Genomic DNA, 144,179 nt, shown 5'->3' on the forward strand with positions numbered 1-144,179 from the left:
CCATCAAAAGGTGAAGTTGGCCAGCAGTACCAAACACCAGAAGAGAAGCGCACACACGAACACACGTCTTTGAACTTCCACAAAGGGATGGAGTGTTACATTTTGCAGTGTTTCCTAGGAAACTAGTTTAGTGTAAAATGAACTCTTTGTCTCCCCTTCGCAAAATTGTTTGAACCACGTATCTCACAAAAGGCTGCTTCGCTCGCCATAGAAGCAGCATTACAAAAAGCTCAATCTGCAGTTTTCTGCACCAACAGAGGCAGTGCTTTTATCAGCAGCCTGAATACTTCAGCTTGTATTTGTCGAGAATTGATAAGATTATGTCATCATTTCTAAAACCAAAGAAATAAAATCTTGTTCTCTTTTATCTTTTTTTTTTCTTTCTCTTTTTTTCTCACATTTTTTTTTTTTCTTGCAGTGCTGAGTGTCTTTCTCTACACAGCAAGGCAACGTTAAGAAAAGATCAGAGAGGGCCTTTACACTGCACGTTGGCAGAGGTGAATGCATGCCTCATTTTTTCTACCTTGACTGAAGAAGAGGCTGGACCACTGTCTCCACATGCTTGCCCTGTGCCCTGGCCAGGGTGAGGCAGAGCTTGCAGAGAGCAAGCTGGGAACTTGCCCCTGTCAGATCCCCTCCCCCAAACCCAGCACACAGCCTCCTCTCTTCCTTCTATGAAGGGTGTGCAGTGGGGCACGCAGCTGCTGGCTCCCTGTGCTCCCTTACACCTTGCTTCACAGTGAGTTTGGTCCCTCACACAGTCCTTGTCATCTGTTGTCAGAATTTCCTGTCATAGCTGCTCTTTTCCTCCCCCCCTTGCTGTACTGCAGGGTTCAGCTCTATGGCTGATGTGCTCTTACTCCAGCCTGCTAGATTTTTCTTCGTCTTAATATATTATTTATGATGCTATTATTCCTTGCAGCGGACTGCCAGCCACATTCTGCCTACAGTTGCTGCCCTTCCAAAAGCATCACGGCCAGCAAAAGAAAACACTGGTCTAATTGAATTAACAGTGGTGCTGTTAGCCTTAATAGAGTTTGTCATGAAACGCTAAACAGATGTGACAATGATCTTGGTTAGTCATATTTTTGTCCCTGCTCCCAGACACGGTAACTGTTAGCCAGATCATTGGGGAGGTTAATTCTCCTTTGCTGATCTGTAACTGTGCTTACCTGGACATGTGGTAACCGCTTTGGACCGACAGCTGAAATAAGCCAAAGCCTTGAGCACCAGAAAGTTTTACATTCTGATTATAAACTTGGCTAATTAAAACAAGGCGCAGATGGAACTGCCACCGAGCAATTTTCACCTCAGTTACTCTGACTCCAATTATAGCCTTTCCCTACCAGCTTATGCTGTTTAAATTACAAAGTCAGGGGACAGACGACTATTTACCTGTTTCTATTCGTGCAAGGAAGTCTAACACATCGTTTTTCTGCACAATGCATGTGATGATGGTTTCAGGGCTTATTCTGAAAACAAAAGCATCTCCATTCCTTAAAAAAAAAAAAAAGGGGGGGGGGGAGGGGGGGGGGAAAGTAATAAAAAGACCACTTGGAGACTCGTTAGCAGGCACACACATTAGCGGGAAGCATATGCATATTACTTGCACAATGTGTTCCTCTAACACTTGTTGGTTAGAGCAGGTGCCGTACTTCTGGGAAATTAACTTTAATTGGATAAACAGTAGAAAACTGGCGTTCGCTAAGCTGGTCCAACACACTGTTTTAGCTTATTATTTTCTTTAGATATTCCGAAAAGTTTGATGATGCTCCCTTGGTGGCTTTTGCTTCTTCCCAGAGCAGACTGCATTCACAGGGTGAGGCTGGATGAACAAGCTGCCAAGAATGGGTGAGCTTTGTTTGGTCCTGCTGTAATGCAGGTGGGGTAGACATGAATGCTGGCTGGGCTCCTCTGCATTGCTCTAAATGAGATTTGCAAGCAAGCTGTGAAGTAGTAATCTACATCCAGCCCTGGGAGAGAGTGCAGAGCAATCCTGCCCTGGCTGACTTTGTGACCAGATGAATGAACTGGAGTCACACCCCAGATTTGGACCTATTGGCCAAACTGCTGTATTTTCCCCAGCGTTGGCGCATCACTGCTGTGGCACCACTTTGCATGTAAAATCATTCGTTCTGCTGGTGAATTCTGCCGCTGAACTGCCCGTGCTTTTTGTGGGTTAGAAGCAGGGCTCTGCCTACTCCTTTTCACCTGAGGATCTTTCAGTTGAAGAATATTCCCTGCTATTGAAGCTATGATGGAGCAGGACTTGCAGAGTTGTCTTTGAAATTACACTCTGGAGCAGTGTAAAAAAGTGTGGGAGAGTGGGGAGGAGGAACAGGATTTCTTTACGTTGACCTATTGCTTTTGAGTAATTCAGCCAGGCTACATTTTGTGTAAAAAGATTTTTTCAAATTAAAGCTGATTGTAAAGGAATTTCTGTGCACCCTCAATTAGATGCTAAATGAGATCAAGATGAGTACCATTACTGTGATGAATATGGTGACATTAGCCTGTTTGAATTGCTCGAAGCACAACCTGCTCCTCCTGGCTATTTTCCTCTTTGACCAAGCCAAACACAGTGAATTTCTGTGGAGTAGTACGAGTAGCTCCTTCAGGGGATGGATCTCAGCATCCATTTAATGCAGGGGCTTTTCTCCCCTGCAGAAAGCCACAGCACTGGATAATCTGGAGTGCTGTTGACACTTCTGCCCTGGAAGAGCTGTTGGTGCTCAGCAGAGGGATCCATCCTTGGCAGCATCGTGCTGCTTTGCAGGCCATAGCCCCAGTGGGGCAGTGGGATCTGACGCCCTGTGTCCTTCCTTCATCCCTGTCCTGCATTCCTTCCTTCATGTCTGTGCTTTAACATGACTTCCCTCTCACCAGATGCAGGGGGATGAGCCTTGCAAGAAAGCCAGCCAGTGCCACTGATGAAGGCCGACTTGGTCACTCCCATTAAGTCTGGCATGATCTATGGGAATAACTGAGACCATCTGGCAATGAAGCAGACAGCTGGCGAGCACCTTCAGCAGGACCAGGGAGTACTGAGCTTAGAAAAACAACAAAAAAAAAGGAACTGGGAACAACAAAGCATAAATCAAAATGTTATAGAATAACATTAATAGTAGTACAGAGGTATTGTCACTGAATGGTTTCCTTAGATGCTGCTTGGGTAATGTGTTTCAGAACTAGCTGGACAAAGTAATATCAAAGGGGCCAGCTGTGGGCTGAAGAGCACCTGGAGAGCTTTCCCTTTCCTGTCTGGAGCACATAAGCCTCATGCACGCCTGCGGAACGCTGTGAGGCAGACGCAGCATCCTTGGTCTCCAGATTAGGGTCCATTGCTGTGGGAACATCAACCCCACGTGCCTCTGCATGCTAGCATGCCTGGACACCTCTGCTGGAAGGAAAGCTAAACCTGAGGTGAAAATAGAGATGTCTGTGGGTGAAGCACTGAAAAATTTTGGTGAGTCTTGGCTCTGGGTCTTCTCTGCTTCCCCAGGGCTACCAACTGGTACTGCCTTGTGACTGGTGAGTATCAGGGGAGAGAATGGGAGATGGAGCTTTCAAAGGCCTCCTGATTTCCACTGATGAGAGAGAGCACCAAGGCTTTGTGAGACCTCTTTTTAGATTCATGGTCTCCCGCTCCACAAGCAATGCCTGCTAAGCCTGCGTCACACCATCTGCAGTGTGAGGTGGGTGAAGGCATTTATGAGCAAGGAGCGCCCTGGTCATGCAGCAAAGCCGGTGTGCGACCTACAGAGTACAGGGAGTAAATTTTTCAATCCTTGTTTCTAGATGATCACAGAAAGCTTGTGTCACAAAACAAAATCATGAAGGCCAGCCACTGTGAGAGCTGAATGTTCAGCTGCGGTGTGTAAGCAGTCCACACATGCACAAAATCAGCTCAGAGAATAGAGGTATGTTTTAATCGCTGCCAGCACTAGAGAGGTAGTATGCACTTTTGTAATTCATCTGTTTACTAACATCTTGCAGACTGAAAGTCTCAGGCAACATCCTCTAAATTAGGCCTACAAAGTGCAATAGATCTATTCCTGCTAGAAGAAAACACAGGCTCTCCCGTTATTAATGTGCAAAATCTGGAGATGAAGTCACATCTATAGGATGATCTATTTTGGTGAGCCATGTGTGCTTAAATCCCTGCCTTGATCTGTTAAACCACCAAGTCTGCCATAAATATTTGATGATGAACAAGCTAATAAAATGTGGAATATCAACAGAGGGAGAGCAAATGTGTGATTCAATTTTTAATTACCACCACTTTACTGTAAAGACAAGTTATTTTCTGTTAGAGACTGAAAACAACAGTTTTCTTTCTTGATTTTAACAAAAACGATGGATCCTCACAGAAACAAAGGAACTAGGGCACAAGAAATAAGGTAGAACAGTCTGGTTTTATTACCATAAGTAATCAAGAACTTTTGTTTCCCCTTTTCTTCGTCTTCTTTCCTTCCTTCTCTTTTTTTTTTCTTTTTCTTTGTCTTTTAATTTTCTTTCTTTCTTGTTTTTTTTTTTTTTTTTCCTTTTTGTTTTTTACAACGTACATTAAGGTGTGAATCTGATGTTACGGGGATGTGGAAATGAAGGGAAACCGGTGACATCACAATACTCTACAACTTTACAGCAAATGAGAGTCTGAATCTGTTGCATCTACCAGTGTATAGCAAGGGTGGAAAGCAAAGGCACACATAGGCTTATGAACCCCTCGAAAGAAAGGGTGAAGCGGGAGAATGAGAACAGAAAATCCATTGAGTACAAAACGGGTATTTCAAGGTCAAACGAGCAGCGGATGCAATGTATGTTACAAAGGCAGATCGCCATACGAGCTGTTGCTGTGATTATTCATTTCTGTGTTTTGACAGAAGACTCTGCCAAGTCATAGCAATGGACCTGTGCATTTTGGTACTCGGGGGGGGGAGGGAAAGGGGGGGGGTTTGGAGCCTGGTGAAAAGGCTGTGAGTCGGTTCTTTGCAAAAATGACCTTGCTACCTATGGTTTTTAAAGTTCTTCTTTTCTGTTTGCTTTTATTAAATCAACAACATTGCTTTGGATACAGATCTACCTAATCCAGTCTGCATAGTTCACTAAAGGTGAACAGGTGTCGTAAAAGAAACCATGATGAAATGAAATCACATGCAAGCACCCTTGTTACACACTTTGGTCTAAACCATTCAGACTTTATATATACCATCTATAAGCTAACGGACTTGAAATCTGTCTTTTCAGTCATTCAGAAACAAAACCAAAATCCTGGAAAGCAAATTGAAGTATAAAATTTTAAAAAACAAACTGAAACAGAAACAACCACCTTACTCAAACATACTGTTCAGTAGATATAGATATATATATATATAAAAAGCTCAGAAGCGATCCCCATCGTTTGTCTACAGTATGTTGACACAGTTATCGTAACAAATTTAAAACACATCTACTTTTTTTTTTTTTTTTCTTTTCTTTTTGCATAAACTGAAAGAGTGGAAAAGGGACTTACACGCCTGCGCGCGCACACACACACGCACACACCTGTGCGCGCGCACACTCCCACGTAGCTACATGCACAGTCGCACCAAAGAAACAAAGGAAAAAAAAAAAAACAAACAAAAATGTTTTTTTTTTTTGTTTTTTGTTTTTTTTTTTTGTTGTTGTTGTTGGTTTTTTTTTTCTTTTTTTTTCTTTTTTTTTTTTTTTTTTTTTCCCCAGGGGAGTACATGCAGCATCCTTCCGGAGCAGCAGGTCGCTGCAGCAGGAGTCTGCCCACCCGGCTGAGCTCCGCATGCCCGGCGCGATGCAGGATATGCTGCCAGGCTGCTTGCAGGCACGGCCCCTCTTGCCCCGATGCCTGTCTGCAGATGGACGACAACGCTGTCCCCAAGGACAAGGTGTTGGTGTCTCCTCTGCTGCCACGAGAGCGGTCGCTGGGCGGGGGGAGGCACGGAGCTGCAAGGCAGCGCGGAGGGAGAGTGCTCTGGGGAGAGGGCTTGGCACGGCTGGAAAGTGGAACCGACCCAGAGGGGATGGCACTGGCCTGGTGTAGCAACGGTTGTGGGGTGATGCTGATAGCCGCCGCATTCTTCTTCGAATGCCTTGCTCCAGTTCTCGAGCGGGCACGGAGGAGGGAGGACCAATAAATATTTGCATTACTCCGAGGGGAAAAAGAAAAAGGTTTTTTACATACTACAGCTCACAATTATACACAACTGAGGGTGTAAGGCACAAATTTACATGTGGAAGAAAACAGGCTATTCACAGATATATTCCCACGAAAAACCCGTGTGATAAGACCATAATTTATGCATGGTAACAGCCGGCATATTAATTAGTTCACACTGTTTGAGGATTTCGTTTGCCGTCTCACATGCAAGGTGAAATGAGATGGCAATTCACAAGCTGGTGCCGTCACGGAAAGAATTAGCTACTGACAAAGCTATGTTGATAGCAATGGCGCACAAATGTGCAGCTTTTAAAGAGTTTCTCTTGCAGTTGCGTTACAAGTTATGAACCTGTGGTATTTGTTTGTCGCTGTCTTAGGTCAGAGGCCAAGCCAGCTAATTAGCTGAGAGATTTAAATAGATATCCCCGTTTTTTTTCAGCTAATCAGACAGTCCAGGCACAAAGTTCAGAATTCCAGCTCCAACTTAATTAACTCAGTGAATTTATTGGAAAAATAAAAGTTTTAATTACTCCAGTTAACGGGTTTCACGTTAAATAGGTATAACTTTCAAGGTACTTCTCTGAAGAACTGCTCACAGGATGATATGCGGAAGTCATTTCCTTAGGAAAAACAAAAGTTGAACAATAAATAAGAGGAGTTACTTGCGTTAACAGTCACGTTACTCATTAAAAGAGAAAGGTAGCAGAAATCTATGACATAGTTTGCCCAGCACGGCATTATAACTGCTGTAACCAAATGGCTGTAACACTGATGGGCATTTCACAGTACCTGCATTTAGTAAACTTCTGCCATTGTTAAGTCAGAGTTAGCTTTATCAATGGATTCTTTTTTCTTTCTGTTTTTTCTTTTTCCTTTTTCTTTTTTTTTTTTTTTTCTTCCTATTTTTATTTTGTTTTTAATTACTGGTTTTGCTTTCCAGAGCACTCTTTCCCAGTTCAGGAATGCACTGTGCAGTTTGAGGGGGAGGGGAGGGGTGAAATGTCACAGTCATCTTTCACCTGTGTGCTTTTGGCTCAATGTTTGTGATGGAGAGCTAGTCCTTTGAGCAAAGAACTGAAGGGCTGTGGGGGCGAGTCCTGCGATTGCAAACCTTCAACCATAGGTCATATGGCTCGGGTTAAAAAAATATTCCACTTTTCCCAGAGAGCAGAAACAAACACGTCCTCAGCTTGCAACAACCATCTTCTCAGAGGAGCAGTTGCAGAACACTCTCTTTCAAGGGCAACTTCTGCTTAACTGCCGTTCTCCCCCCACCCACCCCACTGTGATTATGTACACGCGTCATTGGGCTTCATGGACGTGGAGAGCGGAGCAAAGGAAGGTTTGGGAGGTACGTCTGGCTTTAGCGAGGGCGTGCGTTTCAACCCTGACCTGGTCAGAGAGTTGTACGTGGTGAGACTCGGCTGTCGTGATACAGTCATGGCCTGTGCCTGTGCAGCGTGGACTTGTATGGAGTCCACCCGCTGCGGAGCTGGCGGTGGGTTGTCACCCCTGCCGAAGCTCTGATTTCGAGAGAGGTGTGATGAGTTAGAGGAGTTGGTGTTGTTTCTTTTGAGGGTCGACGCCTGGTGACTTCTTGTGAGCGAGTTTGTAGGGTAGTTTCTCTTGTAGTCCACGTTGTAAGCAGAAGAATGCACGTCTAGCCGCTTGCTCAGGCCACTCTGAGACAGGGAGGTGCTCGGCGGCCCGAGCGAGGCTTCCCGCTGAGGTACCTTTGGCGGCATGCTGTCAAGATTTTCCACCAGGTTAACCCCATGGCTGGGGCTTTTGCTACTGAGATGGTCCTTGATGGTTTTGTACTCAAGGGTGGCATTCTGGTCCTCCACAGACATCTGAGCCCCATCACTTATTTTTGGCTGGTCAACATACTCGTGTTGGTAGCCTTGCTGGGCAATGGGCAGAACCATAACACTGGGAATGTGGCTAGGAGAAGCCCTGAGTGGCAGGTCAGTTGGGATCACGGGTGAGGCCATTGGGGGGATATCTTTTGTGCAGGCATTGATGAGATTCTGGTTTCTTTCCCACTCTCTACTGCCACGGTTGGGCTTCCTTTTCTGCTGCAGGGTTGGGGTGGACTCTGGGGTTGGCAGGGCAGCCAAGTCCAGATGGTGCTGGTCAGCCTTGATTAGCATCTTGGTAGTGCTGCCTGGTGTGGCCAGCTTGCCATTGTGCATCAGAGGTGTGAGGATAGCTTCAGGCTTTGGTTCTTTGGACTGAGCATCTCCAAAGAGGCCACTGAGCTTGGTAACACTGCTCATGGAGCCGCGGCGGGAGTGGGTCAGTTCCTTCTCCTTTCTCTGCACAACAGCCACATCTCTGCGGCGATGGTCACAGATACAGTACACTACGATGCCCGAAAAGACGGCCCCCATTACAAAAGCTAGAATTACTGCAATGGCCAACAGGGTGACCGGCACCAGCTGATCATGACCCTTCAGGTAACTCTCACGAATCACTCCTGCAATAGACAGCATTACAGTGGTTAGGCAAACCAAGGAGAGGGAAAAGTCACTTATCTTTAACTGCTTTATTTGAAGGAGGTTTGTTCATGTTCTGCAAATGATTTTTGACCAGCTTGCCAAAATTTAGAGATATACTGTACCTGCCAGCTACTTCTTACATGAGCAGCTTTGGGATTTCAATTCTGGAGCTGAATATGAAGTCCAGGAGGGGAGAGAGAATTCACTTGCAGGGCATATGGAGTCAGTTTGAATTCCATGCCCTGGGCAAATACACACTCACTTTGAGAGGTCAGAGCTATTACTGCTCCTCCTCTGACATACTGCTTATTCCTCCCTTCATTCAATCTCTGTTCTGCTAATACCATCTTATTTTTACTACTTATTTTTACTAAATTGCTCACATTGAAAATCCTGTGAAAGAAAGAGAGAGGGGAGAAGCTCTGCAAATATCAGAGAAGCGCATCCCACATTGTTTAAGGCTTCTTTCTTTGAGTGTCATTCTTTTATCTTTGTCATATGTTTTAAAAGTCAGTGTCACAGGCCTGAGCTTCAGGAGGATGCTTAAATAACTATGAAAGACAGAGCACTGCAGGAATGTATTGAGCCTTCTAGAGGACTGTCCTTGCTATTTTCATTCTTAAAGCTCTTCCTTGTTCTGGACACATGAATAGGCTTACCTCTGTGCTGAAGCTTATGCTTTTCTGCTGAAAGCTCTGACTTTGAGGGTCTCTTTTTTATGCCCCTGTGCTGCGGTCACAGATTATGGTCAGATCTTACTTGGCCCTCCAAGCCCTTGCTGCCAGAGAAGGCATCTGTGGCATTTCTCCTCAGTCTGAAGACGCTAACACAGCATTAATCAATGCCCTGAATTTCTAAAGAAAGAAACTTCCTTTTTTTTTCTGACATAGTTGGGCACCAAGCCAGCAGCACTAACGAAAGACAAGCACAGCACATCTAGTTTGCTTTCTGATTTCTGGTTTTGTTCTTCGTGCTTAACAAGGTGCAGCCATTGCCTTACAAGGAGCTGAAGGAACATCTCTCCCAACTCTTTATCCAGAGAGTGTCCAAACATCAGGGCATTAAAAGCTCCACGAGCTCTAAGGAAATGCCAGCCATGTCTTATTACAGGACAGACAGCAAGACAGCAAAATTACCTGCAAGGCACTCCTGAGTCTTTGCAAAGATACAAAACTTCCATGTCACAAATCACCTCCTCCTAGAGAGGCACCTTTTTACATACTTGGCAGACAAGATATCAGTGGCCCAGAATTAGATTCAAATGCAAAATACTCCTCAGCAAATTATGGTAAAAAAAAACACTGAAAGGCTGTCCTCATCTCAAGGAAACCTTTGACAAGCATTATGGCTAAGTAGAGCACTATTACTATAGTATGTATTTTCTGCCCCCATTTAGTTACTGAGTTTAGTTGGACATGAGATATTTATTACAAGGTAGGGTCTTTATATTTAATACAGTTCTTGAAATCCTGAATTCCTGTTTGTGACATCACAGGCAGTTGCCATGGAAGTTATTATGCTGTCACCAAGGATTGTGATTTCATAAGAATAAAGAGCAGGAACTGATGATCGCTCATGAAGCCCAGATTCTGCAATCATACAAATCTTCATAGTCAAGGAGTAAGGGAAGTAAAACAGACCTCTGGAAACAATGTACAAGCAGAAATCATCTTCAGATCAAATGTTCCTGAGAACATGTTTTTAAAGCACAGCTGCTTTTCCACAGTCAGATGTTTCTACTCTTTGTCATGAGCGCTGAGCAAAAGTTGGTAAAGCCTAACCCTGTGATTTAAATCCACACACAGAGCTCCTGTATAAAACCCAGAGACACAGTGCAGCAGTTACAGTACTGTCAGTAGGAGCAGCATTTCACTGCTCTGAAGTCTTAACGTTTTTACAGTAACAAGGCTCAAAATACCTGATCAGCACCTACCTAAATAGAGAAGTACCGACAGCCACTAAGCTATGTCTGGAACCAGAAGCCATCTGTGTCCCTAGAGGATGGACAAGACTTTTTCTAGCTTAAGGATTTCTGCCTCTCTACCCATCATATGCAGAAGTGACATGGAGGCAGAAGATGGGAGCTGTGTATTCAAGCCCCAAAAATGGTTCCATAGAAGGACTCAAACTCATGTGATTCAAGCTATGAGAATGTTGCTCTGCTTCCTACAACAGAGGAAAAATGGCTAGCCACTGGGATGGAGGTTTCCTTCAAATGCTTATAGGTCTTTCAGGAAGGAGTTACAGCAGAGAAAACAGTTTGCTCTGTGGAAGCTGTCCTGCTCTCCTCAGAGCCCAGTATAACCATGGGTGGATGGGTGCTCCATGCCTGGCACTTCCTGCAGCCTTCAGGCTGAGGGCTGTTCTACAGCTGACAGCTATAAATCACAATCCCTGCATAAAAGCAGCACGAACTCTTGCCATCAGTTTTATATAAATGATGGATATGAAATCATTACAATGAATGTGTCAAAATTATCACACAGTTCAGTATGAGTGACCATGCCTGTTCAAGAAAAGGGTAGCTGAAATGCTGCAGCTCATTCTGCAAGTGTTTTACCAGCAAAGATTTAGAGGGGATTTAGATCAGCCTGATTCCTGCTACTTTCTCTAGAGCTCAAGCCCTCCCAGAGTTTATCCAAGTTTAGGTTGGATATCAGGAAGCATTTCTTTACAGAAAGGGTTGTTAAGCACTGCAGTAGGCTCCCCAGGGAGGTGGCTGACTCACCATCCCTGGATGTGTTTAAAAACTGTTTGGATGTGGTGCTCAGGCACATGATTTGGTGGAGGGTTGTTAGGGTAATATGGTTAGGTTCTGGTTGGACTTGGTGATCTTTAAGGTCTTTTCCAACCTGACTGATTCTATGATGATATGATTCTATTATGTTTCCTATACAAGACAGAAAAGACATTTAACTTTACTGGCTTTGCTCTAAGCAGGTAGTTGTTCTCTGGACACAAACTTAGGTTAATGAGGTAATTTACTTCTTATGATATAACCATCCAAGTTTTTTTTATGAAAGTCTTCCTAACAACTTCAAATGAAATGATTAGGATGGGCAAGATCTGACCTGCATTATGAAACTGAAACATGATTATAAAACTGAAACAATTATTAAAAAGTATGAGGAATGTTCAGCATCCTACTATCAAGATTGAGGGAGTGAAACCTAATATTAATATCATTTTGGAAAAGGTCTTGGGGGTAGAATAGCAGTAAAACTCAAAAAGCTTCAAAGACATATATGAGGTTAAATATTTGTATGTTCAAAGATCAGACTTTACCTGTAGGTAAGCACAACAAATACACTGACACTTGTCTGTCTCCCTGAAATTTCCCACTGAGGGTAAAATCTGCCTATTGCAAATCATAGCTGGGTTTAGCACTGCAGGCTTTCCCATGTGGGATATACTTAGTTCTGGCTACTGAGAGAGCCAGGCTAGTCACCTGATATTCTCCACTTTTCATAGCTCTTGTGATTCCAGCAAAAAACACAATCCTTCCTTTGCCACTGACTTTCCATAATTTCATCCCATGTCCTTTTGTTTTGCATCTTCAAACATTCTTCATTCATTTTCTCAGTGTATTCAGTACACCCTGTACTATCAGAATCTGAAACATAAAATATCACTTCTTACCCATCTAACGAGAGAGGAGATCTGATATATAATTCACTACTCCAAGCAGACCTTACAGGTAAGATACAGAGAGTTGGCTGGCTGGTTGGTTAATTGCAGAATCACAGAACAGCCAGGGTTGGAAGGGACCTCAAGGATCATGAAACTCCAAATCCCCTGCCACATGCAGGGCCACCAACCTCCCCATTTAATACCAGCTCAGGCTGCTCAGGGCCCCATCCAACCTGGCCTTGAACACCTCCAGGGATGGACGGGGCATCACAGCCTCTCTGGGCAGCTGTTCCAGCACCTCACCGCTCTCTCTGTCAAGAACGCCCTGACATCGAACCTCAATCTCCCCTCCCTCAACTTCAAACCATTTTCCCTTGTCTTGTTGTTATCAACCCTTTCAAAGAGTTGACTCTTCTCCTGTTTTTAGGCTCCCTTTAGGCTGCAATGAGGTCACCCCACAGCCTCCTTTTCTCCATGCTGAACAAGCCCAGCTCCCTCAGCCTGTTTTTGTAATGGAGGTGCTCCAATCCCCTGATCATTTTCGTGGCTCTCCTCCGGACCCTCTCCAACAGCTCCCTGTCTTTCTTGTACTGGGGGCTCCAGACCTGGACACAGCTAAGAAAAATGTTTCCAAAATTCCACAGAGTTTCAGTCTGAAATGACTTGTTGAATGTCTGTGGGTGAAAATAAGAGAGAAAAGACTGGAGTTGATAAAATAATATGGATCTACTGTATGCTAGATAATCGTAAGCATGAAGGAGACGAGGCTTTTTCTTTTCATTAACTAACAGAAGTATTCAAGGGTTAGGACTTCACCTGGACATCTGCTAAATCTGCTAAAACCGTACAGATATGCATGGCACTGAAAATGTCATTGCATCAAAATGCTGATGTAACTATTCTGTGCACGTTCTAGTTGTTCTAATTCTAACAGCAAAAAATATTCTGAAGGCAGAAATGTAATTAGGATGAAGTAATCATATTAGAATATAGTTCATCATCCTAAAGAATACATGACATGAGCATAAGGGAATGGGAATAATGAATGCCAATACTGCAAATTTCAATAATGGAGGACAAATAATAAATATATGGATATTAAAGCATTTACTCCTTTCCTTGCTTCCTATTTCAGCAAAAACTGTGGTTTGCTGAACTGTAGCAAATTGTGGTAAAGCAGTTCTATCAAAACAGAGACAAGAGTCAAGGAGATCCTATCGAAGGAGAGATCTGACACTCCAATTTTCAGAATGAGAATGACAGTATAACAAATGATTAAGCTACCAATTTCATAATCAAGTATAAAAAAGTGAATATAAATTTGTCAAGAATAAACCACATTAGCCTAGCCAAATTTTCTTCCTTGATGGGATAAATGGTTTACTTTTTATGGGGAAACTTTAAGTGTGATACATTCTGGCCCATTTTAGCAAAAGAAAAATTTGAAAGTAAGCTAAAATCTGCAGAAAAGTTGTTGAAAAGTATTGGTGAAATGTTTACCTGGAAAGAAATATGAAGTAAGAAGTCCTCCAAAGGATTCTCTGTTTAGATAATGGAATATCTAAATAAACCTCGCTCAGCTGTGGTAAAGGGCTTTGAATGTACTGCGTTATTTCTCTTAAGTGATGAGGAATAGAGATGGCAAAACTTCAAGAAGAGCTCCAGTGTCATTTTCCTCCAAGTCTGCTTAACGGTCTATGCTTTACAATGAGCACAAACAGTAATTTTATAACCCTCACAACTTCTTGATGAATGAAAACAAGTAACTACTTCCTAGTTTGAATAGCTGGAGTCTGGTTTAGTGATACAACAGGCCAGATGCTGCCTTCTTTTACAACCAAGTTAAAATCAGCAAGAATAACAAGAGCAGGGCAGAGAGCAATCTCTGGTTCCATAACCACAGGTTCCTGTATGTGAATAACCTCATTACCTGTCACTAACTATAATGCATTTCTGTTTGAGTCCTACAGTTAACTGTGGTATGGATACAAAGACCCTCTGTTCCAGAAATGATTTATGGCCTTGAGAGGTGTACACTGGACAATGAGGCGACCACATGCCACGTGCATCAAGAATGCTCTGTGATCAACCCTGCAGGGAGCTGTCATTGTCTGTTTCCCAGCACTGCCACTGACAGATGGTAAAGTAATAACCCAAAATGGTGGCATGCATGAAATTGAAACATGGAGGTGGGAAATGAAGAACGATGTTTTGGCAGAGAAATGGGAGAATAAATACCAGGGAATAAGGTAGCATATAAGTCTAGACCACACATTTACAGAAGTCTGGGAGTGGGTGTCTTTGTGACTTAAACTTCACCTCTCTGCCTAAATGGGAATCAGCCCACTTCCATCTCCAACACCTACAAAATCACTTGAGAGTTTCTACAGAGCAAGTCATTGTTCCAAAAAGGCACAATGGTTTCTTTATTGCTGTTATTTAAGGAGAAAACCTTGCAGTTAATTTCTTTCTTCTGTGTAAGCTTTTCTGTCTGATGTGTGACTCCCTCTGCTTAGACTTACAAGACTGCTGGAATAGGCTTGTAGTGGATGGAGGTTTTTATGGGCTTCTGAATGTCTTTTTAAAATGCCATTGAAAAGGTTTTCAACATGTGTCTCCAGGTGTTAGAACTGTGTTTACAGACAGTCTCATGCTGCTAAAAGACTATTTCAGCCTGGAAAATCCCTGCAGGTATTAACAAGCCTTCTTCTTCCTATTTAACCAGAAACAGGATTAAAAAAAAACAACAGATGAAGCAAAACTGGACACCCAGAATTAAAGTGATAGCAACGACTAGCATGAATGACTAGAGTTTAGCATTCTGAGATACTATTATTTTTCTCAAAGAGGTAACTTCTAAGTTTGAAATAAATCAACCACACCGTAAGGCCAAAGATTTGATATTATCCACATTATTGGAAGTACTCTGCTGGAAAAGGCAAGTAACTTTTTTTCTTTATCTATCTTCTAGCTGCAAGGCCTTGCTCTACAGACTCAGTGCAGGTCTACCCAGTTTCCTTTTTTTCCTACCTACCTTTTTCTGGACTGTCATTGTTAGCCCATAGAAAAGGTATTAACTGAAATACTCATCATTAACGCTGCTGGCAGATTTTTTGTTTGTTTGTTTTGTCTCCCTCATAGTAAATCTGTATTGTTGATTTGTAAAGGTCTGTAACTATTAAATTTCACAATCACAAGAATCACAAGAATCACAAGGTTGGAAACGACCTGCAAGATCATCCAGTCCAACCGTCTCCTCATCACCACAAGCACTAAACCACATCACGCAGCTCCTCATCCAGATGCCTCCTGAACACTGCCAGGGACGGTGACTCCACCACCTCCCTGGGCAGCCATTCCAGTGCCTGTCCACCCTCTGAGAGAAAAAGTTCTTCCTTATGTCCAACCTGAACCTCCTCTGATACAACTTGTGGCCACTGGCCCGTGTCCTGCTCATTGCCTGGGAGAAGAGGCCAGATCCCTCTTCACCACAGCCTCCCTTCATGCAGTTGTAGAGTGCAGTGAGGTCTCCCCTGCGCCTCCTCTTCTCCAGACTGAACAATCCCAGCTCCCTCAGCTGCTCCTCATAAGACTTGTGCTCCAGACCCCTCACCAGTTTTGTTGCCCTTCTCTGGACACGCTCCAGGATCTCAACATCTTTCCTGTAGTGAGGAGCCCAAAACTGGACACAGTACTCGAGGTGCAGCCTCACCAGTGCTGAGTACAGGGGATGATCACCTCCCTGCTCCTGCTGGCCACACTATTTCTGATGCAGGCCAGGATGCCGCTGGCCCTTTTGGCCACCTGAGCACACTGTCGGCTCATGTTCAGCCGAGCATCAACCAACACCCCCAGGTCCTTCTCTTCTTCACACTCACACTCATTTCTTCACACTTTGCATGACTGCTGAGAAGACTATCCATCTCCTCATGGCTCCTGTATCTTCTTATGGCTCTCAAAGATAGCTACCTGAAGCTAGGTGAGATCTTAAGCAAAAACAAAACAAAACAAAAGCAGAAGCAAGTGGCCCAATGATCACTGTAAGTATGAAGAGAAAGTATACTTTAGAACTTTGAAAAGATCAGTAGATAACACACAGCAAGCCTGAAAAGCATCGAGGCAATCAAGTCAGCCATAGTGCCCTCTGTTAGTATGCTTTGGACCTTGAGCAGACTTATTTCAGAAGTATTCCAGGACAGGCTCATCTATTGATCTGTAAGGCTGGTTTTATTTTTCTGTTCAACTGCTTCAAATTACGGTACTTCTCACACCTGATAAATGACTGTCAACATGCTCCCTATAGAAAAACAAACAAACAAAAAAAAACCCAAACAATTGCAACTTAGTAAAAGGGGAGATAACACATGCTCACTTCCCAATGGGAAGATGGAGAATTTTAATTCCTGCATTTTTTAAGATATATAAGCTACTAAAGAAAGGTTGAAGAAATAACCACATGCTTCAGTAGAGGCTAGGGGCTGACCTCCTGGAGAGGAGCTCTGCCGAGAGGAACTTGGGTGTCATGGTGGACAACAGGCTCGTCATGAGCCAGCAGTGTGCCCTTGTGGCCAAGAAAGCCAAGGCACAAGGTCGAGGGAGGTGATCCTCCTCTGCTCTGTCCTGGTGAGGCCACATCTGTTGTACTGTGCCCAGTTCTGGGACCCCCAGTTCAAGAAAGACCAGGAACTTCTAGAGAAGGTCGACTGGAGAGCTACAAAGATGAGAGGAGCCTGGAGCAACTTGCTTTTGAGGAAAGTCTGCAAGACCTGGAACTACTCAGCCTAGAGCAGAGAAGGATGGAAGGGAATCTTACCAATGCTTATTATATCTAAAGGGTGGGAGTGAAGTGGATGAGGTCAAGCCCTTTTCAGTGGTGTGCCGTGACAGGACAAAGGGCATGGGGCACAAAGTGGAACATAGGAAGTTCCATCTGAACATGAGAAAAAACAACTTAACTTTGAGAGTGGCAGTGCACTGGAACAGGCTGCCCAGAGGCTGTGGATTCTCCTTCTTGGGAAACACTGAACACCCTGCTCTAGTGAACCTGCTTCTATAGGTGGGTTGCACTAAATGATTTCCAGAGTTCCCTTCCAACCTGTACAATTCTGTGAAATTACTCCACCGTGTCCATATGAGAAAACACGTCTTGAAATATTTTTAAAAGATTTTACAAGACTTTGTGTTCTAATGAGCCTGCAACACAATTTTTCTATGTACCGCAGCTGCCAGACAAAACCTATACCATGTCATACGTGTGAATTTTCAGCAATTAAAAGGGAGAAGTTCTTCACTGAAAGTGATTAATATAGATGGAAATCACAGGCACTAAACCAGAAAATTCATGCCCAGACATCTTCCCTTCCCTACTGAAATGAAGGGGTGGGAGAACTGAAAATGATTGGAGCAGCCAGCTCTTAGAACTTATAAAATTGTGCTACCTTAAAAGCAGTAACTGCAAATAAACCGATTTATTAAGTTTTCATGCATGAGAGCAGGTTTGAGTTACACAACCTCCTGAATCTGTGATGCAGTGATGAGAGCCATCACACTCTTGAAGGCAGCCCAATGTTATTTGTCCCACTCAATATGAAGGGTAGCTCTTGCACCAGGAGGAGCTTGAGAACCTTAGTCCCACCAGCAGGCAGCATGCAATGGCTGATCATTTTGAACTTTCCTGATTTCAGTACTTCCCTTTACCTTTCATCCTTTCCCAGTGAGCAAAGATAATTTTAGACGCTTCTTTGTGATGGAGAATAAGCAGATATAGCATGTCCCTTAGAACAGCAAAACAGGCATTTGCAGCAGATGAAACAAGATGTATAAAATCCAAATGTCAAGGAAAATTAATTCTTTTGTAGCTTGTCTCAGCAGAGGCAAGCTTTATACTGCTTTGCATCTTAAAAACACAAGTTTCTTTTAAAGTCTGCTGTATTTCCTCTAATGACGTAAAAGAAGCTCAAGTGCACATTCTGGGACCTTTCTCCTATGCCTGGGATGAGCTTAAACATACCCAGCTGCTCTTTATTAGTTTACTTCAGGGATTTTTCACAGCTGGATTAAACCAGATTTACATATGTTTGGCTGATTATGCATGAATTCAAGACTCCAGAGAAGTTGTTGTAGCCTGCAAAGTGAATCTCTCTCCTTCACAGTTCCCATTTCACTGCATGCAGTTTCTTTGAGGGCACAGAACAATTTTGTTTTCTTTTTTCTGGTCATTATGCATTTCTGGGCATTATGCATTCTGGGCAGCCCAGTGCCTTTCTGGAAGAAGTTTTGTTACATGCCGAGTCAGGGAAAGAGAAGCTGTCACTGAGACATTCTGTGATTTTGCTTTTCCTTTCTTACAGCCTGTTTTGAACTATGACCTTTCTGCACAACAGGGAGAAGTGAAGTTTGCTGAATGTCAACAAGAGCAGCTCTGATCAGCAGGCTGAAGCACGAAGCAGCCCCTTACTGGGGCTGAACTCCAGACACTGTATACGACACAAAACCAAAAATCTTTTCTGCTTCAGCTCTGATATTTCAAGACACTAAAATGGAAATGCCAGTTTTAAGCTACTAGGGTAACTAAGCACATCACAGCTGAACTACTGAAGGAATTATCTGTTAAACATCCAACATTTAACTAAGATCATGCCCTATATATATATGTCCTATTTTCTGAGGCTCTTGATAAAGATTGTTCAAGTCATACAACTAGGTGACCAAGCTAGCAATGTCAGGAATTAAAACATGCTCCCAGTGGTCACTGCAAGACAAGACTGATTTTTCTAGAAAATTTACAGGGCTGAGGCTGTAGCAGAAAATAGTTTATGTGTGTCTGATGTTAGGCTTATCTTTTTCCTTTTACTCCCCATCGCCTCGTGTGACTGAATAAGTTAAGTGACTGCAAAATTGCAGTGAGTTAGAAACACTGGTTATAACAGTCAGCAAGACTGATTTTACCTCTTTTTCTGTACATCACAACTCCTCCAATATAAATATCAGAAGCCTCATTTCCTCTCAGTTACGTTACTGAAATCTGCAGCACTTCCAGTAAAGCAAACTACATCCTAGGTAGCAGGTAGCATTTCTTCCTGGACATCTTGTCCAGAAACTGTCATCTCTTATTTAATTTTGTATCTCCAGTCTTGGCTTCTTTCATGCATTCTTCCCTTTGTCTGTCAAATTTATAGTTCTCCGCATTTTTTTTTAACCCCATTTTTATACTATCTCTCCATCTCACAGACACTGAGTGTACATTTATACTACAATGCCATAACTTCACTGATGCTTCCCATCTGTGCATTGTTTTAATGCCTGCAGTGATGACTCTGGCCAAATCTGCTGGATGAAGCAAACTCCATCTCAGAGAGTACAGTATGGTGAGTAGGTGCTGACCTGCCCCCAAAAGCTGCCCTGGGGCCAGCTGCAATCTTGCCACAGAGGTGTGCCCAAACCCACTTCCTCTCCAGCACACCCAGATACCCTCTGACTGTCAGCAGAGGAAGGCAGATAGGCTGCATATCTGCTTTATGGAACATCTCATGGGCAGCTGTGTTCCTGCACTACAAATACTTCCCCAGCATTCTGCTTGATTCTGGTACTGTTCCAAATTCCCCCTTTTTTTTTTCTTCTAAATTTACTGCAATGTTTGTTCATTTTCTGCTTGCACTCTTTTTATAAGACAGTATTTCCCACTGCTCCAGGCAAACCAGGCAGCTTGCACAGCTAGTTAATCATCATGAAGGTAGGTGCTAGAACAAGGAGCTGACTGGCTTTTCTCCTATCTGCAGAGCAGTTCTCTAGATGTGTTTACTGATCTATAGATAAACAAATTTCCATGTGAGAAGTTAGCACTTCATTTTTTTTTCCCCTGGCACTTGGGAGTGTAAAAAACTTTATCACAACCTTTGTGATATATGTTTTCTTTTCTTTCTAAAAACAGTGTAGCTGAGCCCAAACCTTCAAGGGAAGCACAGCTGATGCCATCAAGCTGTCTTGCCATGAGTAAGCAGAGAGAAACTATGCTGTCCATCCAGGTCTGGATGCTGGGTACGTGCAAGGGCCTGCTGATTTTGATATCAGTAGTTTAGTTCAACCATATACCAAACTGCACAAACACCCCTGGGGACCACTGGGTGTGGGAAATCACTGGGTCTTACTGGATGAGTGCCTCAGGGCACTGCCTGTAGCCTGGTCATATTTAGACAAAAAGCATACAAAGTGCAGCAGGACTGTAAGACCTCTTTAGGACACTGAATAGAGACTACTGTTTTGTAGAGATAAAGCTGAATGCTATCTGCAAAAAAGAGCAGGGCTCTTTATATTCTATATTATGAGCTGAGATTGCCCAAATCTCTGGGCAGGCTCTGTGGTGAATGTGAGAGGTTCAATGGGGAGAGCACGCAGCAGAAGGGACAGAGGGCACTCCTGATCTGTGTCCTCCCTCTACCACCATCTGACTGGGAGTCATTCAGCAGTGAACACACACGGGGAATTACTGAACTGCTTGATGGGAGCTGTATGCTAATGGCAGAAATAGAATTTCCCCAGCGCCAATCACAGGCTCAAAGCAAATGCCAACAGCCCTTTCTGCACCAAATCACAAGGCCACTTCTGTTGGCTTCTGTAAAGAAAAACAAGTGGGACTCAGTCTTCAGCCAGCTTTATGATCTGTGGTTACCCTGATCAACTAGCCAGACCAATGACTCTAAATGTATAAGGGGAGAGAGGCAGGTGCTCTGTCTATTCTTTTCCAGAGCTCTTTGTAAAATCAATCAATTACATTAACCAACATGAATGACTGTGTTTTAGACTGGAATTGCTTTTTCAGGATTACAGCTATGCTTGCTTTCAGATAGGAACTCAGTGAAGTTTTATGGTTTTAGGAATAAAGAAACAATTGGAAAATACATGCTTCTTGGAATACTTTATCTTGCTGAGGGCATTGGTGTATAGCCTTTCAGGATGTGTTTCTGTGCACTCTTAAATAGACCGCCTGAGCTGTTAATGGCTGTCTGAGCAACCTTCAAGCCTCTCCAAAATAACCCTCTAAGAACACGACAGTGAGTAATACTAGCTTTACAGGGTTTTAAAAATGTCTGTTTTTCTTTTGTTGTTGTTGTTGTTGTTTTAAAAGCTCCTCTTGTATTTCTACCACAGTTGTGGGTAAGATGGGATGGAGCATGAATAAGATGCAATATTATTGTCAGCATGCATGTCGTGTTACTTTCCAATTAAAATAATCCTTGCTGGGCATATGAAAGAACTGGCTAGTTTATGCCAGTCATGACAATGTTACCAAGCTGCACTTCCATCTGAGATTTTATTTCACAGAAAACAGCAGTCTTTGGTTGTTGTTGGAATAACTACAGTTTAATACTCAGGGCTGAGCATTTTGGTAGGCATGGGAAGCTGGGACTGATCTGGAGGCTATCCATTGGGACGCAGAGTTTCAGAGCACTGCAGGTATTTTTCCTGGCCGACACAAAGCTGATGATAAATGTGCTGTTGGCCATTTCAAATGTTTGCTGTGTTGTTCAGCTGTGCCAAATACGGCCCCTAACGCTCCCCAAGCAATTACTCTAAGAACTGCACTATGCTCTTCTAATGTCAATGGAGCTGTTAAAATCTACTTCTGCACAGACTTTGACTTATTCTGATCTGCTGGGGCAGGGAAGGCTGTCAGACTATCTGCTAGATGGCTAAACTGCTTATCAAGTGCAGCACTGATACTCAGTGTACATGGAGTTATCTGTGTATTTAGCAGCCAAACTGTGACAAGTCTCTTCTGGATATGAGCAAACCGAGATTTTTTAATAGCTTAGAATTTGGTTGGTGAAGGTTTTTTTTTTTTTTTTTTTCTCACAGGGCTGTCAGAACACACGTTTTTGATACAGCAGTAAATTTACTCTATTTGCTTCAAGACTTGTCAGTAAAATGCCCGTAAGACTCTTTCTTCCTTCATAAGAACACATTTTCCCTCTCTTTCTGAGACACCAGCACAGAAAATCTTGGAACACGAATGAAACCAAGCAAAAGTCACAGCAAAGTAACTGAAGACCAAAGGCTATGTTGTCTCACTATTAGATAGCTCAAAGTAACACTTGTCTGGACACCTGGCTCAACTAGAGATATTCATAGAAAAGACAGCTTTCCAAATATGATGGCATTTGTTATTTGTATTGAATGTTAAGTAAAATTAACCCAGTAAAGTCTACATTATGCCCTCTCCAGGCTTTTTTAATTAACAGCATGCTTCTAATCAGTAAGCACCATCCTATTCCGATGGAAAAAAATATAAGCTAATAAGCTTGCTTTTTTTACACTTAGAACACTAAGTGAGAAAAGAAGAGAACCAGTCAGGATCCTACAGACAGAAAGGGATACCAAGCCTGTTCACTGAAAGGTTATCTACATGAGAAGAAATTATGTGGTGCTCTGTTACAGAAGCATGTAATTAATAAACAGCTTATAGTCCATAGATTATCTTGCAAGTGCTCTGAACCAGGACTGTCAGTGCTCAGGTTGTTGAAAAATTACTACAGGACATCTTACTACTAATTAATACAATTACTGAAGTTATGTACATCCTATGTAAGAAAAGATGAATTATTCAAATATCTTTAAGAGCATATTGACATTTTAATTATACATTGGCATTAATTTAACACCAAAAGGCACTTTAAGGCTCCTTTCGACTGCAAGATTTTCTGCTGTTAAATCCCTTCAACATTTCCAAAAGCTCCTTCAGAAATCTACTGCTTTAAGGCCAAGTTCTTTCCTTTCCATGCCCATTCAGCATGTTTGCATTGCCCGGCACCTCCCTGCACTCAACATTTATGTCCCCAAAATGGAATGCGGTGTTATTTAGCATCCTGTCCATCAATTATTCCTTGCTGCTTCCAGACAGAGTAGAGGCCCTGTAGGGCGAGCATAGCCTGGAATGAATTCCCAGCCCTTGATAAATATGTCAGTGCTACAAGAGTCAAACAAAAGCATCAGGCAGTCTGTGTTCCTCCTCCAAGCTGTCCTCACCGGGTGGCTGTGGATGAACGCAGCTGGGAATGTTGTCTATCACACAATAGCTCCACTGCCCCGAACTCTGCGCAGCTGTCTTGACAAATTAGACATGGCCTCTTTTATTGAAAAAGTAGATCAAGGTTCTGGGGCAGCTTTTCCCTGTTTTAGCAAGACAGGCTTCCACTGTTCGTTGCAGCCTGTAAATGGATAGCCTGACTTGAAATCTATGCAGGTGGACAATTGCAGGTCAAGGATACCTGCTGTTTCCTACAGCCACGTTTGACATTTGATGGGCTCTGTTTTAAACTTTGCCCTTCTTTTATTCGGAGGATTCAGTAGTATGGAGATGCATTTACAACGAAAAGAACTGTTGGTAGTTTTCATAAAGGAGTTTCACATTTGCATTTTTCTCCTATTATCAATAATGTCTTCTTGTTGTTGGCATTCTTTTTGCTACTAAATAAATTACATAACTCTTGTCTCTCAGTTTAAATCCTGCTGCCTGTGTTTACACTTCTGCAAGTTAAATCTGAAACCCAAACTCTCAATGAAACATTGAAACATTTTGTTTTCTGAAAAACTTAGGCACAGTGATGAGGTGTCATCATTTCCTTAGACACTGTGTGCTGGAATACACTTTACAGTGCTCCTGTCCTTGTACATTCTGTCCTACAGAAAACCTAACTCAAAGAACTGAAGCTTTTTTCTATGTAAGATTTGAAAAGAAGACTATCAACTGAGAAGGCACACTAAAGCACTGCAGTGCATTCTATTACAACCCCCCTTATTTAAGTTAAATTGGCCTTACGGATATGGCCATGCCAATAGACTTAGTTACTGTCCTTTTTCCCCTCATGGTTAGTCTACTCCCTACTTCCCTGCTCTTGTTCTCCTTAAAACTTTCAAACTATGAAGGAAACAGGTTTGAAGAAAGTTTCTGTTTCTGTTCTCAGAAATGTATCTTACAGCACTACTTTTCAATGATTATACATATAGTTCCCATTTTATTAATTAGTGCTGTTTTTTCTCCTGCCCGTGTTTGAACTTGGGGATGCAACCTGAGATGATTAGCTGCCTCTGGCTCTGGAACTGACAGAGACATGCATGCACAATGGAATAGATGAAGGATCAGTGTCACTGCTCTGGACAGGTCTGGTGCATTCCCTTAACCCAGACTGCACAGCCCTCTTGTTTATGTCACAGGGTACGTGTAATTCCAGCATGGTGAGGTTATCAACCTTCTGGCTTATTTACAAGCAATATTAGCTTGGTCTTGTGATACAGATATGTGACCACTAAAAATTCTGCTGAGAAATCTGGTTTCATTTGACTGTTAACAGTAGTTATCTGTTAATGATCTGGTAAGGAGCTAAAGTGGCATCCTACAGCAGAGGCATGCTGTGATTAGTCTCTGTGACAAACAGATTCTGGACAAGTTGCTTATTATAGTCATTCTAGAAAAATATGCTTTTCTTTTTTTTTAATTAATATATATTTTAGCATTTCACCTAAGCAGCTAGAATATGTGACAAACATGAATCAGGTGTCCTGTAGAATCAGGTATGTTTACAGTAAGCTGATGATAATCACCTAAAAAGATTTAAAAAATCAAACCTATATGGCTTTGTGTAGTATATGCTCATCCAATCTGCCACTTTTTAAATCCCAAGGGCAAAATAATTAGGTTTTAATCTAGATGTGAATGTGTAAAAATGGACTAAGTCCATTTAAGTCTTCTGTACATGCAATCCCTTTGCACAGCATGGCAGCTTCAAGTAAGCAAAGCCCTCACTTCCAATCTCAGCCAAATGCTAATGGATCAGACAGGGCAGATTTGCTACTCCCTTTCTTATAACACTCATCAGACTGCGTAGAGGAAACTTGAATGTACAGAAAGTGAAGAATCAGATCTGATTTTATCTTCATTGCTTCCTCAGTACTTGAAAGTGTTAGTGAGTGGCAGAGTACTTGCAGTCTGTTTTATGTTCGTGGGGACAATGGTTTGAGACAGGAGAAAGAATAGCAGCATTTGTATAGCTTCCTCCATATGTTTTGTGTAGACAGGGCTTCCTGATCCTCATCTGGGCAGAGCTGACTATGGTGCATTTCCTTCTCGGATCAGCCTAACCCTTTTTTAAAAGTGACCATTTCCTTCTGACCTTGGTGTAACTGCAACACAGACAAACCACAGACACAGCATTTGCTTCACCTGGAAAATTCTAACCCTCCCCCTCAGACCTGCAAACACAGACTCAGAATATAGTCATGGCAAATGCTGTGCTGCTTTAAACTGTCTTCTGAATTAATACAAACTGCTGGCAAGGTAACAATGAGCTCTGCCTCCCTCCTCTGATAAGACATGTTTTGAACCTTTTAGATTCTTGTGCGTATCAGCACACAGTAACATTCTGTGCAAAAGAAAACCTCTGCAAATGAAGTTCCTGGTGCAAAACTTGGCCTTTCCACGATCAACGCTGGCAGATTAACTTATGCAAAAGGAGTCCAAAGCTTTGCTCTGCTATACAATTTTCCCTCTCATTTCATGATGAAAGGATCTTGTTAAATCAGCACTTTGCACTTATTGTTGTAACCGTACCTGAAATTTCATACAATTCTGTCTCCCTGGAGCAGAGTCTGTCCTAACATTTGCAGACTCTCCAGATAGCACTGTCAGCACTTAGTAAATCTTTCAAGTAGTGATAACCTCAGTAAAAATTAGTAACGCTGCCACTTGTGTACAACAAAAAACATCATCTGGAGGCAGTTTTTGGAAGGATCAGCCCGTGGGCTTCCCTATTACACATCCCTCTCCAAATTATTGATTAGTGCTAAAGATACTGAACTCTGTATCTCCTGAGGGCTGCAATTATTAACTGTTCCATGTGAAATAACAGACACTAACAGATACCATATCTACAGGAGCATTCTGGACATCCAAACAGCAGCTATTAACAGTATAAGCTATGTGCATCACATCCTACTTCTAATCAGTTTTTTACCATTGGCATGCTAGTACTGAAAAAAGGTTTGGTTTTGTTATGAAAAGGAGATACCGTCTCATAATGAGCACTGACACAAATGAGAATACAAGCATTAAGGCTGCTAAAAATAATGCTAGGCTGCTAAAAATAATGCTATGCTTCTATTGGTCAGTGCCCAGACAAACCATGTCCACCTGAATGCTGCAGAAAATAAACAGTATAAAGAAATCATAATCTAAAGCCAAGTTATGAACACTGTCAATAAATGCAGGGTCTGTACATTTGAGGAATGAATGAGAAAACTGAACAGTTGGCTGTATTTGTGCTAGCAAATCTGGTACTGGAAAAGCATGAAGCATTCCTAAAGGGAGGCAAAAGGGACAGGAGACAGCAGAGAAGGGCCAGCAAGGTGATGAGAAAATCACTTTGTATTCTTCACACAGGCCTCTCCATCAGTGGTATAGGTATGATGTACCTAGGTCCCCTATGGTTAGTAGAATGACTACAGATACAGCTACTGGGGCACTACTGGGTGTACAGGTAAAGCCTTGGAGCTCTTCGCAGGAGGAGCTTCATGACTGCCAAGGGTGGGAGGGAGGCTCAGTACAATGGCAGCAGAAGGGAAGGTTAGACTGCGAGGTTAGGAAAACTCTATCGACAAAGGTGAGAAACACACAATTAAATCAAGACCAAAGCAATTAAATCAAGGGTAAAACACAGCAAGAAAGGAAACAAAACATAAACATACTCTAGAACATAGGTTGTTTTGTTTTGCTGTGGGTTTTTTTTCTTTTTTTTTCTGTGGAGGAGATGGAGAAAAGGAAAGAGGGTGCGATCTGCCCAATCAGAACTGTTTTTTTTTCTTTCCATTTGTTTGCAATGAGAAAAGCAGATTTCTTAATGGCAACAATGAAAATGCCAGTGGGATAGCAATGCATAATTCCCACTCTACGGGTTGCACTACACATTTCCATCTTAGCAAGAAATGTGAGGTAGCTCAGAAACAACAATCCCAGAGTATATTTAGCTACTAAAACTGTGGCACACAAATGTCACATTCCCATGAGTCAACCCTTTTAAAGAACCCCCCTCTTCACGCCCCCACAGATATTCCCCAAGATGCCTGCACTGAATTAAAAGTGAAGCATATGGATGGATGTGACATCATCAAAGCACCCGTGTTACAGACAGAAAAAGCAGCAAGTGTATTTTGTACTATTAGTGCAATTGGTAACAATTATATGTATGGGAAAAGAAAGTAAACAGTGTCTGAAGGATTAGACAGAACCAATGAAGAACGCCACAAAGCACTTTGCAAAATGAAGAGAAAATGTTAAAAAGAAATGTTTTTTTTTTTTTTTTTCTGTGAATGTGCAAAAAATAAAACACAGAAAAAGTGAAAACAAAACCTTGATAAAAGAATAGCAAGCTTAACATTTTCTGATTTAATTTTGTGCAAGAACTCTTTCCTTTGCCCTTTTAAAACAACTAATCAATAGTAATTTTAGAGCCGTGCAGCTTTGGCTCGGCGAGGCAAGTAGTGACAACACACAAGTAGATGGTAATGGCAAACAACCATGCGGTCACCTCTGCCGCCATTGTTTTGATTGTGTGTAGACTGCTTCCAGCTTTGTCAATATTAATAATTAGGCACTGAAGAATGCATGATATTTAAAGGACCTTGTCACGTGCTAATAGAGCACTTTGGTAACCATCAGTCCCTGAGGAGGGAGCTACTGAATTTCAGCCATCTCACCAGTCAGGGAATTGAAGCAAGTATTACTCAAATTCAACAGATGTACTTTTATTAATATTTTCAATGCATGCTCCTCTGAAAGCTGCTGCTGGCATACAAGATGCTTTTAAAAGACAAGCTTTCCAGCTACTAAGCAGTGTTTTGCATAAGATTTGAAAAGTAAAAATCCACACATAACAAATAGTGGCATTAAAATGCATACACTTTTCTGTGTTCTTTTGGGTATGTAAGGGGCCGTGCCTTCCACTATTGCTAGATTCTGACCTACAACCCCTGACTGACACCAGCAGAAGGGCTGGGTGCAAGGATCTTTTCCTCCCTTCCTCACCAAGTCTGCCTAATGACATCTCAGGCAGGAGAAGAAAACCACCACTTACTTTCAAAGACAGAACACTATTTTCTAAGAAATATCCTCTCACTTCAAGCAGTTTGAATACCAGGTGTTACTGAGACTGGAAGAAAAAGGAAAAAAAAAGAACTTTATTTCTTTGATTGTCAGCATTATCACTGATTTACTGCTCAGACAGAATGGAGAGGGAGGTAAATCACGTTGCCATCTCTAAAGAAAGTTTATCTGCTTTCTCTCTTCTACATATCCAACACCCAGAAATAACTTTTTCTAAACTGCCTTTCTGCAGCTGAAGAGCCAGGGCAGAGGAATAGGGTTCAGATTCAAAGAAACGAGGACAGTCTCACAGACTGAACTTAAGTTTGAGAGTTTGGAATCTGACTTTTTATCTTCAACACCCACAGATGCTCCTCCTTCATATTATGGTTCTGAGTTGCAGCAAAGGAAGCTCCATTATTTTCACAGAGGCTCTGCAGCCTCTGCAGGGTGCAGAGGAGCTCTGTGCTTACCTTACAGGTAAGCCTGATTGTTCAAAAATTCACATTGTTTTTTCTTTAGATTTGCATTTTATCTCCCAGAATGTCTATAGAATCAAGCTTAGAAAAAAAAAATATCTGGGAATAGATTTTATAAAACTGAGCGGAAAGAAAAGTTTGTCTCTTTTTTTGCAGGAAAAGTGAATTGCTGGAAGGTGGGACACAAGTTCATATCTTCTGCTTGAGGGAATTCAGATCTTTGTGTTCCATTTCCTGCCATCAAGCCTAAACACCACGGCTACTAGATTAACGATCACCATGGCATCCCAGGAAAATTTACTGCATCTTCTGCTTAATTTCCAGTCTCCTCGGCTGGAAAACTGCTACAGGCTTTGTCTCTGCTGGGTCAGCCAGGTGATGCACAATGCCCCTGTGGCCAGGAGCTGCAAAAGCTCCGTGAGGAGTTCCATGAGAAATCCAGGACATCCCAGGACTGTTGGAGACGCTGTGTGTCTGGGGCTGTAGTGAACACCAGGCTCACAGATCACAGTCCAGACCACCGTCAGCTGTTCCTGCAGATGTGCTGAAAACTGAACTGTTTTCCAATGTTAACGTGCTCATTACTCCCTGTTGGAAGTTTCTGCAGTGACGCAGAGAACTCAGGACTCAGTGGGTTAGACAGAGGGAAGGAATATGATTTACTAACCTACTAGTTTGGGCTGACAATTCAAAGCAGTAGGTCTGGCATGCCAGTAGCCTCTCCAGGAACAGCTGATGCTTTCATCTAATGAGTTTTTCATGTAAAATGCATGAACAATAGAGACTGGAATCCACATTTCAATTAATATTTTAAGTGTTTTTTATAAAGTATTCATAGTAGAAAGGCCTGAAGCTCATGTGTGCTTCTGCTCCTGGTGAGTGCCCTAACCACACAGCAAGTGAGTTTTGCTTATACCCATCCTCCTCCTGGTCCACTGAGTACTTAATTAGTGCATACAGAGTGAAACATCTTGGGCAGAGAAGAAATTGAAAGAAGAGATCTAAGAACACCCTGGAGAAGAATAACAAAGACTCAAATCTCTCTAGGTAGAGGAGATATTTGAACCTAGGCCCCCTATTTACAAAGGCACCATTTTAACCTCATTCAGATAGGAATGGGAAGCAGTGGGAAGAACTTTGGAGGGCCATGACGGAATTACGAGGCACCACCATGCTCACTCAGAAGAAAAGCTTCTCTTTCAGTAAGCAGGTTCAAGTGGCAAGCTGAAGCAACTCTCTGCTTAATACTTTATATGCACAGCAAAGTGGGATTAGAGGCCAAACAACAGGGCTGGCCCTTGTCTCAGGCACAATGGTGCTTCAGCTCAGGGCTGAACATGGAATAATAAACCTAAAGCAAAGCACCATTTTGGGCTTTAAAAACACAACAGAGGAATGCACCAGCAACCACCCAAGTATCTTTTGAAAATCACTAATGATGATCTCAAAGGTGTTTCATTTCATGCTCAGCTCCCACTGAAGACGGTGGGACTATGGGTTCAGTGGCTAGGACCAGCGTCAGCACAAATCCACCAGTTAAACAGGCACAGACCTCAGAGCTTCAGTACCCTCTGATGGCCAAAGAGAGATGGAAATAATGTGAAATTAAGCTGAGACCTGCTGTGCTTCCCCAGGAATTCAGGAAAAAAGACAGTATGAAAATACACCCTTAGGACCAATGGCAAGCCGTGCATCTCCCTTTGACAGACAGTGAGGAAGATCAAGTTTAAAGAGAGCTAAGTCCCCATTGTTTCCCATGCACTGGCACAATACACACAGCAAAGACACACATTTCTATTTGTTTTGTGTGGTTTCCTCAGGCAGTGAATTATCTAGGACTGAGTTTGAGATTGGCTGTTTAGTTTCAGACTTTACGATAAGCTTTTAATTATAGCACAGGAGTTTTATTACATGTTGCTCAGAGCCAGCTGGAAGCACTTACACTTCAGTCCTCCCCCCCTCCCTCCTCACCACAGGAAGTCATTTCTAAGGCCTTACCCTTCTTGTCTTGATGATTATGGGATGAAACTGCCACATATGGATCTGTATTTTCGGATGAACCAAGCGGATCCTTCCAATCCAGCATGCGTCCCCTAGCATCATAACCCTGTCGAGCCCAAGAGTCGGAAGAGGTGGTGCTTGGAACTAGTGAACTGGAATGTCCTGTTACATTATAAATACAGGTAGGGAAGACAAGGCTCAATTAGTCACTTACCACGCCACCTTATGCTCAGGAGCACAAACTTTGATCTTCCTCATGTGTGAACCTCTTAGGCTGAGCAAGGCTTCAAAGTCCTTGCAAAGCACTGCCCAAGGAAGCACAGAATTTGGACCTTCCCCAATGGCCAGTCTGATAATGTCCATGACTGTGCATATTCAGTTGGCTGCAGCTTAGTTCATGGTTGTTTTTTTGCCCAGCAGTGTTAAAGGTATGCAGAGCATCATGAGGATGCTTTGCTTTAGTCAGACATCCTTTGGCTGGATTCTGCACATGAGCTTGTACAATGCCAGAGTGCCAGTTCACACTGGCTGGTAGTGGCTTAGGTTGAAAAGCAGCTTCAGAGACAACTTAAGCATTAAAATGGAACAACTTCAAGCATGGCCCAAACCAAAGAGGTATGCCAGAAGAGCTGCAACATAGATGTTCGCTAAGGGAACAAGAGGCTGCCCAGAAGTAGCACACTGGTGCTGGGGCATCAGACTCAGGGTGGGGCTGGAAGATGTGCTGGGTTCATGCCCACTTGCACCATCGCCACTGGTATCATCTGAGCTGGCGTTGTAAAAGAGGTAAGGACTGCTAGCATGAAGCTGAACATTATTTCTCAAATTAACAATGAAGAAAAGAGCTTACTATGTAAAACTGGCAAAGAACCCATAACTACTATGGTCTTCACATCTCACTTGGCTGGTAGACCTGTTAGGACAGAGGCATGGCATTGCTCGCTTGCTGTAAGCCCCTTTGAATGCCTGCATGCTCATTCTGAAGAAAATTTAGGATGTGATCTGCTTTGCATTTGTCACGTAGGCTGCTGGAGGTCAGCACACACTTCTAGACCAGAAGAGAGGATTACAGTCCAGCGATGATGAGTTCTACATCTGCTCTAGACATTGTTATGGCTGAAAATGGCTGAGGAATTCCTCACTGTTTGAATAGATCCTAACAAACAGCACACAAATAGGACATAAGCTGCTGTAGGCACCAAACAGCATTAACACTGGTTTGGCTGGGGCATAAATATATTTGCATCTTTGTAAACTTGATCCCAAGAAGCAGGTCAGCACCCAAAATGCAACGTGCTTGAAGTTTATGGTCTCTGAATGCTGGCTCTAACCAAGATGTCTCAGTGGCTTGTTTGCTCCTTGGCTCCTGGGAAAGAGGGCATTGAAACTCCCTCCACACCACATTTTGACTTTAAAATCACTTGCTTCTGAGAGTTCCCTTTCACTATGTGCACCAAAATGTCTTATCTTCAACAGGACTCAAACTGCTTCTGTCCTTGATATGGAATAACTCAATATTCCCTTACCTGCTTTCCTGAAAGAGTAGAATCAGATCATTCAGACAAAAAGGCAGATAATATCTTTTTAGATTACACTGGACAGACAAAGACTAGTCCTCCATTCTCCTGCTTCCTTTGTAATAGCCTAGCAACCTAAATTAGATTTCAGTCCTCTCCATGGGGAGGAGGCCAGTCGCCAGACTACTGACTGTTCTAGCAAGGACTCTTCCCCTCTCCTTCACCAAATATTACAGTTCTCAGAAAAAGCATTTGAGGTTGGGGCAGAAGTACACAAGGAGCCCAAATTTGGAGCTGAGTTTACAGATCTTGAAGAGAGGAAATTGTGCTTGTCATTTTGTCACTGGACACACATAAAGCTTCACGATGCTGTACCTTGAAAAGGCTGCTTCAGGTGGATTTTCCATCTGTGCTTCAGCTCATGCTCTCAGAGCCATGTGCACAGAGAGCTAATGAATCTAAGGTTCCCAATTCTCTTCTAGCCATCAGAAATCTAAATCTTGGACACCAGTGTGTCCAAGTTTTGATGCAAGCATGCACTTCACTTTATCTAGACCTTTTAACAGCTTTGTGAGGCTAAAATGTTGATGAAATCAACAAAAAAATCTGTGGCATCTGCTAGGATGCTGCTGTGATTTAAAAGATGTCCTGGTGAATACTAATGATTTTGGAAGGCAAGAAAATACCTGTAGCTCCTCTGCATAATTTTGAGGAGCACTTTTGAATTGCTACACACTTCAAACAGGACATGGACAGAACAAAATCCTGTAACTATTATGCTTTGCAGCGAAAGTTGGCTGATTCAGTATTCTCACCATTGAGTCTAACTTCAGATACCATAGCAAATCATAAACATGATTAATTGGGCACTGGACCTCAGTCTGAAGGCTTATGTTGACAAGGGAACTGTTCTACTTTCTATCTCCTGTGGTAGGAAGTGTGGTTTCTCTAGCCATCTTTCTTTAACAGCAAATCAGAGGCTGCATTTTGTTGAAAACTGAGCTTTAATTTTGCTTAAATAGGAAAGAGAACCCAAATATTATCCACTTTTAAAGGTTCCTATAAGCCACAGCATAGCTGGAAACACTGATAACCCAGCTAGATGGATGACAGACCGTGATCCAAACTTTATGCTTTTATCACCGAAGGTCTGCAGGGCTGCCTGTTTCCAAGAAGACAGGTAGAGGCCCCATGGGCTGAAAACACGTGCCCTTCTGAAGCAAGGAAATGCTGGAGCGTGAAAGCTTTCACTTCTACACCATTTCACGCTTGTCAGTTCCTGTGCTCATTCCCAAGAAAGAAGAAGAACAATGGGACAGAGAACAGGCCAGAAAACGGCTATGAGATTTCCTTGTCTTCTTTTTCCTAAGGACTAAGTCACATCTCCAAATTAATACCCCATTAAATGACCACAATAATGTGTACAGTATTTGATCAGCCTACAAATAACACTGCACTCAACATGAGAAAGCAATTAATCAGAGCTGGATATAGAGGTAGAAGAAAATCTTGCCAAGTAGCAATCATGTTTTATACCTGTCTTTGATATGCATTTTTATGCCTATTTTAGATGTGTTTGAGGGTCAATTTTAAGAAAAAGCTGTAAATATGTTTAAAGAAAAACATTTCTTAATACAGCAATCTAGAGGAAATACATGCCCAAGGGACACATTTTCAAAAAAAAAAAAAAAAATCCTCAACCATATGCTGCAAATACATGGAGAATTTCTCAGTAATGGAAAGCTAAAGCTTTGTGAAGACACTAATGTGTGCCAGATGGTAGTTAGGTAGTGAAGGGTTTCACACAAGCGGAGAAATCAGTCTCTTTGCTCTGTTACTAATGTGCAAGTATAGTACACACTGAGAAACAATCCTCCACGTGAAATCAAGATAAACTTTCTTCCATTCGGTAGAAGCAGGGAAGGAGCAGATTGAGCTTAACAACTTTCCTTACCGGAGCAAGATCTGCGTTCTGGAAGCGTTTACTACTGGGCAGCGCTACCATGCTGGATACCGTAAGCAGTATCACTGAGTCTCATAAGCAGTCAGTCCCACTGGGTGAATTTCACCTTTGAACCGAGCGGCACCACAGATGTATTAGGTAGTTAAGTTTCTCTCATAAACAGAGAAGAGAGTGGAGTGGCAGGCAGTGTACTCCTAGCCCTTTCACATTCAGTCACTATTAAGCCTTTACAGTGTACTGTACAGTTTGCAACACTAAGAGGATCTTGTTTTCCTTTTTCCCATCGCACCATTTGTACCAGTCTGACTGTGTAAACTGGTTTTGCTACAGTTTTAAGAGTCTTTCCCTCTATAGCCAGCATCTCTATGGCTGGTACCTCTATGTTAGTATTAGCTAGAGTTTCTTATATATAAAAACCACAATCCCGCCTTTGTTTTAAAACAATCCATCTGAAAACTGCAGAGATGGTCCTTTTCAAACCGCTTTGTTCAGAGGAAATATTCAAAACTCAAAATAGACACACTTCAAAAAAGATCTGTTTTAGGTTGCTTCCACTGTTTGCAAAAACTCTTCATTTGGAGTGCTGTAACCAAGCATAAAACCATAGAACCAGCATAAAAGCTCCTAAGATCTACAGGCATGGGTAATGATTCAACAGGGCTGTGCTTTTATAACTACAGCTCAATTGGAAATGCACTTGTAAAACAGAAAGAGATTTTTTCAGCTTTAAAACAAAGACAGGGATTCAATACGTATTTGATGGTTGCACTAATATGCACAAGTCATTAGGTTCTCAGAGGTTAAGACGTCCGCACACTATTCTATTAACAATTATAGCAACCTAATTAGACAATTAGTAGGAAAGGCTAAATCAATACTACAAAGAGAGAAAGGGATATGGCTAGGGGGTAAGATAAGGGCCCAATTCACTAAGAACGGAATGTTTCCAACGATAATTGAAGCTGCTTACAATTTTATGGAAGAATCTAGGCTAATCTCTTTGTTTAAACATGCGTCTCTTTCACCATTCTTCTCTGACCTTCTGCAGCATATCTTCAGCCTGCTATCTTCTTCTTGAGTGTCAAAAGAGATATAATTGAACAGCCACCTGAGCGGGCTTTGTAGTTTCTTACTTGTTTACAACCGACCATGGGAGACTGCCCTAGAAAAAGGATCCCACCTGCCAAATTCAGGAAGAGGCTAATGTCAGGAATACAGCAATAAAGGGCTTGATTCTCCCTTCAGTTACACTGCTACAGATAGGCAATAAGTCCACCAAAGCGTGATGATTTGTGGTGGTGTAAATCAGCTGAAGGAGGTAATCAAGCTGTAAGACTTTTTTTTGCACCTGGAGCTTCAGATGCCTTGGGATATATTTAACCCAGCAGAAGCACTCTAAGCATTCGCTTGATTGGCTCCTGACATATCGCAGCTCTGAGGTTTAATCTGAAATATCATTTAGTTACATATTTAACAGTAAAAGGCACCATTTATAAAATTTCAGTTTCCTCAAGAAAACAAAATATTACTCAGAGCAGATGTAATATTTAGCAAACGTGAGCATGTCTACCTAGACTGGTTGACTGTCTAGTGCTGGACTTCTTTACACTCCTCATGTGGAAGATCAACAGAAGTGACAAGCTCTTTTAGTATTTTGTCCTCATAGGTGAAAAGAAAGACTGACTGCAGAAATAGCAGTATTTCAACTGGACCCATAATGGGAAGAGCTGTCTCGCTTAGTGACTGTGGATCAGGATCTACCTGTGAAGAGTCACTGAAAAAATCTGCGAAAGATGCCATGAATGGGAATCAATGTTCATGTTGGGTCATCATTTTCAACTCACATTTGGCAGTGGGATCCTATCTTATCAGCTGGATTCATTCATGTAAGGACAGTAGACTGGACTTCTTTTGTAACCCATGTTACCTAGGACTGCAGCTTGTTTTCACTCTGTCACTCATTTGAACCATTTTTTTCCTGCTTTCTCAGTCAAACCAAAATATCAACTTTGGATGAAGTCTGTACTGATATGGTAGCTGATGGGATACAGGTTTGCTGCCTACAGCTATAACTGTGCAGCCTTCAAGCATAGTAGCAAAAATGCTAAGACACTTCTGGCATACTAACAATGGACTCAAGGCCATTTTCTTTTTCTTTAGATTCAGCAGTATGGATTTTATTATTACTACTTGTTCTTTAATTACTGCTCTGTGCCTTGGTTATATACCAATTTCAACTGCAAGCTGTACGTGCAGACGAAACAATCAGTCTTTCACGCATTATGAAGTCTCAGCTTGCCTTTGATTTTGTGTATTTCCATAATTGGTTTTCATTATCATACTTGCAAACAAGCTTCACTTGCACATTTTCTATTTCCTGATTAAAAACAACATGGGAAATTTTATTTATTTCTTTATTTTAAATGCTGAACAGTACTGGTGTACCTCCAGTTATTTACATTCTGCTGCACTGAGTTATCATTGGTTCTGTTTGTACCTACATATTTTGCAGGCATGAGGTGAAGGGATCGATCTATTGTGCATCATCACAATTTCAAACTAGTCTACCTCTATTTATGTTCTAAACATATAGTTATTTTGCCCCAGCTCTAATGAACATTTAGTCTTGAACAGCCTGGAAGTAATTTCACAAGTAAGTTCTCATCCCACATGGAAATTCACCATTGACTCCATTGCGAACAACATCACACATCCTTGTGAGCACTTGTCATTGTTCAGGTTGCCGATAAGGAGAAGCTATTGCAAGATGAATCTAGGTTTGAATTTGATTTCATCATTTACTCTTCAGTAATTCCTCCAGAAGACACTTTGCACTCCCAGTGCCAATGTAATCCACTTTCAAACAAAGAACAAAGTGGTGCAAAGAACTGCAACTGCAGATTAACAGCTGCCTGGAGGGAAACTGTTACCCTAAGCTGGCAGAAATGCTTCTTTTCAGCTTTGATCACCTAATTTGTTGTGCAAATTCCATTTTTTACAGACCAGGCACCATGGAGTATTGTGATACTGCAAGAACGGATAACATAAATGATTCACTGCAGAAGTGACCGAAACTTTCTTAACTCAGGGTGTAACCCAATCTCAACTGACATGGGTAATGATTAATTTTTCTTAAGAGAGGTCTCTCTATCACCCAGGGACAGTTCTGATCCTTTCCCAAAGCTATCGTTGACTAGCTGCTGGAGCAGTCGTGATACCAGCCTGAATACCTCATGAGTGGGATGTGAGCTATCTTGTTTTTCCCAGGGAACAGATAATATGCATCACTGTATCCAAGTCTTTCTTTGTCTGTGTATTCAGATGAAGCAAGCTCTTAATCATGCCTGCTGGAGTGCCAGTAAAATAAACCATCTTAAGCAGTTTTGAGAGAGGACTAGAAAAGAGGGAATGCAAATGAAGAGGCATTACTTATTTTCACTTGTGATTAGTGAATTAGGCCCTCAGAAGGAAGACAAAACAAATAAGAAAAGGTTAATGGCTCTTTGACTAGAGGAACTACTGGTTAACACAAGGTTCCAGGGAGACTTCTTAAAAAACACCCATAAACTGACCATACACTGTGTTGTAAGACATTTCATGATCAGGTGAAGCAGTTGAAATGTCTATGAACAAAATAAATTGGGAAAAAAAAACAAAACAAAACATTAAGTAAGACAAAAAATATGAAAATACTTAACAGTTAAGTAAAAAGTAATTCCTCCAAAATGGATTTGCTGTCAGTAAATAAAAAAACTATGAACTTTCTTACCATTCAGGGCTACGAAGGAATCTGAAAGACAAATAACAGGGAAAAAAAGTCATTATTTCTCTTTCACTTTTTTCCTTTTTAGTACTTTACTGCTAGCAATCTCTTATGCTTCAGCTGATATCTGTATGTATGTGATTATTACACCAAGAACCTGTGCAAAATGAGTATTCAGAAATGCCCGAAAACAAACCTGACTTTAAATGCATTCATGGCTGGACCCACACAAGTAACACCAAACAGGAAGCCCAGCTTTCTCCCTGGCATGCTTTTTTTTTCTTTTCTTTTTTTTGCAAGGTCAAGTCCCGTTCCAGTGTAAGGCACCATAAATGATGCAGCCAGTATCATGAGTTGATGAGGACAAAACTCACATGATCCAAGACCTCATGAAGTAGTAAAACCAGCCAGATGAACATCCACCCTTGTGCACTGTCACGGTTCGGTGTACCATTTAGAGCTAAAGAGCTATTTAAGCAGGGTATTTGCTCTTTGCCAGCTGCACAGGGATCTTTCTCCATGAGCACAACTTGCCCTTTCTAAATCACTTCTTCCCCTTTTATGTGCAGCTGATGTCCGATGGACTCCACTGCTGTCTAACCTATTTGCCCAAGAAGAGCAGAAATAAGTTGATAGTTGAAAAGGGCTAAGTTGCACCAGCTGGGAAATGACCTACTTTTGGTGCTATACTGTTTCACAGGGAGGACAAGAAGGATTGTGTGTATACCTCCTTCAAAAAACTTAGAGACAGTGTAAGTGACCCTGTCTTAGGGGACAGGCAGAGGGAGGTGTAGCTGAGACAAAGGCATGTAGTGGCGGAAATCCTTGTAAAGCCACAAGCACAATTATGACAGTAGTAACTGAGGCTTGAACAAGGACAGCTTCTTTGTTCAGTACTTGTAAGCATTTCAGTGCCAAACATAAATGTTTATGCTTCCAGCTCTTGCTGTCAGTATGTAAGGTTTATCATTAAAATTTCTTAGGCAGAAACAGTGGTGCTTGACTCTTAACACTGCCACATTTTCCAGCCTATGTGTAAAATTCACTAATATTCACAAGCACAGCAACTCCCACTTACTGATTCAGAACAAAAGCTGAAGATATATTTCACTGTCTCCCTGATCTGCATAGGAGTGCAATTCAAGTCATCGTCTACACCAAAAAACCAAGCTCCTTCTTCATATCTGCATAAACAACCCAGCCACCATGACTGATAGAGACAATGAACAGCCAATTCATTATTTCATTGCTGTGATCAATATCCTCTAGAACAGAAGTCTTCTCATTATATAAAGTCCAGAGTTTGAATAAATCACACCAACTGGGCTATTTGAATACATCTAAACAACAGTTTCATTTCTGTCATCTTTAACTTCATCTGCATCTGCATCTTTAACTTCAGTTGCAATCCCTGCTGTGGCTTACACTGCTATAGAGGAACGTCCAATGTCTAACTGGTAATGGTGATTTTATGGCATTCAGAAAGATGCTGTTACACATGGTAAAAAGAAGGCCAAAGCTTTGCTTACTTTGGCAGTCCCCCAGGCCATCTGTATTGCCATGTTCTACGTCCTGCTCAAACACCAGCCTAAATAATAGAAAGAAACATAACAGCATGAGTAACAACTGTCACAGGACTACCAGAAAAAAAATTGTCACATCTGCAGCTGAAATAAAGACACATCATGAAACTGGACATTTCTTTGAATCTTTTGTAAAGTGTAAAAAAAAAACAACAAACAAACTAGAAACTTAGGCCTTCAAATTGTTTGTCATCAGAAAGTGATTCCTCGGCTTCTTCTTTGAAAACCCACTGTGTATCTTTTTGTCAAGGAAGGCAAACATTCATATCTTTTTAAATTGTTAACCATAAAAAAAAATGACATTGTCAGGAGCAATTATGATCCTACCTTGACTTGTCCATACAGCACCAATACTTTGACATAAGAAGGAAGCTAACCTACGAGTTAGGTACTGTGCTGGGGCAACATAATCTGCATTTTCAAAATTATTTAAGCATTGCAGGTTGCAGGTCATAAGGTCCAGAGATCACAGAATCACAGAATCACAGAATCACAGAATCACCTGGGTTGGAAGGGACCTCAAGGATCATGTAGTTCCAACCCCCCTGCCCAGCAGGGCCACCAAACGTACACATTCAGATCAGGTTGCCCAGGACCCCGTCCAACCTGGCCTTGAACACGTCCAAGGACGGGGCATCCACAACCTCCCTGGGCAGCCCGTTCCAGGGCCTAACCACTCTCCTTGTGAAGAACTTCCCCCTAACATCCAACCTAAATCTTTCCTCCTTCAACTTTGATCCATTTCCCCTAGTCCTGCTGTTGTCAGCCCTTCTGAAGAGTTGACTCCCCTCCTGGCTGTAGGTTCCCTTCAGGTATTGATAAGCTGCAATGAGGTCGCCCCGCAGCCTTCTCTTCTCCAGGCTGAACAAGCCCAACTCCCTCAGCCTGTCCTCATAGGGGAGGTGCTCCAGCCCCCTGATCATCTTAGTCGCCCTCCTCTGGACCCTTTCCAAGATCTCTATGTCTTTCTTGTACTGAGGGCTCCACACCTGGACACAGTACTCCAGGTGGGGCCTTACAAGAGCCGAGTAGAGAGGGACAATCACCTCCCTCTCCCTGCTGACCACCCCTCTCCTGATGGAGCCCAGGATCCCAAAGTGAATTACAATGAATCTAAGGGCCTCGACTGATAAATATGTATAGGCTTTCCTAGCTGGCATGCCCAACTTAGGCTTTTAACCTGTGCCAGACATTTTGTGAAGCTGCTTTTCCAAGTTCCAAATATGGTAAAAGAGGAGTGCAAGAACCTTGGAAAACCTCCAGTACAAGCTTTTGTCTACATCAGTTAGGATCTTGCTGTTGAGGCATAATTATCCCTGCATACACACAATTCCCAGAACTGTGTTCTTAAAACTCCTGCTCAACTGTCACCTACTCCAGGAAGGCACCTGCTGGATAATTCAGAAGTTCAACTGACATCTGAAAGTTGATTTGCACCTTCTTCCTAAGTGCTGTGCATTGGTAGAGAGTGACATGCCTTGCTTACCTGCAGACTGAACCACTACGAGTTATACTGCCTCTGTCTCACAGAATCACAGAGTTCAGGGGCTGGAAGAGACCTCAGAAGATCATTTAGTCCAACCCCATGCTAGACCAGCATCCCTGGAACAGCTTGCAAAAGAGTCCCGGTGGGTTTTTAAATACTTCCAGTGAAGGAGACTCCATAACCTCTCTGGGCAGCCTGTTCTAGTGCTATGTCACCCTCAAATAAGTTTTCTTCTCATGGTCAGATGAAACTTCTCATAAAGCAGAAGAGCCACTTTTGATGGTAAGGTGTATAAGCCCCCTAAAACTTGTCCTGGCCAAGAGCAGAAGTCTCAAGTACTTCAAGAATGCTGAGAAACCCTTATATGCACAGAAGTGCACTTTAATGTTATTCTACAAAATGACCAGTTCCCACTTCTGTGATAAAGTATATTCAGACAGATAAAGCTACAATATCCACAATGGACAAAATAACTGGAATTTAAACAGCTAATTAAGACCATGGAATAAACAAAGGAATGATAACTCATCCAGTACAGAAGTAGGCTTAAGTTGGATCGGCTGTGAGGCTGCTGTGGTTGTGCGATGTTTGTGCCACACTGGAGTTAAGCTGTATTTTCATAGTGTCAGATGTAGCCCAGGAATATGATGTTTGAAACAGATCTGCTCTCTACAAGGAGACTTAGGTAATCGTATTTAAACAAAACTTCACAGAGTTTCTATTATTATGAAATAATTAAATTCTACTGTTAAGCAAGGGGAAATCCAGCCCTTCTCTGAATATACTTCAAGCTTTTTCTGTGTCCTGTGATTCCTCTTAGTAATGCACAGTAAATTAGAAGGACTGGTTTTGTTTCCAGTGGACAAATTGCTACAGTAATCTGATTTGGATTCTATTGCCTCTTTAATCAGCTGTGATGGCTCCAGTGTGGGCTGGTCCAGACACAGCCATCCAGTTCCCTCTTTTCAACAACACGTGGGCTTTAGCACAGCTCTTTCATTTTCTTCTTCCTCCTCTTTCAGCAGTTACCACTCAGCTGAGAGTTTACACCAAAAAAAAAAAATAATCGTGAGAAATTTCAGAGAATGTAAACCGGGCAGGAACAAACACTTCACACATTTTTCTTCCCCGAGAGCCCCACATTTCAAAAAGCTCAGTCCAAGTCCCCCTGGCGCCACTGCCACTGCCTCGTACTTTTCCAGCAGGAGTCATTACTCACTTAGCACCAAGGACCAGCTGTGTGCATGCCCCACTCTCCTTCACCCAGCCGCAGTAAGGGTCTCTGGATGCTATGCAGGCCCTTGAGAAAAAAGCAGAGGAAGCATTTTGGATTGCTCTCATGCCTGGCACGCAGGCTTCTGACAAGAGATTAAGTGCTGGCCAAAGTACGTACTTTTTGCATTTGCCGTGACGCTCACACCGCCCCAGGGGAACCTTGATGACACAGGTGGAGAAGGCAACGTAAAGGGCGCTGCTGGGTTTGTCAAGCTGCATGGCCACAATACGCTTGTCTTCCATGCCATCGTAACTGCACCTGATTTGACACAGTGAGAAACAGTCACAAAAGAGTTCTGCTGGGAAACCAGATGAAAAACTGACGGTTCCTCAATCAAAGGAAACAATGACCAGAAACAGAACCTGAACAAGACAAGGTGAAAGAATAAACAGCCACTAAAAACACTAATAAAAAGACATACAACTAAGCATTAAAGGGCATGGTTCAAGGGAAGGAGAGGTGGAGAGAGACTGCAAACCAGACATGCTTTCTAAGAGCCCTTCAGTTTTTAAGTTTATTCTTCTCCAGCACTCAAAGTAATTGAAATTTCTGCATGCTTATGGCCCACTTCAGTGTCCCTTCAGGCATATTTAAGGAAGGTTAAAATGCCAGAAATTTCCCTTGGAGATTATCTTGCTGGTTGATGAGTTATTTGGAGAGGAATCGTGCTTTTTATAGGATTAGAAAAATAATCTACCTCTGCAGAATTTCTTTCAATTATCTGTCAACTGCTGCATTGGATAGGCTATTGTCTGTACATACTGGGTAAAAAACATTTTATTTCAATGTAGAAGCTGATAACCAGACATCCCTCCAAACAATTTAAAACTACTCAAAAAAAACTTGGCTTCTCTACCTCCTTCCCTTTTCGTGGGACAACTTGCTGTCCGGGAAATCAGAAGTGTCAAAAGTTACCCATACACGAGTAAAAAGAATCAGATACATACTTTTCAGGATTGTAGATGTTCATCTCCTCCAGGAAAAGGCTGTCATTTAGGAAACCGCTGTTTCCTGTCCGTGCCAAGAACTTCAGAATGATTCCCTTCTCTGATCCCAAGAAAACCACAGTGTAGTTCTTATATGGCCCAGCAGCAGAGTCGACAGCAATTTTGGTCAGGCGGTATCTGGAATAACAATACAGCATCTTGCATCATAGGGATTAGACTGCTGCTTATTTTATCACTTTTTCCACTTAAAATATCTGTGAGACAGCCTTTGGGAGATCATATAACATATTTAAGCACTTTTTCTAGCTGAATAACCCTGTAAGTCAACACAGACTGCACCAGTTTGGCTGCCCAAATGGTAAGGAATTTCCATGTGCTTGTGTGCATGTCCAGATGTCAGTTAGCAAACATATCTGCAGCAGCAAACCTCAAGCAGAAGGCTGGAGAACTGTTGAGAGGCTGAGGCAATTTAGGAATTATCCTTCCAAACAAAAGCAAAGTACCAGCTTGATGTCTTCTACAGGCAGGGAAAGAAAATCAGCATTGCGATTTTTGTTTTAAATTTTTTAATTTCAAACTCCACCACATTAAGAAGAAGAATAACTATAATGGATCTCCATTCAATTTTTTTTTTGTCAGGAAAAGTTGTGTTAGTGCAATGCTGAGAAGCTAAATTTCATTTTCTTTGACTAAAAATAATCACGTAGCAACCACTAACCGATTGTACTGCCAAAATGGTATCTAACTATGGGATCACAGAACTTATTGAGAGTGAGTGCTGGTGATTTGATACCATTGGTTACCTGGTACTGGAAGTCAAAAAAAGGCACTGTGCAGAGCATGTTGCTCTCACCTTTGGCCAGACACAGATAACTAAAATGCAGCATGGCAATATTGCATGGCAATGCAGCTGGGTAATATTGCATCAGGGCTCTGTGAACCCCATTTCTGTATTGAAGTCTTGATACAAAATTCCACCCTTGTACAGAGGAAGAGAGGAAAACAGGGCAAATTTTTTCGAATTACTCCATTTACAACTGAATGGTAGGTAAGTAGTTTAGTGATCACAGCATGACATGGGAACATATTTACAGAGGGAGAGTATGGAGTATTTGAGGCTTGCTGATTTATGAGTCTTGGTTCAAATCTCCTCTTCATTATTTTTCTGTTGTAATAGAAAGGATACAGATTTTGTGGTTAGTTTTCACTGTACACTTCTCTAAACAGTAATACATACCAGTATATAACAGAACAGACATCTTCATATCCTGTGAATATATCCTGGCAGGCGTGCTTGTATCCTGTATACGTATCCCTGGGCTATCTGTTGATCCTTGCCTGAAGTTTTCTACAGAGCTGTCTCAAACACTGACCCATAAGCCAAGAGGCAGGTCAACCTTCCCTGCACTGCATTTCCTCCACAATCCAGTTTTACCACAGAGTACTTGGAAAGGATTAAGTGTTTTTCCTATCTTGGAAACTGCTCAGGGAGTTCTACAGCATCTGCTCAGCACTACCATCTTTCCTATCTGGAGTCATGCCCAGCATACCATGGGTGTCTACAGCATTTGAGAGTATTGTAAACAAGACCATTAGCATAACCTGACAGCCACAACTGGAGGAAGAGTCCATTTGGTGGTACTTACCTGACCATCGTTCTCAGGAACCAGGGTCGATTGACAATGGAAGGTACAGCCTCATCCATCAGTGGGTGTGTTTTGATGAAGTTCAGAGTATCATCTGGGAACTCACTAGAGGATGAGTATTTTTCTAATGATGTAGAACCAGCACAACAACCTGGTCTAAATAAAACAAGAATGTAAAGTGAGAACACTTGCTTGATACATGTGTAAATCTCCTTTCTGTAACAACTGTCATGACACCCTCAGTGAAATCATAGAGTGCATTGCATAGAGTGCAAGCGTTTAAATGAAGGATTGAGAAGTATGTTGGGCTTGTTCTGACCCTCAGGGAAACCCCAGACCCTGCTCTAACTGCCACTCAAAGGTACTTCCAAGATGTACCTAAAAGCACAAACACACTTTTTTAGCAGGAGTTTGAAACACATGGATTTTAGTTTATTCACTCACATGGAGCCTAGCTACTGTTTGTTTGTATTTGACTTGATGCTGTTCACTGGCATAGATGTTCTCTGATCTGTATCTTGCCTACCTGACTGTTCTTCCATAAAATAAAATTAGTCTTTAGCATACAGAGAGAAATTGCTTTTATAAAATGGGTGGAAGGATGCTGCCTGCAATATTGTCTGGTAGAAAGAGGTCTTGAAGAACAAAACCCAGCAAACACCCATGTGAGCATCGGTTTTATCCTTTAAGTAGGTCTGGACAAGAGAACTTAAGTGTTTGAGCACATGAAGGACTTCCACTGAGACACTGTTGAGTCATTTTGGTCAATTTAAATGCAGATCTAGTTGCTGCATTCCTAAAACCTGCCCTCCTCTTCGAGCTAACTTAACCTTCCTGCCTCAACAGGTAAGCCTCATAATTCTTTTGCCCATTATTAAGATTTTGTGGATTATTTTCTCCAATTTCATTTGATCTAATTTCCTGGACCTCAGCCTTTGAATCGCTGTGAGATGAAAAGACCAAAGATGGGTCATCCGTGTGTAAACACTCTGCAGAGTTCAATCTTCATCTGATCTAAAGTGGGTAGAGCCATTGACATCAATGGAGTAATGCTATCTTGAACATATCTGCCACTCAGATTTAGATAAATGTTCAAACCTTAGGTAACTGAACGTTATGTGGGTAGGAAGGGACTAACTTCGTCAGTGCCTTTAGTCTTCCACTGTTCTGTGTGCTTGCCAGGTCCAAAATATTCTGATTATTTTGTAACTACATATAGAATTTACAATAGAGGATAAATCAAGGTCATCACTAGGTCCTTGCAAAGGCACTGATTCAATAGGTGAAATTCTCTAGGGAGCAGCATATGCTTTCTGGCACCACAGTGCCTAGACTTTCTCCATATCTAATCTAGAGGCTTATTTCTTCCTAAATCCTAATCATATGATTGGATTAACCCTATTTTAATCTCAAGAGTGGCTCAGTTGAGTAAACATAAAATTGAGTAAACCCTCCTCTTCATCTCAGCAAAAAAGGGAAGCAAGGCCCCTGAAATTTTCCAGCATGTCTCTGAGAAATGTTAGGATCAACAAGAGCATTAATGTTTCTGCATCATCTTAAGATATCCAAACAGAAATGACCCTATTTCAGAGTCATCTTTTGCCTCTCTTCTGAATTTCAACATGAATTACAAGTAATGATTATTTTATTTAGCAGACTGATGGCCAAGCACTGTATTAAACATTTCACTCATTCAGTTCACATTATCTCCTACTGACTTAAAAGAAGCAGCACTATCCCATCTTCAGCTGTTAGCATGCCATTGGACTGTTTCACAAACTTTCACTTTTCCCTTTCCATTGACAAGAAGGAGCATTATTCTTTGTCCTTGTCCTTCTTCCTTGCCAATATTTTATGCAGGACTACCATTTTCAGGTAAATGACCTTAGAATTCTCAAGCCATCTTGCTCTGACAAAGAAGACCATCAAGTCAGTGAGTTATTGAAGAACTGCAAAAAGGAGAAGAAAACCAATGTGGGCAGGTGCCTTTCTAGGGTTCAGACTGAAAACAGACAGTCTGATGAGAAAACAGACAGAACTGATGAGACTTTTTCAGGCACTTGCAGGTTCTTCTCCTGACTGACAGCCCCAGAATAAGCACAGCACAGGGACAGTATACTTGACAAATCTCGAACACGATGGGCCAAATCTGGACTTATGTAGAAGCCTACTTGACACCACAAAGCTTTAGATTTTTTTTAAATTCATGAAAGACATCATAGATGATATAAAACATATAGTAAAGTGGTAGCACTACTCTAAGTTAATTTCATCTATTTATTTACATCATATTCTCAGAGCAAAATGCCACTGGTGAAAATAGGTTAACAAAGGGCTGTCAATAATAACTAACAAAAAGGATGCACGTAGGAAATACGAAGAGAGTGTAAAAATAGATCTACATGCAAACAGGAGAGAAGTGAAATTGGAAAAACAGCTCAGAAGGAATGAGATAAAACAAGTCTCCATTCTAATGGAATGCTGCTCCTCCTACTCCTGTCCTCCCAAACCAGATACATTTTCTGTGTCAAGTAAATTGTATGTTAGACCAGAATTAGTGCAGCTTTTCTATGAGATACACTCTTTACTGAACCAGTATGCAACAGGTAACTTGTACCACTATTCAACGGCTTTTATTCTGACCAAGTGCATCTAAATCTGGCTTGCTTTACATTACACAAATCTGGTTTTAGTGGGAAAATTCTCACTTCTGTACAAATGCAATTTAACTGATATTTCACTTCCACTATATGTATCTTCATCCATATCTGTACTTTAAAAGGCTATTCAGATTGTCAAAGACTCTGCATGCAGCAGCAGAACAATATTACTACACATAAGGCATACCTGGGTTTGGGCACTCTTTCATCAGGAACCGGTGTCCATGTGGAGTCTGGAGACTTTTGCTCCTTGAATCTCCCAGTGAATACACTGGCAATGTCAAGCATGTCATAGGCACAGACTGCAGAGCCAGGGATGCTGCAAAGTGATATTTCCCAGAAATTGTTACTCACTCTGCAGTTATGCATAAAATCTTGAGAGAAAAACATGCTGTATAGAAGTCTTGCTGTCACAGGCTACTCAATTCTGAACTCTGTAACCTCTGAGTATTGACAGGAAAAGCCAGCTCCATGGAAAAGACTGAAATGTACCAATCAGCAGACAGCTCCTGCCAGCACAATTTGTTTCAAAGCCTCTATAGAGACAATTAATTGCAGTAATCTTGAAAAGGGAACAGAATCTGGAAAACTCTGTGTATGAATGGTAATGCATGAGGAGTAGCAGCTATTCTCATTGAAAGCCCATTATTTGGAAATTTAAGTTCTTGTAAGTCACAACATTTTCTCAGTATGAATTCTCACAGTCCCTGTCATGCCTCAAAAGTACCTTGTAGGCAGATCAGAAGTTGGAGCTGATCAAACTGGAAGTGCACTGCACTGTGTCATTTGCATTTCCACATTATTACTCCATCCTCTTATAGCCTCATCTCCATCAGGTTTTCCCAGTGGAAAGAAGTTAACTGTGCTCAGCAATTTGCTTAACTCAATCACTCAGTGAGGTGTAAAGAGCTTGTAGAAGCAAACACAATTGTATTTTTAGATGATAAAGTTGTAAATTTGCAAGCAAGCGCATGGTAGCATTGTCTAAACATAATTACAACCTTACCTACTTACTTTCTGAAAAGCTTAGGATTTTCCCATGGTCACTCACTTGGAAGCATGAATTATTCATTTATCCACCTTTCATTTTTTACACATTAACTACTGTATTCATGTCTGATTTTTCTGCTTGATTTTATCAGATAAATAGCATGAACCTAACTGGCTGAAGTCTTTCAATCCTGCTTTTAGCTAGTAGGCTATTACCTACCAAAGAGAAAACGTAGGAACTGTAATACTGTTTCAGAGAATAAAGTTAAACTTATAAGGGTGCAAAAATTGATAAGGAAACGATTGTTTGAATATTAAGAGATTCTGAAATGCTTATTACTGAACGAAACAACAGGTAGGGAGACAATAATAGTACAACTTCGATCTCCACAGGCTGGGTGCTTATATGGAAGGAAACTTGCTTCAAACCTTCTCACTAACGTGATACTAAACAGTGATAGTTATAAGGAGAGGCAGCCACTTGTATTTTGATGTAAGGGTCAGTTGGGGGTGTACTTGGCTGCAAACAGGACCACATCCTAAGGCACAGCAACTCCCACTTCAGATAGGTCTTGCATATTGTGAATTTAGCACTAACTCAAAAACAGGGGTTAGTACTTAGATGTGCAGAGAACTGTCCTCAACACATTTCAAAGTGATGGAGGGATCACTACTGAGAAGGCTGCAACATCCTTTTCTACGGGGGATGGCAATTAGCAAGTCCACGGCACCATTAAACAATGTGGATGGAGGACTGTGGGTCACAGCCAAGCAATTTCTTATGCGCTAACTACAAGCCATCACCAGCTCCCACCCTGGCTGATATCAGATTGAATTGTGGGATCTTTTCCAGATCACTTTAGGAGGATGTTCTTGTTCCAGAGATGAAAGGCATGTGCTGAAGCTTTTCCTCAGAGAAGGAGGAATGAATGAGAGAGAGGTGTCCATGTCAGAGGTAGGTCTGTTTTTGAGATGCCCCCAAGGCTATGTGCCTTTCTGTCACCTCCAATGCCTGGCAAAAAATGGTGCCCATAAATAGGATCTTGATTTTAGAACCATGTACTTAGATTCTAAAACACAGGATTTAAAGTAAATGATTGTTCATGACACACCACAGGAAATACTAGCGGAGTAGAAAGACATCCCAATTTATAGGTAATCTCAGGATACAGTATATTTGCTGCTGCTGATTCTCCATTTGCTTGTTTTTATTAGGACATTTTGCATAAGAAGAGATCATCTTAATTTAAAATTTTATTCCCTGTGACTTAATTTTTCTCTTGAAGTTCCCATTATTTTCATGTCAAGAGAAGTGATTAAAAAATGGAGGGCTAGGCTTACTCTCATTTGAATTCAGCTTTGTGCATGATCTTACTATGGCCAGGCTTTGACAAAAGGTGGCAAGTGTGCAGTAAAACTAGATGAATTTCAGCAATAAAATTCCCCTTTCAGCTCAAGCATTACCCTGTGAATCAGCAATATATCTTTTAATTAGACTATGAATGCTTTTCTAACTTCTCCATGAGACCTTGATAATTAAGATAGTTACTACCATAATAACTTCTGGAGAAACACATATAATGTATAACAGCAATAAATTCTTAACATGTGAACTGAAGCATTTGGAAACCACATGTACAATGAAACACAGGTGCTTGAGGAATTACTCCCCTCCCTGGTACTTCTTTGCTGTGTTACGGCTCTGCTTAAGCAAGTTTGGGACTCCTGAGTGTCAATGAAGACATGCTGATGTGCTGAGCAAAACGAATAGTCTTTTTGTTTAGCAGAGCTCCTCCTTCCCTCTTGCTCTCAAAAAAAACATCACGGGTGCAGCTCCAGGGAGGTAAAAACTAATAAGACTGGCTGGCTAAGCGTGAGGAGTTCAAGACATCCTTCTGTGAAAATAAATTATCAGAGAAGGAATTGACACACTTTGAAGCTCTATCCTGCCTCTGCTTCTCCTGTTCTGATCTGGAGAACTTCCTCTGCAGCCTGCAACAAGGCTGAGGTCCGTGGCTTTCCCAGGGGAGAACACAAGAGCCAATAGAGATGCACGAAACACAGAGAAATAGGCTACAAATGAGACAGACCCAGTCCTCTCTTCGCAAGAAAGGAAAACTGTATTTTCTCTTTGTATTAACATTCTGAGACTTACACTCTGCAAAACTTCTTGGCAGCTGGTCTGAATTATTCTCACATAAAGAAAATGTCCAAGGAACACGTCCAGATAGTAAATGTTTGAAAGCTGTTCTAAATTATCAGATATAAAATGTAGTAAGCAATGCCAAGGTATCTTAAAATGAAACACAAACTATTGGTAAGTGCATGGTACATAATAATTACATTGTATGAGCAATCGCTTCTTGGATCTTTATAGAGTAAGAAGAAACTGCAATGAAAAGCAAAACGTAAAGGAAACAAAAGATTATTGCTCCTATTACCTGTTATATGGAGTGGAGAAGGTTGCTAAAACAACATCCCGGCCATTGAAATGGATAACATCTGTAACTGCCTGCAGTATGTTGAAGTAGAAGTGTGAATCACCCGGAACTGAGCAGTTCAAACGAGCCTTGAGGAAGGAAGTCCACTGTTTTTCCAGCACTCTCTGAGATCCTCCCATATCATTTTTGCAAACCTGAGCCACCCTCGGGAAAACTACCTGGAAGCAGTATAGCAAGAATATTAGAGAAAATGAAATGTTTAACTCAAAGACTGTAGGAATTCTGCATTTGAAACATTTGAAACGACACAGCAAGGTGCTTAATTTAATCCCATGTTTCCATAATCTGTGGCAATAAGAAACTGAGAAAATTCAGCTTTGGAACAGCATGTTATAAATGATAAGGCTGTGGCATTTAATACACAGCCATAAATCCTTCAAGAGATCTGTTCTCAACCCAAATAAAACTCATTTCCATGCAGACTGCTTAGCTTTCTATTTCCCCAAACAATAGCACATTTTATATTCACAGTCTCTGCAACCCACACTGCCTGCTCCGACTCTGGTATTTTCAGCACTTAAAAGCTATGCAAATCTTGCTGGGCTTTTATTCCTCCCCTTCACCTTTCTGACCTTGGTCAGTTTTTCTGACTGCTTAGTCAGAAACCTATTGTGAAATTCACAAAAATGCAGTAAATGTTTAATTATTTTTTGAAGAATGGCAGACCACAAAATTTCTCCCTTCGATTACTCAAATTCAGATTTCTTAAAGACAAATACTGCCTTGCTTTAGAAGCCATTTTAAAGCACACTGAAGGTAGCACATTTGCCTTGTGCTTTTTATGACTGGGAAAAGAGATTCCAGCCTAAGTCACCACTGCCAGAAACCACCCTGTTTCCTTTCAAGACAGTGTGATGTTTCACTCCTGCCCACCTTTTGGCTTGAGCAATAGGAAACTTCTCAAAATGATGACCCTGTCATCATGATTTATGGTTTTCATTTCAAGGTCATTCCTAATAGCACCAGTCCAAGAATAGCATATGTTTTTCTCCTCCTGAATGTCACTAAGTCATCTGAGGCAATGTTTTCACCCTTACCTTTCCCATGCTGTTGTACTCCACTGCTATTTCCCGGAAGAAGAAGTAAATATAATTGCCGTAGTCCACTGCCTGGACAAAGTATGGTTCTAGGAAAAAGACAAGACATTCCATGTGCAGCATATAGCATGCAAGCACTATGTGTGCAGAAAGAAGCATTCACATTAAGTGCTGAAAATTTAAACCCCACGTGAGGCAAGCCTGTCTAGTTTGCAGAACTGAGAGGAGCTCCTGCTTGGCAGCACCATTGGGGGCCAGCCTGCAGAAAACTTCTACAAGGCTGTCAAGTGTTTGCCACTGCACATCTGCACAGCATGGTGGGGAAAGAAAGGAGAAGAGGCAGTGTGTAGTGCATGCCTGGGTCTTCAAACACAGCTCTTTATGGCCTGCAGGCTGTACGTGGAAGGAACAAGCCATGTTAGTGTTTCTGCTCATACATGTCTGCAGCAACAAGCAAAGTGGGACTGCTAATGTCAACACCTGGCAAAACATTTCTGCATGCAGAAAAAGCCTTCAAACTATGGCTTTACTCACTGTTAAGATCACTCTAAATGTTAACTATTCATAACGCCTACGTGAAGCTAAACAGCACCATTCTTAACAATGAGGGCATTTAGAGCACACATTGCCTAATTCAATGGCAGCTGCACAGTACCTAGGGAATATAAAAGGAAGGCTTTGTGCAATATTCCTATAATTTTATTTTTCACTGACAAATCTTAATGTTGCAGCTCAAGTTCTTCATCCTTCACGAAGCCCAGACTGGTACCTAATATGCTGCCAGGGAAGGGAGTGCTGCAGACACAGTCTGAGTACACCAAGCACACTGAGCCCTGAAAATTCCAGCCTTTGCATCCAACAGCTGTAAATTGATGACTTCAGCTTGGAAAGCTCTTTAGACTATATTCAGGTCTACTACGCTCTCATTTTATGTCAAGTCCGATAGCTTGGGGTGGGGAGAAGAGGAAAAACAGATAAACAGATCAGTGTAAGAGATGCTATTTAGCTCCTCTTTCAGGAATCCAGGACTGTCATCAGAGATGCAGCTTTTCCTTGTTTTGTTTTGTTTATCTACCTTTCAACCACTTTGAGTCATGTTTCACTGTCCGCAGAGTTGGGCTTTCTCCAAGGCTCCGGTATATGACTGCATCTATTGCTAGGAAGTCAGTCACTGTGGCAGAATACAGCTTTCCCTCTGGGGAGGAAGAAAAGAAGAAACAGGGTGGGGAGTGACAGGAGTACTTGACAGGAATAATTACTTTTGCTCAGTAATCAAACGAGAATCTTCTTTAAGAAAACTGACGTGAAAGAATCCAAATAGGTAAATGGGATTGAACATAAATTTTTAAACAGAGGTGTGTTGTGGGAGAAGAAACCTCATGAAGCAGCTCTTCACCAGCTTAGCTAAGACATACTAATCTGCCCTATCCAATTTATCCACAAATGTCTCTAGCTCAGTGCTCATAAATTCCGTCTGTGCATGTGAGCAAAATAAATATGGAGAAACCTCAACAGAAATTAGTTTTAACCAGGAGAGAAAAGCAGACAGGTCTTGGGGATTGCCAGCTAACTCTCACTTATTTGAGTTTTTCACTCTGTGAGTACTTCTGGGCCAAAGATCACTAGTTAAAAATTCAGTGGTGTGCAGGGAGCTAAGGCAAAGCAGAGATATGATGAAATGAAGTAGGACTGCCTGTCCACGTTTCTCTTCTAAAATGGTGTCTTAGGTCATTTCAACACGATTTATCAATTTCTCTCTCTTAAACAATGCTGGAGGACTAATGGTAAGAAGGGGACTACAGACTGGAACCCCAAGGACAATCATAAGATGCAAAACTATCTGAAGGTAAATGCATGAGCTTTATCTGCAGTTTAAATTGATACTGATGGTCAGAACTGTTCACAGGTCATGATAACCTGGTACTGTTTCCCCTTACAAGGCAGGCCTTGGAACCATGGCGGCTGGTAGGAGAACAAGTGCCAGGGCATGAGGCCAGCAGCTTGAATCTCTGTTGTGTCTACAGAATATCAGAACAGCACACATCTAAGGTTTCCTGGGGCCTTGATGGTGCTTACTGCATGTGCAGAGAGTCCCTTGTGATAAGAAGCTCTTCTCACTGCACCTACAGTCAATGTTCAATTTCAGCTTGGGATTTAAAAATCATGACTGGTTTTTGCTAGCAGGACTTTTCTGCTTGTTCTCACCCTGCAATTCCAATCATCATTTAATAACAGCCTTTTTTTTTTTTTTTTTTTTTTTTAGCAGGACTTGGAAAAAAAAGGAAATAAAGGCAGATACTAAAAACAATTTAAAATAGTATAAAAAGCTGAATTGTTTAGCTGTGGATGTCTGAACTCATGTTAATACAATCACACATTTATTTTTTTTCTAACAAGTTGCAGGAGACCATGTGACTAATTACAATTCACACATATCAGCTAAAATAGCTACAAGCTGCAAGAAGAGCCATATTCTTGTAAGCGTTCCCAGCAGACTCAGATGAGCTGGATTTGTGCCCTAAACTGCTCTGAAGCAGCGTTCCTCTGCACTCTGAAAAGTTATCACACAGATCAGTATGTATGCTGTATCAAACCAATTTTATGAAGCTAGGAGACTTACAGGGTATAATCGGTAAGAATTTATTGTGACACTACCATTTTCAGACTGAATCATCCTAAGAGCCAGAGAATTTATTTCTATTAAAAATACTATTTTCAAATAATGTGAGGACTTCTACAGCCACAGAGATGGGACTCATCTCACCCGGTTCAGCTGCATGTAGATAAATGTTTGCATTACATTGGTTATAAATGCCTTTTCTGGCCAATGTAGTGAATAAGGCATGCCTGACAGCTGACTCAGACTGCCCCAAAGACAGCAATCTGAGACACTTGGGATGCATCTTGTTTTGAAGGTGTGCCTCTTTCTCTGTGGGTTACAAATCACCTATAATCAAAGGATTTCTAGTTTTATGATCTTCCGACTGCAATTAAGAAACTACACAGTATCACCATCATCATGACCACCATTGCTTTAAAACAAACGGACCCACTACACACCATAGAGGGAGCAAATAATTTTTTTACAACCAGCTATAAAATCTCTCCTTTGTAAAGCAGACCATGCCAGCTCAAATGCAGTAGCAGCTAATGCAGCAGTTATGCCATGGACATGATCTTTAGTGGCTCCGTATGTTCAAACTCCTACACCTCAACATTTTGGGAGGAATTGCTAAAGTACTTCCAGGTACCCAAGCCCTGCTTGCAGTACACCTACTGAATAGGACTGTGACATTATCACAGGTGGCTTCTGTATTATCTTTATCATCTAATTTTACAGCCGAATGTAAGAGAAGATCAGAATGGTTTGCACTAATAGAAGTAACTTTAGAGTTGTTAAACAGCATATCCTGTCTCTTCCTCATCAAAGTTCACATAAGCCCTGCCCCTGCCCTTCACAGAAGCAGGATGCAGTCAGAAATGGTGCCTCACTCTCGTCTGGCATTGTATTATTATGACTCCAGGAAATACTGAAATACCGAACCAAGAAACTGAGGCTTCACGCAATGCTGTTTTTGGTAGTGAAGCCAGTCCCAGACAAGGCAAGGCTTCCTGTGCGTGTGAGTTCCTTATGGCCCTTATTTTTAGTCATTATCCACTCCCTATCTGCTACCTTGGCATTTGGACTCAATGGCAAGCCTGGGCTGCAGGAAGGAAAGCAAAAGAGATTATTTCAGTCATTCTTCTTTACCCGCAAACAATGCAACGTTGGCATGCTTTGCATCGTAGGGGCACCTGGCCATTCCACTGAACTCATCACCCAGGAACTCCAGTGTATCCACCTGAAAAACAAAAGGGAGCTCCTCAGATACGGGAGCAAGACTTCTTACCCAGGACCAGGTTAATTGTAGCTTCATTTCTGGGCAGGGAGCAAAGCCCTTTCTGCAACTGCCCTCCTGGCTATGAATGAAGGACACGACAAAAAACACAGCGTTAAACAAAATCAGGCTGAACAATGTGCATCCAGTAAGTCAGGCACTCTCTCAGGCCTAATCACTCTCACTTTTTACACACATTTTACAAAAGTCTTCAGTCAATATTTTATCTACACACAAGCTTCCTGTTGAACTGCAGCAGGCTACGTGGTCTGTGGTTCTGGCATGGGTTCAAAATATATCCTCAACAGTGATCCAACAGAAGTGCTTTTATACACAGCAAAAGACTGCAAGCCATAGCAGTCAGAAGAAACAACACTAGGACAATTATGTGTGTGTGCATTTCTCCCCCCAAAGTCCGGAGATTCTTCTGGTCTAGTCACAAAAGCAGTGCCTCTTCATATTCAGAAGGATGCCCTCCAAGCATCAGTTGAGGCTGTGTTATGGAGAAATCCTCTTACCATCAGGCAAGAATTAATCTGTGCAGAAATTGTAAAATCTAAGGCTTAAGTGTAACTCCTGGGAGACAAATTCACCCCAAGCACTGGTAATTATACAAATACACAGATCAACCTTACAGTAAGTTCAAGAGGGTTTAGCAAGCTTTGTGGGAAAGGTACAGCTCTTACCTGCTTAAGATTCTTATACAGCAGTATTTTGGGAATAAACATCTCCCTAGCATAGTCAAGGAACATGATGAGCTCACGCTATGCGAACCACACACAGTACAGATTCACAGAGCATGAAAAATAACCCATCTGGCAGCATCAGCTACTCCCACCAGCTTCTAGGTTGAATGTTACAGCACCTAAGTCCTCTGGTGGATGATCTGTCAGCATTCGTTTTCTGTCATGTGCCTTTTCTGTTCAAATCCATTGTGAAGGGAATTAGTTGTGCTTCCTTGAGGATGGAAAACACTACAGATGATAGGGAGGGGAAATGCAGTTCTGTGCAGCCTTCCCTATACTGAGCCTTGTACCGCAGGCTGGTCTACACTTCTACTTTGTGCGTGGAAGGATAGCCCTGTTCTCTGTTAGGCACAACTTTAGTGATCTCTCTATGTAACCCAGTAATAGAGGAAAAGCCTGAGGAGATGTCAAGGTGACTTCCTCTGACTGCCTGGGTACGAGGCAGCTCAGTGACAGGTGAGGAATCCTGAAGGGGCCATGTGTCATGAGGAATGAAACACCTGCAGCAGGGGTCAGGAGAGCCATTTATGCCAACGAAATCTGCATTTGTGTTAAAAGTCAGCTTTCTAGCAAAAGCAGCTTGAGCAGGGGCCATGAAACAGTAAAATGAAACAATAAAACTGAATATCACACTGAAGCCAGGAAACCTAGTTGCACATTAGGAGCAAGATGCAAGGAGAGGAAGAAGAAGAGAGACAGAGGTTTCAAGAACATCAGCTACCTGTACCAGATGCGTGATGCAAGCTCATACATGAATAAATCTGATTCTTCCTCTAGAGACTGAAATAAAAGACTATGCTGAACTTCTCCAATGCACTTCCTAGACTATAGACAATACAGTGGCTAAACAAAGTAAATCAGCACTGCAGAAACAGCATTCATACTACTACGGAAGCTGATTTCCTCAGTGTTAATGTCTTTATACTGTTTTTCACTTTGACAGCACTGAAGAGAATAAGAATTCTCTGCTGTGGTTTTGTCAGAAGCAGCACTAGTGAAGTTGAATTTTCTTTTTCCTGAAGGATAAGAAATAACCTGTGGGATATTGCAGTGCCTGAAAAAGCAGAGCCCAGATACCAAGGCCTAACTGAACTAATTTCACAGCTACTCCAAAGACATCCGCTGATGAAGGCTGTATGACATAGGATTGCTGCAAGCCTAAAAAAATGGGAAATATTTGAATAGATGGGCTACGGAGTTGAAAGATGTACTGCTGAACAACACACTTCATGCTGTGCCAGCACTGTCACAATAAATCCAACAGAAGGAAAGGTCACAAATGAAATCTCACTAACAGATCACATACCTTGTAGTTCCTGCAAGAAGGGTTGAATGCATTTGTTCCACAGATAAACAGAGTATCTTCGTTTCTTTTTAGGAGAACCTTAATGAAATTATGACATTCATCCTGAAGAAAGACAACAGAAAGTATTTAAGTTACTCTACTTGGGTGTCTGGTTTTATTTTTTCAATGTGATCTTTCACTGTCAAATGAAATTTTCACTGTCTAAAATGAAATTGGCTGGAAGTTACTGTGACATTCTAGGCTTTATTTCAACTGTGTTTTATTGACAATGAGTGAGATGCAATTTATTTCTATTCTGGTGGTTAAAAATGATTACAAAGAACTGAGGATATGATTTCCATGTTGCAGTTCAGATTTTGCTGTTCACTTAGAATTTTGTTTGAACACTGTTGCTTTCCTCAGGAGTGAAAAATCTGATCATCTCACCTGTGCTGCTGTAAAACAGTCTCAGTGTATCTGCATGAAGCAGCTGGAACAAGCAGGGGAAGCTCTACGAAGAATCAGAATCAACATCTAACTCTGACCTCACGCATATTAGTTGTGTGTTACACTAAGGGAAGACTAGTGTGAGAAACAGTCCTCCCTCTATACACACTGACATGTCATATAAACTTTTCTGTAAGCCCCTACAGGAGGATGGACCACAGCACTTAGCTCTTGAGATGGTGTTAACCTAAAACACTACACATAGCATGATGTTCAAAACCTCCAGTGCTCTAAGCTTTTTGGGATGTTGCTGTGCCTCCTGCCGTAATGCTTTATCACATTAAAAGTAAACTATTTTTTTGCAAATTAAAGCCTTCACTGGGGTGATGGAAAAAGCAATTACTAGCGAAGAAGTGAATGGCATGATCCTTTCCACATCACAGACAGCAGCCTGAGATAGTAGTGAAGCAACTAAACTAAAGTGGCAGATGCAAAAGAAATGAAAATTGCCTACCTTATGTTTTCCCTTCATTCTGCATGTGTCTACATCAGCTTGTCTAGATTTCCACGTCAGTTTCTGCAAGGATCAAGAAAGAAATCAATTAGAGCCCAGAGGTTGTTGCATTTGATTTCAGAAGTAGAAGTCCCCTGGGGGAGACTAGCTGTTGAACATGTACTCATTAAAACCATTCTGCACCCTTTCTCCGTGATTAATTTGCCGTAACAATGAAAGATCAGTGATGTGAACCATTCACTTAATTTTGTGTTGCTATCTATTCATTAAACCAGAAACCTCTCCCTTTTATTTTTCTTCTTTTAAATCCTAAGGCAACTGAATTTTGCAATAGGCTAAAACTTATAAGTACTTTTCCAAAAACACTAGATGCTCTTTTCTTTTAATTTAATACTATTGCACAAATCAAAATAAACATTTATGGACTGTATATCCTGATTGGAATCTAAGTGGAGTATCTATTCCAGGACATTTCACGTTAGCAAAGAAATTATAGTGAAGGCAATTCTATCATTTCAAGTTAGCTAGCAGTCTGAGGGAGTGCTCTGTTTATCAAGATACTGCTGATTTCATCTACCAGCATTCTTTCTCTGGAACACTTTCAGGTAAATTCCAAAAATGCCAACCTCCTTCTTTTCTTTTTTCCAATGAATTCAATAAATGGTTTAATGTGGTAGGTTGATTAACGATAATAAATATTTATTTAAAATGTGGCTTAAGATAGCAGTAACACCTCAGACACTACACTTCTTCTGACAATATTTCCTAGTAGTACACTGAGTCACCCTCCATTCACTAAGGGCCCCAAGCTGAATAAATGAGTATGAATGTAAGAACAGTATTGCTTTTATTTCCGTAACAAGCCTATGACCTCCCTTTTTTGAAAAGCAACAAGACATAAGCTAATCTTCAGCACCTTTCATAGATGTATCAACAAATTCTCCTCTCCTACAGTGGAATCTATGCATTGGCCAAACTGATATGGTCTTCTGCTGGACCAAAGGCTATGTCTGTCACTTATTACACTACGTGAGGAGGAGCTGAAGGGAGATTATTTCTAGAAAATTTATGCTAATTTGCAATGCAGTAATGCAGATAAAGCTCTTCTTAATTTCAATTCATCTTGCCATGGAGATAATGTGGATACATCTACAAAGTGCTGCTATGGTAAGATTTTATTTACAGATTTATTTACAAATTTCTGTGCAAATATGTTAATAGTGTTTGCTTTTTATGATGAAAGCTCCAGTGTACATAATTGGAATAGTATAGTCATTATACGTAGGTTGGTCCTAAAGTAATGCCTCCTGTTTTTTCCATGGAAACAACAGATACAAAGAGCACAATAAAACTGTTTGATAGAGCAAATTCTCTGCTACGAAACACTTTTTGTCAACACAGTCATCAGCAGTAAGTGATTCACATCAATTAGATGATGAAGACACTCTTCATTTTGTGGCTTGACAGCTGCACTTGGCTACCTAGAACATGGCTTATCTTTCATGTCCCTGTTTGCCATTGCTGAAACACTCCATCCTCCACCTCACTGTGCTGACATCCACTGTTTGATCTCCATTCATGTTCAGCAAGTGCTGATGAATGCCAACGGGTGCTATTTTTTCTGCATGGAGGAATTCAATTCCACACCCTTGCCCTGCACACAATTCCATATCAGACGTCATTCTGTTAGAGTTCCCCTCTGCTGCGATTCGTCAAATGGCAACAACATGGGATGGAATATAATAATAATGGAATATGGAATATTAAATATAATGGAATATGCATGTGGCAGGGGGGTTGGAGATTCATGATCCTTGAGGTCCCTTCCAACCCTGGCCATTCTGTGATTCTGTGAATATTGGTGGGGAGGTCCAGCCTCTACTCCTACACCACCACCACCTTTGACATTGTGGGCCAATATGATAAAATAAAAAGCAGTTACTTTTGGACCATTGCCTTCTGTTTCTGAAAGATGATAAAAACTACTTACTTTGCTAAAATAAATTTCTTCTGTATGTGATGTGTCCATATCAACTGTATAAATATGGTCCCTGTAAACAAAAGCAAATGAATGCAGAGTCAAAAGGTGTAGTAAAACCATTCATTTTCCATGAGGAGACCTACTTGACAAGATAATCCATAATCCTTTCAAAAAAGGATCACAGGTCTTACCAGGGAACTTAACTGACAGCATTACCTGTTTCTCCCAGAAAAGCACTTCCACATATAAACTGTATTTCCTTTCTTTAAGAAAAAAGAAAAAAAAAAAAGGAAATTTTACAATACTTCAAAGCAAGATTATTTCCCAAAATGGATTATATGAATAATTAAAATTTTGGATGGAAGATGAGCCTTATATAATTTTATAATTTCTGCTCAATGGGACTTAGAACTAATGCCAGAATGCAGACGTTTTTTCTGTATCTGAACTAAGATGCAATCTGTGACAGTCTTTGTCACCATTCTGGGCTAGCACTCACTGTGCAATATTTAGCCATTCAGGGTTAAAAAAAGGTTAATTTTTTGTTTTTTGTTTTATTTTGTTTTTTTCTAATTTCAGATGTGATAATTTGGCTGACAATATGCTAGCCAAAAGGCTGACAGCCACACAGCTCTTCCCAGGAGTCCTCTCTTCACATACCAATAGCCAAACCAAACTGTAAAATGCTCCTCTCAACAAAATCCACATTTCTTGCTTGCATTTACTTTCCTCAGAGTGTTTTTCTCAGAGCATGCTTCTCCTTATAATTAGCTGCCAATTTCTCTTAGGAAAGAATAAATAGACTCAGTCACTCAGGTATAGAGATATTTTTAAACATCCTCTCCTGCTAAGCTGAGAACGCAGACATTTCTATATGGAGATTAAAAAAAAGCACAACCCACAGCACCATACTAACAGCCACATGAAATTGGGAATGAAGAGAGAAGAATACTGAGCATCACTTTTTTGTTGTTGTTGTTTTTTTGTGAAACAGCATTGACTTTTTTTGAGAATGCAGGAAGCTATGCAGATGGAGAATGGTCTGTGGCACGTGAGAGGTCTACATAGGAGTCTGCAGAGAGCAGCATACAGAATGCTTCCATTTTGGAAATTTCAGCTGTTAAGCCTGGCTTCACTTTTTTGGGTTTTGTGTAAATAGTGCTATCTCTCAAGCAAAGCAAACACAAAACACTGCCATAATAAGAATTAGCAACACTTCCCTCGCATGGAGAAAAGAGGCAGCATAGTTGCAGGGAACCTGCTTTTAAAAACCTCCTGCCTGCTATGACACTTGAAGTTATTTGCTGCATAAGATGCCAAACTGAGGAGCTGTGGGTTTTCTGCTCCTCCAGACTCTGAAAAAACAGAACTGTCATTTTCTTTCAAGATGACTTTAATGCCTCAGTTTATTATTATTATGATTTCACTGACATAGCAGTGGTCAGGGCTGGACTAAAATTACCTATTAGTGTGGTATCAGCTTCACAGACTAGCACACAGCTCCCTTTTAATGTACATCTCTGATGCTGTTACTCCTACTAGATAAAAGTGGGAACAAAGTCTCTTGAATTGCAAATTAGGTGCTGCTGGATTTCTAAAAACATTCTTCCAGCACAGCTCTTGATTGTAATGATCAGTCTTAGTTTACATGGGCTATGATTTTTTCTTTCGAAACAGGACAATTAAAAATACAGTTGCGGTATTCAAAAAGAGGCTCGAGTTGCTTAGCTCCATGCTCCATAAAACATCTCCCAGGGGGCTTACTTTCTGGTTTAAGAAACAGCTGAAAGGAAAATCATATGCTAAGTTATGGGATCATCGAAAGGAGGGTCAGTATCAGGCAAATTACCTATTACTTTCTCATGCTGCATTTGAAATAAAGCTGCTGACAATGCCAGCAGAGAAGCAAAGTGCTATGAGATGGTGGGGAAGGTTCTCCAGCCACAGACAATACAGGATTGTCCTTGCTCTCTTTTTCCCACTGCTGCCCAAATCCTGCTATCTACTGGCTGTGGTATGTGTACAGCTCGTTGCTAATTAAGTTATTCTAACACAAATTGACCTAATCCTAGAGCTTCCGTTTTTCCCACCTCCAGTCAGCAGAACTGAGTTTTGTTGCCATGGCATGGACTTGCAGAGGAAGGGAATTTAAATAATGCCACCGGCTGTAGATGACCCTTGGCCAATCAGAAAATGTGTAACAGCAAATGAGGAGGGAGCCCCGATGCTCCACAGGCTCAGTCAACTCTTTCGTACACACACATGAAGGATGACAGATAAAGTGGACAAAAGCAGCCACCACACAAGGCAGTGGGAGGAGGTGGCAAGGCAAAAAAAGCTCGTATTTGCGAATGTGTGAGAGATGGCAAGATGTTAGCCTTCCCATGAGAAAAAAAGAAAACAGCTGCTCGTATACAGACTGTACCTCAGGCATCCTAGCTGCAAACCAACATGGTTTCAGGAACTTTGGTTGACTCATGTTAATTTATCTCTGTCTGATAATATGAAGTAAAGCCTTTCCAAAGTGACACAGAATTATACTTCAGAGCAGTCAAGACAGAAGTCACACACCCATATGACAGAAGTGACAAACAGACAGAAATCACTCTCTGTCTCAGTCAGTCAGAAATAAAGTTCCACCCGAGTCTGTCCTCCTGGAGGAGTCTGCCTGCAAAGCAAAGCTATGCTTTCTAAAACAAGCAAATAAACAAGGAAAAAAAAAAAAAAAAAAGTCCACAACAACAGAAACACCAAAACAAAAACTGTCAATGTGTAGCAGTTTGTTTTGACTGCTTTTCAGATAATGGTACAAATGTAAATTTATAATGACTGTATTTTGACGAGTGAAAAAATGGTACGAAAGCAAGACCTGGTATGATATCTAGGAGACTTATGTTAGCTGCAATTATCTTGCTATCAAACTCTTCGAGAAACACCTTTGATTGTGTACATGCTTGCTTCAACCTTTGTATGTATGTAATCTCTAGTTGTATTACTGCCTCTGAAAGAGATCCAATATTGCAGTTGTAAACCCTCATTCACACTATCAAAAGATGATTCATTTTCTGAAGTTTATCACTTCAGATGAAAATTACCTTAGAATTTTAGCTTAAATCACACAAGTTTCTCAGCCCAGCAGAGATTTTATTCAGTAGCATGTGGAGAGAGAAAATAACATAACAAAGGGTGCCTGAGTACCAAAGGAAAAAAATGTAAGATTTTTTTGTGCGTGTTTAACTACAAAAGAGACTACATCTTCATGATTTTTTGTAGGTCAGAAGGCCCAAGGAGTATAAGAGCATTCTCATTAAGGTAAAACGTGTCATACAAATGCATAGCTACAGAATATGTAAGAGTGCATAAATGTACACCAATACACATATTCTCCTTCCCTGTATTTTCATTTTTTATATAACCTGTGCAACAGTTTCATATACCAAAATGCTTATGTGTATTTTCTTGCTGTAAAGCTGGTTGCTTGGGCAGTGCAACTCTAATTGTGTCAATCTTTCATTCTGGGAACAAACTATGAGTACAGCAGGGCAAAATCCACTAAAGCAGATTTACCACCTTCTCCCAGCGAATGATTTCCTCATTTAAAGGAAAACAAACAAGGAAAGTAAAGCGAAATCAGCCTTGAAAAGGAGGAAATCCTGCCACCACCTTCCAAACACTTTCAGCCCACTCTCTGCTCTTGTGTGCTTGTTATCACACTGGAAGCGGCAGAAACGCCATTCCCTGAGCTGGGGCCTCACAGTGGGGTCAGCACTCCACTGCAAAGTGAACCTGAATCCCTCTTGGAGGAGAGGAACCACGGTCCTGTGTCCTAGAGCCAGCTGTGGTATTCGACCTACACACTTTGCCAGGATTGAATGCAAGCAGAAAATGAGGGGTTGATCCTGGTCGCCTCTGGGAGAAGGGAGCAGTGTGACGGCCTGTCCGGGGACACCAGGAAAAAAGCAGTGTTGAAAACAACAGAAAACAAACTGGCAGTAATCAGAAAAAAAGAAAAAAGTGTTCTCTGCTTAAAAACCTCAAACTCTTCAACACTTTGGTTTCAAATCCCTATCTCTTGCTGTTGCTTTGTGGAATAAATGATATGGTAGGGGAAACTGCAAGGAAGCCAGCAGGGCATGGTATTAAGCTACAGCCCCAAACTCTGGCACATGGATGAAATGTAAAGTGAAGCTTGTGAGAAGCCTGAGGAAGCTGTATTTAGCCTGTAGGTGAGCAGTTAACAGTGCAGTTTTCAAGCAGCCAAAGAAACGACCATGTAAAAAGAGCACCAGTGACTTGGCTGCTGTACACAGGAATTACTCTCTACCACAGGCCACATCTGATCGCCCAGAAAATGGGAAGGAACTGCTTGATGAACAACAGACAGCTCCTGGACCTTACTCGGGGCTCTGAGGACAGACTAGTGGTGAGGGGCTGCCTGTTCAGCAGCTGTTCCCTCACCCCCAGCCATCCCACCCACCACCTCTCCCATCTGCAGAAACAGCCTGTCCTTCTGTAGCTCACAGAAGGCTGCATGTTTCTGAGGAGCAGAAGGACCAGAAAAAATGAGAGGAAATAAGGTTCTCCTGGAGGGGCAGCTTTCCCAAACAGGATCTGGGTCCAGGAGCACCTGAGCTGGGCTTCTGACCCTTGCTAATCTTGGCCCTTCCTGAATTCATCCTGTTTCCATCAGGTAGTTCCCACTTGGAGATTGTCAGCCTCCTTTGCTAACAACAGGAGTGGAGAGGAAGTTACTGTTGGGTCTGTGCCAGGCAGGCAGCTGTATAAATCAGTGTAGTGCCACCGAAGCTGGTCGTGCTATGCTGAGCTACACTAGCTAAATGAGTGGCTTGATATGCAATTTATATAAAGAGGTGTTTGTATCCGCACAGAGCAGCAGTCCAAAAAAATCCAAAACACCAAATTCAGTTAACCTTTCTGAGTACATCAATAGAATAGCAGCAAAAATGTGTTTCTTCTCCACCCCCAACTTTTTGTTGCTGCTTTGTGGTACTGAAAATAAGCCTAAACTAGCAACATTAAAGTTTAACGACTCTTATTCAAACATGCATTTGTGCACTAACAGAATCATTCTCTAAAACATATAACTAATTGTGTGCACAAGTGAAATTACAGAATGAAGATGAATTATCTCCTCTATGGCACCAGTCTTGCAAATTCTCTCTTCCCAGGCTCAAATGGAGGTGGAGCAATGGGAAAGAACTCCTGAAATTGATGGCTCAGTTTCTCACAGAACTGAGCCTCAGCTGGCTAACAAGGTGTCCAATACATCTTACTAAGAGCCTGCAAACCTCTGTATGAGTGTGAGAAAATCCTAAGAATAACATGCCCAGCAGAGGAAAACTCAGAATATCCTTCCTCTTCTCCCTCCCGCTCTGTGCAAAGCAAGTGAGGAGTGGTGAAACAGAGGACTACTGACCTAGCAGCAATGTAGAGGGTTCTGTTCATGACCGTGACCAGCTGGATGTCCAGCCGGTGCCTCTGCGTGGTGTTCCGTCCCGGCTTGTGACCCACAAACACCGGATACTGTCTTGTATCTGTGGGAAGTGAAGAAGAGCAAGGTTCCAGAGAAAAAGCAAAGGACAAAACAGAATCACATGCTAACGTGGCAATGGCTGAAATCTGTGGTTTCTCTTTTCCCCCGGCATCACAGCCTAGGGCGGGAAGGTACTCGCACAGAGGGCTAAGGCTGCAAAGGAGAAAGTCATTTTTTAGAAGACAAGAACTGTGAATTTCTTTAGAATGTAAAGCTGCTCTAGAGCTGTTGGCACAGAGGTACATGGCACTTTCTCACAGTTTTTCTTTCACGGCTTGCAGACTTTAAATGCTGGCTCCTGGCTGCCAAAGTGTATCTAGCAGGACAAAGCAGTTTTACAGTGGCCCATCAATCATCACAGTGACTGGATTAGTAGTGGTTAAAGCAAAAGACTTGGCTCTGAGTGGTTCGAACTGTCAGCTCAGTGGGTTTCCTACAGGACTGGACTGATATTGTAAAGCAGCTGCGGGGATTTCTGAGAAACTATGGGTAACCACTACTCAAACTTCTTTAAAATTAAAAGTCACTGCATATTATTTTGGCAACCAGTCTTCTGGAAACTGAACAACAGTACTGACTGGAAGCCTTCTATTGATCTTACGCTATCATCATGCCAGCTTCTTCCCCCTCCCTACTAATCAGCACAAGCATTTAGTCTCTCTCTACAATAATAGTGAATATTTTTGACCAAGAGCCACTTTGCAGTTAGGTTGTAAATGAATGCATGATCATGATGTCTAGATGCACCAACTAGGGAGCTATACAGATAAATTCAAAGACAAGAGGACAATAAATCTCCGATGAACAACATCATAATACAGAAGTGCCACGTCTGTATATTCACAGAAGCACAGACTGGCTGAGGGACCCTTGCAGGCCATTTGGTCTAATTCCCTGTTCAAACAGAGTCACCAGAGCTGGTTGCCCAGGACCACATCCAGGCAGCTTTTGAACATGTGCAAGAAGGGAGAATCCAGACTGTCTGAGTAGCCTGTGTAGTGCTTAATCCTTACAAAGATCTGACTAGCATCAAGCCATACACGAGCCTTTTCCCCATCAATATGTTTTCCCAGAAAACTGCAGCTATTTGAGGGAGCCTGATTCTTCAGAAACTCAATTGGTGTTTTTCAGTCACTGTCCTCTAAAAGTATTCTCTCTGTCAAGTCTGGTTGAAGCACTGACTTTGGCAGTACAGCTTTGGCAGAGCACTTGAGAACATCATGTATGAGAAACTCTGTAAATCAGATGCTGAGAACTCTTTGGGAAACATATTAATAGAGTCCAGCCAGGATTTACATTCAGAAGCCCAATGTTTCTGACCAAGGTTCTTCTCTATTCAGTTCTGTTTCTTCTATAGGAAGTCACAGATCTAATAGAAGCTGGGCTTGCACATTCACATGCATTTCAGCACGCTGTGCTGGAGAGAATTTATCCCATGTTTCACACAAACAATCAGCGTAACGATTTGGAAGGTAAAAATGTTGCTGCTGAGAGCCTGGTGGTCACCTTAAATCAACTTCAGTAGGGTTTTCTATAGAGTAATTCTGCCTTGTTCCAGCACCATGATGTCAAAATCAAATTCCTGGTCCAAAGTAGATTTAAATATGAGTTATAATTGCTAACTTGCTGTTTCTTGGCACACTTCTACAGGCTCACATGCTAAATACTTCCTATAAAATATCTCAAATTTTGGGACTTCAGAATACTTTTCTTTGGAGTAATTGCTATTGAGCTGTGGCAAATGTGAAGAATCACTTATGTCAAATCTGACTTGCATGGTAAAATCCATAGAAAGCTCTCCACCTGTTTTGTCAGCACATCTCAATACTGATTTGCAGCTGTTTGTGTGACCCTTAATTTTGGAGAGTTTGCCAACAAGTGTTGGTAAGAAAGAAGAGAGTTTCTGTTACAAAAGATTCTTTGTCTTATTAAAAAAAAAAAAGAAAAAAGAAAAAAAAGAAAAGAAAAGAAAAAGGAGAAATAAAAGAATCTACATTTCTAGCCAAAAAGGCCAAATGCTGAAGTGGAATACAGCAGATTTTGAAGAACTAAGATTGGTTATTTGTACTAGCTAAACCAATTATATTTTTAAAGCTCTTGTTTTAGTATGCTACTAAGATGAGCCACTGGTTATCCAGACCTACAATTTCACAGGGCAGGCGAATAACTATTTGATAACAGAGGGGGAAAAAAGTTTCCCTCACCTGCTTCTGGATAAAACAAATATGTGGTCTAATTATGCTACAAAAGGATCTGTTTGAGGAGGAAAAAGGCTATGGCTTTGGAGAATCAAACAGCCCACCATCCAGCTGTTGTAAGTCAAGAAGTTCTTGTTCTTATTATCTGAGAATGTAAATTGGTTGATCTGGGAGGGATGAGGAAAAATGTTATTTATTCGCAGCATAACAAAATACTGTCAATTTGAATTACTTCCAAGCAAATGAAGGTCTCTTATACTCACAGTTGCCATGCGAAATACTGATTGGCTCAGAATCTTCTGGGAAACCAGCCCCAGCAAAGTGTAGCAGTGTGAAATATAGCAGCAAGGCTTCTGACCTCATAGTAGTTCAGCTGGGAGACTTCTTCACTTCACACTGTGAAAAATAAACAAAGGCTTTAAGGGATCCAGTTTCAACCAGTGCACAAAGAAATGCAAAAAAGCATCAACAGAAAGAATCATTATGCTTGGAAAAGACGTTCAAGATCATCAGGTCCTTCCTCCAACTATGTTTCTCAAATACCTTTAGGGATTGGGATTCCACCCTTTCCCTCAGCAGCCTGTTCCAAAACTTGCTTGCTACCTCTCTGAGAAACTCTTCTTAACATCCAGTCTGTACCTCCTCTGGTACAACTTAAGACTGTTTCCCCATGTTCTATCACTGGTCAACTGAGAAAACAGACCAAAAGCCTCTTTTCTCCTTTTGAATAGATGGAGAGAGCAATAAGGACTCTCCTCAGCTTCCATTTCTCCAGACTAAACAGGCCCAATTCTCTTAGCTATTACATATGTCTTGCTTTCTCTTTTCTGCATGCAATTGAGCAACTCACTATCTTTCTTGCAGAGAGGGGCCCCAAACTGAAAACAATATAGAGAGAGCTTTCTCTCTCCTCAAGCCTCTTTCTGTAACTGAGGAGCTGTGATGAGTTACTAAAAAGAAACTGTCTAGCCCATGATCCAGTGGGTTCTTGGTTGAATACAGGCTTTAGCATCTGTGTAAGCTGCTCATATGCAACAGAGAAACTTCATGCCCTGCGCTGATCAATAGCCAACTTGAGTTTTACAGCAAATACTGAGACTGTACACTCTTTGGTTTGCGTAATTAGATGATGACATACACAGTAAATAAATAAAAAACACAGTACATTATTCTGGTTAAGAAGAGATTGAGGGTTATGCTTCAGGACTGATTCATATCCTGTGGAGCAGTGAATCAAGTGAAGAAACACAGAAAGAGCTTGATGGAGCATGCAGAACATGTCAGGGGGCTTTGGCAGAAAAATATGTAACCATAAATTTAGATGCCATAAAACCAGTACTCCAACTCATGATAAAATAAGGGAGAGCAGAACTGTCTAAAACCAGCATTTTTCCCTTGCGTTCCACCAATGCATTCACTCATTCACATTTCATGTATAAAAATATCCCTACGTCTTGAGTGTGAAAGGAACCACAGGAGCCTTTAGAAACAGCGAAAGAAAACAGTGCATAATACAGTAAATAGCTCATAATTCCCAGGCAAATTCACACAGGCATTGATCTGCAGGGAAAATCAGGGTAAAAGTGGGGTTTTCTTTTCATCCCTCCCAGAATTTTAAACCTTTGATGCTATCTGCCCAAGATTCCTTTTGAATAAAGGCATTTTTACAGTAGTCTGTCAGTCACTCTACATTTACGGGCAGAAAGTCAGACTTCATAACCTACACAGCCTTTGAAACTTAATTTGGAAAACAATGTGCTAACTTGCTCTTCCGAAGCATCATTTAATATTAGATAACAATGTCTGCTTTCTCTATACCAAAAACCAAACCAAACCAAAACACCAAAAAGGGCTTTACACGTCTTCAGTGTTACATTTTCATTTGCAATTTTGCAGGCATATTTCTCATCTCATATCCAATTCAAAATGTCACAATAATTAATTTCCCTTATTATATGTTTGCTTTTAAGTAAATTTTCTGCTCCTCTAACTGCACTGGAATAGAGAGTCTGTTGCAGTGCAATATAGTTCATAAGGACAAATGATTTATTGTATTCTGTGACTATTACTCAAACACAAATTGGAAACTTGGATGATTCTCTGTGTCTGTTAACAAAATAAGTGAGACTGAGTTAAGCTGAGACTAAAGAAAAAAAAATCTAACGTGAGGCAACTGACACAGTTACACCTGCCTGCAGATGCTTTCTTTGCCTTTTTCCTCCATTTGTCTCTTTAATGATTGTTTACATTTTGCCTTTACTGCACTCCAGTGCACTAAGTTTCTTTCCATTTCCATGCCCAGTGAAACCTCACTTGGGCTCCTTGGGGATGCCCAAAGTAGAAACTAGGAGAAGTAAACACAGTACTTTGAAATAGTTCCTTTGCAGAGGTATGAATTAGAGCAAAGACCTGCATTAGGTGGATTAATTTCTTTCTCTTCACGTAATTCTTTGATATGTAATTTTGCCACCTTTAAAATTCTGTCACTGGAAAGTGACTAAATAAGGTATCCAGTATTAACACAAAAATAAATTTGAATTATTTTCTTGAAATTGTTGCATTCCAGTGAAAAACTATATTCTGAAATGCACATGACCTTATGCTTATTTAGCAGGAAGAAACTTATTAAGCAATTCAGTTCTTCCTCTTGAGCCTTATTCACTCACAGCATCAGCCTGCAGGACGGCAATCCAGACCACCTGGCTCACAGTGAGCCTGACTCTGGAGCAGAACAGCTGCTTGCTGCTACTCCCTGTCAGCACATCCTCTGTTATCAATGTGTTCCTACCAGGAAGGCATTAAGGTGCTGTATGCATACTGTTGCCACTTCACCTTAGAGCCTGAAAAACTTTTCTTGTGGGTGATTTTACACCATCACTCTCTTCTGCCCATTAAAACATGCGTACTGTTTCACATAAATATATACCAGAGACTGCTGACAGGCAAATGAACGGCATGTAACAAACTTATGCTGTCATTTTATGTACAAGTTACTGGACCAAATCTTTTTTCTTTTAGCTGAAAACTGTTAGCTCACAAATGAGCTGTTATATTGCCTCCTAACAGAAATTAGATCAGTAGGTTCTTAGTATGGAATTCCCTGTCACTTTTAGGGGTACCTCCTGTGGAGGAAAAGAGAGGAGGAGACAGAAAAAGAAGAGCAGTTCTGTGTTACTGTAGTATTAACATCCTTGTTGGAATTCACACAAAACAATGCAAAATGCCTGCTTCTATCTGTCTGCATTTGGAGTAGACTGCAAATCTCTATCAATGTCTATGCCAATAAAATAACATTGAATAGGACACAAGCTACACCTAAGGTAAGTTTTTGCAAGAAAATTCAAGAGTAGTGTTATTTTTGATGTTCTTACAGTTGTGGAAAGATCTGCATGGTCAGAGTGGAATTTCAGAAAAGTGCTGATTAGAGAAGGCTACACTTATATTTAGGACAAACATCCTTTTCAGCAATTCCTGAACCCTGGTTGGGCTCTTGGGAATGATGCAAACGTTCTCAAGTGCAACTGTGAGTAAGCTACTTCTAATAAAAAATGCTTCTAAGCACAGAGGTGGAAGAAGCAAGAGTAGATATGTGGTGATGCTGGGTGAATGCAGGTACCATCTCAAAATAAACATTTTGTAAATGTCCATGGAGAAAACTTCAGTCAGTGTAAACCACTGTAGTTCACTTTGGCTTTCACTAAGCCATGGCTGCCCAACCTTTGGGCTTGCCTGGGTGAAGAGCTGCATTTATGTAATGCCTCCTATTCATTTCCATGGAAACTGCAGTTACAGTCAACACAGTAACTATTTGATGGAGCACGTTCTCAGCTACAAAACACTTATTTTTCAGTACAGTCACCACCATTAGCTACGTGCTTTTTGCCACTGATGAACAAGAGCTTGCACGGCATACTCATCAAAATCTGCTCCAGGGGAGCTGACACACGATCACTGTTGCCTCTGCTGAAAGGTGCCACCCACCACTATTGGTCTCTATAAAAACTCAGAAAGTGTCAATGAATGTCATTGGGTGCCACTTTTTCTGCGCGGAGGAATTCAATTCCACACCTTTACTTCATATGCATTTTCATGCCAGAAGTCCATCTCACACAGCAACAGAATGTAATGGAACACTGGTGGGAAGGTTCAACCTCTACTGCCATACCACACCAACATCTACCTCTGATTTTGCGGGTCAACATGATAAAATAGGAGGCACTGCTTTTGGAGCAGCCTTTGTAAAATGTACTATGCAGTTAATGCACATAAGTGATAAAATTTATTTTAACTGTTAATATTTTAACATTAAGAAATGAGAGCAAAAAACCATAGAACTATTGGGACATTCGACCATGTTTTGGTGTAACTATGACTTCAGTCTGTTCCAATGGCAGTGGTTCCAATTCTTGGTGTGTTCTCATAATGTTCATCAGAGATTTTTGATGAAATTTTACTCTTCCTCTACTACTTTGTCCCTGATAGTAATTACTCAAAACGTGCACACTGCTAAAAAGTGATGACATGAATAAGGTGTGATTGTGAAGTGAGGGATATCTTTCTCTGGTAAGACAGGTCTTGTACAAGTCTAGGAGGGAGACAAGAACAGAGAGATTTCTGAGCAGAATATCTGATTGCAACTCTACACATTCTATTTGAAAATTTGCAGGTCATGTATTCAGTCAACTGAAAATGGTGTTACAAATATAAATTGATGATTTATTCAGCAATCTTGAAACCTATTCTGAAATTCCTGCATCAAAACCGAAAACAAGGCTGCCTATTCTTTGTTCAAGGGAATGTGTTCAGACAGTGTATATAAGTGCATACAATTTTTTGCCATAACTTGAACTGGCACTGCACTGCATCCTTTCTGTGCTCTGGTTTCAGCCCAGACAGTGCCAACTGCACACCACTATTTGGTTGCTGTTGAGCAATGAGTGCATAGCAATGACAGCACAGGGCTGGGGGCAGCTGCACTGTGAGCTGTGATGGTCTGTTTATGCCCCTGGTCTGTGGGTTGGACATGCCTGCACTAAGCCACATAAACTGAGAAAGAACTGGCTCTCAGAAACCTCATTCTCTCTGTTCAAAATATGCTTATTGCTCCTGTAAGGGAAGCTAGTAGTCAAAAGAAGAGTGAATTGTGGCACTGTTCTTTCCTTAGCAGACCTCTGGAATACAGTCTAGGCAGTAGATGGTTTATGCCTAATGCATGAATTGTAGCATTTAAGCTGATGGCACAGACCAGATTTCTTCCAAAAAGCCAACTACTCTTCTTTTTCCATTCCTAAGACCAATATAAATACAACCTCATGCAAAGTACTTCAGTGTTCAGATTCTTCTTACTGAATTTGGTGACTTCGGATATTTATGTAATATGACTTTTTCTTGTTATTCTATGTTCCTTCTTTTTTGCCATAGTGTGGTTAAGTATTAATAAACTATAAAAGCTCTTAATACACATGGAAATCAAAATTCTGCCTTCTTAGCTATAATATTTTCCTGCTTGTATAGTGCAGCCCAAAAGGGAATCAATCAGCTCTGAGTAGGATATCAGTACAGTGCAATTGCTTTACATTTACTTAAGCTTACTGAAAACTTCCTCAGAAATATGAATTTACACATGCATATATAGATACATATACACATATGTGTATATATAAATGCAAATATATATACTGTTTCCCAATGTATATGCATGGCACAATACTATTAATTCAGTAAAAATCATGCTGCTGACATGGAGGAATTTCTGAAGTTTCATGAAAGCAATGATCATTCAAATCAAAGAGAAAAATCTGATTTTTCACAGCTATACTCCTTGTCAGAATCCATGTCTACCTGAGCCAGTGAGAAGTCAACACAGTGAGCTCCGCTTTCTGCTACCTGAACTTTTCAGCATTTGTGAAACAACAATCTGCATGAAAACAGATATAGAATAACTGCTTGGATGAGGAAATGAAGGTATGGCTACTTCAAGGCTAGTCTCACAATAGGGCTATTGTATTTGCAGCTAGTAAACTCCAGCAAGGTTAGATCCATCACTCAAAAAGCCTTACAGGGAAGTGCTAACTCTCTGGTATATTCTATAAAAGCATACATCCATATTTGATCTCAAGCACAAATTCAGCAGCAACAGCAACGACACATCTATAAATAACTATCAGAAGAAACACTCTTCCATGTTAGAAAAACTCCCATCTTTCTGCCTTGGCCTCATGCTATGTTCTGCTACTCCTGTAAAACCCCAAGTAAAATCAGAGTATGTAACCGTGTCAAAACTTTCCCATGACACGCTAAGCCTGATCAGTAATGGACAGATCTTGTTATATTCATTTATCACAGGCTTTCTTTATACTATGATGGGATGTGTTCACGCAGAACAGCTGCACTTCAATCCACAAATTATTAGACTTAATGTGAGAATTACCAGTTAAAATAGAATGGTCTGTGTTAGGCATGAACCAAGACCAGAAAACTTAATGGCCATGAAAAACCATGACAGTCTTAAAATCTTTTATTTCCACAAACATGTGGTAATAACTTACCGTCCTTCAATAGCTTGGAAGCATAGTAAAAAGGCACAGTATTTAACCAAACAGCAAGGAAACAAGAAAACTGAAGCTTAATGAATTTGAACTACTGCATAAGAAAAAACATACGACCAGAAAAAGAAGCAGCACCTGTGAACTGATCCACAAAATACTCAACAAATAGCCCCTCTAATTACATTCATCATTGCTTATACATTCATCATCTCTTACACTAGGAAAAGCAAAATGACAGGAAAAAAAAAAAAAAAAAAAAAAAAAAAAGACGAGAGAAAATGAGTTGTGTAAGAGGTAAAAAATAAATGAGATTTTCTGGCAATAAGAGCTTTAAAAGCATGCAAGTGAATCAGACACTGTCTCATTGTAAGAGACTTAGAGATCTACCTATTCATAATAAAAAGCATACCTATTCATAATAAAAAGCACATACTGATCCACACACATGCACACATGCTTTGCCATGCCAAAGGCAGGGTGCAGAAACCAGCCACCCAACCCGAATTCTATTCCCTACTTCATACAGATCAGCCATCTGACACTGACAAGAAGCCTTTGCCTTCTCTGGCTTACAGAGCCTTTGAAAATCTGAGTGGAGGACACTCTTATTGCTATTTACCTTTTTACATTCACAGTTCCTAGAAAGTGAAAGACAAGAGTTCTTTGCAAGTCAGGGAAAGGGATTAGTAACAACAACAGCAGCAGCAATAACAAGACAGGAATACAACCTGCAGGCTGCAGCTTTCATACAACAAGGGCAGCAAGCGCTGTGGAGCTCTTCTGGAGTGCATTTGTTGTCTGTGCCTTTTGGGCAAGCACCTCATGTGGCTGCACCTGGCAGCAGAAGGGATTGTGCAAGAAGCCCAGGCTTAACAGCACTATGGGATCAGGCAGATGTGAGTGAACAAAAGCTCAGCAAGTGCTTGGGGAGCTCTGAACACAGGAGAGACAAGTGGCTAACAGCAAGATACACCACAGAGTGCCAGACATGATAACTGAATTGGCACGTGGCAAGGCGTTGGTCAGGTTGGCCAACTCAATTTCTCTTGTCGTTGCCCTAACTAGTCATTGCTGCTCAGCCACCTGAATGCTGGTACAGATGGCCACAGAGACTTAATGCCAGCTCTTTGCCCATCACCACCACCACCATCTTTTTGTGACCAGCAGTGCCACAGTCATTCATCTTTCCTTTCCTATCCCACTCCTGTTGTCTCTACAGCTGGCTGTTCATTTTACGTGGCCAAAAAAGCACTCTAGCACTCCAGGTATCTGGCCCTTATACCAAGGAGACTGGTGTGTGAACATATTGGGCGATCACCACATGGTAGCTCAGGGCCTTCCCTGAATGCTGGCAGCGACCAAGGGAGGCTCCCACCCCTCCAGCATTCTTTTTGACCCTTACTTATGTGTTGAAGCACATCCTCCCTAACTTTCTCTGCATATCAGAGAGATTTCCCCAGCTGTAAGAGGAATGCATGGGTGCCCTCTGCTATACATGCTTTACTGCCATTTTAATTGGATTCAACACTGCTTACTCATTGCCCAGCTGCTGTGGGCTGCAAGCCAGATGTGACAATTAGGCCCAAGGGAAAGACACCAATGAGAGTGATTTTGCCTCATATAGTAATCAACAGCATTTACCTTTATTAAAAAGAATAATACAAACTTTATTACCAGTTGGATGAAACAGACACAGGGGCCATGCAGAACTTCCCATTACAATCTGCCAAATTTATGCAAAGTAAAGTACTTTTTCAGTGAGTTTCAGGTATCTGCTTATTTTGTTCAGGTCTATGCAATCATGAGTTCTCACCAGCTTTCCTCTCCCATTTTGCAGTATTACAAGGCCATATATCAAGCACCGTAATGTCAGCTATGATATGTAACATCATTACCTCCTGCCTCAGTAAGTGATAAGCTGAAAAGATTTGGACAACCCTCAGGCAGAACTGATGAGCCTCGGCCTGCAGAATGGTAGTAGCAGGTGTCAAGTCAGTAGGCAAAACTCAGCATGCTTAATGCTATCAACCTGTCTTGTCAAGATCAACATTACTGTTTGATCCAGTGCAGTATGAAAAGAAAACACAGAGAACAAATGGAGGCCTAAATAGGAGAAATCTTCTGCTGACCTGGGCAAGACATCTCTGATGAATGCAGCGTTAATAGGATGCTGTTGTTCAGAGAGGGAACAGTCAGATGGAAGATGAACATCTCCCAGATGGAATTAGAAGCATCTCAGGCCTATCGATTTTGGTTGTAACCTTCACTGTAAACAGTCCATGGGGGCCTCATCAGCCACCTGTTCAGTGAAATTTGCATTGAAATATAGAGCCAAAGCAAATGAGAAAATAGCCACGGTTCCTTGCTGAAGCATCTGCTCCTTTCCATTCCTCTTTCTATGCATCACCAGGAATAGTAAAGGTACATGTTTTAGAGGAAAGGGTAACAACAGTGGCACAAGCTCTCTCAGGCAGCACCAGAAACAATGAACACACCATTTGTTACGATGTTGATGGTGGTGGTAGCAGTATTATATCATGCAATATTTCACTTTCTAATAATTGCTCAATTTTATACTGAAATCATGCTTGCCAAAACTGGGAGGAAAGCCATCTGTGCTTGGAATATGACTGCCAAAAACATTTGCAATTTTATTTTGGGGTTATAAACCTGCAGAATGGAACAAAGACAGTGCCTAAATAATCCTTCTCACTCACCACCCCCAACTACATACAGCAACAGACCTAACCCTGAAACAGCTTAGCTTGTCTTTTCAAAGATGTCTTTATTATTTTTGAAAGCTTCACATTTAAGGGACAAAAAATTGCTCTATTGATTATTTGTGGGACTTCAGCAAACTTCTGTCAAGGTTTCAAATAGATTTAAGGGTTAAATGTAGCAATCACTGCCTTTTGAAGGGAGAAAACGCCATCTCTAATATATAATCTGCTGTTTCATCTCAGCATGCTTAACAGAAAGCAGATACACTACCAGCAACACCATTACTTTCCCCAGCCCTCACTTTGCCTGGGAAATATCAGTGCCCATCAGCTGATCTTCCATTCTCTCAGCTAACAGACGGAACAGAAATTACGTAGCTATAGGTGATCCAAAGCTACAATGGGAGTAAAGCATGGCCTCCTTTTGTTTTCCTTTCCTTTTAGATAACAAAGACAAAACATGGAGCCTGCTGTATTTTCACAGCAATACTGAGAACTGCCAACGATTAAAACTTTGACACAGTCCTGCAGACATTGTCCCAGCTGCCATGTGCCTGCTGTAAATGTAACATCAGGGTCACGCAGTTCTCCTACATCAGTTTCTCCAGCTCAGCCTGCTCTTCAGGACAGGTTTCCCCAGATCCTCAGCATTTGCCTCCTTTCACTGCTGGTATGTACTTAAATGGATTCCAGGCCTTCTTCATCCTCTGACCAGAAAGAAGCCTCAAATTGCAAATCCTCTTATGTCTGTGCAACAGATCAAATTGATATAGATATGAGATAAGAGCATCTTATCAAGATAAGATAATTGATAAGAGCAGAGCTTAATACTGAAGAATAAGTTAGGATCCTGTAGAACACATTGCTGGGCTTACAGCACCTAACTGCTGCTTATCATAACAACAGAACCCTCTGTATTGCTTTTGTTTGTTGTTTTTTTTTTTTAGTTTGTTTTTAGAGCAAGAAATGTGATGCTAACTCTTCAGGCACGATCTCCAGCTGTGTTCTTCACGAAACTTATTTGGAATGAAAGTGATGGGCGCCATTTTAAAGTGACAAAACAGAAGAGAAATACATATGGAAGTCAGCTGTTAAATAATCAGACTACACTGCTTAGCTTTGTTGCAATTGGAGTAGCTTCAGCTGTAAGTACATTTCTGCAGAAATTGACTCAATAACACACCTTTATTTACCCTGAGTGAAATAGCAAATTCTGCCAGGCTGTTTTCCAACAGGCACCAGTCCACCTGGGTATGAAGCAGTTTGATACAACAACAAATTGTTCCCCTGCCCTCAAAACGTGAATGAATTCTACTGTAACGCTACAAATGCTAAGAATGGACACTGACATCCATGGATTAATTGCTCCGGCAGCCAGTGCTACGCTACCCAACAGTGCTTTGCTCAAGAGGAGCCTCTGGTCAGCTCAACACTGCTCTGCATTGCAGCATTATAGTCATGGCAACAGCGCAGTCTAGGCCAGACCTCAGCATCCCCTGCTGTGAAGGCTACTCAGCACAAAGAAACACAAACACAGTGGCCAGCAAGCTGACTCTTGCAGGGAAAGAGAACAGTCAGGCTTTTCCCCTTGGAACTCAGGCAAATTCGTCTCGGTAAGAAATGTTTGTCCCTGACAGATAAGAACTGTAGGCAAGCAAAAAGCTTGCAGTGTGTATTTTTAACTTTAGCCCCCAACTTGTTTATGAAATCAGCTTTCTCAGGTTTCTCTGCACCTTTCAGTAAAACACGAGATTACTGCAAACATGAATAATGTCCATGAAATGAAGTGCTATCTTTGAGGAAAGATTTAAAAGAGCCGTTGGAGAAGCACACGCGCACGGGGAACAAAACCCACAAACAGCCTGGTGAAGGAAATAAGCAAATTGAGTGGGAATACTGTAATTCAACATGATGTGCAATGCCTCTCTCCCTTGGACATCCACACATCCATACACTTCCCCATATGCTCAGGCAGTCATCAGAATTTAAAAGACTTGTTCTTCATGGGAAAGGGTCTTAACTAAAATGTTAGAGAAATTTCACAGATCTCTGTCTTTTGTGATTATTCTTCATTGTCCACTTTTTTTTTTTTTTTTTTTTTCTTCTGATATTTCTGGAAACCTTATAGAGATAAAATAAACCTGACTTAGAGACAAAAAAAATCTATTTAGTTTGGTTTTCCTCTGAGATGAGCACAATGCCTGCACTAATCCAGTTCCTGCAGTTTGCTAGTAATTGCTGGCTGCAAGTGGAAGTCCCTGGGTTTTATTCTGCCTAGATTCATGCCCAAACAATTCCCAAATTTTATATCATAAATAACCCTAACAGCTTTAAGGACAAGTTATATCAGGGTTATGAAAAAGAAAACAGAAGGTAAAACAAGAAGCCAACAGATACGTTAAAGAATATCCTATTTTCAGGATAATGCTGAGACAAACTATACAGTCAGTTGACCTGGACATAAGGTTAATTACTGTAATTCAATTTATTTTAAGGGAAAACGCTATATGCAGATATCATCAATTAACCTCAGAACATAAAAATCACAATTCCTGTGCTTAATAGAGAAGCGTGAGATCACTTTAATTACTGGGAGTCTGTTACTGAGCGGAAATAGGGAATTATATGATGTGATTTCAAGGGCAAACTTAGAATTGAGGCTTGTGGGTCAGAAAAAGTAAAAAAAGATCACAGTTAGACACAGATGAGCCCCTGCACACACAAATACACTGCTCTCTTCTTCCAACACACATTCACTCACATACTGAAGAATACAAGCATCCTTACATGTTCAGTCACACCTGCTTCTTGGCACATCATGAGGGAATTAGAGCAGCACAGAAAAGAGAGTTCAAAGCAGCATTGACAAATGCCTGTACTACAAGTTACAAGAGCAATAGCTCTGTTATTATGTGCTTTGCTTCTCTGGAAAAGCTGTGGAGAAAGAGGTTCAGTGTAGCAAGAGAGAACAAGCCCTCCGAGTATGACTGCCTGAATAGGGTGTGATGGATGAGCTTCCTCACAGATAGGAAAAGCCTCTAATCTGTTCCCTGGCTCACTAGTGGAGCATGGCGAAGCCATTCTCTTTTTCTCCAGGAAATATTCTCTGTCTTTTCAGAACCACATGCAGAGTTTTTTGCAAAGGACAATCCAGACTGTCACCCCACATGAGGCAGCAGTCTGTTTCCAGATCCCGTGCTAGGGCAGGCTCAGTGACACAACATTGAGACAAAGACATTTCTATACTGCTTATGATTCCTACAGCTATTTTAGGAATGATTGGCTGCATTCAGATTCCAACAGCAAATAAAGAGATACATGGGAAGATGAGCCACTTTCACAGCACCAGCATTCAGCTGATAATTGATGCTGGAAACATCGTTATTGATACTCCAGCCAGATTTGGAGAGCTGATGAAGAAATCCGCCACGTGCAACAAGCAGAACGTAGGCATCATCCTCATGATAAAACCACAACCATGTTCCCAGGACAGGTGTCTTGTCCTGGGATTCACTGAAGAAATATCACTGTTTGCTTGGGCAACTCAAGACCTATTCCCAAACTTTCTGCTCTTTTCTCCCTCACCCCCAAACTTCCCTCTTTAAAGATGAGGAACACAGGAAAAGCAATGGTTCATTCGCTGAGTGCACTGATATGAATTTAGCAAGACTGCTTGATGAGGAGGCACACACAGTTACGGGTTTTCTGCAAGTCTGCCAGGTGTTTTTGAACCCCGATGAATTCTTCATATTTTGCCTGACAGAACAAAAATTCCTGTGTAGCATGGGGAAGAAGACAGCATAGCTGGCAAGCCTCTGTTGTTATTTCTTACTCTGCAGTTCTGCTGCTTATGTGATTTATATCAAATGCTGCAGTGAGAGTTTCCTCTAACTTTGAGTTGGCCTCAATAACATGGACATTCCGCTGATCAGCTGCCAGGAGCTGATCTGCAGCCAAGACACAAATTCCTGCCAGAAGAAAGAAGAGAAAAAAAGTACAGAAAGACATTAGACCAAAAAATCAAATTATTTTCTAATGAGACTGAAGACTGAATGCACACACTGTGCCTGTAGAGATCCAGTTTGCCATCGAGGTGTAGGCTCCAATCCGTAAACCCTATATCAAGACTTGCCTACATCTGAGATTATGCTTCCTCGTAGCACAGAGCACCAATTCTCCAGCTTGCAGCAGAAACACACAGTTAGCAATTACAATTAAAGGGCATTGACTTGTTTTTATTTATACTACTAGTAATGCTGACCTTGATGTCTGCTGGATTGAGGGCAGCAATTGGAAGTGATTCCCACTGGATTTCAGAGAAAACTGTAGCTGCTGCTCAGCCCATGTCATTCACGTCAGCTCATGAGTGATGTTACTTTACCATTTAAAGGCCTTACACCTACAAAGAATCGAATTTACTGACACTTGCAATCTTATCAAAGTACACAGCCTTACGTAAAGACTCATACTGCTAACATCATGGCTTTTGGGCTATGCCTTTCCTCTAAAATGGGGGAATGGAAATACTACATCCAAGTTTCCTGTGGAATTTGAGGTTATCCTTACTCTGTCAGAAGAGTAATTGCCTTCTTGGAGTAACCAAATGAGATGCTTTTGGTTCTACTGCACACTGTATCTCTTCTTATTAAAATTTGCCTTTCAGCAATTCAAAATAGAATTTCGTGGGGATTACTCTTCTGTGGTAAACATCATCACATCAGCTTCAAGTAAAGGACTATTTGCACATGCATGCACCAATTGTTAAATCTGTGCTTGTGAGAAAATTTCACAGCATATATGGCTGTTGACAGTTGTTGTCTATTGACAATTTCTGCTATTCTGAACAACAAAACCACCTATGAAATGGTACGTGACAGCTCACCAAAAAGCTTTCTAATCCAAATACAGTACGTACCACACATCTACCGAAGACTTTTAACACTGATGCTGGAAAAAAAACCAAAAAGATGAGCTTCAAAAAGATGTAATTGAAAAAATGACAACCTGGACAGGAGTTTCCCGAAGCAGCTTTTAGGAAGATCTCTCAGTGGCTTGGCATCCAAGCCACATGAAGGACCTCCTTCAGGCATTTGCCCTCTTCTGATGGAAAAAAACTGGTTTTAAAGAAAGCATTTAACCTACAAAATCTTTACTGGCAGCTCAAAGATGTTCTACTACCTGACATCTTTGTCACCTCAGGGTTCTCAGCAACAGCTTTTCCTAAATAACTATCACATGAGCACAATAGAGAGAGAAATAGCCCAGAACTTCCCCACATTCTCACAAACTTCAAGAAAGGAGGCTTTTTCCTCAGCAAATAACTGCACTTTTTTTTTTCCCCCTGTTTGTGTTTAAAGGATTCCCTCTTCAACATGAAGAAATAACCTGCACAGGACCTGCCTGGTGGATCATGCAGTTGTGAGAGGCAGCAGGAGCACATGGCTAGCAAGACTAACTTTAAACTGAAAATGCTACACAAAATGTTTTCATAAAGAACAAAATGTATTTGTGAGAGGGAAAGCTCTGATGCCTCACTGACTGAAGCTGCAAGAAATGACTGTATGCTTCCTTTCTTACTTTTACGGAGCTCTCCACGATCTCCTTCCTTCACCACAGTTATTTCCAGGGACTTTCTCTTGTAAAAAAAACTTGGCTTTCCTCACACAAGAACAGATTTGGCTTTCCTTACACAGAACAGATTACTCCCCTTACTCACACACATCCTTACGTTCCCCAAAAAACTGAGAATGTTATTTCTGCTGCAAGCTCACGAGGACAGATGGTATCTTTCCTCCTTATTTTGGGAGAACTGTAAGAAGATCATTAATATAAATATTTTTTTAAAAAACAACTACCCAGCTCTTGATGATCATAGGATGATTAAACTTGGAAAACAATTTTTAACATACACTTTGATAAAGCTGCCTTACGATGTTCTCTTTTCTGACTGTTGCTCAACCCTGAAGCAAGGTATTATAGAGAAGAATTGGGATGAAGAGGTGCAGTTGGGTAAAGAAGGACAAGAAGCTGCTTCCTTCCAGCAAGCTCCCTGTTTTTCCATCATAGGAGACAGACCAACTGGCTGGCTTGCTCTTTTTCAATCACCCTGTTAGGCACCCTGTTTTCCCTTGACCCATCCAACAAACAAAACCATTTCCCTCTGCCAGGAACCAAGCACATAGACCCTGCTGTGTACTCTCCAGGGGCAGGACACAGTGATCCAGAAGAACTCTGCCTGACTAGAAATGCAAATAGTCATAAAAATCTTTTCATAACAACTTCCACTGCTCTCTCATCCCTTGCTGTGCATGCTTAGAAATGCACAAGGTCAAACATCTTAGAACAAAAGCGCTAAGCCAACACATGCTCCATAGGCTTTTCCTGCCTAGATTTCTCTCAAACAGGATTCATTGTGCTGCATGAACCAAGAGACACAACTTCTCTTAAAAATATTCCTTTCCAATATGCTGCTTTCAATTTATCTCTAATGTAAACACAGACATAAAAGTACGCTCTGTTTTACAGCAGGCCTGAAACAAAGATGCTCTAATTAGCAAAAACAGATTTGACTTCAGAGGTATCACAGTTTTGAATGCTAGAATAAGAAACCCCTCCTTTCAGCTTTTCAGGAGCAAGCGATCTTCCACCTTTCTTCCTTCTTACATCCTTTTCTCTTTGATTCTGCAAATCTATACAATTGATGAATTGATGATTCCACACAGAATCACAGAATCACAGAATGGCCTGGGTTGGAAGGGACCTCAAGCATCATGAAGCTCCAACCTCCCCACCTCAGGTAGGGCCACAACCTCCACGTTTAATACCAGACCAGGCTGCCCAGGGCCCCATCCAACCTGACACTGAGCACCTCAATGGATGAGGCATTCATAACCTCTCTGGGCAGTATGTTTTATCGCAGGAATGCTATATGCTGGGCAAAATTTAAGGGGGGGGGGAGAGGGGAAAGGTCTTGCCTTGAAAATGTTTACAATCCACATAGACAAATGACAGAGGCTTTTTGTTTTTGTTTTTTTTTTCCCCCTCAGTTTTTACAAGAAAAAGGTTAGATGCAAATATAAGTCTTTTTTGACATTGTTCTTTCTCTAAACATTCTGATTACCAGAATGTAAAACAAATATAAAAGTTCTGATTAGAGTTTCTTTAGCATAACATCCTCCATAATAACTGACTTCCAGTATCCTAAGCTGCTGCTCAGATCAACAGAATTTTAGGCCTGAACAAATGCAGTGAGTTACTGGCCTCCACTCCAATAAGAAATCCTTCAAAATTCAACCACCCACTCAAGCACACGCATGGATGAGTTCCTCAAGATAGATGAGCTACTGTTTGCAGTTTCTGTTTCGAGAGGGACAAGGCTTTGGAACACTGTTTTCCAATTCAGAAAGCACAAACACAATTCATCTCACTGGCAATATTCAACTCATAATCATATATTTGTCTAGCGCTTCCATCGTTATCTACAGATCAGTCAGCTGCCATTTTTTTTCCTAGCCGTAGCTACTGAAGTTATCTAAGTAGCAAAAGACTGGTTAGATCTCCTCTTTTGCCTGCAGAGCAGATTGCAGAATCATTGGTGCGCAAAAAACCTGGGCAGGACCTGGGATTGGGATTGCACAGTTCACCACTCTGGGTTCAATAACAAGATAAATGATGCCCACATTTTTTTCAGTCGTCCTATTGAAGTTTTCCTTTGTTCTGCCTAAGCAATCATGTTAAATTGCATTTCATTATTAGATTCCAGCAGCTCAATACTCCAAACATCATAACAAATTCTCACTTAAAAGAAAAACTCTGTCACAATTCTAGGACACATTTGAGGTTGAACACGCAGTTACCTGGTGACAGAACTAAAAGAATGTGGTTTCAATCAGCAGCTATTAATTTTTCAGTTTCAATTCTAGCAGCAATGAGACAATATTAAACAATACTTTGTTGCTTAAAGAAAACACCAGAGACAAAAAAGAAAAGAAAAAATACAATCCTGCACATTAGAGCTTTCAGTTAAAGTCAGCCAGATCTTGTATGATATAAACAGCAGCAGCAGTTCCCTTGAGACTGCAATGTAACACACAAAACCCTTCATTGATGTCTTTGAGGAACCAAAGGAGGATGAAGGTCTATTTTATCTAACTATTCTAATCCTCCAGTCGCTTTCTCCATAATCAGCACTTAGCTGCTTCTTTAAACATTGCAGCAGCTAACAGCCCAGCTACTCACTGCTTTGACTCGCTCTGTAATTTTCACCCTAAATTCAAAATTATGCTAAAAATACAATTTATGGAGCATATTAATCTGTGTTTTTCATATCCAAAGGCAGTGAAAGCTTCTGAAAGACGTATCTCAGAGGCAAGGAATAAACAAAACCTGATCTCAGTCTTACACTGCTTGCTATTTACCCTTCCCCCTCCCCTTATTTTGCTGACAGCAAGATGGACAATACATGAAAATTTGATTCTTGGTAAGCTGAGTCATGCAAATTAGCCTAATGAAATAGGTGACTTTTTGTATGTACCCTCGATACCAATTAAGCTCAAGTATCCACTCAGGTAATGACTAAAGCAATACCATGAGAGATCGTGTAGAAGAGTCACAGCTCTACTTGTCTTTCTGAACAGCCCTCTACTCAGCACTTAGGTCTATCTCAGATGCCCCTGGCCAGGAAAGCAGGCCAGCTTCCAAACAGCAGACAGAGGCAGTTAACTGCTTAAGTCACAACTGAAGCAACACAAAAATTTGCTGCTACTTTACACAGTTTGGACCTCAACATATAAAGGACGTAGGCTTTTGTGCTTCCAGTTTTGAAGGCAGCACACCAGTGCACTGCAAGAGGCTGCTCTGAATCTGTAATTATAGCTATCTTAATAATGATCTGTTAGATGGCTGCCTACTGCTCATGCCCAGACAATTTAATCACTACGCGTTCAATTGTAGAGAACTAGCTATCCTCCCTGTCATGTGAAACATGGGACATGTTGTGTGAAGGCGGTGCAAATGAGCACCCCCTGAACTTGCTAGCTAATATACTTTCATTATTTAAAGCCTCAACTATAAAACAGACCAGTGCTGCCTCTTCCTACAAAAAGATGGCTCACCTCAGCCGTATTAGATTAACAGTCACATCGTACCAGGCCTATACGTACATTATTTATTGAGCACCAGCTGTGTGCTCAGCACTGTACATACACAAAGGGATGCACTCTCTACATCTGGGAAGCTTTTACACTCTAAAGTAGTGGAATTTGGCAGTCGTTCTGCACACAGGCAACCTATTAACTTCACTATGGGGCACAGTTGCAGAACCTGGCAGTAAAGAATTCATATAAGCCAGTACAGTACCCAGTGGTAGATGAAGTGAGAGATGGAGTGCTCCTGCATGGGCTTGTGGGCTATCAGGTCTTGTGGAAACTACTTCACAGTAGTTTCCTTTGAAGATCAACACAGAAGAACTATGAATATACCTGAGCATGTGTGAAGATGCAGAAAGTAGATGCAGTACTACAAGCTCCAGCACTCCTTTGTGCTGGTGACAGCTGCTTCTCTCTGCATCTCACCACTTGTGCTGCCTTAATCTGTCCTGATACTGCAATGTTTTCAAGGCAGTACTGATCCAACAAAGTACATCAACAGAAGAACTGATGTGCAATGCTCTCCAGTGCCAGGGAGTTATAAAAACTCTTAGGTAAACACTAGGAGCTGGTCTAATGTGGGACGGTGACATGAATCACCACCATGACCTCCAAAATGCATTTTATACTTGAGATGACATCCTACCCTCGGATTCCTACAGTGAAGAACAGAAGTGTCTGAAGGTATAGTTACGCTTGCACACAGTGAACAGAATACTGAAAAGAAATGGAGAAGAGCAAAGCTGAAGTGAAACTTCAGTGTGTAGGCCTGAGTACATGAAGAGAAAAACAAAGCTAAGCTGCAGGTCCAAATAGCTGGAGCAGGCTATAGAGGGAGGGCTTACATGTCACCTGAGTGTGGAGGAAGAGAAATGACTGGTGGTGCAAATAGGAGATGGGGAGAAAAATATAAAAATGAGAAGGACGTTTTAAAATGAACGTAGCTGTAAAAAGGCTGAGAGGCAGATGGACGGATGCAGATATGTATAAAGGAATCTTCAGAAGTGAAGGAAGGCAATTATAGGCAAATGGAGAAGAAAGGGAAAGGATTCAGAGGAAATTAATGAGAAAAGAGGTGTAGGAGAAGGACATCAGCTGGATGGGCAGAAATTAAAGAAAATCATTAGCGTTACTGTTGTACGCTGTACTCATTTTCATTTGGAATCTTGGCTTTGAAATTGGATGTCATGGACACGCGCTGTTTTGTTCTCTTACTAACTCATGAACTTTTTAATCTTACAGAAATAATTAAAGAAGGACGGACACAACGCATTATTCTGCATGTTGACTGATGCCATCAATTAACTAGGCAAAGACACTGCAGTCCTGCAACTGGTTCACAGGCAGACTGCAGGTCCCAGCATACAAACACAGCTTCACCAGAAAGCACTTTCTCATTGTTTCTGTCACCTTCTCTCTAGTCACATGCCAGTGCCACTAAACCGCAGAAATACATGGAAGCACATTAAACAGCTCTTTAGACTCTTCCGCAATCAGTTATATTTTGATAACACACAAAAGGAACAGCAGCTTTCAGGTAGTGACTGGGAAGGCTGGTCATCCACCAAATAACTAACTCACGTAACTTGTGAGACCTAAAAAAGCTGGAGACTTACTGAGCTGACTTAATTTTGCCTGTGATGAGAATTGTCCTCATGTTTTAGAGATGAAGAATTTGGAGTCTGGGCTTAGATCCTTGTGTGTATCCATGTGTGCCTTGTTTATACAGTAATTGTGTCTGCTGCCAGCAACACATGGTCTTGTTATAGAAGCATGGGAGAATATCTTCCCATAGAGTACTGTTGTCCACCCCCAGTCAAGGCTGCATAGGAGAGGACTGACAAACAGCCCATGAGGAGGGGAACAGGCTGCTAAGCCTCCAGGTGGAATGGAAGGACAGAGATGGGGAGAAGCACAGAAAATGGGAAGGGAACCTGGGGGAAATCAGGGGGTTGAGAATAGAAAGCCCAACACATCATGTACCTAACTTGTCTCAAGAGAGCTAGGAAGATAAATCTAAAGATAATAGACCTCCATATTCATACAGCTGCAAAGATAAACTTCCTTCCCATGAAACCATTATAAATCCCTAATCCTCAGGGTTGATTTAAAAATTGTAACTCAGCTGTTGCAATTTGTATCAGACTGGAATTTGGCAGTCCCAGACATTAAATCAATTCCACATGAGAAGGGGACCAACAATACACCATTTTATAGCCTGAAATTGCACTTTCAAGGGTTTTAGATGCTTTCTACAATACTCCACAGTGAAAGAAAGAGTAGGATAACTTTTAAAGCTAGCGATCATTTCAGTTCTTAGTACAGCCAATGGGAAGATTCCCACCAGATTTAAAAGGCTCAATCAAAAATACAGGCTTTAGAAATTGTTCTTTTAAAAAGCAACCAAGTGAATAAAAATGATGCACAGATAAATAGATTTGGGTATCTAACTCCAAAACACGTACAGTGGGTATTAGGCATTGATATATTGCTTACCAACATGGCACACAGTTACACACCACACTGTGTAGCTTGCATGCAGTCATTCATTGATTTCCACACATTTTTACTTGCTTTTTTTTTCCTAATACTGCCTCAATTTAATGGGGCAACATCTCCTTCACAGGGTTGATATTTCATACAGCAAAGATCAGGCGCTCTGCACTCAAACTGTTACAAACATACAAACCTTGGGTCCGGATCCTGAAAAATGTAGGCAGATGTAACTGCCATTTAATTTAATAAACTCAGTGGAAGTGTAGCCAGCAAGTCAGACCTTAGGAAATTAATTTCTGCACTAGCTAGTCTGCTAGTTTATATTATAGGATGTGTAGGGCACTGCAAAACACAACGTACCAAATTCAGCCTCGCACAACCCTACAGCAGGAATGCTCTGTTTATTTATATGGAAACGTTACTACTAAACAAGCACTGGAACCAGTGAAGGCTGGTGTGCTAGGAATTTGTGTCTTGACGCTGATGTCTTTAAAAGGGCAGAGCTCCCCATGTTCCCTTCTCCTCTCTGGAGGCACCAGGGAAGCCGTACTCCTCTACCTGTCTTCCTGACCTCATGAAACTCACAGCATGTTGGAAAATCACCATCTTGCTGGCACTGTGGGCTAAGTCAACCCAAGCCCTCAAAAGTTGCTGTGGGAGAGCTGATAGCCACACGTGCGCAGACAAAGTGATAACAGAAGCCTTTTTCCTTAGGATGCTAAAAATACAGCCATTTGCATTAATTGCACAGAAGAATTTCAGCCCTGAACTACAGTGGGAATTGTACCCCTTGCTGCTCAGAGCCAAATTTAGCCCTGGAGACTGAATGAGGCTCAGCTTCTCTCTGAATCGCCTCAGTTCTGTGGGCTTTAGACACTTTCTTCACGCTGTCCTCACACAGTTGTTTGCATTTAATGAGAAACAGTTGAGTTTCCTGTTAACTTGTAAGCAGAGAGCCCTCTCCATGAGCTCTGGGGTCCCTGCTTGTCTGCCTTTAAATAGATGGAGTTGACCAGATACTGGCTGCCACTTGGCAAAGAAAGGACTGTTGTGCCAGAGCACAGCCAGGAGCCCAGCAGCACAACGCCCATTGCCATTGCAGCTCTGCTTGGTGTGGGGAGGTGGGCTGAGCACACAACAAGAGCTGGCTGTCAATGTCAGGAAGACATCATCGTAGAAAAATCCTGCAACAGAGGCTGGCGGGTGGACAAAAATTTGTTACTTATTTACAGGGATTTTTGAATGGGAAAGGCACAGGAGGAGAAAATACCTCAACTCTACACAGAGGGATCTGGCAAAATCCCAGAGTTGGTGAGCTCCTCCTAAAAAGCTCACAGTGCTTCCTTCAGGTACTACGACAGTGTTGACAGCAAGATGTTCTCAGCAGCTAAGTAACAGCTGCATAATACAAGCAGCAACTGAATGGTTGAACAGCTCTTTATAAAGGCATGGCGTGATAAAAACCTGGTGTTCTTTTGTGCTTCACGAAGCCTCTACTTTGCTGACTTGGAGTTCAAATCTTATAGGCTATTAGGAGAAGGAAGAAGGACGATGCATTAACATGCAGGGGAGAAAAGAATATGCTGGAAGCCAAGCCTGCACTACGAGCTATGTTACAGCCTCAATATCAAGCCAGAAGCAGTTTTCATGTCAACTGGAAGTATTCTGGCACAGTGATCAAGCCTTTAGTCCAGTACATCGCAAGCCTGATTACATGATGAGAAGAAGCAGAGTACTGTCCCCTTACTGGGTGTGCTCCTCAGAAGCAAACATGGGAGATGCAAAGCAGTCACCAAATGGCAGTCTTACAACTGTCTAGAGGTTGGAAAATGCTTTTTTTCTTCTTCAGGTCCCAATCTTTTTTCTCCATAGAACAAATATTACTCCTATAAATAAGAAGTGGGAAATCCCAACTAGGGCAATGAGTCAAAGCTTGTGTGAGCAGGTTACTTCTGGCTTGTTTCATTCGTAATACAGTAACAATAAGGTGGAAAAACAAAAGTTCCAGGAGACCATGGCACCATGGCAGAACAGGACTGGAGTGGCAAGCCAGAAGCCAATGGAAAGAGCTGGTAACCAAGTTTGTTCTTCTCAGGAGCTCTAATGTCATCTTTACTCTCAAGTTTTCTCCAGGAGGGGGATGTCAGCTACCATACTGAATTAAGATACCGCATGGATGCCACACTGCTAGATTCCAGTCCGGAGCATGTTGGCTAGTGTATGTTTTCATCTTCCCTTGAGAATATTGATGAGTTTGCTGAGAATCCCAGCACTGCACGAGGCCTTTATTAATTCACCTGCAAATCAGCACTGGTGTACAGTACCTGCTCACAAAGAAGTTACAAGGGAGGCTCCATTGATTCTCGTAATGCACTTCAAGATAATCAAATGAAGGACACTAGGCAAGCCTATGTTATTGTTATTGTTCCCTGGAAATTCCTCCTTTTCCTAGTTGGCACAATTCTCCCTCTTCCTGCTTAATTTTAATCTCTTTTAGCCCTTGAGATACAGTTTATTGCTTGGTCTCTAAACTTAGGCAAAACCTCTTTGCAAATAAATCTCCACTAGCACAGTTGAGTCAGTGTTTGAGTTTTTAGTGTAAATTATGGGAATTAAAACAAGTTATCCTGTAAGTAATATAAAAATCCAGTTCTCTCATCCCTGTTGCAAAAGCTTTTTATAGAGCTCTCTAAAAGAAGACTAAGTGTTTGAAGGTCAGCAATTGGTTTTGTGCCATATGTACTTAAAGCTGAATATCCCTATGAACACTTGCACAGATTAGCAGGGGGAGGGGCAGGTGCAGGATCTAGTGAGAGAAGGTCCAGAAGTTGAGAAAAGCTTGAATTACATGCTGGCCTTGCTAGAGCAAACCGTTAATTAGTAAGAATTAGCTTAGACTAAAAATTCCATGCGTGTTGGAAACAAAATCAAACAGTGCAGCCCTTCCATCTATCACTCCTGTAAAAAGAATTTTGATAAGGAAAAGAACATCTGCAGAGGTTTCATCTGAAAGCAGCGATGCTTTGAATGAATAGATGGGGTACTAAAAGCACAGTTAAAATAACTGCTAAAAAAGAGATTACCATGGATGCAGTAGAGGGTTAATAATTATATACTGAGGTGACAGTCCATCCATATCGCTTTTGTCTGCAAGTACTTAACACGATGTTGACATTACAGATTCAAACACAGCAATCATAGCACACTGCTGGTATCTTACACGTGGCTGTATATCTGTGACATGAAAATCTCTACGTTCTATAAGCCTTAAAGATTGATTTATCTGTGCAGGAATTCTCAAGCGTAACTGTATCATGCCCTTGTTAGCATGCTTTTTGTTTTGTGTAACCTCCATTACTAAATTAGCATTTTCTTATTTCACTGAGCTAACTGCTTTACTCTGCCAGATTTCATAAAGCCTCTTTAACCTAAAGAACTGCAGCATCCAAAGATACACAGCAGACCTGAGACTGCTGTGCTGCAGAAGGTGATCCTGGCTGACATCTGCTCACCACCACAGAGTGACTTGTGGTGAAGCTTCAAGCTCCTAGTTTCTGACAAATATACACCCTGGGAGTTGCAGTGAAGAATACTATGCTAGTAGTTAGCAAAGATATGGTGTGAACTCCTGCTGTTTAAATTTTGCTCTGCAGGACAATTCCATCCTTAGCTCCCACTGAAACAAAGGATACTTACCCACCTGCCAGCAGCTCAATTCATACTGAACAACGGCGTTGGTTTCAGCAGTGCAATTCCCTATTTCCTCTGATGTGAGAACAAAACAAGACACAGTCTTCTTTTTACTGGAAGTCAATGGACAGCTAACCTCTAAGGTTCTCATTACAGAGCATATGTTTTTAGCCTCTGAAGTGTTTTGGAGGCCTTTTCTCCGGAAATCATAAATAATGAATACAATGTAGATATCTGCAGCCCTTATGTTCCATTTTATTTGCTGTTTTTCTCTTGGTCTAATGACTGGGGGAACATAGTTTACAAATGACTAAAGTGCAAAAATCAAGTGGAAAGAATTTTTTTTTTTCTTTTCCAGAAGCACACACACAGAAGTTATGATCCTTCTCAGATAGAGGAATGTTGATGGACCAGCAGTATGCTATTGCAGCCTGGAAGGCCAACAATACCCTCAGCTGCACCAAAATAGGGGTGCCCAGCAGGGTCTGGTAGGGGATTGCCTCCCTCTGCTCTGCTCTTGTGAAGCTCCATCTGCAGCGCTGCATCCAGGCCTGGGGCCCCCAGCACAGGAAGGACGTGGAGCTCTTGGAGCAGGTCCAGAGGAGGGCACTGAGATGAGCAGCTTTGCTATGAGGAAAGGGAAGTTGGGCTCGTGTGGCTTGGAAAAGAGAAGCCTGTGGGATGGCATCATGGCCTTCCAGTGCTTGAAAGGAGCTTATAAGCAGGAATGGGAGTGACTTTTACATGCTCTGATAGTGAGAGGACAGAGGGGAATGGCTTTAAACTAAAAGAGGGTAGGTTTAGATGTTAAGAAGAAATTCTTTACTCAGAGGGCAGTGAGGCAAGAGGAGCTGTGGATGCCCCATCCCTGCAGGCGTTCAAGGCAAGGTTAGATTGTGCCCTGGGCAGCCTGAGCAGCCCTGGTGCATGGGCAGCCCTGCCCATGGCAAGTGGGCTTTGACTGGATGACCACTAAGGTCCCTTCCAACATAAGCCATTCTATGGTATCTGAGAAATCACAGCACTGTGACTACAGACCTCTTTGAGCCTAAGAGGCCTTTTATTTGCTTGAAATTTATAAAAAAGTTGTGCAGATTAAACAAGAGGAAAGGCATATGCCATCACCTTTTAGCAAAATGTTCTTTCAAAGGCAGTGAAGGTGATGACAGGTTTGACTAAGTGCCAGCTGCAACTGGCACAACTTTAAAGAATGCAAGAGAGTATGCTCGTTATTATTATTATTTTTTTTTTCTGGCCAGACCTGAGCAACTGTATCTTGGATGCACTCCCTGTTAGAGTACTGAAACAGCCCTGTCACCAGGGATTCCAACCAGACTGCCTTGGAGAACCATTTGCCAACTGAATCCAGAGCATGAAAGGTGATCCAACTCTTCCAGTTTTTCTCATTCTGCATTTCATTTTCCCTTTTGACAATTTATCTTCAATCAAAGGACTAACTCCATATTCACTTTCCCCTTTGTCCATCGTTAGAATCAACAAAACAAACTGGGAGTTATTGAAACGTCGGAGTTAATATAAAAATACTTAAGCCACTACAGCTTTCCAAATGGAGGAACAGTGTGTGCTGCTCTTAGACACACACCCCATCTCTGCACCAGCACTTTTCTGACTTCCAGGTTTCAGAAGAGGAGAGAAAGTAGCCTTGATGTAGATCAGTAAGCAGCGGTGGGTCTGCATCAGAGGCAGCTCTGTCTGCTACCAGTTCACAGGGCTGTGAGCACAAACCCTGCTGACAGGGAGCAATGACAGAGACCCAAAATGTTTCGTCCTCTGACAATCAACACTGCTCGGAGTGGCTGAGCAAGATCCTGGGACAATGTATAAGTCAGGGAGAGTTTTGTCACTGACCTCACATGTGCAATTATTTCTCTGTTGATTTAAGACTGAAGCTTACTCCGATGCCAACAGGAAAGCACCCAATTTTAAAGGTAAAGAACAGGAAAGCACGTCTTCTTTTTAAGATAAAGATGCTCTTGTTGGTATTTCTGCCTATTTTATACACAGGCCAACACTTAACAACCTGAAATAAAGGAAGGGTACATGTCTTGCATCTAAGACCTGTAAGTAACTGGTTCCTTAGTGTGCTTCTTCTCATACATTATAGCTAACACTTGATGTAGCTGCAAAGGCAGGAACCACCAAGAATGAAACTACCAAAATGGCTCTGCTCTGTGGTTTTGATATTAGCACATTCTCGCCAAAGTATTTTCAAAAACACAGAAAAATGAGCTCAAGTCTCTTCCTTCAGTGCAAAAACTTTTTGGTTGGATTAGTGGTAGTTGCCTTTGTCTTGGAAAAAAAATGAGAAACAGCTGGAATTGGGATTCCAGCTGGATCTCATCCATGTTTTTCTACCATTTGCAAAAATAATGCCTCATCTCTATGCCATGCTCATTGTTTATGAAGAAAATATCTTTATTAACTCAAAGACTGACTGTGCAACACATCAAGGAGCCTGAAGATCAGACCTCTGAGTGGAAGACAAAGGCATGCAGACAACATAACAAGAGGTAAAGAGACAGAAACTGAGCAAAAGAAGGAACAATACAAAGGAGCAGGCACTAGTGCAGTCAAGATGTAGAAAGGAAGACAGCAGCAATTACAGAGAATAAAGGCTTTAAATGAGAATTCTTCAGAGGAAGAAGAGATTTTGTTGAAATGCAATAAAGATTAGAAGCTTGTCAACACTGGGATCCACAGGAAAGTGAAGATAATTGAAGAAAGATGTGAATAAGAAGTTTATTCTTCAAATATACTAATCCTCCAAAGCATGCAGAGTTAAGCTGAGGTAAGGCCACTTCAGAGTAAGATCATACACATAGGGTTCAACGGATTCTAATTAAACTTGATTGTGAGTCCTGTCTATGTCCTGAAGAACAAGCAGATACAGAGAAACGAAGATATGAGAAGATGAAAGATACAGTGAAAAGTAGAGACCTTAGAAAATGTGGCTTGGGAAAAACAAAATCCAAATCTTTGACATCCTCATCTATACTTTCTCCAAAATATTCACTATTAGAAATAACATTTGGCACTGCTGGCAAATAGTGAGAGTTTCTGCTGCAGTTTCTGCTGCATTTTTCTCGCATCCTACAAGGTTCCTGTGAAGATGATGAGGTCTGCTGTGCCTAATCAGCTCAATATCCTGTGTGCTACTACAGGAAACAACGAAAGCAACAAAAGTATTTCAAGGAAGGGCACAGGATATTCCACCTTCCTTGTTCCTGTTATTTAACAGTTTAGCTGAGGTGGTAAGATTGCAGGACACGCACTGGGCTGTTCCTTCACTTACAAACCTGCCTCCCACCCCAATCCTGCCAGCAGCCATTTGTGAGTTCCGCTGTTTCCTCTCCAGCTACCATTTGACATCCACACACACAAGCTGTTTGCTTCCCTTGCTCCCTCTATATCAAGGGAAACTTCAAAAGCTTCCCGAGATCTTTTTCAGCCTTATAATCACAAGATGTCCCTGAGCAAATAAAACTAATTTTTCTTAAATAACTGCTGTTGATGACACGGGTAGGGGTAAAGCTATTACAAACAGCAGCCTGATCTGGGGTAACTCTTCCCACTGCTTCCACTCAGCACAGTTTGGAGCCTCTGTTTACCCTGATGTGTTATGCCTCTGGTCACCATCAATGAAGAACCCAGTCCTTGGGAGTGCAGGCATGTAAAAATGCTGAGGTCTACAGCAATTGGTTCTCAGATGAAGTTTTGAATTTTGAGCGCAATGAGTAACAAAAATAAACACTGCATTCTAAAATTAAAAGGAGTTGAAAAAAAAGGCACACAGAAGAATACCTTACTCTTTCTTATTTCACAATAGAGAACTATTCCAGCTGTTAAACTATAAGCACAGCTAGCCTGTTCTCAGCCAGTTCACAGCACATGGTTTTTTCGTTCAGACCCTTTCAGTGCTCTGATCCACCTTTCAATGGCACACCACAGACCTGTACAGTTGAGCTGCAAAAGGACATTCTCTGAAGAGGAATCTTCTGATCTGTGGGCAGAGCTGCCAGGCTGTGTCCTTAACTATTGCTTCCCAAACCACCACGGTATGGGAAATAAAGAAAGGAAGAAGCAGTGAGCAGCACATCTCTGTACCCTACTGATAGCTAGGCATAGCACAGCCAGCCCTTGGCTGCAACATGGATCTCACACACCTCTTCCTAGAGCATCCCAAGCTAGGCTCCTGTAACCAGGGCACGCTCTGAATGCCACATGCAAGACTCCCACAGGTTTCTGCCAGTATTGGAAATATTACAAGCTACTGAAGGCAACTGAAACTATTTTGTATGCAGTCTACAGTCAGCCTGTTGTTTTTTTCCCCTTTCCTTTCAAATCATGAAAATTACAACATTGTCACTTTGCTAAAGCAAAGAGCTTCAGAGAGCTGCAAATTAGCTGTGTGAGAATATATTCAATAATAGCTACTAACAATTGTGATTTCTGCTAAGAAATTCATTCCAGCTAACTGACTTTATTTCAGAAATGTCCATACACAGGAATGGCGGGCTGCCAGTGGTTTCTATGTAATATGAAGAAGTAGGATGTTTAAAATGACAAGTAATTATCGCATATTGTATTCTATAAAGAAGAAAGATTCTGCTTAGCACCGATTTAATATATCTACTTTATCCGAAGGCTATATACTATTTTTGAAAGCAGGAGCAAAATGTTAATTATCCCTAACATCCACAAGCCCATCTGATTCATTTGTGACCATCACCAGAGTAATATTTCTGTTGGCAGTTTTTACATTCCTTTTCAGGCTGATCCAGAAGAACTCACGTAAATGAGATAATTTCGTACAGTATTCCACAGGAACATTACTACTACTGACTATTCCTGGTAACGAAATACGTGAAAACTTTATATATGTTGATTGATAAGGTGAAAAATCAGTGGGTCTACCCCAAACAAAGGAGTGTTTACGAACCCTGGCAGAGCTCTGTGCTAACAGAGCTGTAGTGCTCTTGTACAAATCACTGGGAGCAAACTGATGAACTTCGGCACGCTGAGCCATGACAACTCCTCCTGCCTGCACTCCAGAGCCTGCACGCACAGGGCTAAAGGCGCTGTGCCTTGTCAGTCTGCTCTACAAGAGCACCCAGTTGCTGCGGGCACAGAGCTGCTGCAAATCCATTTAACAGACAGTGAATGCATTGGCAGTGAATCTGCTGGAGAAATCCCCTGCTCTTTAGCAGATTCTTTTTAATAGGGCCACTGCTAGATGCAGTGGTGACTGCACAGCCTACTCGGACTGACCTTCCCTTCTCCTACTTTTTGTTCTTGGTCAGCCCTGATTTAGCAGCTTTGGTTCCTACTTTCAAACGTAATTGGACTGACAGTTAGACACAAGATCTCAAGATTGTGCTGTCTTTTTCTTTTAAAAGAAAGAAAAGGGTTCACTGCAGATGATACTTCCCAGAGAGAGCCTTATTGCTGAATGACAGCCTAAATTACTGCCCTTCAAACGCTCCACAAGTTGTAAGAAAGCTATTTCCCAACAGTTGAGCTCTTCCCAAATTCCCTCTCACACTGCCCTAGCACTCCTGAATTTTTAAAGTTGTTCTCAGACCCCTCTCATATGGACACATTCAAGGTAACACAGAGAAATGCAGATGCTTTATTTCTTCTTACATTTTGCTTTTAAATAAAGTACCAAATACTTGTTTGCATTTTCCAACTTCTGCTTGAATGGCCACAGGGCAGATTCTGCAAGGTCCTTGCTTTCAAGCCCCTCAGCCTATGAATAAAGCTGTTTAAAACATAACTTAGATCCAGTAGCTGATTTGCAAGAAAACCCTCACAAAACAAGCCTGGCTCCGAAGTCATGCCATTCATTCCATGCTCTGTTTGCTCACAGGGAATGTCTCCTCGTTTATTCTGAGATTGCTGACAATGAATGAACAGTAACACCGAAGTTTAAAAAGTCTTTATTTCTCTGCTCATCGCATCATCCTTTGTGTTGACAGCTGACAAAAAGTGACATCTTTTCCAAGGTAACTTCACAATCACCAGAAGATCACTTGCCAGTTCCTACAGGACACATTTATGTCTTTACAGTAAAGTTTTCATACGTGCCAGTACTGGTAGCTCCTGCAATTTTTATCTCAAGGCTGATGACAATGCTTTCCTTGATGCTCTGGCTCTTGTAATTGTGTTATTAAGTGAACTTCCAGCAGTAGGGGAACTCTGAACACTTTATAGGTGTCCTGGTTTCAATATATGGTAGATCTGGACAGTGGAATTTGGCAACATTTATCTCATAATACTAAGGACACCAAGAAAATAGCACTTGCCTGCTTTCATGTCTAGATGTTAGGAAAGACTGTACTTGACAGAGTCTTTATGGAACATCAAAAAGAGGATAATAGCTCAGATTACTCCTTTATCATTTTAATATTCCTCCCAATCCAAAGGCAGACAATCCCACAGCCTTTCTCCCCATTTCCAGAGGTCTACAGGGACACTGGATAAACAAGAGCTGCAAGATCTTCTTAGAGGGCAGGCTTCTGCTGCCTATCCTTGCAAACAAAAGCAGAAATCAGTGCTCTACCTTTCAGAAGCTTGCTGCACAGTTGCTAGATTTCACCAAGAAGTCTTGAAAATTCAATAGTTCTGACAACGATGACACTTCCTTTAAACCTTCACATATACAGACAAAGCTAAACTGTAGGAGCAAACCCCTGGGGAAAGCAAAACATAAAAATCTCTTCATTTGTAATAGCACAAAAGTTATCACATGCATCTCTAGCAAAACATTCCCTTTTAGTCTTAAACTTGATTACTAAGCAAAATAACAAAACTGATTCATTTGAACCATCTGTACTACAGATACAGAACGGGCAACTAACTTCAAATTCCTACAAGAGAAGGTATTTTTTTTTTTTCTGGGGGGGAGGGAGAGACAACTTCTTGGGACTAAGACAGTGTATTTAGTCACTAACCCCAAGCCAAGTCTGTAACTGAAGAAAGCAGAATGAAAACAACCTACAATGCTTTACCTGCCAGTCCAACTCTCCCATGAACAGCATGTAAACGGGTCTCTGATAAATAACTCAGATTCCTTCTCTACATAATCCTACAAGGAAAAATTACTTTGTTCTATCTCCGTTTTATTTATTAGTTCACATACACGCTGTTGTTAGTGAACTACCAAGAAACAACCAGAAAGCTCATCCTGCACAATGAATCTATTCTGCAACACCTTTCCCCAACACAAATTTTCACATCTGTAGATTTTCATTATCTCTAATACAAGCTGCTCCTAATGCCAATTTCTAAACCCATAATTTTCTCATTTAGGACTTGGACATAAACACGCAACTGAAACGAACCTCCAGTCTGATGGCCACCCCAAATTCAACACTTGCAAGGCTTGTCTAAAGATTACATGGGGATCTACTCTTTCAAGTGTTAAATGATACCAAAAACTAAGCAGTCCTTTAGGTTCTGGGCTTGAAATTAGCTCTGTCAACTGGGAGAAGCCACTAAAGATGACATCACAAAAAGTCTCTGGAAACTACTGTGTTGCCAAAGTGCCACATGGTTACCTCCACTTTTCTTTGCTATTTTGTTGACTTGACCCTGTTAAAGAGCCAGAGTAGCAATAGAGATTTTTTTTCATTCCATCTGCATAAAACATCCTCAAGAAACCCTTTCGTCCACCAGCAGACCAAGGCCCACATCCCAAACTGTCCAGTCCACCACAGTATTGGCATGACCAGAACATGAAGTCCACCTTCTGGGCTATCCACATCAACAACCATCCAGACAAGAGCCATGAACAGAAGCACTGCTGAATGCTTGTGGCATTTCATGTTTAAACTAGCTTCTGACTGTACAAATTTTTACACGCTTTCATGAAGATCTACAATACTCTAGCAAGATAGCATCTGTCAACAGAGGTGGATAGAAAGGGGAAGAAAGGAAAAAACAGTAGCTACCTAAAAATTCTAAGTCTCAACATGGCTCAGCCTAGATTCTGTAGGTGTATTAATGCTTTCCATTCTCATACCTCTGAGTCACATAACAAGGAGAGAAGCAGTCTGCTTCCATTCAGAGGCATTAAAATCTCCTTCTCTGAGCACTGCAAAGTGCAGATGCTTGATAAAAGAGCAATATGCACACACAAATCACCTGGCCATCAGCCCTTAATTCTACCAGGTGACAGAGTATCTTTTAAACTTGTTCCCTCCCTTAGAAAAAAGAAAACGACCAACAAAACAAGTTTTCCCCTGCTAAACGTGCATTTGAGTACGAAGTTCTTAATTTGCTGCTTTAAAAAGCCACCTCCCTGGCTTAACTGCTTAGATTTTGATTTTTGTTGCTTTTTTTTTTTTTTTTTTGCCCCTATGAGAAAATGGCAGCTGCCTGCAGCTGTTGAGGATAACCAAAATGGTTAAAGTAACCTCAAAGGAGAATTGAGGAACAAAGTGTAAGTAAGGTGGCTATTTAACTTGTGATTGCCAGTCATCATGGATGTCTCCAGATGCCACACCTGGCATACACAAAAGCAGTAAGAAATATCACAAAAGGACTTCCTCACTTTTTTTTTTTTTTTCCTTTCTAATTAGTAAATTTGGTGTTCATTCAGCTTTACTTTTTAAACTTATATTGCATTATTTGGCTTGGATGGAACAAAAGAGCACTTTAAAGTGTTGATTTCAGTGTTTTATTTCAGTGTTGATAATGTATAACACAAACTCAGCAATTGCTTACCAAACCTCTTCCCTCAGGACCACCCTGAAAATCTAAACAAGTCAAAAGGGCCACACTGAAAACCAAATATCAAAGGCACTGCCAACTTTGTATTTTATTTAATTAGAAGTCAAGCTCATTAACAGAGCTGCACGGCAGCATACCGTGCCTGCAGCCCTTGCTCATGTCAGGAATTGCACTGAAGGAGGCCGCAGTCGCACGTGCCAAAAGCTGCTTGGGGGAGCTGGGAGTGGGGAGACCTGTCCTCCTAACCTAGCTGGAATGCTGCACTGCGCTGCCCCAGCAAGTGAGATTTGGCACCTCTGGGCAAAAACCAAGCTGCAGAAACCACAGCACAGAGGACATCCCCACTCCTTGAACTAGGGCTGCCTCCTGCAAGCCTCAGTGCCCAAAAGTTGCCTTCTTCCACAGGGCACCGTGCTGGGAGTAAGCCAGCTGAGCTGCGAGCCAAACCCCACCACCAACAGAAAATACGTGTGAAGTATGAGATGTGGTTTAACTTACAATGCAGCAACGGCAGCTTGGTTCAAGCAGCCTGACACCCAGCAACATCATTAACAAGTAAGCTAGATCATAGCATGTTTGCAACACACAGCAAGCAACACTGTTCCCATGTTCCCTGAACCATAGAAACTATCTGAACTAAAGACAGCTCTTTGCAGCCTATCCAAGTACAAGCACATATATCTGATTAATAACAGGACACTTGGGCAAATTTTAGCTTAAAATAAGAACAAAATCTTCACTTAAAATAATTTGAGGACTCCTTCAGCACTTTTCTTTTGGGGAAAAAATCCCCAACAAAACAAACTTTAGGGGGAAGGGGCTTGAGGAGGCACAGCTGTCGCAAATCAAATTTATTTTAAAGATAATCTGAAACAGCATGTTTGTGAAAGCTCACAATCACAGCAGAATTAAATCATTTTTACAAAGCATTTATTTGAAGAAGTTCTGTACACAAACTTTGGATACGGCAGAGAGTATCAAACCTCATGGTTGAGGTTTGGTTTCATTCCTAGAAACAGCTATAAAAATTTTTTTGTTCACTTGCACAAGGGTGCATTATTTATGCTCGGTTTTAGTTTTAAGACCTGTGACAAATACCAGATCGCTCACGTCCACCACAAGGCAGGCAGGCAGCCATGCAGACTGCCCTGCTACTGCTGGCACACAGCACTCCTGGCTGCCTCCAGAGGTGTTTCTGCTGCAGTCTTCCAGGACCTGGGCTGGAGAACAGGCTTTGGATTGCACTCATCTGGGCATGTAAGGTCTTAGGGTGTTATGCCTTGAAGTGATGATGCTGGCCACAATGCCCTTACCTCACCACCAAGCACAACCCCATGCTTGTCATCTGCTCTAAGACAAGCCCTGCTCACTGCAGCAAGAAGCTCAAGTCTATCAGAAATAGCAAATAGTGCTTGGGACCTGCTGTCTTCAGAGACACCAGCTTCAAAACATAGGATATGTTTTTAAAAAAGGCATAGCACATCAAAATGTCACTTTTAGGGAGTTTAACCTTTGTGCTGACCTAGGCTTCTCCCTCCCTGCTGAGGCTGCTGACTGTTTTTTTCCCTAACAGTGCCAGGTGCAGCACTTTTTTTTTAAAAGAAGTTTTATTAGTTCAGTGGAAACTGGATGGAAGCCATAAATTTGTTTCACACAGCTGACCAGCCAGCTGCACAGGGTGATGCCAGTGCCCTTCCCACAAGGCTGTTGCTGTCTAACCTCAACATTGGCCCAGCAGCAAGAAAACCACACAGCCCTTCAGATACTCCCCTCAAAACACACATATTGCAAAGCCTCCTTCTGCCTCTTTATTAATTATAATTGCTGTGTACCAGTCTCTGCCTCACAGAGGTGCCCATCACTAGACAGGCTTGGCAATGATGGAAACCCCTTTTCTTTTCTCTACCACCAGTCTGAGGCAGAAGTCATAAGATTTTCCAGTGCAAGGAATGGGCATGGGGACACAGGAGAGTCCCCTCTGGGCTTTATCCCCATCACCTACCAAACTCTACACGAAAGAACAAGAAATTGGGCAGAGGGACAAACAGTGCCCCTTTCATCTCTGCTGTGCCATCCACTTTTTCCCAGTCTTAGCTTTGCATGTACTCTTAACAGAGACTCTTATCACAAAGGAATCACTCCACTGCAAACTGCTGGTCGGTCATGAAGGAAAGCTTTTACACCCTTCTCCTCTTCTTTGCCAACCCTATCCTGCAACTTTTCCCTTGGACTCTCAGTTTCCAGAAACCTCTTCCTTCATTAAAGTATTTTGAGTGAAGCTTGAGCCCAAAAAATATGGTCAGGATAGGAATACCTCGACCACCTTTGCTGTTTTGCTGTGGAAGAAAGAAAGAAATCAATTTTCTGGAAATTATTCATAGCTTTCTTGCAGTTTTTTCCCGCAAGCTTTCAGAGCAGGCATTAACCCGACATACAAATTTTTCCAAGCATTATTAACACTTCAAAGACACCACAAATATTGATGCGGATAAATTCTGTATTATTTATTCTCCTCCAACATATCCTTCAGTAGGACAACACAGCTTCCCCTCCTTTAGCCTGCTGAGTTAATGTAGAGAACAGCAGTGACTTCTAGCAGATTTAATTTAAAGTGATAAAACGTAAGGATTTTCCTGCAGGTCAGGGAAACATCTTATCCTGAGTTTTCCATTTAGTCTTACTTGATCAGAAAAATATTTAATATTTTTGTATCTTAAACTATTATAACAAAGGTACGAGGAGTTCAAAGAAGAGAATGATAATAGTGACTTCAAGATTGTTTTTTAAGCCATAGCCAAATTCAATGTCTGTGTTTCACACCCACTGTTGTCAGTGGAAGTACTGCATATGCTCCCAGGAAATTACAGGTTCCAGCACAAATGTGCCATCTCTTTCTTAAAAAAATAATGCCTAGTTAGAATTAATCCCCTTGTCACTCAGTGGCTCCTCTGTTTCTTCTCAACGCCATAGTTACAGAAACCACCTTTTCTTATTCTCTGAATCTGTGAGCCTTTCTCACCTTGTCCTGGTCCCACAAAAAACGCAGTGTCCCTTCCAGCACACATTCTCCCTATTTCACAAGCTATCCAGTATCTATTGAGATGAGCTTGGGACAGATGCCAACAAAATCTATGGTGTATAGTGGGAAAAACTGGTTGCTTTCAGTCTTCTTAAAGAAGTGAGACCTAGTCAGATGAGACCAAACAGCCAGGAGCCTTCTTTATGCACACATTCCCTTTTCTCCTATATCCTACGCCAGTTGCTTGACAACAGCTTTCTACCCAAGGCTTTGTCTGAAATGACTGCAGGATTGCAGATCTACTACTGAAACACAGATTGAAGACAAGAAGAGGTGTGAATGTGGCTCAGAAGCAAGAAGTTTTCTCTAAATCATCTGTCCATGCAGCAGTGTAGCATGTGGATGCTAATACAACAGCTTTCCTAGCCGATCTTCCACCATGGGCAACCCAATTCTGCAATTGCTGGAGCAGCGCCCAGGAGATTGTATCAGGCAAAGCAGATTCAGCAGAGGCACGAGGATAAAGACAGAAGGCAAGTCAACAGCCCCCAAATCAGCATGAGCGTAGGCAACTTGACAGTCAGCTGTACCCTTCTGCTGATTTCTATGTACGTGTAGATCTCAGAGATCAGCAGGAGTGGGAGCAGAATTACTTCAAAACACGCAGAAATCCTCTGTGGATGTTCTGCTTTGAAGTCGAACAAAACAAAGCAAAACACAACAAAAAATCTCATTCCCTCCAAGTTCTAATTGTTAAGACTTGAACACTTGGGATTGAGTCCATAATGACAGAAGTCACTGCAAGATGGCTAGAAATCCTTTCTGCAACGTGCATTCTGCCTGCTCTGGATCCACAACACGACTATTTTTTAAGATGAAAGCTGAAAGATGCAGTGTCTCAGCAATACACAAATGAAAGAGCTCGAAGCAAGCACTGAACTCACACTGGAACTGACCTGAGGTAAATTCCAAATGTGCATCTTCTCTCAATAAGTTAAAAAATTGATCGGAAAATTTAAATAGCCTTAGGTAAGTTTGGTCCACATATTTCTATTTGATCCCTAAAAATAAAGAATTACGTGAATTACTACTTCTTTTAAACACTGGCACAGCATGAAGTTCCTGCAGTTTGCTCTTCATCTTGCAAAGACTTTTTATATATTTCTAAGTTCTGGAGGCTCTTTAAACATGAGAGTATATAAAGACACTTTTAAACAGCATAAAATACACTTCACACGAGTAAGGGGAAGTGCGAGGACTAGTGCCAGAAACTATTTAACAGCTTGGAGCAAATTCTACCCTCTTGTTTGAGCAGGAGAAAGAAAAAATACAGCTCGAAGGAGAGAAAATCTCTTTCCATCTTTCTTTCTCTAAAAACTACAGCTAATCTGTCTTAGCATGACCTGTGCTTTCAGCAACCTTTCCCTGTGGCTGTTAAAAAGCCAAGCAGGAGGAGGACAAGGTAGAGCAGGTGAATGTTAAGCTGGGAAATTGTTTTGCTAATATTCTCAGTCATGGTTTCCGCTCAGCACAAATTGTATTATTTTACATTCAACTGGTTGCACTTGTATAGTTTGATTCTCTTAGCAGTCCTATAGATATGACCAGAACAGTGCAACCACTGAAACTAAGTATGAATTTATGTTCTGTAAAAGCAGGGCTAAGACATGAAAAACATGAAAGAACCTTTTTAGCAACTCCCTGTGTAGGCAGCATGCCTTGCTTTAATCAAATGCATTATGGCCCTTACCCACTGATACAAAATGACTCCTAGGGCTTTTCTGTACACCAGTTCGGATAATCCACTTTCAAACACCTCTGTATCTGCATAAGAAAGCTGTACAGCTTCTTATGCTGTAAAAAGCAAGAGAAAATAGCACAAAAAAACAGTGCCTTTGAAGAGTGTGGCTTGTGTCCATCATTTCCTGTTATTGCTCAATGTTTTTCACTACGCCAGTCATCATCTGGATGCCTGAAGTGTCTGCACTGAGATTTTAAAACACAAGAGGGCAGGGTACATGCAAAGGAAAAAGCAGAGTGTAGTCCTCCTATTAGTTTTCACAATGAAACAGCACAGCTGAACAAGCTGCAAGAAAGCTTTAAAAGACGAGCATTGCCCTCTTTCAGCACAAAAGCATGTGACCAAGCCCAGATTCTGTTTCTTCAGACTGTGTGCTATTAGTTAGCTTTGCCCCTGGATTTAGAAACAGTGTCAAAAGGTGAAAGGCGTTTTTCTCTTGAAGACTGAAGCAATTTCTAAGGCCACTGTGCAACAGCAAGGACAGTTTTTCAGTATTTCAAACACATAATCTAAGGAAAACACGGCTAAGTAAATGCCACATGCTGCAATCCTTAAGACCCATCCTTCTTTGAGTAAATGGATTTTTGTTCCATCTTACACAAGAATGTATTCTTTTAAATGCAGACAGTTGTTACAGTAGGCTAACACAAGCAGTTGTCTGGGAAGCACAGCTGTGGAGCAGTAGGACAGCCTGGCGACTGCGAGGCTCTCCTCTTCCGAAAAAATCTCCTGCAGCAGATTCTGTAAAGCTACAATATAGGTGCCAATACATAGCAGAACAACACCTTATTGATATTTTGATATTAATGTGAACATGAGTCCACTTTACCCCCACCCAAGATTTTAAACTTCAGAAATTAACAGCAGCTGCTGAAGTCAGCAGGAGTTATGTCACTATTAGGATGAGTTAGAGCACAGCCTTTCTAGACAAGCTCCATGCCTAGTGAAATAAATACAGACAGTGTCTGAAGCAAAACTGTACCCTCATTCTCCTGTGTGATGCAGACAGCTTAAAAGTTATGTCCTCCTAAAACATATTTTGTGCCTCGGCCCAACCTCTCTACACTTTCTTATGTGTAAGTAATGCAGTTGGTTCTGATGACAAACATAAAGCTTACAGGAGGAATCTACTCAGATTTTAGGAGCATGGCACAAAGGAGCAGATCAGGATTAGTCCTCCTAACAAAACCTCAGAGGTGCTTTTTTAGAATGCAGATTCTGAAAAAGTTCCTCAAGTTCTTTCATTGTGACAACAGTGGATGCACTCATCTGTTTTAAATAAAGCTTGATTGCTGAACTTCTATGGGAGAAAAGGATCTAAAGGACTGATTTGCCATTGAAGGTAAATGAATGCAAGCATTCTTACAGACCTCATTACTTCTCACTGCAAACAGCCCACATCTTCCATCCTTCTGCACACCACCAGCACTTATTGCAGCAATGTGTTACCAGAAAGGCCAAGCTGAGCTGCTTCTCTCACATGGAGCACTGGAGGTGGGAGTGAATGGTGATTTTGGCAGATGATGTCACTTCCAGGATTTTGGCTACAGGAGAGAGCTTACGACACCAACACAGATATGCACAAATGAAAACATCCAAAAAGTGAGCTGGAAAAAAAACCAAAAACAAAACCCAAACAGACAAAAAGTGGTGCTCGCAGTACAAGAAAGACATGGAACTTTTGGAGCAGGTCCAGAGGAGGCACTGAGACGAGCAGAGGACTGGAGCACCTCTCCTGTGAGGAAAGGTTGAGGGAACTGGGCTTGTTCAGCTTGGAGAAGAGAAGGCTCCAGGGAGACCTCAGTGTGGCCTTCCAGTACTTGAAGGGAGCAGATAAACAGGAGGAGTTTATGAGTCTGTTTACGAGCATTGATAGTGACAGGACATTGGGGAATGGTTTTAAACTGAGACAGGGGAGGTTTAGGTTGGATATTAGGTTGAAGTTCTTCCCCCAGAGGGTGGTGAGGCACTGGCACAGGTTGCCCAAGGAGGCTGTGGATGCCCCATCCCTGCAGGCATTCAAGGCCAGGCTGGATGTGGCTCTGGGCAGCCTGGGCTGCTGGTTGGTGACCTGCACACAGCAGGGGGTTGGGACTCGATGGTCATTGAGGTCCTTTTCAACCCAGGCCATTCTGTGATTCATTCTATGATTCTATGAAAAGGAAATAAAACGTGTGCATCAGGGAACTGACTCCAATAGACAATGTTTTTTAATTGTAGAGTTTTTATTTTTCCTCTGTAGATGCTTTAATACTGTTGTATAACACACTCAGAAAAACATCCTGACAAATCAAAACTGCATTATTCTCACAGTCACCAGCCTTCACCTCGCCTTCAGGCTATTAGACCCAGGTTGGCTATATATGCCTTTTGGACTACTCATACTGTTGAACAGGAACAGGATTTATTTTATTTATTTTTAATCTTGGGAAAGGAAGCGTTCTGGCAGTATCTCTAGTCTTATGCTTAGAACAGGATAAAGCAAAAAAGACGACACCACCCTACAATACACACGTCTCGTGACGGAATTAATCAGCCTATCTGAACATGCTGAACTTCCCTACAACAAAATTAAAAGGAAACACCTTGCCGATAAAAATGAAAAAAGTGTAGTGGCGCATGCAAAAAAATCTTTCCTCTTCCCACGACGGCTCTTTAAGGATTCAGTTCTTGAGTTCTTTGTAAAGAAAGACATATTACTACTCAAATTCAACAGTAATTTTACCAGGTGAGACAAAAAGCACCCCAAAGAAGCATTAGAGAAATGTCTGTCCTCTTTCTTCTTTGTAAAAACCAAAACTATTCTCCTCCAAGTAGAAAATGTTATGCCTGAAATGTTTCTATAACAAAATACCTTACTGGTTGGACACAGTTCTTAGAATCATGTTATATAATCACCTCCCTATAACAGGTAACAGTGAATTTTGAAAATCATTTTTTAACTTGGGCCATTTCTCACTGTTTGTTGAGGTCATAAAAATCACAGAATGACCTGAGTTGAAAAGGACCACAATGATCATCTAATTTCAACCCCACTGCCAGCCTCCAGACCAGGCTGCCCAGATCAGTAAGTTGCAACTGGCAAAAGCTGAGTGCTTGTAATTAACAAGCACAAATTATTCAGAAGTAGAATGAGTTAATCCCTACTGGAAGTTTATACACATAGCATCAAATCCTGTTCATATAAAAAAAAAAATTCAGAAGTTGATTTTGATACATTATGAACTTCTTTTATTAGAGAGCTATGATGACAAGCCATTACTACAAAAACTAATACCCAAGGTCCAAGGTAGCAGTTAAACAGCCCGTGTTCCACTCTGTATAATAAAAAAGGCATTCTGAATCAAACACCAGGCAGCATTTAGCCATGCTCCTGGAATTCAGTACTGCTAAAGACATATAATCGCGTAGGACTCAACCTGTGCACTGCCTCCAGATGATGGGCACTGGGCAGTCAGTGGCTGTGCTGTGGAGGACTTTCCCTCCATCTTGTCCCTGCACTATTATCCCACTCAAATCAAGCTTTAGTCTTTCAGAAATACTCAGGCACTGAGATGTGACTCTATACATGCAAGATTTCCAGAACAGACTCCAAAAGAAATTGCTAAAAAAGGACACAAATACAACACTTTTCCAATAGTCATCATCTTATTTCTTTGATGGGATCAGTACTCTGATGCTTGAAGACGTTAAACAACTGAGGCCAACCATAAATAAAACTGACAGGGCTAAGCTGGCCTGTGAGTAGACTAAGGATTTGCTGCTGAGGCAGTAGAATTTCTTCCTTACTCTCTTACAGGCATAAGACTGAGCCTCTACACTCAGAACACAATTACTTACCATTCACATATCAATATTCCAGGGGCAAAAAAATAAACAAGCAATATACTCAGAGGGTGGTGAGGCACTGGCACAGGCTGCCCAAGGAGGCTGTGGATGCCCCATCCCTGCAGGCATTCAAGGCCAGGCTGGATGTGGCTCTGGGCAGCCTGGGCTGCTGGTTGGTGACCTGCACACAGCAGGGGGTTGGAACTGGATGAGCACTGTGCTCCTGTGCAACCCAGGCCATGCTGTGATTCTGTGAAAAATCTTTAATGTTAATAAGCATTCAGTGGTACATTACAGATCCGCTTAAATTCATTTCCATACAGATTGATCCTATGCCTAATTTGAAACTAGCTGATGTGTAATAAACTCTTAGGAAAAGAGGATTAAAAAAAAAAAAATCCCAACAATTGCATTTGTACCTCTACAGCTTTTGACCTCAATGTTTCTCAGGACTCAGAATTTTCTAGACAGTCACAAGCTCCCTTCTAAATGCAACTACAAAATGCCCAGGGCATATCATTTTGCCCTATCAGACTGTCAGTCTGCTAGATACATATCCATTTCAGGTTTAACAGGAAAAAATGTGGGATTCATTTTGTGTAAAATATGCATACACAACACAGTATGCAAAAGCCAGACTGCAAAAGAGAAACTACGTGAGAGTTCAAAGCTGGAAATACAGATTTTCTGTACATCCACCACCACACAAACTTTATCATCATTAAAATTCATGCAGAAGTTTTGGACTTCAAAGTTGCTCAGCTGGTAGGAGTCCTGAGGGTGGATTACAAATAATAGGCACATGTTCTCAATCTGCTTGTTGATCTCACTTGAAAAATTGACAAGACTGGGTAGTAAAGTCCCAGAATGAAGCTTTAAAACTTCTCTTTGAAGGGTAACTAACCATTTGAAAGTTTTAAAAGTGGCTAATTTTCAAGATTAGTTTAAATTATACTGTATTCTTTCACTTAAACTGCACAGCTAATTTCAAAAACGATTCTTTGATGAGAAATTTTAAGGCTCTTCTTGTGAACAGAAAATATCTATCAAGCTTATCTGTGCAAGAACCAAATAGTTTCATTAAAACTAGAGGGAAATCACTTAATGCTGGAGACATTATTCTGTAAAATGGAACAGAAATGGATTTGAGATATCTACTCACACATGTGCCTTGTGGAGGTGATGATTTTCTTTTCTTTTCTTTTCTTTTTTTTTCTTTTTTCTTTTTTTTCCCCCTCAATGGGAAAAGAAAAAGGTCTCTGATTTCCTTGTGAAAAATGTTTGCGTTTTCATACTATCTGCAGTCAATCACAACTGCTAACAATTAGCACAGGATGAAAAGTCAGGGGTTTCCAGCTACTTTCTTACTAGATTAATTCTTGCTATTTACTACTTTACCACTTTTCTCATTTGTCAGAAAAGCCACTCTCAACTACTAACAGCTCTGCGTCTCTGAAAATATGCGTGTTTCAGTGCTGAATTTGTAGACAGATACCGAAACATAATTAAAAAAGTACAGCCAATGTCAACACAGAGCTGAAACAACACCAGCTCTGACAGATTATTTCCCCTTTGCTACTTTGTAAGCTAACAAAAGCGCGCTCGTTGTCATTTTATTAAATTTAAGGTAACAATGGAAACAATACACATTAACTCGGTCTCAAACATGATGTCATGTTTTATGAAGACAGGTCAAGAGAAAATGTAGAACAAATTACCTTCATTGCTTAAGAAACCCTAAATCCCTTAATTTACCCAGCCGTTTGTCAGCAGAACTAATCAAAAGCCTTTCTTGCTCTCACAGGGCATAAAGGTAGCCATTAAGTCTCTGAAGTGCACGGTTTTACCAGCAAGACAAAACAGAAAGCAAATCTTGGGAGTAAGTATCAGCTGGATGTTCACATAACAAGGTCCAGGGAGACATATCCAGAAGTTTCCTCTTTTAATCCAGCTCTGAATAATGCTGGATGCTGTTCTCTGTTCCTTCAGAGCTCTACCACTGCCAAAATAACTGCAAGGCTTGCAAGTCCAAGTATATCTCAAGCCTTTCCCAAGGCACCCCAACACTATCTGAGGCACTGAAACTATGGCAACCGAATAAAAAAGCAGCTTCCATGATTAATAGATGAAGATCCCAGAGACAGTGCCTCGCTAGGCCATATTTCAGGAATGCGAAAGGAATTAGCATAAAATCCATCACATTCTACCAGTAAAAAGTAGATTTCAACAGGCATCAACAAAACCACACTATTTTTCTTCTAAGAGAAAATATTCGACGGAACTACAAACTGTTCAAATTCTCATTAACATCTCAATGAAATGCGGCCTCAAGTGCAAGCAATGGATAAACGTCCACCAGCAACAGTGAAGGAACCAACACAACACATTTCCAGTCAGCCTGTCAAAGCTGCACATAAAAATGCTGCTCAACGTATAGAACGTATAGAACACCTGAGGGAAGGTGAGCGGATGGAGATCAAGTAGAAATAACATTTGCTGCAGACGGGCATATATATTTGGACATAGTTCTTCTCATTGTGTTGAGGATTCATATAAGAGCATACTTTTTCCATCTGCTAAACCAAAACCCCATTGTGCATCTGTTACGTTATCTACACATTTTCATTACTAGAAGGCCCCATGAGTCTGTCAGGGTCATGGCAAAATTGATGAGAGGTTAGGAATACCTTTTTCAGAAGCAGACAATCAAACTCCCACTATTATCTCCAGAAAAAAAAAAGAAAAAAAAAGAAAAAAAATCACTCTTACACTCCCCATCTACTAGATGGCTCAGATTGAGGCGAAATGATGTAACAAGAGCATTACTTATTTCCAATTGCAACATTAAGTTTCCACAAAAGGCTACAGAGAAGTAGAGAAATATGTTTTTTGCCCTTATCACTAAGGGTACGACCATGCAGCCAAGGCATGGCTTCACCCAGGAGGCGAAGGAGACAAGGAGCAAAAGGCTTCCCAATGGGGAAACAGCGCACACACAGCGCTGGGCACCTGCCCTGGAGGTGCTTCCCTTCAGTATGCCAGGAATGGTGTAAAAAAACAAAACAAAACAAAAAAGAAACAAAAAAGAAACAAAAACCTTCTGTGTGAAGTTCCTCATTAGCAGTTCTCAGTGGTTAAAAAAAAAAAAAAAAAAGCACGGGGTAGTCCACAACATACGAATTTCAAGGAATTTCAAGAATCTGTTATAAGTACTGTATACAGAAATGCCTATTATTAACAATACTTTTAAAGAAAAGGTCATCACGGAATGCAGCAAATTACCATATGTCTTCACTCCAGAGACACAGCAACTGGCAGTTCTGCTAATAGCTGGTTTATCTTCTTCATCTTACATCTCCATTTCAGCCAATGCAGAAACACTTTAGGGACTGGGGGAAGAATCTTTCCAGACAGAAATGGCTCTGTATTTGCAGAGTATAACACATCCCATCTTCTTACTGGTAAATAACTACAGTTCCACACTGGCTAACAGTTAACTATCAGTATTTCGGCAGTGAATCATGACATAATTCATGATGGTTTTTCTTACCGATTTTCTTCTTTATTTTTAGAAGCTATTTTGTAAAAGGTGACATCTGCTTTTCTTTCTTTTTATCTACAGTGGACCTAAACTTTAAATTCCCCAGGACATAAATCGTGCCGCTTCATTTATGTTCTTCTGGCTTACGAAAGCTGAGAATATGATAAATTTATGAGGTGTGGCATAGAGCTCCAATCCCCTTTTTTATTTCTTGCGCCCCCACCATTAACTCGTAGCCTTAATGAGTCTGAAGTGACAAAAATAGCAAATGCAGCCATGGATGTCTTTTAATAAACCATTTCCACGACTTTCTGAATATCTTGATGTTTTAGGATATTTAGGATATTCTATTTCTTTCTTTTTTCCAGATCCCATATCACTATGAATTTTTAATCTTTTCCTATCCAGTTGCTAAAATAAGAGTGGCAGGTGGACACCTTGGGAACTCCTGAGGACATGCAGGACATGCAATATGTATAATTACAACACAGTAGGTGGCACTCTTCCCTTTAAATCTAAAGCAGTGCCTGAGTTGTGCTGCCATACTTGTCGTGACCCAAACTCAAAGACTCATTTCCTGAGACCAGTTAAATAACCCTTAATGCTGTATAAACATCAACATCCAGCTATTTCCATGGCTTCATTCGTTCAGAAGATAGCACACAGAGGAAATAAAGACCCTGGGCTTTCGGTTAGCAGTTAAACCAGGACAAGCACTTCTGCCTTTGCAGACCCTGTCCAAGCTGTTCCTTGTTCAACAGACAGACGCGTCAGCTTCAAAATGAACACATTCATACACAGAGGTATTATATTCAGGCTTGGGTTTTCTTCCAGCTGCTTATTTTTGCCACTAAACCGTGATTCTGGTTGCTTCGTGATGCAGGAACTGACACAGCTGCTGGCTGTCTCTTATTACCTACCACCCTACTCCTCACCCACCCCAGGGTGGTCTGATGCACACAATTAATGGTGCAGAAGAAAAGCATTGCTTACTCCTCTCTTTTTTTTTTTTTCCCTCTCCTGTTTCCTTGCCCAGGCAAGGCTTGCCACAGTCTGCTGTAGGTCTGTGTTGAATGCTGCTTGCTCCAAAAGACGTGGACCAAAGTCCTGAAGGTTGACCCACAGCAAAGGGAATCAGATCATAGTTTCAGGTCCTCACCAAGCATAGATTGCCACCAGAAAGCAGGGGGAAGCACACAATGGAAGAGTGCCCTATTTGAATAATATTTCAGCAACTGCCTTTAATTTCATCCAATTACTCCAACAAGCAGAACAGAGCTGGGCAAGCAAGACTGGAAAGGGCAAGGGCTAAAGATTTACCTCCTTAATAAATTAATAGTAGGAGGTGAAACAGTGCAGTATCTGTATCAAATGAAGATAGTGAAAACTTCTGATCTAGTGTAGTTCAACTTTACTCTAGCATATGCTGTGCCTAACAGAATAGAATTTGGTTTAGCAGAATTTACCCCGTTGCTTCTTTTCAGCACTCTGGTATAGTGCATGGCAATCAGACACAAAGCATTTGACTGGGAAGTGCCACAATGCGTCCTTGCAAACAAGTTGGATGCAAGACATATATTAGCTCAGGTCAATTTAATCCAAAAACATTTCATGTCTCTCCTGCTGCAAACCATGTGAACTCTTTTCATGCGTATTTATGTATGGCTCTTCAAAACAAGATGACAAGTTTCCCCTTCCCTTCACAAAACACTCACAAGCAAGTTCACAATAACCTACTTCCTTTTTAATGCAAACAGTTCCATTCTGGATTTAACACAGGTCATTAATCTGATCTTTCTGCTTTTCTTTTTCTTTCCCCCCCCCACCAAAAAAAAAAAAAAAGAGCAAGGACAACTCCTTCTCCCAAACCCGACCCACCTCCTTCCTCACTCTGACTGGCATTAAGTGCATGCCTTAATTTGCAAACATTACAAATGGACTATGGTTGGTACTTCCACCTTCGAGCAGCTGGAGATGTTAGATAACATATTGCTTGCAGACGTTAGAATCCAACTATTTTTTTTGTTCAAGAACGACAAGTTTATAAGGTTGGTTTTGCCACTGGAAGTCAGAATAACAGTTTTGATGTAGGCTAATTCAGAATACACAGAACATCTGTGACCGTATGATTCGTTTTCCTTTTAAGTACTCATCCATGCTTCAAGCACTTGATTCCCACTACAGGAAAAGCAAACACTGCAATTATACTTTATGGTATTAATTGCTATTTTAAAATTCCTTTTGCATTCAGACAGAAGCTTCATCTGGGCATTCCACTCCTGAGATAAACTTACTCAAAAGCCAGAGATTTTATTCAGTGAAGAGTGGAAGGGAATCAAGATAAACATTTTTATGCATAGGAAATTGTTGGGCTTTAAAGAGAGTTAGTGTGTTTTCTCTTTGCATTATATCTTCGGATAAGCTACTACATGAAAAACAGGATCCTTTCAGACAAAATTATACCCTAGACATTGAAATGTTCAGGCAACTGCCCTTTTTTTTTTTTAATTGGCTAACCTCTCAATCTCACTGACTCTATAGCATTTCCTTTCAAACACACATGCAGCAATTCCGTGAAGAAAAAGGTTTGCTGTACGAAACCCAATTTTCCTTGCAACACACTAAATCAGTCTCATTAAAAACAAACAAACAAACAGAAAACCCACAAAAGTTAACCAGAGCATGATCATTTTGCAGTCTGAGAACAAATGGCAAAGGAAGCCATGAACGTTACAGTGGCTGCATAAATCCTACTGTCAGAAAGCTGCCACAGACTTGTCAAAATCTCTACAAGTTCTGCAATAGATCCTCACTCTCCTGGACTTCCTCACGTTGATTTACCGAGCCAGAAAAGCTTGCTGACATGAGAACACTGAACTGCACATACACAATGTTTGCAAAGACAGCGTAGGAAGAGGCATGATTTCCCTCACTGTCTTCTAGGTTAGCTTAATACAAGTGCCAGATGATACTGAATAAAAGTTAGCTCAATCTACGACAATTAGTAAACCTCTGCACGCAGCCCTGTGACAGAAAATGGTCGCGGAGATTCAGCTCTTTATTATTTACTACATCTACAGTCCATGTGTCCACCCCTTCAGAGGACCAAGTGTTCATCTTGCGAATCCTGGAATTCGCGTGCTTTGCCACGGACCACTTAAAGCGTTTGCTTTAGTCGAACAATTTCCCATCCGCAACAACCAAAGACGCGTGCTGCACAGACCTCGGTACACGAGCGCAGGTTTACAAACTTCCAAAGCAGCAATTTGCTGAGGAGAGGGGAAGGGGAGCAAATTTCCCTCCGACCAAGCGGTCACGGTTAGCAAAGACACAGCCGGCTGTCCGCGGAGCTCAGCCTGGCACTCACCCGGCTCAGGGCTGTCAGGACATCGTAGTGCCAGCGGACAGAACGACACAGCCGCCTCGGCGGTCCGCGCTCGCAACGCTCCCCCGCCTGCAGCCACCCCAGGAAGCGCCTCCCTCGGGCAGGAGGGGCCGAGCTGTCGCAGGTACTTTCTCCGGCTCGAAGACGAGCCAAACTTTCCGTCACCCTCCTTGGGAACGGCGGCAGAGCTCGGGGCAGTGCTGACCCCCTGCCTCGCCCCGGACGGGGGAGAGACGGGTTCCTAACGCCTCGCCCGCAGCTCCTACACGGGCTGGGCTGGGGGGAGCTAAACCACCTTCTTCTCTTAAACAGCGGTACGAAGCTGCCCGCTGCCGGCCGCTCAGAGCCGCCTGCACGGAGCTCCCAGGACTCACACCGGGCCAGCTCCGAGAGAGGCTGCGGCAGCTCCTTCGTGCCGGCTTGCCCCGCTCTTCCCCCTTAGAAAAACTTTATCCGCCGTTTCTCGGCTCCCCGAAGAGGAGAGCGAACGAAGGAGCGGCGGACAGAGCCCTCGCCCTGCCGAGAAGGGGGCGGGGAAGGGCTCTGCCTGGGACCCTCTCTTCTCCCCGCCGCGGCAGCCGGGCAGCCCGCAGCCCCTCTGCGGGGCCGGAGGTCGGTGCAGCGGGGAGGGGAGCCCGCGGCCTCAGCCCACCCTCGCGAACAAAGCCGCTGTAGCAACCGGGAAACCGAAGTTTTCTCGGTTGCCGGCCTCTTCTTTCAGCCTTGAAAATTTAAAATAATGATAGTAATGCCAACAAACAAAAATGCCAATCCCGAAACACACCGCCAAGCCCATAAAACCAGAAGGTACCCCCACAATCCCGCACTGGTGAGCGGAAACCGTGGGTTACGCCTCTGCACGGAGCTCCCGCACTGTGCCTGTAACAAAGACCCCGGCAGCTCATAGCCCCGCGCGGTGACCGCAGGCAGCGCGGATCCGGCCCCGCACGAAACCCCCCACAGCTGAGGGCAGGGAGCGGAACTGGGAGCCGGAGAAGGCGGACAGGAGCCCGAACACCGTACATGCAAACGGTGCCGGTGGGCCGGGGAGCGCCGGCGCGTTCAGCAGCCAAGGGGTGGGGGAGAGGAAAAGAGGAAAAAAGGAGAAGAAAGACGAAACCACGAGATGCCTGGAAAGTGGCAAGGGCGAGCGCAACGCGTGCACTTGCGGGCGGCTCCTCGCCTAATGCCATCGGCGCTGCCGAGGCAGCCGCAGCCGCCGCCCGCCTTCCCCGCCGCTCTCGACCGGCCGGGCGAGGCGGGAGCCTTCCTTCCACGCAACCCAAAACATCGGATACGGACGGGGAGTACTGTACCTTTTCGGTGCATCTATCTGGGCAGCTAGAGGACAGAACTAGCTGATGGTGTGTCCCATTTAGTAATCCATTTAAGGGGATCTCTCTGGGAAACTGGAGCCACTCTCTCCTTTGCAATCCTTTGTCATTACTACATATGTGCTTCCCAGGGGATGGAATATTTAATATTTCTACTTTCTGAATTGCAAGTGCAATTTGTTCATTTCCAATGACGGGCGAAAAGAGGGAACAGGAGTGGAAAAAAAAAAAAAAGAAAAAGAAAAAAAAAAAAGAAAAAGAAAAAGAAAAAGAAAAAAAAGCGTTCGCAACTCCTCTCCAAACCCAAATTCCACTACGACTCCACTCCAGTAAGTCCCCTTCAGCCGTGCCTCGGGAGGTAAGTCATTTCGGGGTCTTGTCCTGCTCCCTTTCTACCAAAAGTGTTCCCGGTGCGAAAGCTGCTCCAGGAAAACTCAGAGGCTGGCGGCGCTCGCCGTGCCGCGGCAAGAAGGCGCAGTCGCTGCTCGCCCCCAGGCTGCCGGGCATTGGACTGGAAGCCGCTCGCCCGCCGCCGCTACCCTGCCTCCACCCGGCTCCCACTCCCAGCCCCTGGGACGAGGCTCCGGAGGCGGAGACAAAGCCCCGGACTGGATCGCACCGGGCGGCCGCGCCCCGCCCCGCCCCGCCCCGCGGGCACGTGCCCAGCCCTCCCGCCCCGCCGTGCCGCGGGCGGTGCCGCCGAAGGGGCGGTTGCGGTGCCGCGCCTCGCGGGAGCGATGTCCCCGCCGGCACCGTCGGTCGCAGCCGCCGCTGCCGCCGCCTCCGATCGCTCTCTCGGCGTCCACGCCAACGCTGCCCGCCGCCGCGGGATGCCCGCGAGCGACTGGAGCATCTCGGCCTGGCGGCGTGGGCTCGGTTCCGGGCGGCCCAGCCGGGGTCTTTGTGGCTCCGCGGCGGGTTCCGGGAGCGGCGGCAGGGACGGCTCGGAGCCGTCCGGTGCTGTCCGGCAAAAAGCTCGGCAGCGCCCGGTGGCGGCGAGCGGCGGCAAATCCCCCCCTAGTCCCCGCGGGGACCGCGGCTGCAGCTGCCGCTGGCACCGAACTCGGCCGTCTTCATCTCTTCCTTTCCACCGTTCCTCCAGTCAAATCCCGCCCCGGCAGCCGCTCGCTGCGTTAATCCCCGTCTCGGAGCCGATCCAGCGAGAAGCAGGAGCGAGCGGCGCTAGTACGTTAATCCCCCACCCCGGCCCCGCGGCCGCGCACCAGCAGCTGTGGTCGTTCCAGCGCTCCGGCCGGGTCGCGCCTGGCTGCCACGCTCGGGTGTGGGTCCGACCCTCCGTCTCCTATCGCTGACCTCTGCTGGCTCGGGGCGCGGAGACACAGCCGTTCCTTGGCCGTGGCATGGGATTAACAGCGTTTTGTATGCTGTAGGTCTCGCTGGAGCGAGGCTGCTAGGAGAGCCTCTGGTGTTCCGCATGGAGGTATCTGCTCCCCACAGGAGTCGCTTACAAGTGCAATTGCTTGAACGTCATCTCTGTCTGTCTATCTATCTATCTATCTATCTATCTATCTATCTATCTATCTATCTATCTACCTACCTACCTACCTACCTACCTATCTGTCTATTTATCTGTCTATCTGTCTATCTATCTATCTATCTATTTTTCCTCCAAACCAGATAAGTGAAACGACGGATAGAGCAAAGGGATTTATTGTCAGGCCACAAAGTGTGTCATTAGAATTAAAATAATTCTTTGTTTATTGGCAGCTGTTTCCCTCGCCTTTTATTTTCAGATAATGAAAGGACTCTGAGAATTTGGTTTTGATTCAGTATTTGATTTGGGATCTAAAATTATGCACGTTCATTCAATTTCTAGTTGTTAGATTACAAGGGAAAACATCCATCTGTGTTGAGGAAAAGTTTTTTCTTTCAGACAGTTTATACTGAATGTATACTTACGATGATTTTCTAACCAAAGGAACTAAGATTTCATGTGTATTTTCTTCCTTCCCTGAAAATCTGAAACAGAAGAGGGTTCTGCACTGAAGAGAATAATTGCTGGGAACAGATAAATTTTAGTTAAGCAAACTTATGCTAGATCTGAAAGCAATTAGAGAAATTGGACTAGTACAAATAATTTCTGGGTACCCAACCATGTGTCAGGAGAATAAACCAGACTGAATGGACCTTGATTTGCCAAGAACCCTAGCCCTTTATCTTCCCAAAGGAGGCTCTGGATCATCTCATACTGCATCTCCCTGTGTCAGGAATTGAGAACAGTGATAATATGGTCTGGATTTGTGGGAAGTTTCCATCATTACGTTGTCCTCAATTGCTACATACATTTTGAGGTGCTCAGGACTTCACTGACTTTGTTGTGGTTTGAACTGCAAGCAGATCTCAATCGAGCCCTAGTTGTGTGCTTCACATACTTTACAATATTTCTGCAGTAGTGAGCAGTTTGTTTTACACTTGGATTTCCTTATTAATCAGAAAAGCTCTCCAACAGAGAATATTTTTTTCCCTTTATTTATGGTTTTGAAAAATACATACCAGATTTTTAGTTTATGGAAGAAGCAGAAACCATTGAAAAATCCCATATTCCATGCATTGGTATGAGCAGTGGCACCAGTTGTGAGCAGTTTCTGTTGAGGTTCCTTTACAAAAGTTCTTTTCATTCATCTACTTTCTTTCCCCGTATTTAATTTCCAAGCCTGCGCTGATTTATTTCGTCATTTAAAGCACACTCTGCAACCGTTTTCACTTATCCTTCTGCCAGAACTTTAGTCAGCTCTCCTGTCCTTTATTCCCCTACTGCTCCTTCTGCTCTTAACTTACTCAAATAACTGCAAAATCAGACAAATGTTATGGCTTAAAGAAACAACCCTCTTTTCTTTTACCTCACTCCTCGTCCTCTTTCTCACTCTGTACCCGGTCTGGTAAACTATTCTCATGTTTTCTCCCCCACCGAATTATACTGGGCTGTTTTTATGGAACAGTCTCAATTCTCCATGCTGTCAGATTTTCTGAAAACACAACACAGCCTTATCTGATTTTGCCTAGACTACTTAACAACTGTGGGCTACTCACACTGGCCTGAGGAAGGGAATTATTACTCTTATTGATGGGAGCATATTTTTTCAGCGGCTGCTCTTTGGCAGCTGCATCGGTGGATTTTCCAGTCTCCATCTGGTAAGGCATTCTTGGTCAGGTCTCTGTGGAGCTGTGCATTATCTGAAAAATTTGTGCAAGCTACAGAGTTCTTCCATCCACTTCAGCTCCTCTTTGGACAGGATCTCTACCAAAGCGTTAACTTGAGTTGACGTGAAAATATTACCTCTGCTTTTGCTTCCTAATCACAGAATTATAGAATGGCTTGGGTTGGAAGGGACCTCAAGGATCATCAAGGTCTAACCTAATCACATACGATACAAAGTCATGGGCTGAGTTAAAAAAGGGCTGAGGAAGGTGATTGCTCAACTCTACTCTGCTCTTGTGAGGCTCCATCTGCAGCGCTGCGTCCAGGCCTGGGGCCCCCAGCACAGGAAGGACGTGGAGCTTTTGGAGTGGGTCCAGAGGAGGCACTGAGATGAGCAGAGGGCTGGAGCAGCTCTGCTGTGGGGAAAGGTTGAGGGAACTGGGCTTGTTCAGCTTGGAGAAGACGAGGCTGCAGGGAGACCTCAGTGTGGCCTTCCAGTACTTGAAGGGAGCGTATAAGCAAGAAGGGGAATTGCTGTTTATGAGGGTGGATGGTGATAGGAGAGGGGGGAATGATTTTAAACTGAGTCAGGGGAGGTTTAGGTTGGATATTAGGAGGAAGTTTTTCCCCCAGAGCGTGGTGAGGCACTGGCACAGGTTGCCCAAGGAGGCTGTGGATGCCCCATCCCTGCAGGCATTCAAGGCCAGGCTGGATGTGGCTCTGGGCAGCCTGGGCTGCTGGTTGGCGACCTGCACACAGCAGGGATTTGAAACTCGATGATCATTGTGGTCCTTTTCAACCCATATTCTATGAATATGTTGACTTGATGGGATGCCTATACTGTGCTGGGGAAGGGCACTTGAGTCTTTTTGTTTGCAGGTAGCTATCTCACCTAGCTGGCTTGTGTGAAGTTTGATTCCAAGCAGTGTGTGAGCCCCATGCTGAATATGCACTGATTTTCTACTCTACCAATTCTGTGGAAGTTCTGAGGAGCTGGTGTGTCCCAGTGATGCAGTGATGCGTCGCAGTTGTTGAACACATCCACATTCATTGTCTTCACATGTCGCATTCTGCACTTCCTGCATTAGTTGTTGTGACTAGATTCAATTTATTTCCTTCTTGCCCCTGTTTCAGAGGTTCGAAGTACAGCAGAGTTTTGCGTTGACAAGAAACAACTCAGAAGAGTGGTGAAGCAGAGGATTTTGACATAGTCTGAGTAACAGGAGAGGACCCAAAGAAGGCAGGAGATGGCTTTGATGTCCAGGAGGCACTCAAAGCATATAGTGCTAGGAGGAACTCCTTTTTCCCTCTCCAGGCAACATAGGAAATGCCTTCACAGGAGGGTTATATCTTAGCATTTTTATTTTTATTTCTGGTAAGGGCAGATATATCTTAATATACAGAAGCGCTGACTTCTTTAGTCTCACAGCACCAACAAAGGCTCCTCAAACTGTAAATATGATTTTTGTAGAGGCAACATTATTGAAAGCCTGGCAAAGTAATTTCTCCTACGCAGAGAAAAGACCTTTATTTTAATCGCTTCAGAGGAATTCACCAAGCTCAGCTGTACTCTGAAAATGTGGTTGGAAGTGGGCAGTATTTTCGTCTGCACATAGCTGTTCTTGGGCATGCAGTTAAAGAAAAACAGCATGGGCCCATTCCTTGGTCTCTTAGCATAAGAGAACAATGGCTCTTTTTCCCAAGCAGCTCCTGCAGGGTCAGGGACATAGTTCAGGATTATAATGTTTTCCAGACCACTATTGACAAATAAAACAAGATTAGATTAAGGTCAGGTAGGCCATGAGTTAATTCTGTGGATATGATTTTTAAAGGCTTGTGAATTCCTGCAAAAATCTTTCTGCATCCAAGCTCCTTACAAAAATAACTGATTTTGTATTGTAGGATAGGATGCACGGATTTACTTTTCTTAAGCTGTTCACACATTTTCCCAATAAAGCATACGTGCCAGATGACCATCAGCTGACTGAAGAAATACTCAGTAGAGACACCCAAAGTATGTGAAATAAAAGTAATCTGGAATATTCACCAGAAATCTACTGAAAAGAGTCTTTCTGTGCCAGTTCTGTGCAGGGTCGTGCTTACAACTATGGAGAATTTTGGGAAATGAACCAGGTTGTGGCTGCGCTGGTCAGTTTCTGCTACATTGTGCCAGAAAAGTCAGCAGAAATTCATTTTTTACCTTAAGCAACTTTCACATTTTGCTGTGTCATCTGGTTCCCAGAAGAGACTGTTACATGACCATGAAATAAGAATAGAACACCATGGGTAGTGGCCTAAGTGAGGGAGCAATTCCTTATCAAAAACCAAAACAACTGAGCCTGGAGGATCAGTATGGGAAAGTGGTGAAGAATTTAACACTGTTGAAGCTAACAGAAACTTACATAGATTCGTTATCAAATTACTTCTAACACATATAGGTCAGATCCTCCTGTGGTGTAAATTAACATAATCCTATTAATGTCAGTGCATCCGTATCCATTCCACCTGCTTACAATCTGTTTTGTCAAATCTCACTGGAAAAGGATTGTAGGATGATTTTTAACTACCCTATAGTGCTTCGTAACAGGAATATAACTAATATGTTGAATTCCATGGGTGGGAAAATTATTTGCTATTGAACTTTGTCAAACTTTTCCATAATGGGTAGCTTACTGTCCTCATGCAATGGATGTGGGTGATCTGTGGATGATGTGGGAGTCCTGGTGGATGACTGGGGGACTTGATGGATGGAAAGCTGGACATGAGCCAGCAGTGTGCTCTTGCAGCTCATAAGTTTAGCAGAACCCTGGGCTGCATCAACAGAGGAGTGGGAGGGGATTGTTCCCCCTCTTCTCTGCCCTACTGAAGCCCCATCTGGAGTAGTGCTTCCATGCCTGGGCCCCCCCGTCTAACAGTGATAGGACGGAGGGGAATGGCTTTAAACTAAAAGAGGGTAAATTTGAGTTGGATGTTAGGACAAAATTCTTTACTCAGAAGGTGGTGAGGCACTTGCATACATTGCCCAGAGAAGTTGTGAGTGCCCCATCCCTGGAGCTGCTCAAGGTGAGGTTGGATGGGGCCCCAGACAGCCTCATCTGGTGGGTGGCAACCCTGCTCAGGGAATTAGAGAGGCTTTAATGTCCCTTCCAACCCAAGCCATTCATTCTGTGATTCTATTATCTCACATCAGTCCCTTCTAGATAGAATTGCTGAGAGGAAAGTTAATTAATCAGAAACTGTCAAGGGAGCATATTAAAAGACTTTCCAGAGTACCTTTCCCATGAGTTTCATTATAGGAGAAAGTAGCATGATCCTCACTTTCTTCATGGTGGTTTAGTTCAAAGTTTGGTGCTCTCTTTATTTAATTCCCTTTTTCATAAATGCTTTCTAATACTTCAGCTTTTCCACCTTTCTGCTTAGACATTGCATCCATTCTGAGTACAGTGAGGAGCCAAACAGAGTAAACTGCATTTCTCAGCTGCTATTTCTCTTCATTAAGATTAAGGTTGGACTCTAACTCTTTAGCTGTCTTCAGGGCAAGGAAAGAGGTGCAGAGGGACTCCCTGAAAACATGCACAATGAGTATTGATTGGAAAGTTAAGCCAAATTCATACCGTGTTCCTGGGGTAAATCGTCTGTTCTCATCAGGACTCCATAGAATCAGGCTTTTGTTCGGGAGCTTAAGGAAAATGGTGAGAAAAGAGATTTACTTCAGCTTTGCCTGTGTTCTTACAGTGGGTGAACGTGGTGCAAATTGAACTACTGCCATGGCTTCCAATGCAGCAATGAGTGCTTCAGATCTAGGTGGAGGATCTAAGGAAAATGTAAAATTACCATAAGTGAAAAGACAGCACTGGAAGAAGTCAGTATTAAAATAAAAATGTTTTAAATGCACTTAGAGGATAAGACTGAAAGCAAATCCAATTTAAAATAATAAGAAGTGGTTAGTTTAATAAGTCAAAACCATTGCTTTCAGTGTCCTTTCAGCTGAACTGAGCCCTTAGGAGCATTCAGTAAGTGGAATTGCCAGGCAATACAATATTACCAAAGAGAAACCTTTAATGGTTTCAGTAGCTGAAAGAAAGGCTTTATTCCAGCCTCCTCCCCAGCACACACACTTTAATTCATAACATTAAATCTCATCCAGCTGACCTTTTATTGTTGTTGTTTTGTTTTGTTTTTTAACCCTCGGATTCATGGCAGTGGGAAGAAGAAAGGGTCTGCAACGGATGGAGGAAGGAAGAGGACAGGGAGGAATGTAGCAGCCAGGACAAAATGGAAGAGATGAGGAAAAGGCTCTGGCTGAGAAAATTGGTGAGTCAGGGTGTGCAGTAGGGGAGAGGGAGGGAAATCAGAGAGGAGTAGTGAAGGGAAGGAGAAAGGAAAAAAAGGGAATGAAGAAGAAGGAAAATATAAGGTTAGTGAGATGCCTTAAAGGAATTCAGAAAAAATGATGTTTGTTAAACACTGACAATGAGCAGCTGATGGAAAATGATCCGTTAGTCAGCCTTTATGCTCTGTGAGATCAATGAACTAAACCAGCAATAAATGAGAGGTTGAATTACTCTGTGTTTACACTTGCATTTAAGTCAAAGTATATAAATATTATTACATTCTAGAGGAGAAATTAATAACAGGTACATTATGGCCTGCTAAGACACAGAAAAGTGTCTGAAGAGTCTGCTGAAAGACAGAAGAAGCATTTGGGAAGAAAAGAGCATGCCGAGCCTTTTCAACAGCAGCTTTCATCGATGTTGGTCAGCTATTCACACAGCCCAGTGTGCTATTTGGTCCTAATTTTTACTGGCAAAAGGGACATGGGGTCTTTATTCACGAAATAGAAGTCTCGAGGAAGCAGGCTGGGGAGTGGATTGGACTGAAAAGGCAGTGGGGAGACCCAGAGCTATTTTCCTTTATCTGCTTCTCCATAATCCTTTTTACAAGACCAAAGCTGAGATGATGATAGTTCTAGCAATAGTTCACCTAACTGGCACAGAGAGGGCTCTGTTTCTCTTTTCCTTGTATTGCATTATGCTAGGGAAATTAATAAGAAGAGTGCTAGGGGCTCAAATTCAGTGGTCTGGATTTTTCCATATAACTGCGTGTACTCTGACAATGGCACTTGTGTGTGGCAGGGCTCTCTCCTCCATAAAAAGTTGCTCTGCAGATGGTATGGGTAGCTGCAGTTAGATGCTTCCTGCTGTATGCAAAGGTGGCTCCTGGCCCATTTTAGGATGACAGTGACAGCAACATTACTGCTGTGTAATGGCAGCAACCCCTCCCTCCCTCTGGGCTGATTGTAGTCTGGAGTTTCCTTGTGATTATTAGAGCTAAAAAGCATTGCCTAATGAAGCCTGCACTATTACCGGGGAATGAAGGAAGGAGAGTGGAGACTTCCTGTGTTTGCTTGTTCTTGGCAATCATTAGCTGCTCAGCCTCTCCTGGGTGTGACAGTCCCAGGTAAATCACAGCCTGGAAATTCCAGCTCTGCTCAAGTAAGTTTCAGTCACTCCCCTGTGCCTGATACTAATGCAGCAGAATGGAGAGGAAGTGAGTAAAAGCCATTTGGAAGATTTGTAGCTAATCCAAAATGAAGGGCAAGAGACCGTGCAGAAACTGCTTGGAGAAGCCTCCCTGACTCACCATGAAGGGGGTTTCCATTGCCAGGAGATTTCTGAATCAAACTCTCTTTCCTCTAAGCCTTAGTACCAAACATAGTGTATTGGGATGTACTTATCATTGCATGTTTGGCTGTTTAGTGGATAAAAAGGGATACCTCATAGTTGCAGAAGTGATAAGATCGTATGTATTGAAGAAGAAATGTGGAGGAAAACATCTGCTTGTGTGACATAAACCACAGCTATTTAAATTCATGCGCTATCAGTGATGAAACTCCCATTAGCTGAAAAATAATTCATGACTTATCTCCAAGGCCGTAATTTATTCTTGGTAACTAACTCTTTGTTCGGGATGTCCTGAAGACAGCATTACTCCTCATGCTTGGAAGAGACTTCCTGTGTGTTTTGCTTGGATTTTACATTTGACTCTGTGTGGAGTATGCAGCTGTGCTCATAGAAAATCAGCAGAAGATGTGTATATTTTAGTATCTACTTATATCCTATGTCGAATACATAAATAACACACACATAGTTGTTGGTTTCAGAGTATTAAGCTTTTGCCCAGGCCTTTATTTTACTGAAATCTGTACTTTGGATGTTCAGTTGAGTTAAAATCAAAGTTGATTCATAAATAAGCTGTATCTGATGAGGTCTAAAGTACGTGGGGTAAAGAACCCTCCAGAAATGTTTGGGCGTTTTGTCACTTTGGTACTTTAATAGGACCAGGATGCAGAATCCTTAGCACTAACCAGTTTACGACCATGCCTCCTAACTGGTTCAGCTCTCAGCCTCATCAGTGTCAGTGGCAGAACTGCAGCTGACCTCGCTCCGTGTGGTGTCATGTACCATGGACTAGACAGCAAGACACACACTACTTAACCTTTTCCCACTAATGAAATTAATATCCCATTCCTGCCTTTGGGGGGAAGTGTTCTCGCAGAGGCTAGGGCTGGATTGTTTGTGTGGTGTCAGACACCAATAGGTGGATTATTTATTTATTTATTTATGGTGCTACTCAGAATTTAAAATATAGTTGCATTACTCCAGAAAGCTTTTCGTGGCAGTTCGTGGTTATCCTTACATTCTCCAGCAGAGTTATAGACCTCTGTAAGTAGGGGGCTTATAATGAAAACTCTGCAGTGACCTTAATGATAGTGGCAAATGATAATATCCAGGTTGCTAAAATGTCTAGTTAATTAATGTATGTAGGATTAGAAAATGATGAGGGCACTTTTTAAGGTCTCTATACTGTGATAGATTTATATCACTAATAACAATGAAAGATGCACAGGAATCTATAGATACTGCCTTTCTCTTCCAGAAATTGGTGCCATCTCTTATTAATTAAATTGAATCTAAATCTCCCAGTGCTTCTTCCACTCATTTCATACATGCTAATGAGGTTAGGCTTCTGAAGCTGGTGGTTGGAATCATTTATTTAACAGTGGGAAAAATAACATCAGGATTCAGACCCCCTGCTGACCTTGCACACTGTTGTGCTAGATTTATATTGGTCTGCTCAGGTCTAATAATTAACTGAATACATTAAACACAGTGCTTGTCGCTGCAAGGGTTACAAGGGACTTCTTGTTTTTCTTTCTGGTGTATTCTTTGGTGAGGAGATTAGGGGAGATGGGCCCATTATGTAAGTCTATCCTCTCAGTATTTCATTCACCAGTTCAAAGTCCTCTTTTCCAAACAGAAACCATGCCAAAGCTCTCATCGATCATTAGAAGTCCCAGCAGTCACAAACTAACTGATTTTTACGTGAAGTGCAACAGTCCTTCCTTTTTTTACATAAGAAAGTGAATTGTTTTGCAGTGTTCTTAGCAGTTCAAACTCTATGTTGCACAGTATGCATGATTAGCAAGGACAGAAAGGGGCATTTGGCAGCCAGAGAAACATCCCTGTAGAGATTCTCTTTGGGAAGAACAGAACAAGCAAGCTGGATATTCCAGTGCTGCATGTGTGGCTGCAAAAACAAAACAAAACAAAACAAAAACAACTGGGGGAGTCCTGCAGATCCACATTTAACTTTGAACTGTTAGGCCGAACTTCCAGATCTGGGATGAGAAAACAGCGTGTGCAGTTCTGCCAGGCAAACAGCTAGTGTTACAAAGCTGAAACACTGCAGCCACTGCCACATGACAGCCAAATGCCCTGTGTCCCTCTGTGTTTGGTGGGGAAGCAGTGCTGTGTGGCAGTGGGCAGTAAATGAGGACTGCCTGCTGCTGTTGCATTTTCTCAGTCCGCCAGTTGTTGGATGATAAGCAAAATGCACCAGCTGTTTGGATCAGCAGACTGATGCCTCCTATGTATGAGTTTACAGTGTGATACAGGAAGCTCCATTAGTCTTAATAACTTGACCTATATAGCTGCACAGGTGATTAAGTAAAACTGACCTTCTCCTTGAAAAACCTCACCTACGCTGTTAGGCTGCTCCCAGGTATTTGACACTTGCAAACATAATGGCTGAATAGAAGAGAGCGCTTTTGAAGAACAGGTCTCTGCTTGATGCACATTTTTGTGCAGGCGGAGCTCCCACCTAACTTTTCTCTGCAAACAGGCTGAGCATTTCAGCCTGTTTTTTAACAAGTTGAATGGAAGGTTCCAGCACACATTTAATAATCTTCAAGTTATATGACTGGAAGATCAGGAATGAATTAATACAGTGGCAAATGAGGAAGTTAAAAAAAAAAAAGGAGATTAAGTATTCTGCTCTTGTTTGTAGCATGTTTGGTGACATGCTGGTGAAGTTTTTTGAAAGATTTTGTGATTTCTTTGAGTTGATTTTGTACACTAAGGAGCACAAGTAGTAGCTGATGTTAGGAAAGTAGGCTACACATTACTTCAAAGATAATGAGTGAATGCAGAGATTCTCTTTTGTAGATCATGAAGGAGATTTCAGTAAATTTACTTGCCTTTATTCCATATTTTCAGCTTGGTACATTTCCTTTCACCCGACAGCTGTTGTTGGTGACCCATTTTGTGAATAAAGCTGCTCTTTCCTTCAGAGTTGTAATTTGTCTTTGGAAGCCCTACCTAGGAAGCTCTCTTTTTGTGTTAGCCTTAGAAAGAGAGTGGAGCGTGGGTCACCTGTGTGCACGGAGATAAATCACAAAGAGTATCTTTTACCTCAAGGACTCAATTTCACATTACAACTTTCTCCTTGAGAGACGATGCTTTCACACATATTTTCTTGTTTATGGAGCTTACATTCCAACAACAGTGCTAAATATGATTTGTTTATGGCATATAGTATGTCAAATGCTAGTGTGTATAAATAGAGAATATAAAATAAATCAACATTTGGAAGAATTAAGTGAAACACGAAAACAGTCAAAACTGATAAGAGAAAGAGATTTCCATGTGAAGGCAGAACTTTCTTGTCTTATCTGCTTTTGTTTTGTTTTTCTGCTTTTCTTTCACCTCTCACAGGTAAGAAATGACTATTCAAAACTATGACCTCGTTGTTCAAACTCTGCAAGACAAAGTTTTTGCAATGAATCAGTTATATGCCCATGAGAAAAAAAGTGAAAGAAACTCAAGAAACCTCTGTTACTTAAAGTATGTGTGTGGAATAGGGGAATAGAGTCTTTATGTCTTTTTGGTCACTAATCCTTTCTTTGCTGTCTTAAGAGTCAGTTGCCCTATGTGTTTGCTTAAAGGTATCAGTGAGTACACTCCTAAAGTATGAGGAGAGAAGGCAGCTCTGTGGGTGAATCAAAGACAGAGGTTGCTATGGTGAGTCTGTAGGAAGTTTTAGGAGCCTGAAGATGTTCTCTGGATGATATCCAACCTTAGGATGAAATTTTTTTTTCTGGCTCCAATTTGCAGGATTCAGAGTCTAAAATGATGGCTGCTACTTAGTGCATTAAGGTCGTACTGTAAGCTCCTTTTGTGTCAAATATCTGACCCCTCTCATTTTGGGCCACATCTAAGATGGCACCGTTGCCTGCTAAAAATTAAATGGCATTCTCTGTTAAAAGAATGCCCAATGAAACCACATATTGCTTACTTTAAATTAATTAGTTACACTTGCAAATCCACTTTTGTGCACTGCTTAACTTCAGCATCACAAATATAATGAGAAAAATGCTGTGCAGAGATTCACTCAGCAAAATATTGTGTGAAAATGATGCATAAAATACGTATGGCAGCCAGGTGGAGTTAGATTCAGAGAAAGATGTTTATATCTAATATGCAATTAAGATGCCATGACTTTGTTTGTGACTCTGTATCCAAGGCTAATAACATACCAGCCAGTGTGATGCTGAATGGTGCTGGTTACCTCAATGTTGCTGCAGATGGGATTCAATTTACAGTGTTTCCTGCACAAAGAAACCATGCACAAAGTCTAAACCTGAACATCTAAACTTATAAATACTGGAATTTTATGTTTCAGACTCAAACTGAGCAATAAAGCTGGATCCAATGTGAGTTTTTATCAGAGTAACCCTACCTAAACAAACAGCTTAGAACCATTTCTGCAACTCAGATATATTGTAATCATTACCATATCTATTTATTATGTGAATATGAATCCCTTACATTCCTTGGCATGACTCTGGATTTCCAACTCTGTAAAATATCATTAGTATCTCAGATGGGATAAATACTCACTTCTCTCTTCCTCCACTTTATGAACACACATAAAGTAAGTGATGTCTGTGAAATGCATTCTCATCTGTAGCTATTATAAATTCTTCGTGCATTATGTTGTGCTAGTGTGTTCACATCAAGTGTTGTGAATTCACCTGTTTATTCAAGGAACTGGCCTCTGCTGCTTTGCTGGTTTAGGTCTCCTCCTCCTCTCTGAGCTTTTTTCTGCTCTTACAGCATTCATGCACATCCTAAAAAGATGAGCTAGTCAGTTCCTCTCTAGGCCCTCATCTTATTCCTCCTTTTATTGGGAAAGGGTAAGAGCATGGTTGTGTGTGTGATCAATAGGCCCTGCAGGAGGAGGTGTGTTTAATTTCCATGACATATGTGATGTCCAACAGCCCTGGGAGCTGGGATGCTGGAGCTGTGTCTGGCACAGGTCATTTAGATATGACCAGAAGGTCAGGAAGCTGGACTGACCTCCAGAAGAACATTTCTAAATGCAACTAGTAGCAAAACACGGTCAAACTTTCGAAGGGTTTAGTAACATTACTGTAGGAAACATTTAAAGGGGCAGAACCATACTGTTGTTAAATCAAACATTCCCACCGAGCTCCAGACACATTCATGTCCCAGGTCTACAGTGTTTGGTTATTATACTTCTGCTGTTTGATGTAGAACCTTAGATCTTCATTTAATATGCAATTCAGGGCTCACTGAGACAATGGCAGGATCTACTCAGCATTTTGGCAGCTTGTGAAACTAAGATAAACTCTAACCTTTGCCAAATACAAAGGATGATAAAAGCACAAGTTGCTCTTTCTAGCTGAATTAAAATAAACCGTCTAAATGGCTTTGTAGTCCTCATCCTTTTTTACTACTTTACTGTGGTAACCTTCAGCTGGCATTGTACGGTGCCTATAAAATACTGAACCCAGAATTAATAAATAGAACTGCAGCAGCAGTCAGGCAAGGTAGACGTGCAAGCAAGTCTGCCCTCGACCCCTTCTCATCCATTAAATTCAAAGGGAAGCATATGTTTCAGCAGGATTTCTCTAGGCTTCTCCTGGAAACAGGGAGGGAGCCCATTGCTGCAGCAGTCTACCTTACACTGCCTTTGAGTTCAGTGGGGCAAGGTCTCACTGAGGCTGTTGTCACAGAACAGTTCAAGGTAGCACCACGATGCATGTGCATCTCTCAGGGCTGAGGAGCTTCAATAGCCAGGAACAATTACTGTTTGGAATCCCTTTTCCTGTAAAATGATTTGAAAGATTCAATCTTCTGTGTAAAGATTAAACATAGGGTTACTCTTTACAGAGCAGTTGGTGCATGATACAGAAAAAAAACAAAAGAAAGCATTGAGAAACCAAAAGGCCTAAAATGTGGTTTAGAGTTTTGTTCTCTATTTTATGAAAGCCTTTGTGTGTGGTTTTGACAGGCTGTGACTGGGTCTCAGGGCTGAATATCATCCGTCTGTATCAGTTGTAAAACAGGACAACGTATTTATGATAGCTTTTCTCTCATTTTACTAGACATGAGGAAAAGAAGAACTCCCATTGCGTGTTATTTTTAGACACAAAATCACAACAGTTCCACATTTCTCTTGCTTACTGGAATATTTTCAGGGAAATATTTTCTGGAATATGGTCTGGAATATTTTCAGGGAAAATAAGTGTGAAAGGCCCTCATACTCTTCTTTAAACAGTGTTTTATCTGAGTTAAACAATTTGTGTGGCAGGATTTTTGCTAGCCTGACACATCCATACCAAAATGTGTTTGAGAGAGAATGACATCAACAGGTCCCCTTGCAGATCAAAGAGGGTGATAATGCAGGCAAGCTAAGCAAGGCTGGCCCAAGAAAGATGGGGTGGGCAGTGGGTGTTGGAGTTTGTAGACAACCAATTAAGAACAGTCAGAAGAGACTATGCATCTGGAGGTTAACATGGTTTGGGTTAAAGCCTGAATAAAGGAAAGAGGGGAAGATTTCACAAATCAAGAGGTGTGCTTGGTACAAGCTAGAGTAATGCTCTCTCCTTTCCTTTGGAAAGCTTTCAGAATCAACGTTTTGGTGCTGTAGTTACAGGGAACTTGGTCCCCTGCTTTGGGATGTGGGTTCAGCTGATGTGTTCACAACAGACAGCCCTAAGCTTACAAGCCCCAGGAGAGCATAGCTGCCCCTGCATCTCCACTGCTCTCTTATGCCACTGTTGCCCTTCACACAGTTGATCCGAAGAGGCAAGCACGAGGCTGAAAAGACAGAAGCAGGGAGATGTATCACCTTGAAACTGCAATAAGCTCTGGCATGTTGGTAGAGTGGGTGCTGTGAGAGATGTAGGCTGCAAGTCTCCATAAGGGGAAGGAAGGAGCTGATGTTAGGTGAGTCCATGTACCACTGAGTTATAAGATGAAAAAGGCATAGATAGCATCCATATCTCCTCCTCAGTTTGCTGAAGCCTACTTTGAAGATTGCTTTTAAAAAAAATAATCTAAAATGATTTAGCAAGTATATAACTAGTCTCAGGACCACTATAGGAGGGTTACGGCCTAAAAAGATGGGCCCATAACAAGTTTCAAAGGAAAAAATATATCCAGACATAGTTCTATTACTATCTAATTCTTGTTGGGTGACCTCATCAGAAATCATGCTGCATGGAAGCCAGTGTAGCCTACAGCTTGTGCTGATTTATTTCCCTATGGTGATAAGAAGTAAGGTGCAGGCATTTATGGAAAAATATTTTAAGATTATTTTTATGTAAACTATGCATACTAACTATCTGTTGCATCCCCCCTGTAATCTTAAAGATGTACAGGCAAGAAGGAAAGTGACAGACTCATAATGAGAGGAGGCAATATGAGCAAGTCTCTGGCCATTTCATTCTGTTCACCTGTGCTCTGTTGATTTGTGGCTTTAATTTCCTACATTTTATTTCTCCAGTGATTTTAAATTAGCTCCTCTTCAACTTAAAAAAAGGCCAGATTGTCAAGCTCTCCAGTGAGTTTGCTGACCAGAAGAATCTCATAAGAGGCTCACAGTAAATCCAGTGGAACAGTGCATTTTGTTTAAGTGCTTGTCGTTAAAGGTTGGAGTGCACAGTAGGCTTGAAAAGAATTTGGAAAACCAATTCAAGGAGATACATTATTTCTCACATGACTGCACCAAGCAAGTGCATAAAGGGTTATAAGAAAAAAATTGCAGCCATGGGAAACAATCGATTCACATTCTCATCTTTTTTAAATTAATTTGACTTATTTTTCTTTGTCACTTACACATTGCTGTAAGACACAGCTCGGGTTCCACTGCTTTGATAATTAGAACAAGGAATTCTTTTATAGCAGTGATTCTGCGTATATAGTATTGCTAGAACAGGAAAACAAATCTATGAAGACCATAGAAACAAGGAAAATAATTCATGCAGAACAAACAGGATATTGCTGGTTGACTGACACAAATATGTCCTGCATCCACTGCATTTGCAAGGCCTGAAACTAGTCACTGAGCACCATCTTGTCAGCTTCACCTTTAAGAAACCCTTATGACAAAGCTGTGAACTCTCCAGTACAAAGCATTACTCACAGAATTACCACAGTCCTCCATCCACCATCACGCGTTCCCACTGACATGAATGATATCTGGCACAGACCCTCCTGTCCAAGAGACCACAGCTCCCTGCACAGCACTTTGCAGCGTGTTACTGCTGGGATGATTGGAGGAGCTCTGGCTGTTGCTCTGGTGATTTCAATGACAGGGTTGCTAGTGGGCCAGGCTCAGCACATCCTCACAGGCAAGAATTGCCTTCCCCCTGCTCAGCCCACTGGTTGTCTGGCTATTTTTTTTACGCTTTCCCAGTGGTACTGTAAAACCTGCCTTCCCCTTCAGGCTTTTGGGAGTGATAGATGTGAGCAGCAAGAGCAGCCACAGTGGCAGCAACAGGCAAAATCACCTCAAAACCGACACCACAGCCTATGGTTCTCAAACCGATGCCTTCAAGCTGCTCTTTCTGCCTTCCCTACGTGGCTCCTCACAGCTGACTGCTGCTAATAGCTGCTTTTCCCTCCCTCACTGCTGCTTTTTGAACAGCCATCGTCTCTTTTCTCCCTCTTCTTGTTCTTATTCTCACTCCTTTACTGTCTCTTCTTCATGCTCACCTTCTCTCTCCAGTGCTCCCCACTACCTAGGGAACAAAGTTTGCATGGCTGTAGCAGTGTATGGTTCATCTCTGGTTTCTCAGTCTTCCATTGTGGCACCTCCTGCCCACCTTTCTCTGATGGGCTGTTACTGCTGCCTCCAGCATTAAACCTGGCAGTAACCATGGGGATTACATGAAATGAATTCTAGTTGATATGAAAGACATTAAATATTGCCCTATTAGTATAGTATCTAGCTTGACAAAGCTTTACACTTAATCAGAAATGCCAACATAATTGGTGGCTGTATATCTGTGTATTTATTTAGTGGCTACTACAAAACTATAAGAGTGTTGCCTTGTATCAAGGTACACACACTGTTTGATGATTCAGATTATGAACCTTTGCTACCTGACTAAATCTTCAAGGTTTAAATAATGCAAAATGGTTGGATTTGTAAACTGAAAGAAACAAAATTAAGTTTACCTCAACAGGGTTTCAGTACTTCTGCTTTATTAAAAAAGCAACACAGGAAAGTATGCCTCCTTCTATTTCGCTTTTTTAACCTGAATTATTGTTCATCAATTTTGTATGACATTTGTTTTGATCGATGAGTCAGTCAGTAAAACACAAATGATTCTGTAAAACAGACCCTCAGACAAAAAACAAACAAACAAAAAAGGATGATTTTTTTTCTTTTTTATCCTTTCTTGTTATCCAGTGTAGATGTATGACATAATGTCCAAGTATGAGAAGTCTAAAACAGTTTTCAAAAGCCAATTTGTTTGTGTGTTGTAGAGAGGTAAAATTGTAGCAATGGTAACAATGACAAAGCTTGAAGTACTGGTAGGTCTTATCAGAGGTTTTGTCATAAAATATTTTTATTGAAAAAGTTACATTATTATAGGCGACTAATAATGTTTGGGAAGTGAAGGCAGGTATGAGAGACCTGGGAGCTTGTTGGATATGTGCAGATTTTCAAAAGTAGAGTCTCTGGATCCTATTTTATAGAATATGGCAAACCTATTATAAATCTTTTGAAGCAGGAACCTATATATAGCTAAAGCTAGTTTGGAAGATGTCGAATGAGAGTCAAGAATAAACCTTGCACAAATAGCTCTAATAATGGAGAAGAATATATGTTGCATCTTAGCCCTTCATTTATGGATATTTTATACTCTCTGAATATTAATTATATAGTCTCCTATTCTGTTTTTCAGTTCTCATATAGAAAGAGTAACTTTGTCAGGATATACTTATTCTCAGGGGTAATTGCCTAGAAGAGAAAAACAGAAAGCAGATACGTGCAAGACAGAAGGGATTACAAGGAAGGAAGGTGCTTGTAGACTGGGTATTTCTACATTGTGCTTCAGAAAAATCTTGTAATAGAATCACGTAATGATTCAGGATCTAAAAGCAGCCACTTGTATATCTTTTTTACAGATAATCATTGTCTAAGGGACCTGGATAAAAGTTAAGAGAACCAGTCACAGAGTCAAATATGATCTTTAAAGGGAAATCTTGATGTCAAAAGGGCATAGCTTTTTGTATGTATAAATGTACGGGAGTTCTGAAGGCTGGAAAAACCATACAGGTACTCTTAACATAATTCTTTTTTTTTTCCTTTTATTTTTTTTCTTTTCTTTTTTTTTGATCTTCGAGAGGTTTTGTGAGCTGTGAGTTTTAATCATCATCAGAATTTTTGCTGAGTAATGCCACTAATGTGTACTTTTCCCATCCCAATATCCTTATTCAGTTTTACTTACAACCTCATAAATCAGAGGGTTGCAGGATTTTTACCTCCTTAAGCTGAGACTAAAAAAATGGTTTGGCATTCAACTGTGAAAGGAAAAAATGAGAAGTAGACTTGGGGGCAGGTGTAGAAACAGGAGTGAGATTAAGTTGCTCACCCCAAACTTACATGATACCATGAAACATTACAAAGAGTGGGTTTCACAGGATAAATATCAGCAATTAGCCAAGGCACTCAGCGATTTTAATCTTGAACCCTGCATTTCTATTCACACCTGCTAACGGTGTGAATGATTCACAGACTTTTGTGTAGAAACAAGGTACAACAGTGCAGTCGTGGCACAAAACTTGTCTTTCTCGGAGAAACAACATGAAGTGGCTGTTTCTGTTCTATGCATCATCGTAACATGAGCTGGCTTAGCAGAACTACCACGTCACAAAGATATGGCTGCACAAGCACTGCTTCTATAAGGCTGTTCCCTGCAGTCCCATACAGAAGCCAGCTTCTCTGCTAGGTGCTCTCTTCATGAGTTCCGTCCCATAAGTGCCAGGCAAGTAAACACAGAACAAACCTTTGCATCAAAGTCCTTCACAGAATGCAAAGGAAGGCTTACTCAAACACTCTCCCTATTTCTAGGCATGGACCCACCACAAAACTCAGATTGCATTCTCGCAGTGCACACAGGATGCACAATGTGAGCCGTGTGCTGCAGCAGATGTATTTAATGATGATTACTGTGGAAACTGGGGAAAAAAAAAACCACCAATGTTTGGGACCATTTGGAACTGAAAGAAATGTAGGTCTTGAAACATAGAATAGTATGAACAAGATAGTCTTGCACTCTCAAATCTGCAAGGACACAGCCATGGTATCAGCAAATTTAATAGGGCAGAAAGTCTAGAAAGCCAATTTTTCACTCAGGCACAAACTCTTGATGAAATGCAGAACTGAAATTACTTAACTAGGCATGCATAATGCCCCAAACTATATAGGAATAGAAGATATTCATGTTGCTGTTTCTGAAGATGTTGAGCATGAGTTTAAATTCTGACACCTACTGTTACTTTCAAAATGATCTACTGCATTTAAAATCATTCATTTCCCAAAAAAGGCTGACATTCAGGGTTCCTAGATTTAAAAAGATTAGAAATCTCCTAATTCTTCTGTCAACTCCAGAAAACATTCTCACTCTGCCTAATGCTACAGGTGGTCTATTATCTATTGGTAAGCCTTCCACAGTTCAGTCAGAAAGCCAAACAGTACCATGTGAGTAAGCAAATTGCTTCAACAGTGTGCAGGAGGAAAGGTATTCTGCCAACATTTTCAGCAGGAGACATCAGCAAAAGGGCCAGATGTCTTGCAAGAAACTTTGTAATTCATGCAAAGTATCTGAAAACATCAGTGTCCTCAGGTGCATGAGTCAGCTAACCAGGTATTTTAAACTTCTGTGTATTATTAACAACACAAAAATACCACCACCAACAACAAAATGTCCTTTCAACTACGAGGAATGGGAAGGTTTGTATGGTATAATCTGAAGAATAAGGGCAAAGTGGTAGATAATGCTGTAAGGAAACAAATAGATGAGATGCAACCACCCAAGACAATATATATTACCAATTATCTGCAGAGTTAGACCGTGCCAAAGAAAATAATTGGTTTCTGTTTAATTTGCAGCGTTAGTCTGGTGTGCTTATTGTTTAGGAGGCTATGAGCCCATAAATTTTCACAAATCTGGCACTATGCAGTTCAATCCAGTGCACACAAAGGAAAATATAACCCCCAAACTCTCAAATCAATAGGCAAAGGGATTTTACTAAGAGAAAGCAGAATAAGAGCACAAAAGCATTTTTGTTTTGGAGGTGCTTGTTCGAAGTTAGCAGACATGGCCTGTACAATCTGTTCTGTTGCTTGCAGCAGTGGTGGAGCTAGGAACAGGAAATGACCAGGTGCTCAATGTTTTTTTTTGGCTGATTCGAGTTGTCTTCCTGCAGGATGCAGCTGTTCACCTCTTCTTTAGTGGAAACAGATGGAAAATGCATGTAGCTGATCGGTGCTACTGATGCAGGAGTCAAAGAAGTGTTGTTACTTTTTGACCCCCCCCTCCTTTTTGATTCCTTTTATTCAAGCTGAAACAAGTTGATCCGTATGGGGAACATTAAATTATTTAGAATTTCAAACAGAAAATGTCTGAATGTTGATGAAAAATTCCCCTAAAATGCATAAAGGGTGCTGAACTGAAGACACATATTATATATTTCTTCAATTAGCAGTAAAGCCTATGTGGTATTCTTAAGCAACTGTGGGAGTTCTGACTGAAGCATTCATTTTTTTCTGTGGATACCATTTCTGGATAAAGGGAAAGAAAAATCCCTAAATTAAGCTGCAGTGAGGTGCTACTTTTTAGTTGCAGAGGTTCTGGTAGCAAAGCTTTATATAAATATGCTTAATGAAATATTTGTAAAATGCTTTCTCAGTAGGACCCTAAGAGATTATTTTAATCTGCTGAGTTGGAAGTAAGACAGATCACTTGATTTCACATAGGGAGAAAATGTGAATTTTAAAAAAATTAAACTTCATAGCTATGCTGTCTCTGGGGCTTATTGATAATGCCTTTCTCAACTGAAAAGATGTAGGAAAACTCAGAACAGTTCCTGAAATAAGGGGACATGATATGTCTGTCTCTCCATAAAGAAAAATAGGAATACATTTTGATTTCCTACAAACCAAAGCAGAAATTTGTGGAGAGCTTAGATCACAATGAAGGCTGCTGACAACTGAATGAGGAAGGTAACAAATTTCAGCGTAAATGCAGTTTTAACTAAAAATGCTAAGAACTGATTGATAAATTAGACTTTCTATCTTTAAAAAACATTTTAGCATCATCATGTTGCACTCTAAAGCAAAATATCTTGGTAAGATTAGATTTGCTAGGATCTCTATGGATCTCTGCTTTGTTCATTCAGACGAAAGTTGAATGGGACTCAAATAAAATAAAATTAAAATTAAACAAAGAAAAAATGTGATAATTTTTTAATGTGTTTTCCCTTTTACTAAAGTCTGGAGAGAAAGGCACCTGATACAATTATTGACAAAGCACCTGATATAATTATTAGCTTTAGTGACATCCTGTATATTCCTTTTAATTACTTGAAATCACCATCAAAAACAGTGAAATATTTTAGAAACCATAATTCATTTACAAACGATGGTCTGAATTGTTACCCTGAGAAACTTGAAATTAATTGACCTTTCATGTTGCATTATTTCTTTTTCTTTAACTTCGGGGAAATGGGGCTGTAGTCACCTTCCTCTTTTCTCTGTTCAAAATCTCCCTTCAAATCAGCTGGAGAGAGAAAATATGATTAAGAGACAGGACAAGGCAATTAATAGGAATGGCAGTGTGTCTTCCAGAGTGCTTTTGGGTTGGGGATGTTCCTCACAAACGATCAGGTAGACTTGATATATTCCTGGGGATACCTGCCTTCTTTGTGATAAAGGGGCTATTTCAGAAGAATAGAGAAATCAGAAAACAGGAGCAGTAATTGACAGGGAAATTATGTTCGATGAAAGCCTTGTTGAAGGCAGGCCAGCAGTGAGCTTGCGTACAATCAGGGAAGTTCTTCAGCACGTTGGTTCAATAGTTATAATACTGAAGGTAGTAATGTCTTGGCACTGATTTTGGTACAGGTTTACATTTTGGTTCAAAGCATAATCAAACTTGCCTAAATGTTTCTGGATGAGAGACAACCTTGTACATTTCTGGACCAGAAACAACACTTAAGGTTTTTATTGTGTGCAGTGTTTTTCTGTTTGCTTTGGTTGAAACTAGAAACAACAGGGCATTTAAGAAAAGGAAAAGAAAAGTTAACCAAAATAGGGAAATCTCAAAAAACCCACCAACCAAACAAACAAAAACCCCCCACACTTTTGTATAGGTAGAGAGAGTGAACTGAGCTCAGCAAAACCAAGCACACTCCACCCTTCTCAATGAGTGGCCTGCTAATGAAAGATAGGAATTATCAGCCATGAAAGCTAGTTTTTAAATGAGAACCAGTTTCTAAATGTGCATCTAGTTCCATTAAAATGTAAAAATCCTCAGGGAAGCCAGTGCATGGATACAAAATACCTATGCTACAAACACAGAGGTAGGTCTGGTAGTCTTTCTAATATCACAGCAATGCTCTGAGAGTGTAATTCAGATCTAAGTGATGTTTTCACAGGCAGAATTCTGTGGTGATAAGTACTGTTAAAAAACATGAGGCAATTATGTATGTATTTTTTTTGTGTGTGTTTTTACTTTTAAACTCAGAAAATTCCAAGAAGGAACAGCTAAGAAAAGTTTACTGACTGTTGCAGCAAAGGCAACGTGATACTAGCTAAGTCCTGTAGTGTTGTGACAATGCAACTGAATGAGGTTTCTGAATACAGGTCCTTGTAATTAAATTCCTTAAAGTTATTCATTCTTTGCAAATATACCAGCAAGAATTTAGGCACTACAGTCTGCCTCACTGGTCATGCATTTAAGCAAATTTTTTCTTACTGGATGTACTTTACTTAACATGGTCTTTTAAGATGATTTCTCATGTCTTTACAAGATCTTCCTACTTACAATGGAATCGTTTAGGTTGGAGAAGACCCTTAAAATCTTCAAGTCCAACTATTACTTAACACTACAAGTCCACCACTAAACCGTGTCCCTAAGCACTACATCCACAAGTCTCCCAAAATATCTCCAGGAATAATGACTCCACCACTTCCTCAGGCAGACTGTTCCAAAACCTAATCAAACTTGCTGTGATGAAAACTTCCTGACATCTAATAAAAATCTCACCCGAGAAAAGAAATAGGTTCACTCAGGTGGTTACAGAGAGTGACGAGGTCTTTCCTCAGCCTCCCCTTCTCCAGACTAAACAGTCCTAGTTCCCTCTTGTTTTCCAGTCCCTTCAGCAGCTTCATTGCTCTTCTCCAAATGTATTCCAGCAGTTTGATTTCTATTCTGAAGGGCCCCAATATGAACATAGTATTTTGAGTGCAGACTCATCAGCACCTCATCCAAGGGGACTACCATTGTCTCAGTCCTGCAGCCACACTTTTTATGTCCTGGCCTAGATACTTCTGGCTTTCTTGGCCACCTGGGCACACAGCTGGCTGTTGACCAGTATCCCCAGATCATTTGCTCTGGGCAACTTTCCCGATACTCTTTCCCAAACCTGTACTTCTGCAAGGGGTTGTTATGTCTTAAATGCAGCATCTGTCATTTAACCTTGTTGACGTCATGTGCTTGGACTCAACCCATCAATCCAGCTAATCCAGATCCCTCTGCAGAGCCTTTCTACCCTCAGGCAGATCAACATTCCTGCTCAACTTGGTGTCATCTGCAAATTTACTGAGGGTGCACACAATCTCTTGATCAAGATCATTGACAAAAATGTTAAAGAAAATTGGCCCCAGTACTGAGCCCTGGAGAAAACTACTTGTGACCAGCCACCAACCTGATTTAACTCCATTCAAAACAACCGTGTGAGCCTGGCAATTCAAGAAGTTTTTTAACACTCATGCCGTGAGCAGCCAGGCTCTCTTGGAGAAGGCTGTGAGAAACAATATCAAATGCCTTTCTGAAGTCCAAGTAAACAACATCCACAGCCTTTCAATCATACTCTAAGTGGATCATGTTTCACAGAAGGAGATCAAGTTAGTCAGGCAGGACCTGCATTTCATAAACCCATACTGACTGTGTCTAATCACCTGGTTGTCCTGTACATGTCATCTGAT

At 41.7% G+C, this 144,179-nt stretch overlaps 1 protein-coding gene across 6 annotated transcripts; it reads right to left on the minus strand.

Annotated features, from left to right (window-relative positions):
* Positions 1-7,015: 7,015 nt before the first annotated feature.
* On the minus strand, positions 7,016-119,680 carry SEMA6A (semaphorin 6A). 6 transcript variants are annotated; one of them, XM_052701355.1, is made up of 20 exons: positions 119,129-119,680; positions 69,148-69,280; positions 66,570-66,687; positions 61,142-61,202; positions 59,152-59,214; positions 58,212-58,313; positions 56,033-56,123; positions 53,357-53,476; positions 52,282-52,370; positions 51,185-51,402; positions 47,941-48,072; positions 45,094-45,249; positions 43,448-43,624; positions 42,618-42,758; positions 42,444-42,524; positions 39,685-39,743; positions 38,162-38,182; positions 37,965-38,015; positions 30,910-31,074; positions 7,016-8,651 (listed from the first exon to the last, which is right to left on the minus strand). In XM_052701355.1, the coding sequence occupies exons 2-20, from the start codon at positions 69,245-69,247 to the stop codon at positions 7,462-7,464; spliced, it is 3,135 nt and encodes a 1,044-aa protein (XP_052557315.1). In that variant the 5' UTR covers positions 69,248-69,280; positions 119,129-119,680; the 3' UTR covers positions 7,016-7,461. The 6 variants fall into 6 exon arrangements, with proteins under 6 accessions (XP_052557315.1, XP_052557316.1, XP_052557317.1 ...); XM_052701356.1 differs by lacking the exon at positions 119,129-119,680 and adding an exon at positions 117,795-117,991; XM_052701357.1 differs by lacking the exon at positions 119,129-119,680 and adding an exon at positions 108,451-109,135 and having other exon boundaries at positions 69,148-69,300.
* Between the last annotated feature and the right edge of the window lie 24,499 nt (positions 119,681-144,179).

Source organism: Tympanuchus pallidicinctus, unplaced genomic scaffold, assembly GCF_026119805.1.
Source record: "Tympanuchus pallidicinctus isolate F22 unplaced genomic scaffold, pur_lepc_1.0 scaffold4, whole genome shotgun sequence".
NCBI classification, from domain to species: domain Eukaryota; kingdom Metazoa; phylum Chordata; class Aves; order Galliformes; family Phasianidae; genus Tympanuchus; species Tympanuchus pallidicinctus.

Coding starts and splice junctions, on each gene's coding strand:
- SEMA6A (XM_052701355.1), bottom strand. CDS start 69,247: ATGAGGTCAGAAGCCTTGCTGCTATATTTCACACTGCTACACTTTGCT. Junction 59,215..61,141: donor AAGAAATTTATTTTAGCAAA/GTAAGTAGTTTT, acceptor TGATCCTTGCAG/AAACTGACGTGGAAATCTAG. Junction 53,477..56,032: donor CAACGTTGCATTGTTTGCGG/GTAAAGAAGAAT, acceptor CTTCCTCCCCAG/AGGGAAAGCTGTATTCTGCC.